The sequence below is a fragment of the Nothobranchius furzeri genome, chromosome 11 (genome assembly GCF_043380555.1).
Source record: "Nothobranchius furzeri strain GRZ-AD chromosome 11, NfurGRZ-RIMD1, whole genome shotgun sequence".
Lineage (NCBI taxonomy): Eukaryota > Metazoa > Chordata > Actinopteri > Cyprinodontiformes > Nothobranchiidae > Nothobranchius > Nothobranchius furzeri.
The window spans coordinates 69,911,863-70,052,476 of record NC_091751.1 but is presented as its reverse complement, the minus strand read 5'-3'; the positions used below and the strand labels follow the sequence as shown (position 1 = coordinate 70,052,476).

Here is a 140,614-nt window from a genome sequence, read left to right as displayed (position 1 = left end):
TATGCATGAAGAGAACATGCTAACTCCACATATGCATAAAGAGAACATGCTAACTCCATATATGCATGGAGAGAACATGCTAACTCCACATAGAAATGGAGAGAGCATGCCAACTCCACATATGCATGAAGAGAACATGCTAACTCCACATATGCATAAAGAGAACATGCTAACTCCACAAATGCATGAAGAGAACATGCTAACTCCCCACATGCATGAAGAGAACATGCTAACTCCCCACATGCATGAAGAGAACATGCTAACTCCCCACATGCATGAAGAGAACATGCTAGCTCCACATATGCATGAGGAGAATATGCTAACTCCACATATGTATGAAAAGAACATGCTAACTCCACATATGCATGAGGAGAACATGCTAACTCCACACATGCATGAAGAGAAAATAGTGGCCATCCAAGTATGTGAGCATTTAAACACTAATGATCTGTTTGAGGAATTTCAGTCTGGTTTTAGAGAGTATCACAGCACTGAAACTGCATTAGTGAGAGTTACAAATGATATTCTCATGGCCTCAGATAAGAATCTTGTGTCTGTTCTAGTCTTGTTAGATCTCAGTGCTGCCTTTGACACAGTTGATCACAATGTTCTTTTAGAAAGACTTGAACATGTTGTAGGGATCAAAGGAACAGCGCTAGGCTGGTTTAAATCCTACCTGTCTGACAGATTTCATTTTGTAAATGTACATGACAAATCGTCTCCATACTCCAGGGTTACTTGCGGAGTACCACAGGGTTCAGGGCTTGGACCAATTATTTTTACTATATATATGCTCCCAATTGGTAAAATCATTAGACAGCATGGGATAAACTTCCACTGTTATGCTGACGATACTCAGTTATTTTTATCCATTAATCCTGATGAACCTAATCGGTTGGGTAGATTACAGGCTTGTCTTGAGGACATAAAAAATTGGATGACTCTAAACTTTTTGCTTTTAAATCAAGACAAGACAGAAGTTCTCATCTTTGGACCAGAAATCCAGAAAAGGAAATTGCTTAGCCAATCACCTGACCTTAATGGCATTACATTAATCTCCGAGAACAAAGTAAGGAACCTTGGTGTTATCTTTGACCAGGACATGTCATTCAAATCCCAGGTTAAACAGGTTTGTAGGATTTTCTTTTTCCACCTTCGGAATATTGCTAAGATTAGAAGCATCCTTTCCAGGAGTGATGCTGAAAAACTAGTTCATGCATTTATTACATCAAGACTGGATTACTGTAATTCATTACTCTCAGGAAGTCCACAGAATGTAGTTAAAAGTCTTCAGCTTGTCCAAAATGCTGCAGCTAGAGTTCTGATGAGAATTAAAAAGAGAGATCATGTCTCTCCTGTCTTAGCTTCCCTACATTGGCTACCTGTTAAATTCAGAATAGATTTTAAGATCCTCCTTGTCACATATTGAGCTCTTAATCAAGCTCCATCATACATCAGTGATCTGATTGTTCCATACGTTCCTAACCGAGCACTTCGCTCTCAGACTGCAGGTTTACTGGTGGTTCCCAGAATATCTAAAATTAGGATGGGAGGCAGATCTTTTAGTTATCAGGCTCCTCTCCTGTGGAACCAGCTCCCAGCTTTAGTCCGTGAGGCAGACACTTTGTCTACTTTTAAGAGTAGGCTTAAAACATTTTTATTTGATAGGGCTTATAGTTAAAATCTGATGTTAGCCTAAATCTGGACAAGTGGGGGAGTACAGGGAGGTGGAGTGTACAGTCGGTAAAGACGGCTCTCCCTCGCCCTGCCTCCAACATGCCTCCATCTAAATAGGATAGATTATCCAGAGTTATCTCTGTAGTTATGCTGCTATAGGCTTAGACTGCTGGAGGATACACTGACCACTTTTCACACTCTACTGCTTTATTCTACAGTCTGCTCTTTAACTGTATTACTTTCTGCAATTTCAGCTGTTAACTTTATTTTCTCTCTAAGTGTTTTCTCCCCAGAAGAAGCTACAATGATGTTCTGCTGAGCTGTGGTGGCCTCATGGAGGGGGCCATCGTCTAGCACACTGCTGCTAACCACTTAAACATTCTCCCTCTCCTGATAATAACTTTTTGCTTTCCTTGACGTTGGATGCGCTACTGCTAGATTACCCGTTTAATTATAGATCCACTAGGATAAATACAATAAAGTTTATCTCTCACCAAATAGAATATTTACTAAGACATCACAACGTAACTATAGACACATTACTTTGTCGTGTGTGTGTGTGTGTGTGTGTGCTCTGTCTTCTCGATCCCCAGTGAGTCGTGGAGGATGGCTGCTTATACTGAGCCAGGATTCTCTGGAGGTTTCTTCCTGTTAAAAGGGAGTTTTCCTCTTCACTGTCGCTTTATGCTTGCTTAGTATGAGGATTGCTGTATAGTCACTGACACTAGTCAGTGACTTGATGCAATTTGCTGGGTTCCTTATACAGGACACATTATTTCTGATTGGCTTAATGAACTGACCTGAATTGGAATGTTTATTATGTGAAGTGCCTTGAGACGTCTCTTGTCGTGATTTGGCGCTTTATAAATAAAATTGAATTGAATTGAGAACATGCTAACTCCACATATGCATGGAGATTTTATTATATTATTTGGTTTGTGACCAGCTGTTGTTGGAATTATTAGTTAAAAAGTGTTTTTATACATTTAAAAGTTCTGAATCCATTTTTATGTCAATTAATGACAGAAAAAAATGCAATAATGAATCATCATTTAAAATATTTGCATTCTCACATGAATTTCTAAAGGAAGGGTTTTGGTCATTTTGAGAAACTGGTTTTCCTGATGAACCTGGAGACGACCCGTGCTCTAAATCATCAAGAGAGCAGTAACGGAGGACCTGTAACCTCGCTCCAAAGTGTCCCCCACTGATTCAAGTCAGCGGGGGCACTTGTCCTTCCCAGACTTTGTTTCCATTTGTTTTGGCAGTTCTTCGGATCCAGAGTGCAGCTCGTGTGTGATGCGCGTGAGAAGGGGGGGTGTCATCTCAGTGGTGAACTTGGCTCTGCCTACGTGTTTAAAATGCTGCATAAATACACTGCAGGCTTCACAAGCTCTGCCTCTTTACCATTTTCTGTTCAATTTCCCTGATCTCTCGTGGCGCATCGCATCGAAATGAACTTCGTGGGCATCACCGTGGCGCTGGGACTTCTGGGGGGCATCTGTGCTCAGATCAATGTGCTGCGGCCCGAGTGCGACTCCCCTGAGGTTGAGGAAGCTGCCCTGGTGGCTCAGGATTACCTCAACGCCCAGCACAATCACGGCTACAAGTATGTACTGAACAGGATAGAAGACATCAAGATCCACCCTACGGTACGTCTGCATGCATTCTAGTTGCTTAGCTACAGTCAGACATTTGCTAGACCTGAACAACAGCAGCTGCAGACTAATAGAATAATTTGTCTGTAGACATTTGCTGTAGACACAGAATAATATGCAGATTTAATAAAAAAATATATGACGGGTTGTATTATTTCACCTGCTCAGTCGGACGGAAACAGCACATTTGTCCTGGAAATTGATTTGCTGGAGACCGACTGTCACGTTCTGGACCCCACGCCTCTCGCCAACTGCACAGTCCGACCCAAACATCTCACGGTGAGACTTTTGTACACTGCTGAGCATCAGTTACAGTGGTGATCAGAGTCAGAATCACAAAACCCCTGTTTGGGCTGATTTCGTGTCCTCCCCCAGGCAGTTGAAGGGGACTGTGACGTGGTGTTGAAGAAGGTCGGCGGGATTCTGACGGTCACTGCATTCAAATGCAAAACAGAAGGTTAGATTTGCCAAACAAAACACTTCTACACTAATTAGATGCATGAATCTACATAACGTTGTGCATGCTTTCGTGTCGTTGGGCATAAACAGAGTCCAGAGAGGACTTATGTCTGGGCTGTTACTCCCTGCTTCCCCTGAATCACACCGCAGGCCTGGACTTTGTCCAGGTCTCTCTGACAAAGCTCAACAACATCACGGAGAACGTAACGTACGCCCTCGTGGAGGTTGGAAGGATGTCTGCACAGGTGGGTCTTTCACGCGTTCTGGTACATTACTGATTGTGCAACAGTTCATTCTCACGTGCAAATCCGTTCTTCCCGACATCTTTCCAGGTCGTGTCCGGTGGACACAAATACAACACAGAATTTGTTGTTGCTGAGGCGAACTGTGTTAACGACACCTGCACGGCCCTGAACGACACCACGGCTGTAAGTACAAATGTTTATGCAGTAATTAACTTTATAGACTGTAAATGCTGACAATCTGGTCGTTTACAATAGAGCTGTGGCCATTTCTCCTGTTTTTCTCTCGTAGGCGCGTGGAATCTGTACTGCTGAAGGCGTGAACGACCCTATAGTGAACTGCAAGATGTTTTCCACTCTGGTAATGACCGTTTAGCTCTTTAATATTTCTAGCATTCGAAACAATTACTGAAGCAAACCTTAATATTCACCCAGGTACCCCTTGTGGACGCAAACAGTACTGCACCTGTACGCCCGGCCTTGCCATCGCACGGTGGGGGCCTGTCCCACAAGCACGGCCACAGGCACCACAAGCTGACTGCCCTCCATAACCCCCATCTGAGCAGTTTTCTGTCAGCAGAATCTGCAGAGTCAGCTGAAGTTGTGCCCGTAGCCCCAGCTCTGAATGTCTCCAGCACACCTGCAGCTCCCACTCAGACTACTGAGGATTCCTCTTCAGCTTCAGACGCTTCAGCCAGCGCAGAGGTCCCCATCACGGTGGTGAAGAGGGACGTTCCCGTCTCGGTGGCAGCCAGTGCCCCTGCAGACAAGACACATCCGGTTGTTCCTGTCCAAGTGTGTCCAGGCAGGATCAGATTCTTCTAAATGTTCAGGTCCCAAAGACTCTTAATTACACTGGTACTAGAGTAAATGCAAGTATGTGCTGTGGTAGGTAGGAAAAAATGTTTGATGTTTTGAGTTCAAGCACCGCTTCTGAAATTAAAGATTTGTATGTAACCACTTAATAAAACCAAAGTTAAATCTTGTGTTTTACTCCAAAAACGCTATTCTTGAAATTAAGCACCCTACGATGTGTAGGTGGGTGCTCTGAACTCTCAGCCACTTCCAGGTTTATCGAGAGCACAGAGTTCAACTTGTCAGTAATGTTGACTCAACAAATGAACCCAGTGACTTTATACCCCATCAGTAAAGTCATGAGGCTTCAGTTTAAGCATGTTTTGTTGCAGTCAGACATCCAAAAGAAATGTAAAAGGACTCAATAGTCAAATCAGCAGAAAATTTTAAGGTCGATGAATTCAACCTTTGAGTCCATTTGTACAAATAGGTAAATGTTCAGAAGCTCCGGTTCAAGGAGAGGCAATGTAGTTTTAAAAGGACCCAAAAAAGTCCAACCCAGGGGCGTGTCCAGGGAGTGGCCTGGGGTGGCACATGCCACCCTTGGAATCTGAATGGCCACCCTATGTGTCACCACACTGAATTCCATTTAAATAGTATTTTCATTGTCCACAAAAGGCTTGGGGTAAAAAAAATAAAGCATAACCATTGGTGTCACCCATGCACAAAGTAGTGCCTCATCTGGGCCACCCCATTCTAAAAGATCTGGACACGCCACTGGTCCAACCGTGGTGTAGTAAGCTATCTGCAAACATCTCACTTCCCAGATTGATTTAAGTTCAGACTAACAGCTAAACGCAAACACTTAAATTTAATAAGTTAAATCCACAACACTGGCTTGTTAGATAAAGTTTTATTAAAGACAACTCTTCTTAATCTCCGTTTTCCATTTCGAGTGGCTGGCTCATTCCTGTAAAAACCAAGAGATTAGTCCAAGAATTCTTTAGAGAAAGTCATCCTTAAAACGGGAAACGTACCACTTGACGGCTGGTTCACAGCAAAACTGCCCTCTTCATCCTTCCCTGAAACACGTGCAGCAAACAACCGACTGGAGCCTGTAGGTGTCAAGGATTTCCAGATGTCCTCAAATGACTCAAGAACATCAGGCTTCAATTCTGAAGCACTGAAATATTGTTCAGGTTCAAAATACACTGGGTCGGAGTTTCCTGATGCCGAGAAAAATGATGGCAAATCTGATTCGTCAAGCCTCTTCAAGGCGTCAACATCACTTTGTGAAGGGTTAGACATCCCTTCTTCCTGGTTTATGGACCCCTTGCTTTGTTCATGTAATGAATCGGTGTTCTGCTCAGTTCTTTCTCCTTTGAAGCGTGCGCCATGAAGCAGCTGTCCAAGAGGGGATGAAGGGTCACGGAAACTTTTTGGCTTCCTCCCTGGTGGCCCATGTTGTAGCAGCACAAAACTTTTTGACACTGAATGAGGATTCAGATGTTGATGGTAAGTGGAGTTCTTGGAGGTGGTCAGAGAAGGCTGCGTGTCAGAGTTATTAGGGGCTGCAGAGTTGTTCCGATTGGACTGTGGAGCATCTTGGGGCATGTAGTGATGAGAGAAAAATTTGTCTATTGCACGTTTGAAGTTATGATGTGTTGCACTTTTAAGCTCCGAATTGTACCAAGGCTGCCTCTCAATACCAGGATTATCTCCCATGTCCGAGTGCGATTCAGGCTGGTTCGGGTAAGGCATGAAACTTTGCATGGAGTGAACATTCCCCGCCAACCGCTCATTGGTTTGCCAATTGGGAAATTGAATGTTATCAGGCTGAATTTGCTCAACTGGCCTAAAACCTGGAGGTTTAAGAGGGCCATTCAAATTGGCAAATTTGTTTTGCTCCATATTTGGCAACTGAATATCTTGTAGATGTGACCAGTAGTTATACGATGAATCAGAATCTGATGCAATACGAGGAGAAGCTCTTGCATCATCTGGAGTCTTGCTTGGACCAATTGTTGGTAGTGCAGCAGGGTTGCCATCTGGCGGTTGAAAGTATTCTTGACCTGCAGTTTGAGGGCCCCAGGGTGACATTTGTGCAGAGGTGCTGGCTCTTTGAGGGACTTGCTCAGCTTCTAGGGCCATGGTGGAGTCAGGGTGTACCATATGTGAGAATGGCAAACCCCTGTAAAATTGAGGCACAGCACCATATCCAGGAGTAATGTGAAAGTGCTGATGAACAGCTATTTGGAAACAGCAATTTGACAAGCCAGACGGGCAAAACTCAGGACAAACCCCAGGAAGACCATAAGGAATGGGATTAGAGACTATGGGTGTTTCAGCACCTGGTTTCCCAGATAGTTGACAAGGCCCATAAACTTTACCCTGAATAGTTTTAGTTGGCATGTTTGCTAGCTGGCTTTCAGTCAACGGCTGAGTGTATAAGCACATTTGTTGGTGTGCTTGGCCTGGAAGGGTGTCTGACTGTAGCAGCCGAGGAACAGCTGTTGATCCTGGAGCTGGCTTTGGCTCCAAGTACGGCTGGTTAGGGTAGAGTGGCTGATGCGTTTGACTAGGAGTGACTTTGTTCTGCTGTGGCTCAGAAGGCTTGGAAGGTTGTTCAGGCTTTTTCATGTTGTAGAACTGCTGGTATGCAGGACCCTGAGTGACTTCAGGTTGGGACGGCTGAGAGGCTGCGGGCTTTAATGCTGGATTTGGTTTGGAAAAGGATGAAAAGATCTGCTGATTCAGCTGGCTTTCAGGGGCTGGAAGCCAAGTTGGCCAGGTGACGGTAGGTTTCGGAGTTGGCTCTGGCAGGGTATAGAAGTTAAAGAATGGCTGGTATACTTGGCCTTGAGGGGTTGAAGGTTGATTATCAGCAGGTGTTGTACCTTGTTGGGAATAGAAAGGGATAAACGGCTGGTTTGCTCCTCTTAAGTACGAACCAGTTAGCGTTGGCTGTGTAGAAAATGGTTTTGAAAGTGGTTTTAGCTGGGCGTAGATGTCAGGAAAAGGCTCGTATACTTGTCCTTCAGGAGTTGCAGGTGGTGGTGGCTGAGTCACTGCAGGTTTCGGATCAGACTTTGGTTTGGTGTAGAAAGGGAAAAATAGCTGGTATTCTTTGCTTGGTCGAGTTGTAGGTTGTGGTGCTAAGGTAACCTCTGCAGGCTTCCCAGTTGGGTTTGGTTGGTTATAGAAGGGTAAAACAGGTTGGTAAACATTGTTAGAAGGGGAAGCAGGTTGTGGTGGTTGATTAGCATGAGCAGGTTTTGGATCTGGCTTTGGCTGGGTATAGAAGGGGAAGACCTGCTGGTAAAACAGAGATTGTGGCGCCATAGGTTGTGGTGGCTGAGTCAAAGCAGGCTTTTGAGTTGAGGTTGGTTGGGTGTAGATGGGGAAAACTGTCTGGTAATCCTGGCTTTGACGGGTTAAAGGCTGTGGTGGCCCAGTCACACCAGCAGGTTTGTCACCAAGAGGCAGCTGGGTATAAAATGGGAAGAATGCCTGGTATAGATGGCTCTGCGAAACTTCTGATTGTCCTGGCTGAGTCGCACTAGAGAATTGTAAGGGTTGGTTCCACTGGGTGCACATGAGGTAGAATGGTAGATATACTTGGTCTTGGAAGCTTTCAGAGTTTGATGACTGACTCACGGTAGATTTTGAGGCCGTTTGCCGGTTGCATATGAGGAAAGACTGCCGAAGGGTCTCGGGGAATAACCGCTGTGACGCAGTTTGTTCTGGGGCCGGTTTCAGCTGAATGCACCCCAAGTACAACGGTTGGTGTGCTTGTTGTTGAGAAGCACCAGTGGGTTTTGAAGCTGGCTTCTCTTGGGTGCAGATGAGATGAAATGGTAAATCTTCACCCTGAGGTTCTCCAGACACTGCAGGATCCAACTGACCATGGTCCTCAGGTAATTTTTCAAGGTACAGGGGATAAAAATAAGCTTGAGGTGGAACTTGTGGGTAATAAAATAAATTGGGAGGTTGTGGCTCTCGACTCATGGGGCCACTTGGAGGTTGTTCAGGTTTCGAAGAAAATCTGGGTGGAAGGCTAAATGGATATGAAAGCAGAGGGTCCTCATTTTTAGCTGGTGGCGACTTGGACACTGGTGACCATGTTGGAGATATTCTAGTTAAATGGGACTCATAAAAGGGAAAGTAATTGAAATTTTCACCTGTAGCTTGGGTACTAGCAGACTGTGTTGGGGTAGGGAGCGCAGGCTGCTTAGTAGGTGTGGCCTCTTGAAAGGTAAGGCGGGGGTACATTAAACTTGAGAAAAAGGTATAAGGGAACTGATCAGCTTCTTTAGGCACCCAGTTTTGTTGGCTGGAAATCCCTGAGTTTTTAGGAGAACGTGGAACTTGGAAGCCATTTTGATCAGGTGGAGAGAATAAAACGGGATTTGGCTTTTCACTTTGCAGCGTAGAATCCTTTGCCAGGCTTTCTGTGGGTTCAAGTTGAGCTGCCAACAACGATGGACATGAAATTTTTGTTTCTCCATCTGTAGCAAGTTCAAGGGTGTACAATCCATCCTGTTGGCAAAAGTAAATAGATTAGTCATTACCTTCGAAGAAAAAAAAAACTTGAGAAATGTAAAGACATACCTGTTTCCCGAGGCAGGGCTGGTAGCGTACAGAGATGACTAAACCTTCAGGATGTTCAACTAAACCAAACGAACATCTTTGTGCAGCCACCAATAGAGGTTCCCATTTTCCATTTACTGTAACCAAAGAATGTTTATTAATGAGGGTCGACCCATTACCCAACTTCATTTTTCCACTACATTAAACTACATGGCAAGCAAATTTTAACTTTACCAAAATAAGTCTTTAAAACTAGAAGCTGAAGGCAGAACCTGCTCTAGTCGATGGCTACCGCCTTTAAAAAGGTACAGAAAGAAGTTTTTCCGTCACTTAAAGTTTGATAAAAATGCCGGCTGAAAGCTCAGTTAAAGCAGAGGTGAAACGCATGGGAGAAAAAACAACTGGGGCAGAAAAATATATACATAGTTACTTCAATACTTCAAAAGTACAATTCAATTAAACTCTATAAAATGCCAAATCACAACAAGACTACTTCACAAAGTAAACATTCCCATACAGGTCAGTTCATTAAGCCAGTCAGTAAAAGGTTTACTGTATAAGGAACCCATCTGGTTGCATCGAGTCACTGACTAGTGTCAAGAGTCTTTACAGCAATCCTCATACTAAGCAAGCATGCAGCGACAGTGGAGGGGAAAACTCCCTTTTAACAGGAAGAAACCTCCAGAGAATCCTGGCTCAGTATAAGCAGCCATCCTCCACGGCTCACTGGGGATGGAGAAGACAGCACACACACCTGTGCACGCGTGTGTGCGCGCGCGCGCGAGTACACACACACACGCGCGCGCACACGCACCTGCACACACACACACACGCGCGTGCACACACACACGCACGCACGCACGCACACACACGCCTGTTGTAGGATGGGATTGTTTCCAAGACACATAGCTACTTGTTATGTTCTGTAAAGCGCTTTGGAGTCCTGACTCTGAAAGGTGCTACACAAGTGCGGGTCATTACTTTCTGTGCTGTTCTTCAGTTTCCACTGGCTACACTGTGTATTAAACAAATAAAACCATGAAACACATCTAGGATTAGGTCTGCTAAACAGTTTAGAAACCATCAATCTGACATGAACTGGAAAAGCATTTTCAGGTGTGGCAATCAGAGTTTAAGCAGCAAGTCTACAAACCACTGCACCCAGTACAATAGAAACAGGTAGAAACCTACCCTTTGCTTTAATGTCAGAAGCAGCACTGGTCCACTCCGTTTTAACTACCATGCCCTCGGTGTGGCAGGTGACCATTGGAGGATTTGGTGTCTGGTATTCAAACAAAGGACACGACATCCTCACGGGTAGGTCCCACCAGCGTAACGGAAGAACGTAGCTGTTCTCCTGCAAGCAGACCAAATGACGACATCAAAAGGAAACTATACATGTGTTGTGGTTAAAAGGTGCCATTCATGGAAACCCCACCTCAACAACCACAAAGCAGCCATCGTAAGGCGCCACCAGGACCAAATCCTTTTGAGTTGACCTGATTGTGTAACCACAGCTGGAAGGCAATTTGGCCAGAGACAGAGGAGACAGCGCACCTGAAAATGTGTGCTTTTAAACACCGTTCTGAAACTTCATCATGGATAATGCATGACAGCACCAAGATACTTGCCTCTGTCCACAAAGATGAGTGATGCAGGGGTGAAGGCCGCATCGTGAACAAGAAGCTTCATGGAGTCTTGCGTGCATTCAACCTTTGATTCCATTTCAAGGAGATGTTGCATGGCTGCTATGTCAGACTTCGGCCAGTCATTCCGTTCATTAAGTTGCTGGGTCGGCCACCAGCCTGAAGAAGTCACACAAGCCCAAATACTGCAGGTAACTCAACAGTTGCACGGTCAGATTCAAGCTTCATCCAGAAGGACAGCAGTCCGTCTACATACCCATGTCGGCTTGGTAATCCGCCTCGACGTCCATCACGTCCTCTGTGGAATTGGTGCCGTTGAGTTTAGCGGCCTGCTGGGAGTTCTGTCCAATTAGGAGTCTTCCGTAGTGCTGATGGCTTTTTTCAACTTTGCTGTGGGTACGCGCCAAGTTCTCTCTTTTCTCATCCAGTGCCTTAAGCCTCGTCATCTTTGTACAGTGGCAAAGTGAGGTGACGAACATCAGTAGACCTAAACGTAACAAAACTCCACTGCTGCTGCTTTCTTGACACGCCATTGGACAGAAGAAAGAAAAACAGCACTGTACACAGGCAAAAAGCCTCAGCAGTGTCTCAGGAAAGCCGAGCGCTGCCCCCAGCAGCTATGTTTAAGCCCCAAGGTCATGCTTCTGCTGCTAATTATGACTAATCAAACAGCTGACTGCACCAGCTGCTGACAATTGTGTTAATAACGACAACTGGTTGCTTTAAGTTGCATGAGTGGAATATCCTGACAAAAAACATTTAAATAGAGGTGAATCTCACCGTCTTATCAGATGTTTTAATGGATTTTTCTTATTTTGTGCAACAAAAACCTTTCTTCTGTTCTCTGCAACGCCAGCTGGAAGCATGAGCTGTTTGCAAGTTACACACTGGATCAGAAAGGCATAAAGCTGGTAGATGCACCAAAAAAACAAACAAACAACTATCTGAACTATTTTCTAAATCCACTTACAAACATAAAATAACAAGGGTGAATTAAGAGGGGAGCGTTCCACGTATTCACACACCGACTGTGCAGTTGTAATGCTATATGTCCAGCAGGTGTTCAGGGTGAATTAGCCCCTTTGCGTCATCACTGCGCCACCTACAGGTTGTGCAGAACAGCGCAGCCAGGTTCCTGACTGGGACCAGGAAACGGGACCACATCAGTCCGGTTCTGGCCTCCCTGCACTGGCTTCCGGTTTGCTATCGCTCACAATTCAAAATCCTCGTCTTTGTTTATCATCTCTTCCAGGGTGGTGGTCCCCCCTATCTAGCCACACTCCTGAACAGACATTCCCCATCACGCGCTCTGCGCTCCTCTGATCAAGGCCTGCTCGCTGTCCCTCGTTCTAGGTGTCGTACCCGTGGGGACCGGGCTTTCTCAGTCCTAGCACCGTTACTCTGGAACCAGTTGCCACCCTCAGTTAGGCTGTCCCCATCTCTGCCAGCCTTTAAGAGTCACCTAAAAACACACCTCCTCCGCTTGGCGTTTCCTGAACATGTTTGAATTTGGCCCTCTTTTATGTTGAATTTATCTCACAGTCTTCATTGGTTCAGTTTTCCCTTGTTTTACACATTTGTCTTCTACTAGAATGTTTCACCTTTTTTGCAATTTGTAATTTGAATTGCTTTTATTTTTGATTTATTCACTTTATTTGACTTTGTACTGTACCATGTTCAGCGCCTTGGGCTTCCTGACAGGGTTGCGGAAGGCGCTTTATAAATAAAGCTTTGATTTCATTGATTGATTTGCTTTTTTATGTCATCTGGTTTCTAGTTGAAACGGTCAGCCTAACATCAGGACCAATAAAATACATCAGTGAAAAAATACAGAAGAAACAGGATCATAAATACAAATTTATAGTTGAAATAAAAATAACTCAGAACGTGACCTTTTTAATTTCCTGCCATAAATGTTTTGCATCATTTAACATATTAAAGGTTGATACAGAACACTGGGAGCACGCTGGACTTCAGAGGTGGCCTCACAACAACAGGACTCATTTTCCTGCCGTTGGGATGTTTGTTCGGTGCCGACACGTTCCAGCTCCATGTTCTGAGACGAGGACTCATTTCTACTAATGAGTTTATTTTACAGCAGTGTTTAGCGTTTGAACATCTTCTGGGCTCAGAATCAGCTGCTTGCCTTGCTGAGCACATTAGCACATCAGTGCCCTCTAGTGGCTGGTAGATGTAGGCATGCGCCTGACAGAATTAAAGTGTGATCATTCATTTTTAATTAGCTTTTGAAGGCTGAACTGTACATCTATTCTGCACACCTCTGGAGGTGTTTATGTATAGCTTATTCAAATGTTCCATATTCTAACTGTAAGGTCAACGTGATACAGCCGACAACTTCATACTTTCCATGATGAAGGATCATTTGTTTCTGTAATTTCTTGGTCTCCAACAGCAAAAACCAAACTAGCAACTCCTCAGATCACATCTTAAGAAAAGATTCACTTTCCCCCTCAAATTCTAGGAACTCACCCGTTTGCCTGGTGACCTTCTGGAGCCTCTTGGTGCTTCCTGTTTGGAAGCCATATGCAGCGTTTTATGTATTCTTGTTTTCTTCTACGTCTCTAGACCACTGGTCCTTCAAGTCAGGTCATGATTCACAAGTGATCCCCAAACTTCTGAGCTTCCAATGCCCAGTGTTTAAAATACAATTTTGAGGTTTGCCTCGGCCTGGTGCAGAGGGACCTTTGACCCACGATTACCTTTAAAAACAGCACACGTAGCTTAAGAGATAAAAAGCCATTTATCTAATTTGTGGATCGCTTGTAGAAAAGAGCCGTTAACTTTGACCTGAATCATCCCCAAAGCTCACCTCCCTTTGTCTAAAATCTATAAAACAGACTAGATGCTGAGTTTGCTTCTGGTTGGATCAACTTTATTTGTTCCTTCTTTTAACAAAACGTCAATTCATGGCATCTGGAAACTTCAGGTAAACAAACCCAACCCCCCAAAAAAAGACAGAATATTGCAAACTTTTTCCTTTTTTTAATTTTGGACATATTTCACAAATCCTGGAGATGAGATGCCAAAAGATCCCTTACGAAAGTGCCATTCAGAGTGATTTCTTGCGGGGACAGCAGATACAAATCCAACTCCTAACAGATAGATTTATGGCACAGAAAACACGGTTATTCTCAGAAAAATTTCACAAGACAACTTACAAACGTTCTTATTCCAACCGACACCATTTTCAATGTTTAGTGAACACAGCATTGTTTTAAATATGTCGTAAGTACCATACTAAGACGACTCGTGAATACACTTCCATGACTAGAGCACAAGGCAAATTATCCCAAGGTGTTGGAGCCCAGCAGCCTCGGTTTACAGTCAAAATGCATTCATACTGTTTAAAAGGACATTTTCATTGTAACGATGAACTTGGAGTTAGCCCAAAATAACGTGATGACACATTTGTGTTGAACTCTAAGAAGCAGTTACATACTTTACAGTCATCTGGAGTTCTCAGTGGGTTACAGTCAACAGCAGATGCCAACAATTATCCATAAGAAAGCTGACGCAACTATGGTAACCCTCTTCTAATGGAAATTGGTCCAAGCGGGAGGGCAAATGTACAAGTGTGGTGATTTACAGAAAAGAACAAACGAGATGACTGGTGCACCTCGGCCGTCAGAGGGAATGTCCACCGAGACTCAAAGATGTCACCAAGCTTCAGTGATGCTATACTCAGCAGCCCAACGCACCCCATTCAAGCAGGATGTCGAAATGATGCGACGAATGGTGAAGCAGCGGCTGGCTGATGAGTACACATGAGAGGAAGTCTGTCTCTTTAATGGAGATCTGCAGATCCAGATGGTTTTGGCTACAACACTGGGCCGAGAACAGTGGGACGGGTTGGTAATGAAGATAACGCATGCATGCATGGTTTAGATGCTGCACCAAACGGTTCCCTTCCACACCAACCACCGCGCCGTGTACCCCTACACAAGCCAGCCGATCGCACAAGTCCAGATTATTAATACTTTTATTAGCATTTTCCTCCAACATCCATGGGTAGATGAACATGCCGTAACGTAGTGCCAAAACCATGAGAAGCAGGATGTTGGTGTGGAAAGGGTTATAAAAGGGGAAGGGGGGTGGGGGGGGTAGTTAATCCAGGAAAGGGAAGCAGACAGGGTAGGAAGCAACACTGTACGCCATCCAACCCTGGACGTAGTGTCAACACAACATGGTGATGGTGGGGTGGGGTGGGGGTGGGGGATGAATGGGTGGCGAGGTTGTTTAGTATCCAGACTTCCTCAGGTAGTCAGCCATTGAATGTGCTTTCTTGTTAAGAGTTCCACCATGGACCGCCTCCTTTCCCATGACTAAAACCAATGCTGGAGCACACAAGAAAAAAAAATTAAAAACTGAAGTCTCCCCCCCCACCCCATGCAGGATGGAAGGGGGGGGGGGGGACAAAGGTGACACAGTATCTTACCACTCTTCACTGCTATTAAAAGTTTCCAAGACATTTGACTGCTTGCAGGAGAAATCTTAACAGCAATTTTTTCTTCTTTTTGCCCCTCAGTTTAATCTAAGAGGTTGAAAACATTAAAACCCTGAATCCCTCAAGTATTTTGCCATCGAGTAAGCCTTCTTATTCAATCCGCCTCCATGGACCCCTTCTTTGCCCATTACAAGAACCAAAACTGGAAGAGAAACGGAAAAAGGGGACAGTTAAGAGAAGGCAAAGGAAAGACATTTCAAAGTAGGAAGAGAACAGGCGTCTTCAAGCATGAACCACATCAGAATCTATTAAACACGTCTCCAAGGGCTGGGCGATATATCGATATTCTTTAAATATCGGTATAATTTTTAAACAAGATATAAGATGACTTTATATCTTCATATCGATATAACTGGCCAAACTGCTATGCTAGCGATTAGCCGCTATGCTAGCGATATGTTGCTCCGTCTCTAAGCGGCTATTACGTGTTTTCTCACAAGTTTGCTCAGTCTGAGAGCCTCTGGGTAAATGTGCTGCTCTAAACTTTGCATTTGGCCTCCTGGTTTTTAATTATTTGGGGACGTTCAATGCCAACGGAGTTCTGTTTTCCATCCTGCTTGTGCGGAGACACGAGCCAAACCCCTCCCTCCCCTGTGCTACGGAAAGCCGGAGTGGCCAAATGACCTGAAACATATTGTAAGGGTTTGAATAGTAAACTATAGGGTTACCGTTTTATTTTGAAGGCGAACTCAACGGGTGAGAAATGTTGTTCCGGTTCCGTTTTTTTCCGCTCTGGTTTGCTATGCTAGTAAATACTCCGTTACGAGTGATTCCGATGAAAAAGTTGAGTTTGTAAGGTGTGGGTTATGGCGACAGTAGCCCGAAAATAACACTCATTAAAGAGCAACCAGAGACTCTGAGTCATTACAGTATAATCGCTGATATGAGCCAACACTGCTAACTAATAACTAACAACTAGTTAATAACTAGTTTTTCTAATAACTAATAACTCCATGGTGCATGACCCATGTGATCTTCAGTAGATGCAATTACATCATCGTACATTTAGCTTAACATGATGGATTTTTTTTCTCTGGACAAGACCTATACAATATGGGCCACCTCTAGATGTAATTTAAATAATTTTACATTAATTATAAATATATAATTAAAAAGTGCCTGTGGGACATTTGATACAAATCTGGCTCTCAACTGTGTGTGTGTGTGTGTGTGTGTGTGTGTGTGTGTGTGTGTGTGTGTGTGTGTGTGTTAGCAGACAGCTGCACCTGTGTTACTAAAGCTCAGACTGGTAGAGAATAGGCACTACGGTTAAAGTTTGACAAGAATCAATACATTTTTATGCATTTAACCTACCGATTTATGTTTATAATTTCTCAAGAGCTTGAAGTGAGTTAACTTGTCAACAGTTTACAGGAGGAAAAATATCGAGATATATCTCGTATATCGGAATTCAGCTTAAAGATATCGAGATATAAGTTTTGGTCCATATCGCCCAGCCCTAGCGTCTCCCTTCATCTGGGCCTCGGCACGGTTTAACCATGCATGGAGATCCCCTCTTGCACCGCATCACACGGCAAATATGACGCCTTAAACATGTTCGTCACAATCCAGCAGCTTTATTATAAAAATGCCTAAATATCCATTTTAAGAAGCTAACAACTAGTAAGGAAGAGGAGAGTTCAACTCGAGATGGATTCTGCAGACTGGAGAAAAGGGAAGTGAACTTTGTTTTGTAGATAAACATCCTCTTTCAGTGGCTTGATTTGCTCAGACGCCGCGGGCAAAGCAGAAGCAGTAGAAAACGGAAAAAGGTGAGATGGGGACGTCGTTTCGTGGTGCAAGGTCTCATTGAACAAGAGGCACATTTAAAGGCACCGTTCAGACCCGCTAAAGTGGCTCTGTAGAAACACTAAGGAGCATTTGTATTTTGTACTAATGGTGACAGTTCTGAGATTACACACAAATTAGGAGTCTGTTTAAGTTAAACTGAAACCAAAGTGTTGCCGTGGCTGTTCTAGCCGTCTAAACGCCAACGCTGCTGTTACGTCTACATTACAACCCTGGCAGAAAGCAACGTCAGCTCCAGTGTTGGACCTTACTGCGTGGAAATAAACTAATCAGTTCTCCCCGGGGCATTTACAGAGATTATTTTATTATGGCAGTAATCCAAGCTGAATCTGGCCCCACTGGTGGTTTCACCTGTTCAGTTTAAACTACTCGGCTCTACAGACTGGATGGTTACAGATCTACAACACGAACCATTACTGAGAACCATCAACTCCATTTTCCTAGAATTTTATGTAAACACCATATTTCTAGTAATAAACCTACACCTGCAACAAAGGTGAACTAGAAAGATGTGCATTGGGGTTTTCCACTAATAATCAGGTTCATTGTAGGTTAAACCAGTTTCACACCACACCAATCCCTCATTTACCTTTTCCAGCTCTTCCCACAGAAATATTGTATGTTGGTTCTCCTCCCTGGCTCTTTGTCCTGATGTCCATTGTCCAGTCCCCATCATAATGGAGGCTGTCTCGGAGGACAGAGCATTTCTTTGACCCCAGAGTGAGACCATTGGTGTAAAAAGTCTCCCTGTCCTTTCCCACAAGGACATCAATTTCCTGAGACTGGGAGAAAACCACATGGCTTAGTCAGTAACAAGTCTGCAACATATAGATGTGTGAAAGATATTACATGCAATTCAGTTCAAACATGCAGTTTAACATTTTATACTAGTAAAAACTTTTTACACAGGCAGATGAGGGGCTTCCCTCCTAGTTCCCATGATTTTTTTTAGAGTAATCTATTCAATGCGTTCATTAACGGAGGAGAGAATATTTATTATCTGAAATCGCTGCAGTTTTAAACCAACTGCTTTGAGTAATCTGAGTAAGTATTGGTATTGGGGTCCTAAAACCACAGCCCTGGCTCCTCGTCTACGGAGGAGCCGACGCAGGCCTCGTCAGAGGCTACAAAAGAAATACGTGTAGGAAACTTGCGACGCTACGTGAAGCTAACGAGAGCTAGTGTTAGAGTCAACCATCATTAATAAGACGGCTAAATCTTCTCTCGGCCGTAACAAGTGGGCAGGTTTACGCAGAGTGTAACAGTTGTAGACCAACTAACGTCATAACCGGCCTTTACAGGTAGCCGGTAAACTAGCAGCTTAACTTTAGCTAAGCTAAGCAGCCATGCACTAAAGCATGCGCGCTGCCCGGCCAGACACCGTCTACTTGCTGGTTTTAAACCCACCACCGCGCTGCAGCAACCGCTCCAGTCTACGCACCATGCGGGTTAGCTGGAAATCATTTAAGGCCCTCGAAAGTCTCAGCGATTGTTTTGTTGTCACGAGATTTAAATCCGCAACGGTGTCTTACAGGCGGTAGCCGACACAGGCCACCTACCGATAGGCTAGTTAGCTAACGAAGCACTATTATCTCGCAAGTCATTTAGACGCGGATGTCTGGGGCTGGAGCGGTGGTCAGCGTCCCGCACACCGGCACCGTTTAACTACAGCGGCTTGGTTTCATTCCTTACCGTGATATTGTTGAACGTACCACCGGGATGCGCTGCCCAAACATATTTGGCGTCCGTATAACCAACAATGGCGCTATCCTGACAGCTGCCATCGGCCATCAGGTTTTCCACGTAGCTTTGCCAAGACATACTCAAGAATTTGAAGCTATATTTAAAAAACACACTAACGCGCTGGAGGCGAGGTTACCAAAAAGAGACGAAGGACGGAAGAGGAACAGCCTACAAACAATTTAGAGTCTCCAATCGAGCCCACTCTTCAACGTTAGACAACGCGAAGGCTGGGGCAGCAAAAGAGCAGTGAGGCGGCGCCGCGGCTGGGTGTAGTCCGCATCAGATCACTCCGCACGCTCAGCGCCTCGCGCTTTTATAGGCGGCACGCGCCCGCCTGGCCGGAGTGCGGAAGAACGAGATCACAGCCTTGTTATGCGCCCAGGTTATGCTTCCTATAATCATAATAATTATGAAGATTAATATTATGATTTTTTAAAATTATTATTATAAAGCAAAACGTGCCAGACCAGAGTTTATTTGCATTAAACTTGTACATAAAAATGCACTTATAACAATAATAATACAGTTTTTTTTTTTACTTTTTATTTTAAGTTTGACTATTGACTTTGTACAACGTGCTTCAACAACCCTGACATTGAGCAGGACAATCACAAAAGCAAAAAGAAGCAAATAAATAAAGAAAGAAAAATAAAAATAAAAAACACAACAAAAAATTCTATAAAGAATAAAAGTACAATCATTTAATTTCATCGCAAAGATTGTTTTTTTCCTCCTTTCTTCCCCTTTCTTCCCTTTTTCTTCCCTTCTCTTTCCCTCCCCTTCCCCCATCTTTTTTCTTTTCCCTTCTCTTCCCCCTTCTTTTCCTTCCTTTCTATATTGTGCTTGCAAAAATCAAGCATATGCTGTCGAGAGCCCACCTGGAGCAGGTACTGCATGCCTTTGTTATTTCTAGGCTTGACTACTGCAACTCTCTATATGCAGGGTTGTGTCAGTCATCACTGCGTCACCTACAGGTTGTGCAGAACAGCGCAGCCAGGTTCCTGACTGGGACCAGGAAACGGGACCACATCAGTCCGGTTCTGGCCTCCCTGCACTGGCTTCCGGTTTGCTATCGCTCACAATTCAAAATCCTCGTCTTTGTTTATCATTTCTTCCAGGGTGGTGGTCCCCCCTATCTAGCCACACTCCTGAACAGACATTCCCCATCACGCGCTCTGCGCTCCTCTGAACAAGGCCTGCTCGTTGTCCCTCGTTCTAGGCGTCGTACTCGCGGGGACCGGGCTTTCTCAGTCCTAGCACCGTTACTCTGGAACCAGTTGCCACCCTCAGTTAGGCTGTCCCCATCTCTGCCAGCCTTTAAGAGTCGCCTAAAAACACACCTCCTCCGCTTGGCGTTTCCTGAACATGTTTGATTTTGGCCCTCTTTTATGTTGAATTTATTTCACAGTTTTCATTGGTTCAATTTTTCCCTTGTGTTACACATTTGTCCTGTACCAGAATGTTTCACCTATTTTGTAATTTGAATTGCTTTTATTTTTGATTTATTCAGTATAATTACTTACAACTGTACCCTGTTTTTCGCCTTGGGCTTCCTGACAGGGTTGCGGAAGGCGCTTTATAAATAAAGCTTTGATTGATTGATTGATTGTTTATTTTTCCTTTTTTCCTCCTTTTCCCCCGTCCCCTCCCTCTCTCTTCTCGTTTCTTCCCTTCGCCTTTACATCCCCCATTTTCATAATAGCAAAAATTCATATTGACATCAGAGTAACAACCTAATACATCACATTACTAAGTATTGCTTGACACACTCCCATCTATCCCGGAACAGATCCACCTTCATTTGCAGTATAGACGTAATCCGTTCCATTACATATGTTTGTTTAATTCTCTCTTTCCATTCTTTTATAGTTGGGGGTTCACCTCCTTCCATTTTACCGCTATAATTTTCTTTGCTGCCAATAATAAAATATGGGCAATGTATCGTTGGTCTAAGTTTAATATTTTGCTTGATGCAGCCCCCAACAGATAGAACAGAGGGTGTGAAGGTAACTCCTTTCCCAGAATTTTTTCCAACTCTTCCTTTATGTCTCTCCAATATTTAAGAATAACTGGACAATTCCAGAATATATGGGAGTGGTCCCCCACCTCCCCATAGTTCCTCCAGCAAAGGGGAGACAGGACATCTTTTGCAAACCCCGATACAACTAGGGGGGTAAAAAAGTACCTAGTTTTTATCTGCCAATCAATCAATCAATCAATCAATCAATCAATCAATCAATCAATCAATCAATGCTTTATTTATAAAGCGCCTTCCGCAACCCTGTCAGGAAGCCCAAGGCGCTGTATGACAATCAAATTCCTTCCACATTTGGCTGTTGATCCCCCTATGAATTTGTCTACATATATCTTCCCACTGTTCATCTTCAATTAGTATATTTAATTCTAATTCCCATTTCTCCTTTATATATTTCGTATTATGTGTAAAGCCAAGAAAGAAGCTTCTATATAGATTAGTAACGTAGCCTTTTGCTTTTTTCCCTAAGCGTGAAATCAAACATTGTTCTATTGCATTTGGCTGTTTATAAAGTCTTTCTTTCTGTCTATGATTCATGATATAATGCTTTATCTGAAAATATTTATACGTCATTCATGGGGAGGTCGAATTGTTCCCTAATCTGCGAGAATGTTTTACGGTCTGTTTCTCCAAACAACTGGTCCAGAATAATAAGACCAGGGGCAGCAGTAGCTCAGGTGGTAGAGCGGGTTGCCTCATGATCGGAGGGTCATGGGTTCGATTCCAGCTCCTGCCAGGGGTATCCTGCTGTTGTGTCCTTGGGCAAGACACTTCACCCAACTTGCCTGTGTTAGTGGTGGTCAGAGGGACCGACGGCACCAAATGGCAGCCTCACCTCTGTCAGACCTCCCCAGGGCGGCTGTGGCCACAAGAAGCTTACCATCACTAGCGGTGTGTGAATGTGAGAGTGTGTGAAAGCATCTTTGGGTGACTAGAAAAGCGCTATATAAGTTCAATGCATTATTATTCGCCCATTTTTTAAAACCCTGAGTCTAATTTGGATGGGGGGAACCCGACATTGAGCTAACCGGCTATGTGCTCCATCGCCTTGATCGGGATAAAAGCTCCGGTAAGACCAGAGGAGGAGGACTCTGCGTTTATGTGCATGAAGACTGGTGCCGAAACAGCAGAGTAATAAATACCTTTTGCTCATCTGACTTGGAGGCTCTGTCTGTCCAGTGCGGACCATTCTATCTGCCACGGGAGCTAACGCTAGTCAGTGCTACTGCTGCTTATATCCCACCTAATGCTAACATTAGCGCTGCACTCATCCAGCTTCATCACTTTGTAACCAAACAGCAGCAGGCTTAACCAGATGGAGTACACATGATAGCTGGGGACTTTAGCAAAGCATGCTTAAAGACTGTTTTCCCCAAACTCCACCAACATGTCAAGTTTGCAACCCGGGGTAAAAATACACTGGACCGTGTATATACCAACATCAAGCATGCTTATAGAGCCACACCCCTTCCCCATCTTGGACAGTCTGACCACCTCTCCATGTTTCTCATCCCAGCTTACACTCCCCTCAGGAAACAAACAAAGCCCACAACACACACCATCACCACGTTACCTGCTGAAGCCCTCCCTCAGCTGCAGGACTGCTTTGTCTGCACAGACTGGAGAGTGTTTGAACAACAGGACCTGCAGGCACACACAGAGACGGTGCTATCCTACATCAGAACCTGTGTAGAAAATGTCACAGTGACCAAACAGATTCGGATCTTCCCAAATAGGAAGCCCTGGGTGACATCAGAGGTCCAGGCTCTAATCAGAGCCCGCAATGTTGCCTTCAAGTCAGGTAACAGCAACTTGTACCGCACAGCCAGAACTAGTCTGAGGAAGGGCATTCACCAGGCAAAGAGAGTCTACAGGAGGAAAGTAGAAGACCTCTTTCACAACAACAGTCCCCAGAAGATGTGGAAGGGGATTCAGACTCTGACCAACTACAGAGGCCACACTCTGTCCAACACTGGCAGCAGCAGAACACAGGCAGAGGAGCTAAACAACTTCTTTGCTCGTTTTGAAACTACTGCCCACCCACTTTTGCAACCCCCCCCCCCCCCCCCCCACACACAACCTGAGCAACCCCACTCCTCCCTCTCTCATCCTATAGGAACATGAGGTGAGAAGAACCTTGAGAGCAGTAAACCCCAGGAAAGCTGCCGGACCAGAAGGTGAGTATTAGTCTTATTTTTTGCTTTGGACTTTTCAGCACATCCACCTTAAATAAAGGAATTGTTTTTCTTAAGACCTCTCCTGCCTTTGAGTCGTTCTGGGTACTTCTGCATCCTGGGTCCAACCTCCTCTCCTCAACGTGACAAACGATTTAATCAGATCCTTTTCTTGCCTTTTCAACATGGTTTAATGTAAAGTTTCATTCAGTACAAACTTTAGTTACACCAGTCTAACAAGACAGAGCCTGGATTTGTATTCTGAACAGTTTAAACATGTTTAAAACGGAGACATGTGCGACGCATCTAAAGTTCGCACCTGGTCAACTATTATGGAAATTAAACTAACAAGATGAATAACATGAAATTATTTTAGGCACAGACAACATCCCCCACACTTTTGAAAAGCTTGCAACACGCCTGTCCTGAAGGCCCTCAACACCGCCTTTAGGTCAGGAGATGCACACGCCTACGGTACAGCCAGGGCTAATCTAAAGAAGGGTATCAAAAAAGCCAAACTCCATTACAAAAGAAGGTAGAAGAACACTTCTCCAACTCCAACCCCAGATGCATGTGGCAAGGACTCCAGAACCATTACAGACTACAGGACCACCAAATCCCCCCTGACAGACATATTCAACCTGTCCTTGGCCCACGATGTGGTACCGGCCTGCTTCAAATCCATCTCCATCGTCTCGATACCCAAAAACTCCAACCCAACTAGCCTCAATGACTACCGCCCAGTAGCACTCACCCCCATCATCACTAAGTGCATAGAGCAGCTGGTCCTGGCACACTTCAAATCCTGTCCCCCCCCCCACCCTGGACCCCCAACAATTTGCATCCCACCAGGACAGAAAAGCACAGAGGACGTAGTCTCCATCGCACTGCACTCTGTCCTCTCACACCTGGACAACAGTAACACCTATGCCAGAATGCTGTTTATAGACTTAGGTTCAGCTTTCAATACAATCCACCGCTCACAACTTATCAGGAAATGGATAGACCTGGGCATCAGTTCCCTCATGTTCAAATGATTATTGGACTTCCTGACCAACTGCCCCCAACATGTCCGGCTGGATAACAACTACTCATCTACAATTACAATGAACTCCGGTGTACCACAAGGCTGTGTGATGAGCCCTTTCCTCTACTCCCTCTTCACCCACGACTGCAGACCTGCCGGTGGTTCTAACACCATCATTAAGTTTGCAGCTCAGTGGCCTAGTGGTAGAGTGTCCGCCCTGAGACTGTGAGATCAGGGTTCGATTCCTGGTCGGGTCATACCAAAGACTTTGAAAAAATGGGACCCAATGCCTCCCTGCTTGACACTCAGCATTAAGGGGTTGAATTGGGGGGTTAAACCAACAAATGGTTCCCGAGCGCGGCTGTGTCTGCAGCTCACCACTCCCCCAGGGGATGGGTCAAATGCGGAGAACAAATTTCGCACACACATCAGTGTGTGTGACAACTAATGGGACTTTAACTTAACTTTAACTTAGATGACACCACGGTGATTGGTCTCATCAGGGATAACAATGAGGCCGCCTACAGGGAGGAGGTGGATCGTCTGGCTGAGTGGTGCGACGCAAACAAACTGCTGCTTAACACTGAGAAGACCAAGGAGTTCATCGTGTACCACAGGAGGAATGCTGACCCACATCCACCCATCTACATTAAGGGGACAGTTGTGGAGCGTGTGAGCAGCTTCAAGTTCCTGGGAGTCCATATCTCCGAGGATCTCACCTGGACGACCAACTGCTCCAAGCTGGTCAAGAAGGCTCACCAGCGCCTCTTCCTTTTGAGGACTCTGAGGAAGAACCACCTGTCCTCAGACACCCTGGTGAACTTCTATCGCTGCACCATCGAGGGCATCCTGACCAACTGTATAACAGTCTGGTATGGGAACTGCTCTGCCTTGGACCGGAAGGCATTGCAGAGGGTTGTGAAATCTGCCCAACGCATCGCCGGAGAACCACTTCCTGCCATAAGGGTCATCTACAGGAAACAGTGTCTGAAAAGGGCTGGGAAAATCATCAAAAAATCCCCAGTCACCCATCACATAGGCTCTTCACCCTCCTGCCCTCTGGGAGGCGTTACAGGAGCCTCCGGACCAAGACCACCAGGTACCGGAACAGCTTCTTCCCCACAGCTGTCAGACTCCTGAACTCTGCCTCCTGACATGGGTCAAATGTTCCATACCTGTAGAAATCATTCACATAACTCACTGATCTTAACTGCACTACTGTATAATTCTGTGTAAATAAACATTCTGTACAATTGCCAAAGCACTTCTGGATGGATGCAAACTGCATTTCGTTTCACTATTTGCTATCTTTATTGAACCACTAGCGGCAGCAATTAGGCAAACAACAGGTATTAAATGGATAAAGTGTAAGAAAATAGAACATAAGATCAGTCTTTATGCAGATGATGTTTTACTCTTTCTCCTGAATTCTCAATCCTCTCTCTCTCATTCAATATAACTGATAAAACTCTTTTTCAAAAGTTTCAGATTACTCTATAAACTGGTTAAAATCCACAGTTCTACCAATTAATTTCTCTTTTGTCAATTTACTTAATACACAATTGGAGTCAGGGAATATCACATACCTGGGAATTAATGTCTCTCCCAAGTTAGCAGATCTAACCAAACTAAACTACATCCCACTTTTAAAGAAAGTGGAAGATCTTGCAAGATGGAAATCTTTACCGATATCACTCATGGGGAGAGTTGCTACAATTAAAATGATGGTCTTACCCAGAATAAATTACTTATTCTCGATGATCCCAAACAAACCTCCAGCTGACTGGTTTAAATCTCTGGACTCCTCAATTACCAAATTCCTTTGGCAGGATAAACCTCCACGGATTAGCTTAAAAACGCTTCAGAAGACCAAAGACAGAGGAGGACTGGATTTACCCAACTTTTATTATTATTTCTTAGCCAACAGCCTGCAATATATACCAAGATGGTTGCAAGATAACCCACTAGATGAGTCCTGGTTAGATATAGAACAGACACTTTGCAATACGATAGAGCTTTCAGACTTACCATTTATTAGCTCAACATGAAGGCTTCAAGAGTATTAGTATCAGCACCTCTCTGACAGCATGGTGGGAGTATCTTAAAATGACAGTCTTCACTAGTACCATGCAGACGCACACCTATCTGGAATAATCCTGATATTTTGCAAAACAACAAAATGATGAACCTTCCGGACTGGAAAAATAAAGGAATCCTATGCCTGGAACACATATATGAAGGACTGGACTTCATCCCATTTAATCGAATAGTCTCCCAATTTGGAATGGATAAGAATAGCTTTTTAGAATACCATCAAATTAAATCTGTAGTCAAACAAAAATTTAAGCTCATTAAAATAGAATTACAAACACCACCAAGGGTATTAGACTTCTATAATCTCAAAGCCCCCAAACTACTGTCTAAAGTATATAAGACACTGTCCAAATTAGACGATAGAATAGCAATCCCTATTGAAAAATGGGAGGTGGATCTATCAGTCAGCTTTGACCAGAACTTCTGGTCCCAAACTTGTTTAAAAACTTTTACAATGATCAGACCCTCCAATTTACAATTAATTCAGTACAAAATTCTACACAGAGTACGCTATACAGGTCATCGGATGTTCAAGATGGGGTTTGTGTCGTCCGACACCTGTACACACTGCACAAACAACATTCCTGACAATTACATTCACACACTGTGGTCCTGTCCACCTGTCCAGGAATTTGGGGGTAGAGTATGTGAGGATCTGTCAAAGTGTCATATGCCAACCGCCCCCTCCCTTTGTTTACTGGGAAACCTGGACGATGTCGTGATTGAAACATCTTTGGCTCACATGGTTCTGACTGCCATATGCATCGCTAAGAAAACTATCCTCTTGAATTGGAAAAATAGAGATACTCTGCATCAACCAGTATAGAAAACTTTTGTTAGATCATATTACACTTGATACAGCCTCTGCTTCCACTTCAGATGAATCTCTCTGGGCTCCTTTGATCGGTTCCATCACACAGCGATGACGGGGGACCATTGATATTGTCCTGCGGGATGATGTGGGTGAGGGGGTGGAGGGTCTGAGTTTGGAGTATCTGGATGTTCCTTGGAGGTGGGTTCACTGGGGGTGTCTGGGACTGGAGGGCCGTTGCCCCGCTCTGGAGGTGCTTGGGTTGCCTCGGGGGGTGGACTACTGGCGGTTATAAGTGGGGTCCCTTGGAGGTCTTGGCGGTGGCCATGGGTTACTGCCCGGCGGCTGCAATACCCCTGGGCGGGTCTGGGTGGGGGCCTGGGGGCTCGGGTGGCCGGCCCCATGGGGGGATCTGGGCGGGGCCTTGGGGGTCGGGTCCTGACATGTATGCTGCCGGGGAGAGGGCAGGAACATGCAGCAGTGCCTGACTCGGGTTCAGGGGCCTCAGGTAGACCTTGGCTCCTCTGCTGTCCCATCACAGGGGAGGGGGAAGTCCAGGAGGGGGAGGACCCAACCTTACCTGGATGTCCCATGTCTTTTATAGTCCGTAAGTTGTGCAAATGCAGGGATGGGCATATATGTTCTGCTGGAGTGGGGCTGGGTTGGTCCTCCCCATCCCCACACATTTCTCTCCTCCTGCTCCCTCACATCATCACAAAAACATGCACATAGGACCTTGGGGGGTGGACAAGTCAGGGAGTGCGGGTATGGACCCCATTTCTGCATTCCTGTGGCAACCTGCCCCCCAATTTTATCTGCACCTTAAACACTTCCACCAACGTCATTCCACGCAAACACACACAGGGCCTTGGGAGTGAGCACATCCAACGGCATTTCTCAGCCTCATCCCAAGTGCCGGTGCCCACTTCCAATTTTAAACTGCACTTAGACACTGAGGGCTATGGGTGCAAGTGGGGTGGTGTGGTGGCATCAGCTGGCATAGGCCAGACAATGCCCACACTGCCCACTCAACACAGCCATGGAATACACCTCATCAACACACACTAACACCATATTGGAGCAGGCGGAGGGAGACTAGGGGTCTTAGCACACCTCTGTTGTCTCTTGGCTTCCTGGGGTTGGAGGCTAGGAGGGAGATCCGGCCGTCTGGTTGGGGTCTGGGGTGGTGGGTTGCTTTGCTCAGCGTTGGGCGGGGGAGCCTGCTCATCAGCACCCCAGCAGAAAGGGTCGAACTCTTGGAACCAGTAATGGTTGTACCCCATGTGCAGCAGTACCAGGACCAGAGTGAATAGGGTGTGTATGGGGAGCATGAGTGGGTGTCCAGCATGCATTTTTGTAAGTCTTTGTTTGAATGTGTATGTGTGAGCATGAGGGAGGGAGTGTATGACTGTGTATGTCAGGTGGAGCCTTTGACTCCTCCCTTCTCCTGGGACTTCTTTTGATGCATACATCTTCATCTCCCCTCCCTCTGCCACACCTGGTGTGGAGTGCGGTGCCTTGGTCTGCCTGGGTCGTGGCTCCCGGGTCAGGGAGTTTAAGATTTTTGGCAACTGCCTGACCAATCCCGGTGGCTGCCAGGTGGGGTCTGGGTCCCTGGGCACTGCTGGGTCCCCAGAGGGGTGGTCGCCTCTGGGTCCTGGTTCATTGGGTCCCGGGCTCGGCTGGCTAGGGGGTGGGAGGCTGCGGGCGGGCCTGTGGGCTTGCCACCGATATCTCCCGGGACTCTGCCGGCTGCTGGTTGTGGCCCCCCGGGGCGATCCTCTGCGCCTCTCGAGGGGAGCGGGGGCTTTTCTGGTCGCAGTCTCCCTGGAGTTCCTGTGCTCTGGGGCAACTCCTGGATCTCTGGGTCTTGGAGCTCCCTCCGTCTCCTGCACATCTTTGGGGGGCAGATCTGTGGACCCTCACACTCTCTATTGGATGCTCCTATAGAGAAACCTTACATAAAAAAGCGCGTGTACACACACAGGTGCTCACATGGTGCTCTCATAAGTATGGACTTGGGCACGTTAAACACAGGTCTTAAGACTGTGGTGGGCACTTAATGCACTGTGATTTATTACCGTGTGATTGTTCAGTTAAACAATGCTGATTACATATTTCTTCATCAAGTTGACGCAGTGATAGCTTGCTCTTTTTGTATTGTTGTACCCCCCCCCCCCCTTTTTTTTTTTGGTCTCTTCCTTTCTCTTTCACCTCTGTCTCCGTGTCTGGTCGGAATTACAAAGCATTCAAAAACAACAACAATAAAGTTTTAAGTATCAGGCGTGACATTAAAAGCAGACGCTTTGATGCTCCACCTGAGAGTAAATCTGTAAGACTTGTCACCAACATTCAGACATTAGTTCTGTTTGCTTCACAGCCAGACAGGACACACACACACACACAAAAAACCTGCATTTCGTTGCCTTGTACCTGTGACATGTGCAATGACAATAAAGTTGAATTCTATTCTATTTTGAAAACTAGACGCTCCCGTCTGTCTGGCCACTTATTGTCATCAACATCACAGGGAATGTCAGCTCTATCGATGCATCGGGGAAAGCATCTTCTGGAGTGTCGAATCCACCCTCTGCAGGACTCTGCTGTGATGTCATCACAAGCTGCATCCATGGCTGCTAGCAGGGTTATTTGGGTATGTGGATGCCTGTCATATACCTTCCATCTCCAGGAAGAGAACAACTCCTCAATTGGATTTAGGAATGGAGTGTAAGGAGGAGCAAACTCCAGAAGCATCCTGTCGTGTGCTGCAAACCACTGCCTGACTGCAGCAGAGTGATGGAAGCTGGCATTATCCCAAACCACTACATACATTGTCCGATTGTCACCAGGCTCATCCCTTTCATTTTCTGGGATTAGGTCCCTATAAAGCGCTTCCAGGAAAGCCAACAGGTGTTGTGTATTGTATGGACCAATACGAGCAATATGGGTGTGGACGCCATTTTCTGAGATCGCTGCACATGTTGTAATATTTGCTCCTCGTTGGCCTAGAACAGTGGTTCCCAAACTTATTTAGCCGCGCACTCCCTTCTATGTCCCGACCATGTCGACGCACCCCCCCACCCCCACATCAGGGCATGGCTATATATATATGTTGGCAACAAATATATATATATATATATATATATATATATATATATATACAGTATATATATATATATATATACAGTATATATATATATATATATATATATATATCAGACGTCAAGCTAAACAGGTTAAAAAAATATGATCGACCTTTTTCCCCATCACTTTCATTTTTTAAATAGTAATTAATAAACATTCGATACCATTACAATTTCCTTTGATTTAATTTTAAATAAATATTTAGAGTGCCCAGGTAGAACATAAACAATGCAATTTAACGGTTTTCTTAAAGTAGGAACGTTTAACCTGTGCGGCCAGAGCGCTCTCCTTCCTTCTGCTCTGCGTAAACCTGAGCTGATCACCTACTTGTGCGTAATCAAATGTCTATAGGGGAAAAGATATAGCCATGATGTTCACTTTTACCTCAGACCGACATATCGCTGTTTTATGGTGTGGCTGAATCTGCGATCCGCTGCCACGCGGACTAACAAATGCTGCAGTAAGGAGTAGTGGGTCAGGTTCATGAGGAGTCACTGGCTGGAGCGGACTCGACTTTAATACGTCATCCCAAAATAGAAGCTAATGTCTTAATTTGACCTTGAATGAAAAATGTTATAAAACCTCTTAAAAGTTTTTATCACGGAGGAGGCAGCGCTCATTTTTGCCTTCAGTCTGACGGCGCGCCGGAGTTTGCAGCGTGCACGCTTATTGAATCTCTCTGTGTGTGTGTGTGTGTGTGTGTGTGTGTGTGTGTGTGTGTGTGTGTGTGTGTGTGTGTGTGTGTGTGTGTGTGTGTGTGTGTGTGCGCACGCGGCACAGCTCCATGAGCCGCTCCAGTCACCGCGTCTGGTTTTCGGCGCTATTTAAACCAATGTTGTAAAATGACTTCTGCCCAGCCCAGATGTGCTCACTTGTGCACCCGTGAACCGTGGTTCTGCCGGAACGCGTCTGACCTCTGACAGACGCACTCTGAACTTCAGATCTTCAGCGCGCTGTCAATAGCCTGAATGAGAATTATTTCTTGATTTATTTTGTTACATCCACAATGTTCTGTGTGTGAGGTTTACAACGTCAGAACTCCTGCATGAGACAGGTGTTAATTACAATCTGCCAGAATGACTCACCACCTTCAGATTCCTCCAACACCGTTAAAAATGATCAAATACGTAACATATCGGCGTGCGCAGGCCAGAGTGCTGAAGATCGGCGCATTGTTATTATGAAGTTATGGCACATGTGGAGGACACACGCGCGCAAAAATATACTTGTTTTCAATTACATTTATTGGGCCCACTTACTTTTTCTTTGGCCCACCCACAAGTGAGTTTCTGGCTACGCTAATGGTGACATCTGATAAGACTTCTCTGAGCTCCGTAGCCATTACACTTTTCACCTCGCGCACCCCCTAGCGGCAGCTCGCGCACCCCCTAGCGGCAGCTCGCGCACCCCCTAGCGGCAGCTCGCGCACCCCCGGGGGTGCGCGCACCACACTTTGGGAATCCCTGGCCTCGAACATCAATGATGGCTTCTTGTCCAATGTGATTTCGTCCACGCCGTCTACCTTTTGCCAGATTCAATCCCGCTTCGTCAAGATATACGAACGTGTGCAGCGGTTCCCTGGTCTTCGGTTCCAGGATACGCGATACAGAGGGTGAAAAGAAGAAGGTCTGTAATGGTGCATTTGGCACAACAGATTGTACAGTTTCAATTGTAAATAAGGTTACAGTAACATGCATGACACTGAAATGTAAGTGCAGTGCATAGCCTAAAACTTTGCAGTAAGAACTACAGTAAACAGAGGTAAGTATGTAAACATGTGTTACCTGGGCATACTGGTGACGGATTTCCTTCACTCGGTCACTGTTCCGTTCAATCGGTACAATTGCTTCATGTACATTTCATTCCGTCTGAGGACTCGGGCTGTAGTGGAAACTGATATTGGCTGAATTCTTCCAAAGATGGTGTCATTTTCTAGGACAGTTCTTTGTACACTGATAAAAGCTATTTTAGAGGGAGGCATTAATAATCTATGCAAATCATATAAAATTTACTCAAATGTTGCACTCAGCAAAGGAATTAGAAAGTAATGGGTTAATTATACCCTTTTCTTAAGAGTAACAACATTACATTAAAAAATGCATTAAAATATACCCCCCAAAACGTGAGTCTTATGTACATAATTGCGCGTGCGCCAGACCGCGCTTTTTGACTGAGGGGGACAGCAAGCAAATTCTGGGTCCTTTCTTCACCTTCCAGGTATGTCATATTGATAACAGATTACTTATTAAATCAAGGGATCCTAATGTTCTTCTCTCCTGTCCTCTCCTATCCCCTGTTCTCCCCTTCTCCATCTTCTGTCAGCTCCCCTTTTTAGATAAACTGAAATATATTGAAAAAGCATCTTAAATAAAATAAAACATGTGTATGCTTTTTATTTATTTCTTTTTAACACGTAGGAATGTGAGGATTACACAGACAATATGATGAAAGTGATCGTGATCCACAACATCATGGCTGAGGAGGATCCATCAGATGTGTTCATTGTGACCGAAGGAAACCAAGTGATGGAGGGATGTGGAAGCCGAACAAAGGCATGTGTACTGCTAATGGGACTGATATATGCCTTCAACCTCGAATATTCGAAGGAGCTGAAGAACACATTTGACACTTTTCAAAAACTGTTTTTGAAACTCGACGGGGCAAAACTACTGAACAAGGTCCACAGCCTCAAAAATAAGCTTATGCAATGCACACACATTTCCCCTCTTGTTCCCAGAGGATCTTTTGTCCAGACATAGCTTGATGAAGCTGTAATTTTTCTTCTGACAGCACAGAAACTATTGAATGTTGGCGTTAGTGTTCTGTTCTATCTATACATATGTTTGATAACGTACAAGCACAGAAACAACCTTGCAGAGTTTCTGTGCTTTTGGCTTTTAAAATGGACTAAGTCGTCTTGGAAAGTGTTGTCTGCAATATCTGTTGTGTTGCACTTTATTCCGTGTTTTTATGGAATAAAAACATTGAGATGATGAACCATTTGAATATCTTTTTTTGGGGGGGTACATTTTACCTTATATGAATAGGTAATGTTTATCAACTGATAATAATTACATTTTATAAGTAATTATCAGGTATTACCAACTAGCAAACAAGAGATAATTTTACCCAATTTCAATGAGTAAGTAGCTGTTGAATGTACACATAAATATTGGGTAAATTTTACCCAATTTAATTAAATATTTCATAGCTTTTTATTGAAGCTATTTTAAACACAATATATTGAAATAAATCTACCACAAAAAAGGCTATGCAAATTGTTACCTCAGATTTATTGGGTAAATTCTATAGATGAGTTTTAACAGTGTATTTCTCGCAGTCTCAAAGCATTGTTTGCAGCCACCATTGCACAAATTCCTTCCTCTTGCTGCGGAGTCAAAATGGGACCTCTTCCACCTCTTCTAGGTTGTCTGGCAACCCTTTAAGGTGCAGATAAAAAAAAACCACAAAAACAAATAAGTGCAAAAATGCTTACAGTAATTATTACAGCACTGTCATTCAATTCTCCTTTTCTTTACAGTATTACTGTATTGTACCACAGCACACTCTGCCACACCAAGTCTGAGCTACAGTTACAGTGACAGCTACTGTTGTAGAGTTAGCATACGTATGTATTTTGGGTGCTTTTTTAACTCAGTATACTAAACTACATTTGACCAATGTGATGTGAATTTCTATATAAATATGGAAATCCAGTCTGATTGGTCTTTGAATGTTTAACCAGAAGGTTTAGAATTATTTGTTTATTCGGCGATTGTCAGACTCTGTATTAATTCAAGAAGAGAGTCAAGTTTATAAAAAGTAAGCAATTTATTTTCTAAACTATTAAAACACGACAACTAGGAAACACTTTATGTGATGAACGAATCTAAGTGGGTGGAATGTGAGGGGTGATGATGTGTGAATGTGATGTTATGAGAGTTCTGAGTGGGAGTGAATTTGGTCTACTATAAACTATAAGTGATGGTTTATAAAACCACATCAGACGCAATCTGTCGAGTCTACGTACCCTCTCAAAGACGCTTGTGGTAGATCCGGAATGTCAGGAAGTCCGTGGACCCCAAAGGTACCGAAGTCCGTAGAAGAAACTGCAGTGCCACTAGATCGGTCACAGAGTTGTCTCCAGGTCACAACAGGTAGTTATTTGCATCTATGGATGGACTCTTAAGAAGTCGGAGCTGTGTCAGCCTTATTCTGAAGGAACCGTTTGCGGTATCAGCTGTAGCGTGCAACAGGTTTTGACAGCTTGTCAAAAGATGCGATGGGAGAAGAGTTTCCCTCTGATGGCCAGTCCAGAGTTAGGCTCACTAACTCTATTTTTCCACTCACTCTCAGGAAGTGAGTTCTGTTTTAATGATGGCCATATTTTGATTACATGGCCAATCAGAATTTGACATGCAAACGAGTTTTACCAACAAACCTCAGAAACCACACCTTACATCAGATACAGGAGTTCTGATTTGTGGACCAGAAAGCAATATTAGCTTAACCTTGTCATGCGTTTGAGTGTGTGAGCTGTCAGTCGATAGTGATCCACTTGTTAAATCAAACTTTACTGATCACAACATAATAATATTCATTTCAACTTCAGTAATTAGCACAGATTAATCAAAAACATCCTCATTATTCTTCAGCCATTATTATTCATTCAACCATATGATTATTTACATATTCCATTACATCATTCAGTATTCGCCATTATAATGGTTCATTCTTATAAAAGTTCATTCTTCTTGTTCCGTGAAGCAAAGCAGATAAAGATAGGAGGAAACTTGAGAGGGACCTTGGTCAAGCAACAGGATCTTTCTTGCAGATCAAAGGTTCCAGTTAGGACATGTCTCCACATGACTCGATATTGGAGAGGTCAAACTGTAGGTGAAAAACTGACCATTTCTGGATGCTACGCTGTACATCTATATGTAAAGTCTATAAGGTCATGTCCTGTAAGTCTCCTGTATGACTATGATAGTGCAGAGAAAGTTTGTGTCATGAGCCGGGGTGAGTACTCTGCCCATCATTTACCATCTTTGAGTTTTTGCCTGCAGGAGAGGGAGCGCAGCTGATTCTCACCAGCCTGATCAGCGGGGCGGCTTTAAAAGGAGGACGGTTATCCTGACTCGACGCCGGATGATTAACTACTGACTGGTAGTCTCTAGCACTTCGTAACTTTGAGCCTCGTCTTTGACTTTGTAAGATTTTTTGAACTCGTTTTAACTTGAACTCGTTTCTTGGATACTTACCCTCAGGCTTGCTTCACCTCTGGATCCTCTCCCGTCTTGGAGAGAAAGGATTATTCACCGGTTCGCCGCCTGGACTCCTACTCCTCTCTGCCGTCCCGCTCTCCACCGTGATCACGCTCTCTCTCCGTTTCCTCCTAATCATCATCCTCTTCCATTCCACTCACCCACTTGGATTACTACAATTCTCCTCTGGATATCACCCCGGCTCATCTCCCCTCCACATTCATCCTGAACTTCCGCATCGTAAGTTCTGCCTACAAACATTCACTCTGGACTACAAATCCCAGTACTCACCTCTGGTTTTCCTCTAGTTGCCGCTTCCTGTTTTCACCTTCCGCTGGATCGCCAGTGCGCCCTCAGTTCTCCTCATCATTTAATAAAATGATTGTTTTACCTTTTACCTCGCCTCCGAGTCTGATTCTGTATGTCTTGGGTTAGACACTTACCCCAAAACATGACAGTTTGTGCTGAATAACAACACAACAGTATGCTCACCTGTTCTCCCGACGATATGTCTGAATAATTGAACTTGCAGTAGTTATCCCAACATTTGGCTCCACCTTCGACCAGCCTCGGCCATTGTGAGGCCATGGTTCATCACATGATCCACAAGTGCTGCCCCAATATCGTCAGGAATTTCTCCATGTGGTTGGGCTCTTCTTCCTCTTCTTCCCCAGTTTTGTCCCCTTCCTCCACGCATCCTCACTCCTCTTCCACAAGGCTGACCTTCCATGTTCTGCAGTTTTGTAGATACAGCATGCACCTCATGCCAATCCTGTGTACTGGTGTACAGTATTTATATGTACTTGTAAAATACGGGTTAACGCGATTCACCTGTGAGTGACTGTGCAGAAGAGGCCTTTCTTTGGTTGCAAGTAATAGTTCACACACCACTTTTCATTAGTGTGAGATAAGGTTCACCTGAGAAGTCATTTATGGAGATTTTCATGGAAACTCGTTTAAATAGGGTTATCAAAATGGGTGTATCAAATGTTTGACAAGATGTTCAACAAGTCTGAGTGCAATGACACAAGCAAACTTTCTGGAACTGCGCTGCTCTGGGTGGCTGCATGTTGGAGTTAGCCTAGTGAACTAGACCAAATTCTTGCTTTGCAAAGTTTGGTCTAGGCATGCTCCACTGGAACCTCCGCAGCTCCACCAGGACTCTGGCTAGCCAATCACAACTCTCTAGAGGGGTTTCAAACACATAAAGAGCTGTGATTGGTCCAGAATGGTGGGCCAATCATAGTGCTCTATCTGCTTAGTGAACAAATCACAGAGCTTTATCCACTTTGTGGGCCAATCAGGGCACTCTATATGCCTGGTGGGTGGGATGATGCAGACTAAATAATACATTTATTTAGTCTGGCTTGCCAGGCTATGTTGGAGTAGCTCTCTTGACTATATGTAAGTTTTGCCTTTTCTTGGACGTTTTTTCTTCTAGTTTCTCAAGAAAAACTGTATTTTTTTGGACATTTTACGTTTCTGTTTCTGGTGCTGTGATTTTTACTGCTATTTTTTTTTTTAGCTTTTTTTCACTTTTGGAGCATTTGTTATGATGAGTAACAATGACAACAAGCTGGTTTACAATCGGGAGCAGCTGATTAACATTGGAAAGGCTGAAATAATACCTCAACTGAAGCCACAAATCCCAAATGAGCTAAAACACAAGAAGCGTGGGTGCAGAGCGGGAGCAAAACGGAGACAGAGAACGAGGAAATTCAAACCATCTCTTCCATCGATCATAATGGGCAATGTGAGATCACTGGCCAACAAGATGGAGGAACTCCAAGCCCTTTCAAGGACTCAGCCAGAGTTTCGGCAGTTTCAGAACCGCTGGAGGAGATAATGCAAAGAATCAAGAAAATGATGGACAACCCTGAGCATTCTCTTCACAAGACTGTCCGACAACGGAAGAGTGTCTTCAGTCAGAGGCTTCTTCAGTTTGGCTGCAACACTGACCGCTACTGGAGATCCTTCCTGCCAACAGCCATTGTAATATACAACAACTCTTTGATGACTTGATTATTATTATTATTCTGAGCTACTACAGCAATCAGTTTCCCTCTGGGATTAATAAAGTATTTTTGAATTGAATTGAATTGAATGAAATGAAAATTATCAGTTGTGAGAACAATGACTATTCAGCCTGCACAAGTATAGTCAATTATGACATACATGATGAAAGCAAGGTAATAGTGATGAATACCAAGTCAAAAGTGACCATTCTGAAGATATTTGGACTGCTTCATGTCCAAAGGCATGAAATGAACATGAAACCACCACTAGGTTGTGCCAAATCGACTACATGTTGTGGAGATTGAACTAACTGTTGTGCAAAGTTTAATTCTGTTGTGAAAAATGTGCCAAAGCAACTGAGAAAAACTGTAATGATAATAATAATAATAATAATAATAATAATAATAATAATAATAATAATAATAAAAACAACAATAGTAATAATAAAAGTTAGTTTTGCTGACTGTTACGTCTGATGGCTGCAGGGAGAAATGACCTCTGATGTTAGTTGTGGCATGCAGCATTCTGCTGCTGAAGAACCTTCTCAGCACATTTCAGGTCTAATGCATGGTGGTGGAAGTGTTTTGAAACATGGACGTTAATTTGATAAGAATCCTCTTGTATCCCACCTGTAGAAGATTGAGGGAACATCCTGATCATATTTGGCCTTGGTGATCAGCTCATCCAGGGGTTTTCCTCCTTGCAGCTGAAATCAGCAACTCCTGCTTGTTATTGCAAAGAACATGGCTGATGCCAGCTCTCCTGTATTTCACTGTCCAAAGGACTTCTATGAAATTAAATAGCAACGTTTGAATAAGTCAAATAGCAATTCCCATTAAAACCTTTGGTTTTTCACACTAAATATATTAACTCAACACAGACACACCCCATCAGGAGGCAATCATGTTTTTCTGCAAGTGGCACCAGGAGAACTAAACACCAGAGGTGTGACCAAGTCACTGCTTTGCAGGTCACAAGTAAGTCACAAGTCTTTCTAGTCAAGTCCAAGGAAAAAAAGAAAGTCCAAGTTGAGTCCAAAGTCAGTGATGTGGAAGTCCAAGTCAAGTCCAAGTCTTTAACTTTGAATTTTCAAGTCATATCCAAGTCATCTGTCCAACTTCAATTAAATGACAAAGATAATAAAGAAATCCCAGAAATAAAGCTTCTTAAAGCTTCGTTTATTTGCTCACACAGCAGAAACTGATTATAAACAAAGTGCTGCTGCATTCAGCAGTAAATAAAACCCAGAACAAAGAATGATTCATGATTTTTGTCCATGTCGTGCCACTTTTGTTTTTACAATACGATTATATTTTATTACTTATATCTGACTAGCTTTATTGTGTACAATTTATGAAATGAAAAGAAATAATGAGAATGATTATGTATCACTTTTTTCAAGCATCCGTCAGAGATGGAGTAGGTACATGCAAGCCTTGTCAAAATCAAACGACGGTTTTAATTACCTATTAACCATCATAGATGTATTTTCAAAGAAAGCCTATGTTCAAGTCCTGAAAAACAAATCTGGGAAAGATGTTGCAGAAGCTTTTGATTCAGTTTTGAAAGACAGCGTTATCCCTAAAAAACTGCAGACGGATGCTGGTAAAGTATTTTATAATAAGAAATTTGATGCCCTCATGAAGAAACACGGCATTGTGCACTTTGCCACAGCTAGCAGCGTAAAGGCCAGCGTTGTGGAGAGATTTAACACGACTCTAAAAGGTAGAATGTGGAGATATTTCACAGCCAAAAACACCCATTGCTACATAGATGTGATTCGAGATTTAATACGAGCTTATAACCATAGCTACCACTCTTCTATCAAAATGGCCCCCTCTGAAGTAAACATGGAAAATCAATGGCAGGTGTTTCATAACCTTTACGGGACCACCACACTGAAACCTGCAAAGAAAATGAAGTTTAACAGGGGTGACGTTGTGAGAATTTCCTAACTCAGAGGTGTTTTTGATAAAAAAATATGAGCAGAGTTTTACGCACGAGCTGTTCACAGTGGATGAATGTCTTTATCGCTCGCCACCAGTTTATAAACACAATGATTTTGATGGGGAAAATATTGAAGGGTCATTTTATGAAGCCGAGTTGCAGAAAGTAAACCTATCGACCGAGAGATCCTTCCACGCTGAAAAAGTTTTAAAACGCTGAACATTCAGAGGGCAGAGGCAAGTTTTTGTTAAGTGGGTCAGTTGGCCCCAGATATTTTCCAGTTGGATTAAAGCCTCAGACCTACATGACTTTTAAAAACAGAGACAATAAAAAATATATATATATATATATATATATATATATGGATCTGAGACAGGAGGAGGGTTTTTATATCACATTGCCCTGTAACGCCAGTGCTGATGTGTTTAAAAATAATACAATTTCCAGTTACAGAACCGATCTCGCGCGTCACATCAATCTGAATGGCACGTGGCTAGTAGGGCCAACGGAAATTACCTACACCCACTCATGGTTTAATTTACCGAACAATCGTGCTTTTATCGAATGGCGAAGAATGAGCGAACCTGAGAAAATCGACAGAGCTCGGATTAGTGCTGGCTATTATAAAACTGTACAACAACTTAGGAACGAGTGCGAGACTGCTATGAGAAAGATTAACCCTGATTTCTATCTCATTTACAGAATCCCCGATCCCATTCTCAAATATCAGATTGGTGGTGAAATAGAATTTAGATTTGTAGCGCCTCTGGCCTATCTGTTAGGTTTTAACGTGGGTGAGTGGTTGACACCTGAAGGGTCTGGCTTTGATAAACCAATCAAATCAACGCCTCATCCCCCCGATTTCACTGGCGGTCTATATCAATTTTATTGTTATTGTCATGTTCCTGAGCCGAGGTGAGTGCTCTTTCCACGCTAACCATCTCTGAGGCAATTTTCCACAGGTGAGGAGCGGAGGGAGCTGCAGGTGCGACGAATCTCCAATCTGGAGGACGGGTATAAAGGGAGGAGGGAGACACCACACTACGCCTGATGATTGCACCTGTTAGGAAACTCCACTCTACACACAACTCTCGCCGCTCGAATCCCGGATTTCCAGAACCACGTCCCATCCTCCTCTACAACGCCTGCCCGTTTGATCTCAGCTGCCTCACCCGCCTCAGCCCGCTGAGCCTCCACCTACACTCACCTTGGCTACCCAACTTTCCCGCACATCTTGGACTATTATATGGACTAAAGCCGAACGGCACACCCTCACTGGATTTACCAGTGCGTTTTTGTTCCTGTTTGAAAATAAAAGAACTTTTCTTTCGCTCACCCAGTGAAGTTGTGTTGATTCTGCATGTCTTGGGTTAAACTTCTCCCTCGAGTCATGACAGAATCATCCGGCCATAACATTAACCCAGCTGAATCAGCACTCGCCGATCTGGCTAACAGGATGTCCCAGCAGGAGCAGACTCTTCCGGTGCTCATGGAGCAACTGACTATCGCAAACCAGCATTACCATCATTTGGAGGCAATGGTCCAACAGCTTCGCAAGCGATTTCCAGCTCCAGCACTGGCCCCAGCTTCAGCTCCAGTCTTTACTTTCGCTTCAAGCCCGGAACCAACGCTACGAACCATGAGTCCACCCGGACCGGAAACGATCGGTCCTACGGAAGTCACCCACTTCCGTCCTGCTCCACCTCTGTCATGTCTTACGTTCTCGGGTGACTTCAAGGATTGTTATGGGTTTTTACTTCAGTGCCGCCTGGCGTTCGAGCGCTCCCCAAATGCTTTTATGACGGACTCTTCAAAGATCTCCTTTATTGTTGGACTTTTGAGGGGAAAGGCTCTTAGGTGGGCAGAGGCAAAGAGCCGAAATGCAGAATTTTTGTCTGGTCCTTATACTGACTTTCTGGAGGATTTTAAACAGACTTTCTGCAGTTCCGAGACCACAACTGACATTAGGAAGAAGCTCTTGCATCTATCTCAGGGGAGGAGAACGGTGGCAGAGTTATCTTTGGAGTTCAGGACTTTGGCGGTCATGACGTCGTGGAATGACGACGCCTTACAGGCAGCTTTTATTGAGGCCCTAAGTGACAGAGTTAAAAATCAGCTGGCTCTGTGTCCCGAGCCACCCACTCTGGAAGGATTAATCTCACTATCCATCTCCATCGATAAGAGATATCGTGAGCTCCAGAGGACATCAGCAGTAGAGTTTCCGCCGTCTCCTACACATCGCATCCTACCTCTAGACCTCCTCCCATGGAGTCATCGGAGGAGCCTATGCAGTTGGGAAGAGCCCATCTAACCCCGGAGGAACGATGACAGCACATCAGCAAAGGCCTCTGTCTGTACTGTGGATTTTCAGGACATTTCGTTCAGACATGCCCGGCATTGCTAAAAGGTCAAGCCCACCAGTAGGACCGGGAGTCCTGGTGGGTAGTAACACTGGAAATAAAACCTCCCGGTTTCTCATCAAGTGTGCTGTAACTTGAAATAATCAACGCCACCTGACTACTGCTCTAGTAGACTCGGGGTGCGAGCAGTCTCTAGTGGATCCCCAACTGGTCTGTGAATGGGGTATTTCTACTGAACATCTTCCCAAACCAGTGTCAGTTACCTCACTGGACGGCAGAGTACTGTCCACCATCACCCACAGGACCGTGCCACTCCAGCTCCAGGTTTCAGGTAACCACACAGAGACACTCTCACTATCTGTTTTCCCATCCCCACAGAATCCAGTGGTGCTTGGACATTCTTGGCTTAATACACACAAACCGCTTCTGGACTGGCGAGCCAGCAGAGTCGAAACCTGGAGTATGGAGTGTCATCTCACATGCCTCAACTCAGCACCTACAGTGTCTACTCTGGCTTGGCGCCAACTGAGCCTCCCGATCTCTCCCAGGTACCCCCGGTTTATCACAACCTTCAACAGGTGTTCAGCAGGGACCGAGCTGCCACGCTTCCTCCTCATCGCCCTTTTGATTGTGGCATTGACCTGTTACCGGGTGCTCCATTGCCATCCAGCCATCTTTACAGCCTCTCAAAACCTGAATGTGACAGCATGCAGGCCTACATAACTGAGGCTTTGGCAAACAGGACCATCAGACCATCTACTTCACCCCTGGGGGCGGGATTCTTCTTCGTCGCCAAGAAAGATGGATCTCTCCGCCCTTGCATTGACTATCGGGGTCTTAATCAGATAACTGTCAAGGACAAATACCCCCTACCCCTATTGTCGTCCACTTTCGAGCCCGTCCAAGAGGCTACCATCTTCACCCGGTTGGATCTCTGTAACGCCTATCACTTGGTTAGGATCAGCCAAGGGGATGAGTGGAAGACAGCTTTCAAAACACCTCTGGGGCACTTTGAATACCTTGTGATGGCTTTTGGTCTCACCAATGCTCCAGCGGTGTTCCAGAGACTGGTGAACTCTGTACTGGGTGACTATTTGTATGACTTTGTGACTGTCTATTTGGATGACATTTTAATTTTTTCCAGGTCCATCACCCAGTACCAGAGACATGTTCGAGCCGTTTTACAACAGCTTTTGTAGAACAGACTGTTTGTTAAAGCAGAAAAATGTGAATTTCATGCATCTGTTTTGAAATTTCTAGGTTTTGTGTTGGAAAGCGGGCGACTGAAGGCAGAGCCTGACAAGGTGCAAGCTGTGACAGAGTGTCCCACTCCTACTACCAGAAAACAGCTGCAGCGATTTCTGGGCTTTGCCAACTTTTATAGACGGTTCATCCAAAACTATAGCCAAACCGCAGCTCCACTAACGTCTCTCACCTCCACTTCTAAACCCTTCTTTTGGTCTCCAGAGGCTGAGGCAGCCTTCCAGGCACTCAAGAAAAGGTTCTCTGAGGCCCCAGTACTCTGCAGGCCTGACCCCATGCAGCAGTTCACCTTGGAGGTGGATGCCTCGGACATTGGGGTGGGAGCGGTCCTCTCACAGGTATCCCCTTCAGATCACAAGCTCCATCCCTGTGCCTTTTTCTCTCTGCGCTTAACACCTACCAAGAGCAGGTATGATGTGGGAGACCGGGAGTTACTGGCCATTAAACTGGCTCTTGAGGAGTGGAGGCACTGGTTGGAGGAGGCTGAACATCCGTTTGTGATTTGGACAGATCACAAGAATCTGACTTACCTCAAGGAAGCTAAGAGACTTAACCCTCGGCAATACCGTTGGTCTTTGTTCTTCTCACATTTTAACTTTGTATTGTCTTATTGCCCAGGATCAAAAAACACTAAGCCTGACGCTCTCTCCCGCCAGTATGCCTCAGAGGATGAATCCACGCCTGGTACCATTCTGCCTCCTTCCTGCATTGTGCCAGGAGTCACCTGGGCAATCAGGGACCAGGTTCTGGAGGCTCTCAAGGTCAACCCCGGCCCAGGTAATGGTCCACCCAATAAAATGTTTGTTCCTCAGAGTCTGCGAGGAAAGGTCATCCACTGGGCTCACTCTGGGAAATTCTCCATACACCCTGGGGTGGGACGAACCTTAACCCTAATCAAGCGCTCTTTCTGGTGGCCCTCCATCTACAAGGACGTCAAGGAGTACGTGTCGGCATGCCATGTGTGTGCCCAGCAGAAAGGTACCAACTGACCACCAGCTGGATTACTGTGTTCCCTGCCTGTTCCGTCTCGCCCTTGGTCACACATTACTATAGACTTTGTTTGTGGACTACCTTCCTCCCATGGTTTTACTACTGTACTGACTGTTGTAGACAGGTTCTCCAAGGCCTGTCATCTGGTTCCTTTAAAGACCCTTCCTTCCTCCATCGTGACCGCCCAGCTCCTGGTCAAGCATGTGTTTCGGCTCCATGGTATACCAACTGAGATCCTCTCGGATTGTGGCCCCCAGTTCGTGTCCAAGGTTTGGAAGGAGTTCGCCACCGTCCTGGGGGCCCTGGTCGCCTTAACCTCGGGATTCCACCCCCAAACAAATGGCCAGTGGTGGAGTACACCCACAATAGCCACGTCTCCTCTGCCACAGGCCAGTTTCCGTTTGAAGCTTCTATTGGATATCAGCCCTCCTTTTTCCCGCTCCAAACAGGTCCCACACCTACCACACCTCAGTTTCTTTGCCGAGCCAGCCGTATGTGGGCGGCCACGAAGTCCGCTCTCCTACGTACCGCTGAGTAGAACCAGCAGCTGGCGGATTGGCATCGTCGCCCAGCACCGATCTGTCTGGTTGTCATCAAAGGACATACCCCTCAAGGCGACGTCTAAGAAGTTCACCCCTAGGTACCTTGGTCCGTTCAAGGTGGCTGCTGTTCCAATCCCAGTGACCGTGCGCCTGGACCTCCCACAATCGCTGAGGGTCCACCCCGTGTTACATGTGTCCCTGGTCAAGCCCGTGGTTTCCAGCCCCCCTGTGTCCGGCCCCTGCTCCGCCGCCTCCTGCCCAGCTCTACAAGGGGGGTGCTGGTCTATAAGGTTCGGCGGATCCTCGACTAGCGCCCCCGGAGACGGGATGTGCAGTACCTGGTGGACTGGGAGGGGTATGGGCCGGAGGAGCGGTCTTAGATACCTCGGTCCTTCATTGAAGACCCCACCCTCATCACTGACTTTGAGGCTTCCAGATCCATTGCAGGGACGCTGGGGGCGTCCGTTGAGGGGGGGTGGGGGGTCATGTTCTTGAGCCGAGGTGAGTGCTCCTTCTACGCTAACCATCTCTGAGGCAATTTTCCACAGGTGAGGAGCGGAGGGAGCTGCAGGTGCGACGAATCTCCAATCTGGAGGACGGGTATAAAGGGAGGATAGAGGCACCACACTATGCCAGATGATTGCACCTGTTAGGAAACTCCACTCTACACACAACTCTCGCCGCTCGAACCCCGGATTTCCAGAACCACGTCCCATCCTCCTACAATGCCTGCCCGTTTTATCTCCACTGCCTCACCCGCCTCACCCGCCTCAGCCCGCTGAGCCTCCACTTACACTCACCTTGGCTACCCAACTTTCCCGCACATCTTGGACTATTATATGGACCAAAGCCGAACGGCACACCCTCACTGGATATACCAGTGTGTTTTTTGTTCCTGTTTAAAAATAAAATAACTTTTCTTTTACTCACCCAGTGAAGTCGTGTTGATTCTGCATGTCTTGGGTTAAACATCTCCCTCGAGTCATGACAGTTACTCAGATATAGTGCCCGAGCAGTTGGTGGGTGACGTCCACGCCCCGTTATTACGTACGGTGAAAGTTGAAGGTACCTTTGGGAACACAATCACTCATGTGTTTAACCCTGTGGGTTACATCCCTGTGTCTACGAATCACATAGAAAACATCCATATCGAAATAAAATCTGATCAGAATGAGCCTGTTCACTTCTTATACTGAAAAACCACTGTGAGGTTGCATTTCAAGCCCGCTAATCAAAGAAATGCGGCAATATAACGTGCGTGAAACAGTGTGAGAGAGTCAGTTAAGCTCTTTTACTCAGTGCAGCATACATCTTGCAAACAGAAAAAATGATTTATCACCTGCAGAGAAACGACCCCAACCGTTTTATTAATTATTACATCACTCAGGCCGGACACGGTCTTCTGGGGTTTAGTGGGACTCCTTATTTATATGGGCACAGCTTTGGCTTGTTATTTTCAAGACTCTTCAGATTTATATCACCTTTTGTTAAAAAAGGATTTGCTTTGGCTAAACCGCATCTCAAAAAGGATGCGAATGGGATAGTGTCAGATGTGTTGACGCGTGCCGTCAGTAAAATCACTGAGCCTAACCCCCAGGAAGGGTCAGGGCTCATGGTTCTGTCAAGGTGAGTCCAGAAAAGACCCCACGGCAGGCGTGAGAAGGGGTCTACTTCACGAAATGACCGGCGCTTAAAAGCTCCAGTTACAAAACGCAAGCAAAAGAGGAAGACGTATCGACAGCAGGGCTCCGATATTTTCTAATCATGTCACTGCTTCACAGTGTAAAACTGGCTGGCTGGTCATATTGTGAAGAAAAATTGGTTGGTTTAACCATATTGTAAGGAGAAACTGTCTTTACTCAGTTATTTTGTCAAGAAGACTCAAAGGTTGTTTTCATCGATAAACTGACGATAATATCTGAGTGTCTGTGTTTCAGTTCAATGAGGAAACCAGTTTGACAATCAAAAGTTTTAATTCTTCAAATTAAACTAATGATTTTGAAATTGACAAACAGGAAATAACAATCAACATTGGCAACTTTGTGGGACAATCTTTAACAGTTGATATGCTGTTCTTGCTCAAATAGACCTTCTGTCGGTGAATGAAGATTGAGAGTGATATGATGTGATTATGGATGCGTGTGTGTGCAAAGTGTTGTGAGAATTGAACATGAGGTGAGATGGATGCGTGTGTGAGTCTGAATTTGCTTCAGGAAGAAACAGGTGTCTGAGTGAAAAGTGATGGTTTGAATAAACTTAGGTTTAGTTGGAAAAGATGCATCAAACGCTATCTGTCGTGTTTTGCCTCACCGAAAATCGGACCCTCTGTTGGACCCGGGACGTCACCTTAGGATGATGTTTCATCCAGGGCACCTTGGCTGGCAAAGAAGACAAAGATGCGCCGCGAACCGGTCCAGAGTTGCCCTCGGTACACGTTGATGGTAAAGCGTTTTGTCGACGCGCTTTCTTAAGTTAATTCACTCAGAAATCAAAGACTCTGTATTGAGTCTGCGTTAGAAGTTGCGATTCAGCTATTCTGCCTGGCTTGGCAGGAACGGCGTGAGAAAAGGGGGGTAAGAAACGAGCCAACCGGCTCTGTCCCCCCCTTCAGGTCCTCTCTGTTTCGTAGTCAAACACGAGCTGAAATCCTAAGACTGAAACTTACCAAAAACCTTTCTCTTCTCAAAGCAAACGTGTGCGTCAGCAAATGTGTTTGGACCTTACTGTGAGAAGAGGTGTGTGGGTGTGTGTGAATGTTTGTGTGCTTGAGTGTGTGAAGGTCAGCAACAAACATCCTCAACACTATCGAATTATGGATTCATTAAGCCATTATAATTACCCCAAAGCATAAGAACCATTCATTTGATTAAACACATTTATAATGAGCAAAATGATAATGGTTACTTTAACATTAAAATCAAGAAACAACGTTTTAAGACTTGTTATGTTATGACTACTTTTATGGGAACAACATCTTCTGTGGGAACAACATCTTCTGGCACGAAGCTGCAGGTGGCAGATGTTATGGTTTCCTCCCAGACTCGCTGGCGTTCAGGTCTTAATCTGTGGGTGAAAGTTCTCAACGACCCAGCTTTGACCCAGCTGAGTCCAACACCACCTTTGTGACAGAAAACCCATATTTCCTCACGTTACAGACCCCCCTTTTGTGACGACATGGTGGTCAATCAGAGGCCACCTGACGTCACAACCTCAATAACATGATGTACTCGTGAAGGTAGACATCCCAGATGAAGGCAGGAACGATGAAGCGTCTCCACAGGTCTCGTGTAGAAGGGAGTCTATCCTGATCAGATGATTAAGGCCAAAACTGTTGCAATCATTGTAAAGTAATCCACTTAGGAAATCTCGAAAGCAGAGCTATTTCAATAGCAGTTAATTTCATCAGCAATAATGCAAAGGTATTCAAAGGATAAGCAGCTCGTGTGTCACACGGAGCTGGGCAGGTGATGTATTCCTCAGGCGTAGTCCAAGTGAAGTCCAGCGCAGACCTCGACCCATCTCGAACCACGACCGAAGCCCCATGCGACAGGAAACCAGCTGAAGGATGGTGAAGACGACCCCTCTGATGGGATGTAGTCCATACGAGCTCGGAGAAGGAGACAAAGTGAGACAGCCCACACGACAGATAGCATTTGATGCAAATCAAAGAAATCAATCAAAACCTATCTATGGGTGCCTCTGGGAAAATATGGATGCCTTTTGTGAATTATCTAAAGAAGAAATGTTCTGCACCCTGCTCTACATGTCATGTAAAAACGTGATGCAGTGAAAACACAAATAAAAGAAAGTAAATCCTAACTGATATGTGAAACTCAGCAGGCTGCACTAATTAAAGGCATATATATAAAAGAAATAATCATGAAAATGAAGGGCAAATTGGCTTGTGGCCCTTTAAGGGAAATAGTAACAAAATAAAATTAAGTTTGTAATCAAACATAATCATGCTACACAAAGCACTAATAAAAAGATAGAGATGTAAATAAGTTCTAAAAATGTAAATCAGCAGGTTAGTAATCCCTAAAAATATGAGTTAGTAACAGGACCCTGGCTGGAGGCAGGTAACCTGAAAAAAAAACTCAAAGGATATCACATTTGTTAAAAATTCATCCCACAAACGAGAGAATTTGTAACGGTCCACCAGTTAGTGGAAAAGAATCCGGTCAGAATAGAGTCGGTCAGAATAGAGTTGTTCAGTAAGCGTTTTGAATCTGGTATTGCGGACCCACAGAGACACGAGTTTGGACGTTCAGGTCTTAATCTGTGGGTGATAGTTCTCAGCGACCCAGCTTTGACCCAGCTGAGTCCAACACCACCTTTGTGACAGAAAACCCATATTTCCTCACGTTACAACAGTAAATCCTCAGAATGCACACTGGGTGAATTGGACCTCTTCAACGTGCCCAGCAGCTGAACCCGATAACACCACCAGCAACAGAAGCTGGTAGGGATCCGGACTTTTTAAAAATCAGCTTTGGTGAAGAAGAAGAATATCATTTCTATAGCGCCTCTCAAGATAAAAATCACGAGGCGCTTCACAAAAACAAAAAATATAAAAATATCAAAAAGAATTTAGAAAATGGTTAAAAATATATTTAAAATGAGCAAAAATAGGCAATTGTGATTAAAAAAATGTTAAGAAAGAGAGAGAGTGAACAGGAAAGAGGGAAATCAGTGGATCCTGAGGAAGGTGGAATAGGTGGGGAGAGCAGACTAAAGAGAGAGAGGTGAAGAAGGTCATACAAAAGCCAGCTTGAACAAGTGAGTCTTCTGCTGCTTTTTAAAGGAGACCACTGAGTCCACTGATCTCAGGCTCAGGGGGAGAGAGGTCCAGAGTCTGGGGGCCACAGCAGCAAATGATCTGTCACCTTTGACCTTTAGCCTGGTGCTGCACAACCAGTAGGCTTTGATCACTGGACCTCAGGGACCTGCTGGGGGTGTAGGGACTAAGAAGATCACCAATGTACGATGGTGCTTGTCCATGTAAGGCCCTATAGACCAGAACCAGGATCTTGAAATGAACCCTGAAGTTGACTGGCAGCCAGTGAAGCTGGAGGAGAAGCGGGGTGATGTGGGTGTGTTTGGAGGACTTGGTCAGAAGCCGAGCACAGGCGTTCTGAACCACCTGTAGACGGTTCAGGGAGGTTCTGCTCAGACACGTGAAAAGAGAGTTACAGTAGTCTAAGCGTGAGGAGATGAAGGTGTGGAGAACTGTCTCAAGTTCAGAGCGGGACAGAATTGGACTCAGCTTAGCAACGTTCCTGAGATGGAAGAAGGAAGAGCCAACAAGAGAACTGACATGAGAATCCAGGGTGAGAGCTGGGTCAAAGGTCACACCAAGATTCCTGACAGAAGGTTTGGTGTGGGAAGCAAGCTGACCAAGAGAGTCTCTGGCTTTGGGAACCAGCTTGTCTGGGGCACAGATGAGGATCTCAGTCTTATCTTCATTCAGCTGAAGAAAGCTCCCACCATCCAGGTTTTGATAGAGTCTAAGCAGGTGTGTAACAGCTGCAGCTTAGACATCTCATGGGGCTTAAAGGAGATGTACAGTTGGATGTCATCTGCATAAAGATGGTAGGAGATTCCTTTGAAGGAGCTCAGGGTGTGCTGAAGAGGAAGCAGATAGAGGAGGAAGAGTAGAGGCCCCAGCACAGAACCTTGTGGGACACCATGGTGCGAAGTGAAACACTGTTTATAACATGAAGTTATAAATCCAGAGGGGTGAATTTAGGCAAAGTCAGCAACATGTTTACATCGGTGAACAGCTGCAGAGAGAACGTAAGCTAACTTTGGTAAGCTAGTTAACATAACACTCTCTATGAGCTCCGCTAGATGCGCTACTTCTTCTGATAACTGAACTGGGCATGAACTAGTTGAAGGAATGCTGGTGGAGTTTAGTTTTTGTTTTGATCGCAAAAACAATTTCAGGCTCTACTTCCCCCTTTGTTTAGTAATTGAGTTGCTCACTGTTTACATGTCATCCACCATGGTGGACCCACGTGATTAGGTGACGTTGGTGCAAAGAATCAATAACAATGTGATGTTTTTTTGTCTTCTTTTTACCTCCGTATTTTATTTTTCTTCTCATTAATTGTTTCAATTTTGTTGTTTCATTATCCGATTTGATTAATGTTTTTGGTCTGACATTAATCCTCTACGAGATTTTGTATTTCGTTCAAACTGTTAATAAAGTTAAATGAAACAACTCGCTAGCCCAAACACACATGTTGCTCAGATTTAGAAGCGATTAAGTGAAAGCAAAACTAAAAACAAAACATAAAAATATTCTGTAGATTATTAGGTATGCCCTGGAAAGACTCGTTGTACTTACGATAAAATTTTTGTTCGTCCTTGGCTAATTTTAACTTCACATTAAAAACAGATAAAAGAGTTAAATCGCCAAATCCTCAACGAGTGTCGTATTTCCATTTGTCCCGGCAGTTCCTGAAGGCAGCATGAAGAGTGATTCACAAACGGCTTCTACGTAAACACGTTACGCTCTCTTCTTACCCACGATGCAGCGCGCGGCCACATACAACATAGCCATCTTGTCAGGACTGACGGGGGAGCGGAGCTGTACGCGCTGTTGGATTATTATTTGTTTAAAGCGTTACATTTGAGGAAAACCCGCCCGTCTCGACCGCAGACAGCGGCAAAGTGCTTGTCACCAACGAATGGCTGGAAACCGGTGAAGTGAGCGGATAGGCGGGCAACGCTTTACTGAAGATGTCACACATACTTGTACCGACGTAGGGGGGAGTGTGCGGCTGCCACTGGGCTCGAATTGTTAGCTAGCTCGGTGAGTGAAGGGGCCTCAGCCTCAAGTAGCTCCTCCAGCCGGGCAGCACACTCAGCGGCAGCGGCCAGTCAACAAGTGGATCACCGAGGTAGCAGCGGGTCTGGCCGGACCAGCCGAGAACTTCGTCCCGGTGGTTTATATCGGTGTCAAGCCCCTCGCTGATCAGGGCACGACGAAGTGTGGCGGTGCTCCGTGCGAGCTCATGAAACGCAACAGGAGACCGAGAGAGGAAGAGGATGGCGCAGATTTATCTCGACTACAGCTAAGTTGAAAGAGCAAAGTAATCTGTTCTAAGCTTATAGAAAGATTCGACCGGAAGCTCGTCTCTTGTTGACGGAGGACAGACAGCCGTACGGGACCGGAGTCGCGCTGTCCAATATGTCGAAGATGCCGGCCAAGAAAAAGAGCTGCTTCCAGATTACAAGCGTGACTCAGGCCCAGGTGGCGGCTATAGGGGCCACGGACGACACGGAGAGCCTGGACGACCCAGACGAGTCACGGACTGAGGACGCTTCGTCGGAGACGTACGACGTGTCCCGGGCGGAGTACGAGCCGGCCTGTGACAGGAGCTCTTCCGAAGAGGCTCTAAATAATGTGGGAGAGGCGGAGGTGGGTGGCGGTGTGGTGCCAGCACCCCACACCAGTCCGTCCGGTCTGGTCGGTAACGCAGAGTTAAGAAAAGTTGGAATATCCGGCTCCAGTCAAAGTGGTCAGCACCCAACCAGTCCCCCCGCCATCACCCAGCACCAACCCCCTCCCCCAGCAACCAGTGCCGGGGTGTCCATGAACACATCCCAGCTAGCTGCAATGACCTCCGCGCCCCCTGCTGCCACCTCCACTGCGAGTTGCTCCTCACGCTTTAGGGTCATTAAACTGGATCATGGTACTGGAGAGCCTTTTCGAAGAGGCAGGTGGACGTGTACAGAGTTTTATGAGAAAGACTCCGAGGCCCCCCATGGTGGCAGGACTGTAGATGGCATAAGACACGCCAGTGTCACGTTGGACCCTGCAGCAGACCGAGACAGTGGACTCGGACCTTTAGGGGGTTCTGTCGTTTCCCCAGCAGCACACTCGGGTCCGGGCCTAGGCTCCATGGTGGAGGCTGCCTCTTTGTCTCGTATTCATCCAGCTGAGGTTCTGCCCCAGCAGCACCAGAGCTACAGCGTCCAGCAACACGGGAGCAGTGGCATGGCCACTCACACTTCCTTCTCCAGTATCAAACCTGCAGCGGTGCCAGCTCAGTCAACAGTGGGGGGTGTCCAGAATGTACTTTCTGTTGGACAAAATGGCCTGTCTCATTCTGATGTCCTCTTACAGAAGTCCCCCGTCATGCCTCCATCATACCCACCTCAGTCGCAGGTTCCTGTGGGACTCCACATGACCAGCCAGTCATTGGGACTGATGCCACACCAGCTGGAGTACTACCAGCAGCAGCAACCTACGTCTGTGCCACCCGGGCTCTCCAGTGGCCAGTCCCTCCCAGTGTCTAGCCTTTCTGCAGGGATTGTTGGACAACCTCCTGCTCCAGTTTTGTCCCCAGCTTCTGGAGCAGTTCCTGTTACAGGTCAGGTTGGAGACGTCACTGGGGCTGCAGGGGGCTCCATCTCTGCAGGGCAGCCAGCTCTTGGTGTCTTACAACAGCAGACTTTAGGGTTTGGAGCTACTGGAGGCTCCATACTGGTTGCTGGATTAACTCTGCCCCAGCAGACCGCTGGTCAGTACGCCGCCACAGGACAACCTCAGCCCCTTGGCCACCCCATGTCTTCTGGTGTGCAGAATGTGCCTGCCATTGCAGTGGGATCTAGCACACCCTCAAGCGTACCCACTGCTGTGCTCAGTGCCTCCAGTGCAGCCATGCCAAATATAACACCTTCCAGTTTGCCTGCTGGTCAGATAACTCCCAACAAGACTCCAGTGGTGTTGGGGGCGCAGAGCCTCCCGGTGGCAGGATTTGGACAGGTGGAAGGTGCTGCTGTTGGAAGGAAGTCTGAGGGAATGCTCGGTGCTCAGTCCCCGGTGGTGTCTGGGAGGGAAACGGTGAAACCCCTCATGCCTGAGACCCTGCACCTCGCCACCCCCACAGTCAACAGCCTTTTTGGAATCCACATACCTGTAGATGGGGAGGATGACAGGTAACCTACATCTGTACCTTTTAGGGAATGTCTTCTGATATTCAATCTCTGCTTTGAAAGGTTTCACACAATTAATTAGAATTCAGTAATTAAATGGAAAATCTTAAATGATAGAAAAGGCTTGTAATTAATAACAGAAAAAGGCCCAGACTGCAGCATGGACGTGTATTATTGACTTAACTTGTTTCATAAGGATTGAGGGAGGAAGTGTGTGACAGAGTAGAAGAAGAGCGTAGTGAAGCACAGGAAGTAAATGGGGGGTTTCCCCTAAATAAAGCACCGTCAGGTCTTTTTAAACGTGTTTCAGAGTGTTGGCATCACTCTGTGGCTTCTTAAGCTCAAGCAGCAACTTGTTTAACACACACACACACACACACACACACACACACACACACACACACACACACACACACACACACACACACACACACACGTCTGTCTTTCTATCATAGTGAGGACCCTCCATTGACTTCCATTCATTTTTGTGATTTCACCATGCCTTAATAGGGATGGGTACCTTTGACATTTGAATCGATTCGGTACTAATTCCCGGTACCTAGGAATCGATACCGGTACTTAACGGTACCAATTTTCGATACTTTTGAGTGTTTATTATTTTAATTCTCTTTCATAATTAAATATATATTTTTCTCAATTTATAACCATATTTGATAAATATCACGATAACTAACATTCAACTGTTTGTATTTTAACATCGTCCTTGTAGTTTTATAAGCTGATAATTAAACTGAAGCAAACATCTTTACTGTGAACTAAATTTACTGTGTATCTTCATTCCTTTTGCCGTCTTTGTTCATTTGATTTTTCCTACTGGGAAGTTAGAATTTCCCAGGAGAAAGCGAACGCACCATTAGCTGATAACAACGGTGGCAATGGAAGCTAACATATCAAGCTAACGTTATCTTAAACAGTTTATTTAGCTGCTGGAGCAGATTAAAACGATGATGCCTCACACTTAGATCGTTGTCGCTGGTTTCATCTTCACCCAATCACCCGTCGCATTTAGTAAAGTGAAGCCAAACTTTAGAGCGCGTTCATGTTCTTCTAGTCGGAGATTCGGAGTTCCGAGGAGAATGCGAACGCACCATTAGCGGAACGGAAGCTAGCATATCAAGCTAACGTTATCTTAAACATTTTATTTACCTACCGGAGCAGATTAAGATGAGGATGTCTCACTTAGATCGTTGTCGCTGGTTTCATCATCACCCAGTTACCCATCACATGTAGTGAAGTGGACCCAAGCTTTAGCGTGTTCTTTCTACCATGCTGCTCTGTTTACAACTGGCTCGCAGCGACCGATGACATAACGCTCTTGCGCATGCGCAGCTGTCTAGTTCTCGTTATGAAGGACGGGTACCGAAACGAGGCACCGTTTGAAACGTGAATCGGTGCTCAGTCGTTACCTTAAAAAGTACCGAATTCGGTGCCCATTCCTACTAACCCATACCCTAACCATAACCAACGCTGATCTATTCCTAACCTTAACTAAAACTTAATTCACACCACACCTCTAACTGGTATAGTAAGCTTCTGGTATGCTTCTAAAAAAGGTGAGGACCAAAAAAATGTCCTCACTTTGTAGTGAAAATGGTCAAAATGGTCCTCAGTATGTAGTATGTACAAGAACACACACGCACGCACGCACGCACGCACGCACGCACGCACGCACACACACACACACACACACACACACACACTTTGATGTGCAGGTGCTTGTTCAGACCTCTCCGGTAGCTGTCACCCATCAGAAGCTCCTCTGTGAAACCCACTCAGACCTTTTCTAAACACAATCAGGAAGCAGACACGTTTACCTTTCATATGGGGGTGTTGACGTGACCATATCATTGTCTCATTGTCAATAAAACAGAATTAGGTCAGACCCTTTCCAGCTGATGCTGTGTGTTTAGGTCCTACAGTAGTATTCCCACACTGGCCATTTTCAGTGTTGTTATGCTGAAAAACGATTAAACCCTTATGTAATTCGCTCTGGAACAGTGGCATTATGTGTCAGGGCTGCAGACTATTGTGGCGTGTTGTAAAGAAGATTATGTTACTGGTGGTAGAGCCACATTTCCTCACTTCTCTCACGATGATTACAACACACTTGATGGGCTCCTGGAGCAGAGACGCACTGATTCAGGCGCCGAGGGCCGATGCCCATTTCTGATTAAGCAATGCAGATTCTGACCAATTCAAATAGATCTTGAAGCACTTTAATTTACCTGTTATTTATTCATGGATTTTTAACAAGAACCTTGTGTAAAATATGTTACTAGACAAACTGTAAAAAAAAAAATAAAAATAAGTTGCATGGCTGTAGTAGGTCTACACTCAAGAGGGAAGAATCAGAGCTTTGACTTTTAGATTAATCAAAAATTGCTCTGATGTACCTTAGGACAGGTGATTTAGAGGCAGGCACATCCCTGGGCAGCCCGATGCTGCTGCAGGAACTAATTTAAAGGTGTGGAACACTTGAGCCGGCGACCCTTTACTGGGTTAATGAAAAGTCACCCAGCCCCCTCTGGCCAGAATACCTCATTTGCAACTTCAGAGTATCCAGACGGCTCTCTAAAGTCCCATATGCGTGAAGCGGCAATCCATGTTTACACCTCAGAACAGACTAGCTATACCTGGCTAGCATTTATTCTAACACATTTACATTGGTGGACCCTCAGAAGAGACCAAACAGTTCTAGGTACAGTGGGTTGTTCTAGTAATCAGAAGGTTGCAGGTTCAATCCTGACTCACACCAGAAAATGCTGCAGTTGTGTCCTTAGGCAAGACACTATTAACCTGCCTTTCCTGCTAGTGGCGGTCAGAAGGACCGGTGGACCCGTGTTCGGCAGTCTCGCTACCGTCGGTGCGCCCCAGGGCAGCTGTGGCTACATTGTAGCTCATCTTTAGGGATGTCACGGTAACCGGCGTAGTGGTGAACCCTGGTAAAAATGTTGTCAATAATAATAACCGTTTTGTTTTTTAAAAGATATAATATCCCGGTGGGTTACCGTAGGAGCGGTGACCCTTAAGCCTGGTTCATGCTTCTCCGTCAGCTCCGCGAGGGACAGACACGCACGGATTGACGGAGACGTTTTTCTCTCATACTTCTCCGTCTCCTGGAGAGTGTTGCAAAACAATTGCCCGGCAGGACAACAGAGGGCGTAGCGCTGTTCTGTGGTATCCTGTCATGTATCGGTCCAAGATAGTGTGTTTATATTGTGTTTTTTGTGTATATAAGAGACTTTTTAACGCGGACATATTTGTCTCTCATCCTCCCACCTCTTCATGCGCTCGCCACCTCTAAACCCACGTTTCCTGTCATTTCCATCCACAAATAAAACGCTTGCTGCGCATCTTTTCACTCATTTAGTCACGGGAGAATTAAACGTTCATATATTTAGTTTTTTCGCGAGGTATTCTTCAAGCTTCTCCGTGTCTGCCGCCAGTTATCCTCGGCTTTCTTTGCAATGGCGGCGCTAGGGCTGGGCGATATGGACCAAAACTTATATCTCGATATCTTTAAGCTGAATTCCGATATACGAGATATATCTCGATATTTTTCCTCCTGTAAACTGTTGACAAGTTAACTCACTTCAAGCTCTTGAGAAATTATAAACATAAATCGGTAGGTTAAATGCATAAAAATGTATTGATTCTTGTCAAACTTTAACCGTAGTGCCTATTCTCTACCAGTCTGAGCTTTAGTAACACAGGTACAGCTGTCTGCTAACACACACACACACACACACACACACACACACACACACACACACACACACACACACACACACACACACACACACACACACACACACACACACACACACACACACACACACAGTTGAGAGCCAGAGGTGTATCAAATGTCCCACAGGCACTTTTTAATTATATATTTATAATTAATGTAAAATTATTTAAATTACATCTAGAGGTGGCCCATATTGTATAGGTCTTGTCCAGAGAAAAAACATCCATCATGTTAAGCTAAATGTACGATGATGTAATTGCATCTACTGAAGATCACATGGGTCATGCACCATGGAGTTATTAATTAGAAAAACTAGTTATTAACTAGTTGTTAGTTATTAGTTAGCAGTGTTGGCTCATATCAGCGATTATACTGTAATGACTCAGAGTCTCTGGTTGCTCTTTAATGAGTGTTATTTTCGGGCTACTGTCGCCATAACCCACACCTTACAAACTCAACTTTTTCATCGGAATCACTCGTAACGGAGTATTTACTAGCATAGCAAACCAGAGCGGAAAAAACGGAACCGGAACAACATTTCTCACCCGTTGAGTTCGCCTTCAAAATAAAACGGTAACCCTATAGTTTACTATTCAAGCCCTTACAATATATTTCAGGTCATTTGGCCACTCCGGCTTTCCGTAGCCGTTTCCTCATTACACAGGGGAGGGGGGGTTTGGCTCGTCTCTCCGCACAAGCAGGATGGAAAACAGAACTCCGTTGGCATTGAACGTCCCCAAATAATTAAAAACCAGGAGGCCAAATGCAAAGTTTAGAGCAGCACATTTACCCAGAGGCTCTCAGACTGAGCAAACGTGAGAATACACGTAATAGCCGCTTAGAGATGGAGCAACATGTCGCTAGCATAGCGGCTAATCGCTAGCATAGCAGTTTGGCCAGTTATATTGATATAAAGATATAAAGTCATCTTATATCTTGTTTAGAAATTATACCGATATTTAAAGAATATCGATATATCGCCCAGCCCTAGGCGGCGCTGTAAACAACAGCGGCGTCCTGACCAATCACAAGCTTGCGTAATCCGTCTCGTTCGACGGACGTTTAAAAAAGTGGGCTCGACTCCGTACGTACTTGCGTGCCTGCCGGAGCCCTACGCGAGGACGGATAATGGCGTTGCGCGTCTCTGCACTGACGCAGACGGAGAAGCATAAATCAGGCTTTAGGCCTGATTTATGCTTCTCCGTGAGCTCCACAACGGAGAGGCACACACGGCGTGTTGGAAAGGTTTTCACATTCGAACTTCTGTTCAGGCAGCGGAGTGCTGCAAAGCAATTCCCCGCCAAGACAACAGAGGGCGTAGCGCTTTTCTTAGATATCCTGCCACCATAACACTCGTGTATCCGGTCCACGATAGTGTATTTACTAATGTGTTATGTATTTCAGAGACTTAATAACACCGACAAATTTGTCCTTTGTTCTCCTCCACCTCTCCATGCGGTCGCCATCTCTAAAGCCACATTTTCCGTCGTTTCCGTCCACGTTTGCGCTGTATTTTGTACTCCTTCAGTCACGGGTGGATAAATGTTCATATTGTTGGACTTTTTCGTGATGCGTTCTTCCATCTGTTTTGGGTCTGCCGCAAAATATCTGTTCAATTTTTAACGGCGCCACAGCAATGCGTCCAGGAAGCGGCGTCCTGACCAATCACAAGCTTTCGTCACTTTCGACGGATGTTTAAAGTTTTCAGCATGTCTCCGTCACCTTCCTCATCCTCTGGATGGATCTGGGAAATGGAGCCGGGGCAGAGAAGGACAGCTGCTCTCGTAGACCTTGTGGTGATCTGGAGCATTCCACTCTCAGGGACTCCATGAGTGCTGAAGCATGTGCCGGATGAAGGAAGCTGCACCCGAAGCTTTCCCAACGCCCGTTTCAGAACACAAACACAAAATGTAAAACAACAAATGAGATTCTGGGAAACCCAAAACAAAAGAATCGTCGGGAAACATACGTTTGCCAAAAATTCACGTGTTCCGGTTCTACCCGTTTTCTGGTTCAGAACCTCACTGAAGACCCTCCAGCTCACACCAGCTGCTGTTTGGATCCTCTGAATTCTGAGGAAAACATTTAGTGATGTCTTCACTTGTGTTACACAAGATGTTTGAGTCTGATGAAGGTACCTAACCTGGACATGTTGATCCCGTCAACAAAGCTGTTAAATCTGATGATGCTGAGTCATCGCTGTGGCAGGACCGGGCAGTGGGCTGCACCTGGACGGCTAGGATCAAGAGTCTACCGTAACACATAAATAACAGAGTCATAGCTTACAGCTCCGACATCTCCAGCTTCACTAGCAGCATGGCCTTTCAGTTAGAAACAAAACACATTAAAGTGCACTTTTGATGTTTAATTTTTTCACTAAAAGGTTGCTGAGGCAAACTAGCATTAGTGAAATTTAGCTAATGTTTCATTGTTAGCTCTGTTTTGCAAGCTAGCTTTATTGTTCTTTAATAGCCCACATTTCACGTTGCCTTTAATCTCCAATATATCATTTGAATAAAGTTGGTAAATAGCAGATGACTTCATTACAAAAACATTCCTAAGTCAAGCTAACATTTGCTAACTTTAGCTAGCTTTGCATGTTAGAAATATTTTTGGAAACACGACAAACGTGAGAAACCACGTTGATCGTTCTCACCCGGAGGAGGAGGAAAAGACGCCGGTAGCTGTGGCTGCCGCCACCAACCAGAAGACTATGGAGCAGGCATTGTTAAAATTTCCATCAAACTCGGAAAAGACGAACAGAATTCCAAAGCCCATAGCAAGTTACACCGCAAAAGATCTGCGTCTGTACGCTATTCTTTTCCTGTTTTATGCATTTATTTATACATTTAAATGAAGTTCTTTCGAGGGTTTTTAAACTAAAATGTTGTTTAATCATATCTACTTTTTGAAAAAGAACAGTTATTCATGTCTAAATTAATTGGCCGTCCAGCGTTATTTTTGTCGGAAGCTGTTAATGACCGTACTTTTCTTTAAAACATTGCACTGATACTTATGTTAATAAGATATTGGAAGTAAATCAATGTTTCGTCATTACAAGTGTGTTTCTTAAGTACCACGTAATAACTTGGCAGCCAGGTGAGGGAGGAGAAAGATGCATCAATAATCGGCGGGGCGGGCGGTCCCTAATGGGATGGTCACAGAGCCTTTGTGCTTAGGGCACTCGTATGGCTAGCACCGGCCCTGGGTCGACTCAAAGGCAGTGAGATCATCCGATTAACCAAAGAACTACGGGGATGCTGAGTTTTAATGTTTCAAACTTGAAATTAGAGGTCCTTTAACAATGTTCTGTTAATCAGAACTGACCAGTATTCAGCCTGGTCTGCGTGACTGGTGAGGATGTGGAACATTTTTATTACCAGTTCACAAATTCAATTCAAGTTTATTTATAAAGCGCCAAATCACGACAAGAATCGTCTCAAGGCACTTCACATAATAAACATTCCAGTTCAGGTCAGGTCATTAAGCCAATCAGAAATAATGTTTCCTTATAAGGAACCCAGCAAATTGCATCAAGTCAGTGACTAGTGTCAGTGACTATACAGCTATCCTCATACTAAGCAAGCATAAAGCTTAAATGCTAATTCACACTAGCAATAACACATCTTCAACGAGGATGTGTTGACTTTCAGAATTATAGTTGTAGCTTGATGATCGACTACATATTTATTAAAATGATCAATAAGATGTGATGATTCCATATAAATATGAAATATCCTCCTGACTGATCTTTGAATAATTTATTTAGCCAGCTGAAGCAGATTGAATTCATTTATGTTTTAGTTTGATTATTTTTTGTCTCTAAAAATCTTTGAATTTGGTCATTTCCAAGCAGCGTTTTAGTTGATTTACTCAGCTCACCTCGACTCATATTTTAATCAGTTTACCAGTAAAGCTTTGAAAACCCAATTCTGAAAAGTGTAGCTAAAAAAGAAAAACCTACTGATTCAACCAGGAGAACAGACGCAAGAGAACATGCCAGTCAGCTCCTCTAACCACTCGACTACCAGTCTGTTACAAATCAGTGGTAGCCAAACACGCACGTCCTGTGCTGGCCATTACGTGCATCTTTGTTGACTGGACTCTTGGTTTTTACTGCGGTGTTTTGTCCCCAAAGCAGAAGTAATGTGTCTGAATTTCCACTCCGGTACCGGTGGAGGTTTAAAGCAGTCATATGTGCCATGGAGGTCACATTCTCAACTGCAACCCACTGCTCTATGCACGCAACTAGGAGGAAGTGGACATTAGTGATCAACTTCCAGGGGAGGCGGGTTTCAGAGCCGACACTCGCTTCCAGTGGAGGAGCAGGGCCTGATGACACACTTATGGCTAAGCTAACTGTGTGTCTGTTGCTGCTGCCTCTCGGCTAGATCGTCGTCGAAAATGGGAATGAGTTCTCAATCAACCCATCTGGTTAAATAAAGGTTGAATAAAAAATAAATTTAAAATTTTGTGTTCCTGTAAGCTTTAAAATTGGGGAGTGCATGATGAGAAGCGCTTTTCCCATTTACCAGTGAGGGAGAACGGTTGTCAGGGTTGTCTAGGTTATTTATCCAGGAGAAACCAAGTAGTTAGTTGTTAGGGGCGGCTGTAGCTCAGGAGGTAGAGCGGGTTGCCTCAGCAGAAAAACCTGCCGATACGTTTTAAAATATCTACATAAACCTGCTAATTTTCCAGCAGTAGGTGTTTTTAATCAGAGCCTTTGAGTGTTCGCCATTGCAGTGTCCTCCAGGGTGATGTGCGTTTTTGCTGACGTCAGTAAAAGCACCCAACATATAACCTTTATCAGCTTTAAAACACTTTTGTTTTGAAAAATAAACTTTTATTTCCTCACTAACCGTATTGTTCCACGCAAATAGTTTAATATTGGACTGAAGCTTGTAAAAGTTACCAGGAACCAGCAGTAATCGGTCTGTTTTAGGCTACTTCCTCCTGATCATAAAGAAGCGTCTGAGTGTAAGTCTGAGAGGTTTCATTCTGACAAATGGAAGAGACTCGCTGCCCTTTTGTGCAGCGTCTTTGTTGCCCTGCTTTTAAAACTAAAACCCTGGAGTTTTCCTGCAGACGCTACCGTGCTGATGCTTGCCTGTGAGAAGTCGACCAGCTTTTTGACACCAGAAACCCAGAGTTGAACTTGTGTTCCTTCACTAAGCCGTTACTTGTGTTTATGACCTCAGGATAGTGAGGCGAAGCCTTTTAAAGAAAAGTTTCTGTGACTTTGCTGAACGTTCTGGTTGCTTCAAGCTAGTCATGGCGTCTGTAAACGAGCTGCGGGCTTGGCCTGCCTTTAGTTGGTTCCTGCTCAGGAAGGTACTTTAAAAACAAACGCCATTTGAATTTGTGTTTCCACACTTGTGAAAACCTGCGTCATGTTTAAATAGACCTTTAGTGCATTTAAACCAACCAATAGTGCAGATTTGCTCTGAGACTTTGCTGTTTAATCTTCTGTGTGACCTAACAACCCAACATGCTGCAAACAGCACAGCTGAAGTCATCTTCCTCTCAGCTGTAGTGGGTGGCGCTCCTAAGCGGACATGACGAAGAGCCGTGAGTCTCCCGGTGGTTTCCATATAAAGTCTTCTGCCAGAGTCTAAAGCAGGCAGGGAGGGAGGACAGGCACTCGTCACATCTTCACTCACCATTTTTGTAGTATTTCAATCGAGGGTTCGACATTTCTGAACACACATCATCTCTGGTGTGGTGTGTTATCTTGAGTGTGTGACCACTTAGAACTGCAGTTCCCATCATGCTTTGGTTTGCTTCCTCAGATTCTGATTTGTTTATATTGAAATGTAGTGGAACTAGTTATGGACGGTTCCAGTTTTTGTACAGTCATCTCTGGAAAAGCATCTTCTGGGGGTTTATGATGGCTTGTTTGTCGCTGGGATCTGGAGACGATTGTATCACAAGTATCTTCAACAGTGTTTTCCACTTAACCCTGAGTGTGTTACGTCAGATAAGACTTTGATGTGACTCGAGAGAGGAAGCACCATTTTACCACATTGTGGCCCCCAGGGTTTTGCAGCAGTGTCCTCTGGAGCTGCCTGTTGACCCGATTTCATTTACTAACATGACACTCGGCCCGTTGCATCACATCCTCATGGCTCCCCTCGTCCCTCAGGAGTCAGACTGCTGTAGATGACGGTTCCAGTCAGCACGGACCACTTGTCGTGAATCCTAACATCAGTTTATTATTATTACGGGTAGAGTTGGCCTGGCTTTGTGACCGACCCACTCGTGGAGGACGTGTCGTGCTGCGAGAGGACTTGTCTCTGTGTTGATAAGAGGAAGGGGCTCTTATGACAGAACGTCCCTATCACACTCGGAGCAGTAGTGGGTCCACTCTGCCCCTGTTCTCCTGATAAGAGACCTGACAGTGGGGTGTGTCACTCAGCTTTACTTGTTGTCACATTTTGACACTTTTCCAAAGCAAGCTGTGCAACAATCATGCTACGTTTAGCTGCCACAAAGTCCCCCTTCGGCCTTTAAAGGGCTGGGTCACAGAGAAACTGCGTATTACGTGTTCTTTCGGTCACGCTGAGCTTCGCACGCGCGCTGAAAGCAAAAATGTCCGAGCCCATCGTCTGCGTTAGCCGCAGAAAGGAAACAGATGGGAAAACTGTCGGGTCAGGAAAAGCTAGTCTCGTTTACCTCACAGGGAACATTAATATTTTTGGTCACGCCCAGCCGGACTTGAGACCGCCCACAGGAAGGAGAGTGTGCATCTTGGCTAGTAAAAGCTAACCATTAGCATTAGCAACTCCTGGTTTCCGGTTAACCGGCTGTTAACCCATTTACCGCTACACCGGTTACCGTGACAACCCTACACACGACGCTCACCTCCGCTGACTCAGTGACGTAGGAGACAGATTTAATGCGACATGACCGTTCATACTGCAGTCGCATTCAAAAACATCAGATATGTGTCGGAATTAGTACTACATATCCAAGTGACACGAATCGCATTTAAAAAAATCGGATCTGTGCGTTCAGACGGTCATAAAAAAATCTGCGTGTGTGAACGGGTTTATGAACGACACTCTACCACAGTGTGAGAGCTCCAGATCTCCACTGAGCTAAAGCCTTAGCTAAAACATCCTGTTAACCATACAGTTCATAAAAAGTAGACCACAAAAATGCAACTATCATACACAGTAGAATAGGGCTGCACGATATTAGGAAAATGAAAAATCACTTTGATGTGTGGGGGAACTTTTCCAGGCCTTCTTTAGCAGGGTGGGACTGGTAGGAGAGTGCATTTGACTTTTAGCTGGAAGCTAACCGGAGCCTGGGGCTAACACTAGCGACATGGAGGTAGGTAGGTTGGTTCACCGGCACGTGTCGGAGTCAGCCCGGTTATTATCAGCTGCTTAACGACACTGAGCGGACTTACGTTCACGTTTGAAAGCAGCGCTGATTCCAGAAACCTCAGCACAAAGTGCGTTCGTTAACCTGAGCCAGCATGACGAATAGGGCTGGGCGATATGACGATTTTAGACCGTTTTACGATCTACACATCTGACGGTCTGTCATTTTTGAGAGACCGTTTTATCACGATTCACAGCTCTGCTGTTGAATTTCTGCCTCTGAATGAAAATGGAACTTACCTCAGGCGAATGACACGCCTTTGTCTGACCCTTAACCAATCAGAGTGAGTCATAGTAATATATCAGTGCCCCGCTTGTTTTCACCTGCGTGTGAACAAACATGGCTTCGCCGCGGCTGAGCGACAACGAGGTTTTCGTTCCGAAGAGGAACGCAGGGTTTCCTTAGCGCGCGGCGCTAACAACTTAGTGACGTGACATGTCTCGGAGGAAGCGTAAAAACACGTTGGACGCTTCTTCTGAAGCAGGAAAATAACACCGCTTCTTAAGCAGAGCACGATGTCGCCTCGGCTCGTTCACCCTCTGCCGAGCCGGTGTCGGTACCGGACTGAGCTCGGTCGCTGGAGCTGCCCCGTGACTGCCTGATGGAAAACCAGCGGGTTTCATCAGACTTGTAAACTTCTTGTTTTTGCTGGGGACCCCCTGTATTTTACCGCTCCCTCCTGCAGTCTTCCCCTATTAACATTTAAAATGATTCTGTAAACTCCGTGTATCAATAGAAACAATCTCTGCCTCTGCCAGCTGCAGCAAATGTAGTTTCCAAATAATAAGAGGTGCATTCATCTGTGGATCTCCTTTGATCCGCATTAGTGATATTCTCAGCACCAGAACAGTGAAGCAAAGAAAGAATCCTGAGTTTGTTAGTAATTTTATTTATTAGGTGCATCTAACCTGTTCTATTTTTCTCTGAAATGAGATCAAATCAGTGCTTCTATGGGTTGTCTCCAATCTGCATTGGAAAATTTTACTTTATCTAGAGACTTGTTGCAGAAAATATTCAGAATGTGCAGTTTTTTGCTACCACAAGCGATCTCTGGTCCAGCCGCACATCAGAGCCGTATTTGAGCTTAACTATCCACTACATGAGCAACTGGGAGCTACATAGTATTTTGAATAAGTTAATGTTTGCACAATACGTTTGCAATTGACATGTTTGCACTTTAAATATGTTTACCATTTTAATTTACGTTAAGTTACTAGAAAAACGAGAAAAACTGATTTTTGTAATAGTTTCTCTCAGGGCTTTTATCATCTCTGGTGTGAGTTTAAAATATAAGTGTGTTAGCACTGTGCTGATTATCCCTAATATGAATAAATGTTTATTTATTCAATGCTTCTCTTCTTTAATACGCAATTGAAGTTATGCTATTCATGGATAAAAAAATCGTGATCGTAAAATCGAAATCGTGATAAAATATTGGAAAAATCGTGATATTCTATTTTTGCCATATCGCCCAGCCCTAATGACGAACAAGGGAAGCGAGCGGCAGCGGAAAGCGGGGGCGTTGCGAAGCGGAGATAGTGGAGTTTTGGGAGTAAGGTCTAGCTGCAGACGAAGCCCCGACAAACCACGCCCCCGACCAAACACGCCCCCATGTGCCTGTTGAGCTCCCCCGAACTCCCCTGGTGGTCAGAAAAAGGAAATATCTCAATAACGGCAGCCCTCCCAGTCTGCAGCTAGGTATTATTGACAAAAGATGTTCGAAGACAAGAGAACCCGCACGCGTGTTGCAACACCAGATGGAAATGACGGTTCAGGTAAAGACAGATTTATATTTTTACAACTTGTGAAGATTTTTTACCTTAAATTTGAACGTTTAAGACATAGTTTGATAGATAGCGCATTAGTGATTTTTTCCTGAAACACTTTTATATAAAATTAAGCATTATTGGCAGTGGGGGAAGACGTCATTGACGCAAAATATGTTTTATATAATTTTTAATGGGCTACATGCAAGCCTTTTGGCCAAAATAAACGTAACTATAGGCTATTTGTTTGACCATTTATGACTCCTCATCTAATAAGCAGCAAACTCACGACGGCAATGTGGTAGGCCAAAAATTGTCGCGCTCAAAAGTGTGTATGCAAGAAAAAAAATCCATTAGAGGTGTGAATCTTCACTTGTCTTTCGATTCGATTACGATTATTGGGTCAACGATTCAATTCGATTGGATATCCCGATGCATCACGATTATTTCATATTGATTTGTTTTCATCGATAAATAGAAGATGTCAGATAATTGCTTTTTATTTTTTTTTTTATCAAAAACGTAATTGATACAACCTGCCCTCCCTCAAAAGATCTCCATCCGCAACAGGTAAGGACAAAACATTTTAAACATTTAAGATTTAACAAAGTAAAACATCTGTTTCCTCGTTCAACACCACGCCTCAGGCTGAGAAAAACACGCTTTACAAAAACTCACAAAATCTAAAAAAGTACTGAAAACATACAGGACACATAATGTAATAATAAAATACATAATGGGTTCATATATGAGTGTTTAATGTCTCTGAGCAGCTCTAGAGTCAGATATTTATGCTGCAGTTCAAGGGTGTCAGAAATGACACCAAATGAAATGTTTGACTTAGTTTGTTATTTTATTTGAACCCAGTGGTTCATTTCTGAAATGTTGGAGAATGAATCAAGTTCTGTTTGATGCAGAAAATAATAAAACATAAAACAAATTCTACACTTCCAATAATATTTAAGATGTGTGTTTTATTCTTCCTGATGATAACACCATCAGAAGGCTGTGGGCTGGATTAGGATTAAATTACCCAGCTGATGGATCTCCTTCACTAACCAGCTAACTACAAACCTTTCCTGTGTGACCCTCACCATGTAACCCTCATGTCCATGCTGTCTCTGGAGGAGCAGATAGGAGACAGACCTCCTGTAACTTAAAATGAACCAAAGCTTCCTCCCAGTTTCTCTTTAAGCTGAATTTAAAATCAGTTTATCTTCATGACACAAAATAATAAAGTGGAACAAGAAATTCTATCTTCTATTTCTCTCTCATTTTAACTTCTCCGTGTCCCTAAATAAAAGAGACAGACGATCACGCTGCAGCCGCCTCTCTCTCTCTCTCTCTCTCTCTCTCTCTCTCTCTCTCTCTCTCTCTCTCTCTCTCTCTCTCTCTCTCTCTCTCTCTCTCTCTCTCTCTCTCTCTCTCTCTCTCTCTCTCTCTCTCTCTCTCTCTCTCTCTCTCTCTCTCTCTCTCTCTCTCTCTCTCTCTCTCTCTCTCTCTCTCTCTCTCTCTCTCTCTCTCTCTCTCTCTCTCTCTCTCTCTCTCTCTCTCTCTCTCTCTCTCTCTCTCTCTCTCTCTCTCTCTCTCTCTCTCTCTCTCTCTCTCTCTCTCTCTCTCTCTCTCTCTCTCTCTCTCTCTCTCTCTCTCTCTCTCTCTCTCTCTCTCTCTCTCTCTCTCTCTCTCTCTCTCTCTCTCTCTCTCTCTCTCTCTCTCTCTCTCTCTCTCTCTCTCTCTCTCTCTCTCTCTCTCTCTCGCGCGCTGATTGAGCGAGCGGAGCGCGCCGCGTGACAACCCGCTCAATTAACATAATTCACGGCCCAAATCCAACAGAACCGGTCGGGCTGATTCGGTTCCGGTTTGGTCTCAGGTGACAACTCCAGCGCTAAGCCCTGCAGTACCACATTAAGGCGGAGGTAAATGTGGAGGACGCTCACTCTGACAGATTTGGATGCGGCGCTGGTGCCGCCGTTAAAAAAACAAAACTACATTCCACCATAATCGATTATGGCGTACTCTTCTACGATGCAGAATCGTTTAGGTCCGCATCCCGATGCATCGATTATTTGATTATTTTCCTCAGCTCTAATATCCATGCATTCATATTTAAATCTGGAGTCCTGTCTGTTTAACTACATTGTTACTATTTCTGTATAAACGTATTCTTTCAATCGTATTATTCGCATTGAAAGGCGTTTGATATGAATCAAATCCCAGTCTCCTCTGCTGGAGCCGACAGCGGGATGCTGCGCCCTGGATCCGACCCAGGTTTAAGCTCTCCCCGCCCGCTGGGAGGGCTGCCGTTATTGAGATATTTCCCTCGGGGGAGCTCAACAGGCACATGGGGGCGTGGTTTGTCGGGGCTGCGTCTGCAGCTAGGTATTATTGAATTTTGGGCTAAGGGTCTATGTAGGGGGCGGGCGTATTACGTGAACGGACCCATCTGATTGGTTGCATATCAGAAGGGCTACATTTGATTGGTCAAATAATACTTCCGCGTAAAAAACAGAGCTGGTTTATAAAAAGTTGATGTATGACACGGATGGAAATGTTGAACCAAACATTTATCACCGTTTTTGACGTGCTTTGCGATGGGCCTATCGCACGTCCTGTTATCCCGATGACGATATTTTTTCGATATATTGTGCAGCCCTACAGTAGAACTACTTTTGGTTTTTAGAGATTGTAACAATTTTTTTGTTCTGTGCTACAAAACTTACGACCTTCGTTGCACCAATGCTATAAGCTAAAAATGTTAACGTACAGTCCTGTCAGATTTCAAATGATAAAATCTGTATTTTTGTTCATTTTTTGTTGAACGTATTGAGGACTGCAAGGTGGAGCAGAGGGAAGCACTGGTGTCTCCCAGCAAGAAGCTCAGAAAGCTGTTTAGGTGTTCTTCTAATCATCAGTGAGTCATCTGGCTTCTATTGGGACCAGCAGTTGATTCTGTGGTTGTCAAAGAGCGGGGGTAAAAAATGTGTCATACCCAGATGTGTGACATCAACCCCAAAAATGTGCCAGAAGGTTTTTTTGGTGTGTTGCCAGGTCATACGTTTGCTTTCAGGCAGTTTGTTTCAAATTCTTAGCACGTGTGATCATAATTTCTTCTGGGTTAGCCTCATTTTCTTTAAACAGCAGATAGACTCTTGGCGTTTTGTGTTTAGCGGGTTTCTTCTTCTGCTGTTTTCTGAACTTTAGGCTTATGCAGGAGCCTCCATTTTCTGTTAACAAAAGGCAGCTTTCAATAAATTCATACTGACTTGTTGCACCCTTGACTTACAAAGAGGATCATTGAGTGTCAAGCGTCTGCTGCTTGAAAACTGGGAATGATGACTCGGGTTCTGGCCGCAGTCACCAGGACTACTCGGAGTCATCTGATTTTGTTGTTCTGAGCCGATGGACTCACAGAGCTCTCTTAAGTTCCAGCTGACGAAAAAGAAAACAGGTTTTCTCTGGATGTACACGTGTGTGTGTGTGTGTGTGTGTGTGTGTGTGTGTGAGAGAGAGAGAGAGAGATGGGGGGGGGGGGTAGATTTTCTCTGATGCCCACAGATTGATGCTCAGCAGAGCCATCGGAGTGTTTTCACATGAGGTAATGTGACGAAGGCAGTTCGTGCCAGAGATTTCTAGGAAAAGCATTTTGGCTGCTAACACACACACACACGTAAATCAATGTGTGTGTGTGTACGTGCACATCAACAGGGAAAGAGGGGGGTTTCCGTTCCCGCCCCCACATACATTGGTTGGTGTGGAACATGATGTCCTCGTAGCAACTGCAGAAACCTCACTTACACACCCCGTTGGAACTGTATTGGTACAAACCTGGAAAGTAGTTAGTTACTCAAAAAAGTTCTCTCTTATATACTAAAATATGAACTTCTCCTGTGTCAAATAAATTGTTTAGACCAGATTTGTAATCAGAAAGATTTCACCTGCAACTTTGTCCACAGTGAAGCCGTCAGAGTAGCGTTCATAAAAATGGTTTGAATGATGAAACACTTCTAAATGTTTGCTCTTTTTTATACAAGTGGTGAGGAGCGTTGGCTTGTAAAGTGGACAGATGGAGGAGACCTGTAAAGCTGATGTAGTTGTCCCCACCTTTAACATCCATCCCTGAGTTCGGATCAGGTCTTGCTCCTCCACTCCTCTGCTTTACATTCCTGAATCCTGCTTAATGCTGCAGTGAAGCCTGACATTCATTCTTAGAGGAATACAGAACGCCTTGGTTTATTGTTCACATCTTAAAAATAACCCGTCCATTAAGTTGCATGAAGGACCATAATATCACAAGAACCATAGTATCACAAGATCTCTTCTGGTAAGTGGTTGCCATGTTTCAAATGAACATCAGCAATGATCAAATATCAAGCATCTGTAAAATTATAACCGTTATCTCTGTACATGGACGTAGTTTTGATTTAAGGAGTGGGGGGGGGGGACACAAGACAGCGTTGTGAAGCAGCAGATACTAAAATCGCTAAGTTCTAAAAACTCGATCAATTTACATATTCATAAAACCTAAATACGCATTCATGTCATACCAAGCGGCATGAAGGGTGGAGGGTGTCTTTACTGTATGTTCTACTGGGAAGCAGGCTTCAACACAAACGGTTGTTTTCCGCTTGGTCCTAGTGCTCAACCAGTGTCTGTTTAATACAGCGAATTATTGTTTTTGGACGGTAAAACGTGCAGGGGTCAGAACTTGACTAACTACATTAGGGCTGCACAATGTATCGAAAAAATATCGTCATCGGGATAACAGGACGTGCGATAGGCCCATCGCAAAGCACGTCAAAAACGGCGATAAATGTTTGGTTCAACATTTCCATCCGTGTCATACATCAACTTTTTGTAAACCAGCTCTGTTTTTTACACGGAAGTATTATTTGACCAATCAAATGTAGCCCTTCTGATATGCGGCCAATCAGATGGGTCCGTTCACGTTATACGCCCGCCCCCTACGTAGACCCTTAGGATGGAAAGCAACACCAGAACATTAGCGGCGCTGTTCCCTTGTTCGTCATGCTGGCTCAGAGCAACGAACGCACTTTGTGCTGAGGTTTCTGGAATCAGCGCTGCTTTCAAACGCGAACGTGAGTCCGCTTGGTGTCGTTAAGCAGCTGATAATAACCGGGCTGACTCCGAAAGGTGCCGGTGAACCAACCCACCTCCATGTCGCTAGTGTTAGCCCCAGGCTCCGGTTAGCTTCCAGCTAAAAGGCTACAGCACTCTCCTCCCAGTCCCACCCTGCTAAAGAGGGCCTGGAAAAGTTCCCCCACACATCAAAGTGATTTTTCATTTATGAGCTTTTATAACCTTGTTAATCAGGATAGTTGATTTGCTGCTGCACATAAACTGTCAGTCAGAAGCTCTGCTAGCCGGTTATCTTAGAGGGGCTAGTTCAGTTTGTTAGCTTGTTATCAGAATCATAGTTGCAGTTTCATCATCTGAGCTGCTTTTTAAGATCTAGGTAAGCTTGTTCAATTTGGGGTTAAAAACAATCGTTTTCACATATTTTCCATGTAGTTTTTTGCCAGTTCCTCTTCTGAAAGGTAGACAATTGTTTTTCTCTTTCCCTCAGAAAATCAGTAGCTAATACAGTAGCAGGTGCAGCTGCTAATACAGTAGCAGGTGCAGCTGCTAATGCAGTAGCAGGTGCAGCTGCTAATACAGTAGCAGGTGCAGCTGCTAATACAGTAGCAGGTCCAGCTGCTAATACAGTAGCGGGTGCGGCTGCTAATACAGTAGCGGGTGCGGCTGCTAATACAGTAGCGGGTGCGGCCGCTAATACAGTAGCGGGTGCGGCCGCTAATACAGTAGCGGGTGCGGCCGCTAATACAGTAGCGGGTGCGGCCGCTAATACAGTAGCGGGTGCGGCCGCTAATACAGTAGCGGGTGCGGCCGCTAATACAGTAGCGGGTGCGGCCGCTAATACAGTAGCGGGTGCGGCCGCTAATACAGTAGCGGGTGCGGCCGCTAATACAGTAGCGGGTGCGGCCGCTAATACAGTAGCGGGTGCGGCCGCTAATACAGTAGCGGGTGCGGCCGCTAATACAGTAGCGGGTGCGGCCGCTAATACAGTAGCGGGTGCAGCCGCTAATACAGTAGCGGGTGCTGCTAATACAGTAGCGGGTGCAGCCGCTAATACAGTAGCGGGTGCGGCCGCTAATACAGTAGCGGGTGCGGCCGCTAATACAGTAGCGGGTGCGGCCGCTAATACAGTAGCGGGTGCGGCCGCTAATACAGTAGCGGGTGCGGCCGCTAATACAGTAGCGGGTGCAGCTGCTAATACAGTAGCGGGTGCAGCTGCTAATACAGTAGCGGGTGTAGCTGCTAATACAGTAGCGGGTGTAGCCGCTAATACAGTAGCGGGTGCGGCCGCTAATACAGTAGCGGGTGCGGCCGCTAATACAGTAGCGGGTGCAGCCGCTAATACAGTAGCGGGTGTAGCTGCTAATACAGTAGCGGGTGCAGCTGCATAATTTTGCAATAAAAATGTTATGTTGTAATGGAATTCATGCATTAGTTTTTGTTTGCTTTGAACCCAGAGCAGACGTCACACGCCAGACGACATCAACACTGCATACTTTAGTATTTGTTCATTTATCGTGAGTAATATTGATATCGCAATATTAAGCACTGTTATTGAATATCGCAGGTTTTCCTAATATCGTGCAGCCCTAAATTACATCCTTGTCTAGGTAGTAAACACTCACTTAAATAGAAACTTTACTTCCTGCTTAAAGAGATTCCCCTGGAGCTTAAAGTAGCTGTCTCATTTTTCAAACTGTTTTCACTGTTTCAACTCTTCACTGTCTGTCTCTTCTCTTTTCCTCGGATGTGGTTTCCACAGGAACCCCTCCATGGCTTTCTACCAGGCCTTCCAGTCTGGAAGCAGATTAAGAGACCCAAAGGTCCCCAGTGATAGGTACGGTACTCTGCTGGATTGGACTGGGCAGGCCTGCGAGAGTGTAACGGTGTGTGTGCGGTGTTCAGTGGCAGTGAGCTTTGCTTGCTACACATGCATGTATTGAGTTTGGACACAAGTGCAGAATGGACTTGATGGATCAGTGTCTCTCTAAACTCCACCCAGTCCTTTTCTACAGTTAATTATTGTTCCATAAGGATCCTTTGTGTTTGCAGTCTAGGCCTTACGTGGCTACGTTTGTTCATTCTGTACCAATTTGTCTCATTCTCCTCCACCTCTTAATGCGCTCACCACCAATTTCACTCTGGGATTAATAAAGTATTTTTGAATTGAATTGAATTAATCAGATACTTTTTTACCCTTACTTGAGTAATAAACCCTATATCAGGAAAATATTGTCCTCGGTTTGTGTCCTTCCAGTGAGCTTTGCAGATGTGGGAAAATGTCATCAGGCAGTAATCATTGTTAAATTCATAATTATTCTCGGAGAGAGACCAACTCTTATCTGCCCCTGGGAGCCCCGTAATGCATAGCGTCATTTCAACATGGCGGTGTCCGTGACACGGTTTATATGCAGGTAGCGGCGCTGCGGCTGCTTCATATAGCGACTCGTTGCATTCTCCCTCAACCCAAATCCTCGGATCACGCATTTTAGCTAAAATGCTAACGTTAGCTTGCCTTGCGTTGACTGTAGAGTTGTGGGTGATGGTCACGCAGATGTGTCATGAGATTTGAAGCGTTGCTGCCTTTCACAGACACTTTTTCTGCACGTGCTGTAAACAGGATAGCCGTCTTCTATCAGCTGTCCCTCGGCATTCTTCAAATATCCAAAATATGCCCATACTTCCGACTTTGTCTTCTTTGAGGGATAATAAATGTCCTGAGCGCTGCCGTCTCCTCCTTTGGCCATTATTTCAGCTTTAGCTTCAAGAAAGTTTTGGTTGTAAACAACAAAGTGCGCATGTGCCGCTGGCAACTTCAGCAGATGATACGGTGGCTGGTAAGGGTCACCGCGCCTACACCGCAGCCACGGTAATCCACCAAGATAATATAGTTTTTAAAAAACAAGACGGTTATTATTATTGTCAACTTTTTTTTTTACCGGGGTTTACCGTTTCATCGGTTACCGTGACAACCCTACCTGATCGGTCTGCTTTGATCTATTTTGAAAACTCCGATCAAAACCGATAGGGGCGCTATCGGCCGATTGGGATCAAATGCCGATCAATTGGTGCATCCCTACCTTTTTCCGGGCTTTTTCAAGAACTTTTTGAGTACCTGATCAGGGGTAGGTACTCAAAATGGCTCGATGGAGTAGCTGAGCTATACCTTCGTTTAACTAATTGTGATTGGTTGTAACTCAATAGGAAACTGCATCAGCAGACGTAGTTGAAAACAACCTGCATCAGTAAAATTGTTGCTGGTGAAGCAGACTGGAAGCAAAAGAAAATAAGCACCATTTTAAATTAAACACCCGATACCGGATAACGGGGGAAACTTTCTCCACAACGACCTAACGGGGCTTTGTTGTACCACAGAATGCTGCACGAAAAAAACTGCACTTTTTCTGGTCATTGAACGCCGTATCACACAGCAGCTCTCGCCTTTGATAAAATAAAACATTTAATGTTATTAATGTTACTGAGGAAGCTTATTGGCGCTGATCAGTGACATGAATCACTGCCAAAGCAGTTGCGATATGCTGACGTCTGCAAAGTCCTAAAGGGGATGAATTGGATTGGATCTCCGTCAAGAACAGACTACAGAGGAACAATATCAGAGATGTCTGGTCAGGGATGAAGAAGATCACAGGCTTCAAGCAGAGGAAGGATTGCACAGATGGCAGCCTGGACACAGCCAATGAAGTGAACAAGTTCTTCAATAGGTTCAGTTCAGGAACAAACCCAGCATCCTCCTCGCCTGTCCCCAGCCCGTCCTCCTCTGATCCAACATTTTCCTGTCACATGCCAGCTCTTTTGTCCTCTAACGCAGTCATGGACTCTTCTGGTTCTATAAATCTGTCTTCAACCAAGTCAGGAGATGCTGCTGCCCCAGTTACCTCCCCCTCCCACCTATATGTCTCTAGAAGTCAGGTGAAGAGGCAGCTGGAGAGACTGAACAGGAACAAGGCGGCAGGTCCAGATGGTGTCAGCCCCAGAGTACTGAAGGCCTGTGCAGAGCAGCTCTGTGGGATTCTGCAGCACCTCTTCAACCTCAGCCTGGACCAGGAGAAGGATCCAGTCCTGTGGAAGACATCCTGCCTTGTTCCAGTTCCAAAGAAAACTCGCCCATCAGTCAATGACGACTACAGACCGGTTGCCCTGACATCCCACATCATGAAGGTCCTGGAGAGACTCCTGTTGGTCCACCTGAATAAGCAAACTAGAACATATCAGGACCCGCTGCAGTTTGCTTATCGCCATGGAGTTGGAGTTGAAGATGCCATCATCCAGCTGCTTCAACCAACCCACTGTCATCTGGACAAAGCAGGCAGCACTGTCAGGGTCATGTTCTTTGAGGTCTCCAGTGCATTTAACACAATCCAGCCTGATGTACTTTGCCAGAAACTCCAGAAGACACAGGTGGGGGCCTCAACTATCGCCTGGATTAAAGACTACCTGACAAACAGACCACAGTTTGTGAGGCTGAAGAACTGCACATCAAACCAGGCGATCAGTAACATCGGAGCACCACAGGGGACTGTACTCTCACCATTCCTTTTCACCCTGTACACCTCAGCCTTCCAGTACAAATCAGAGACCTGTCATCTACAGAAATACTCAGATGACTCTGCAGTTGTCGGGTGTATCAGAGATGGACAGGAAGCTGAGTACAGAGAGCTGGTGGAGCACTTTGTGGTATGGTGTGGAAACAATCATCTGACCTTGAACGTGAACAAAACAAAGGAGATGATTTTAGACTTCAGAAGAAACAGGGTGGAGTCAAACACTGTTTCCATCATGGGAGAAGAAGTGGAGGTGGTTGAGGAATACAAATACCTTGGAGTTCACCTGGACAACAGACTGGACCGGAGAAAGAACAGCAAAGCCGTTTACAAGAAGGGACACAGCAGACTGCACTTCTTGAGGACGCTTAGGTCCTTCAGTGTCTGTAGCAAGATGCTGCAGATCTTCTACAAGTCTGTTGTTGAGAGTGTAATCTCTTCAGCCATCGTCTGTTGGGGTAGCAGCATCAGAAGCAGGGACCTGAAAAGGCTCAACAGCCTAATAACAAAGGCTGGTTCTGTTCTGGGGACGACTGTGGAACCGCTGGAGGAGATAATGCAAAGAAGGATTCTCCAGAGAATGAAGAACATGATGGACAACCCTGAGCGTTCTCTCCACAAGACTGTCCGACAACGGAAGAGTGTCTTCAGTCAGAGGCTTCTTCAGTTTGGCTGCAACACTGACCGCTACTGGAGATCCTTCCTGCCAACAGCCATTGTAATATACAACACCTCTTTGATGACTTGATTATTATTATTATTCTGAGCTACTACAGCAATCAGTTTCCCTCTGGGATTAATAAAGTATTTTTGAATTGAATTGAAATGACTATCACATGGTAAAAAGCCCAAAAAAGTTGATTTATTTTCATGATATGGAATTGTAAATATTACAAATATATTTAAATGTAGCCTTGTTGCTCATAATTCTTAAAATTTACTTCCTCAATAAGCGGCTGTGTTGGGCGATGTGTCTTGTTTTCATAATGAGAAAAAGGGGCATAAACAAAATTATTTAGTCTTCGTCATTGTTGACGAAAAAACGCTCTGCTACAGGCTTTGGTTTTTGGTTGGACGTGCCCAGAAAATCTCACCAGGGAGGCATCCAGGGGGCATCCTGACCAGATGACCGAGCCACCTCAACTAGCTCCTCTCGATTTGGAGGAGCAGCGGGTCTCAGTGTTTCCCCTAGAAATATTTCCGCTGTCAGCTGGGGGCGCAGCACCACGCCTGAGCCTAAGGGAAAACACTGGGTCTACCCTTCACCCCTCCCAGATGACCGAGCTTCTCACCCTATCTCTAAGGGAGAGCCCAGCCACCCTGCAGAGAAAACTCAAGAGGAGGCTAAGTGTGATCCCTCTAGTTGGAGCACACCCTGCGGTTCCCCTTTTTAAATAGGGGGCCCACCTCCTGAATTCCTAAGGAAAGGTGATGTCGAATCTTCTCAACAAATGCACAACCTGCCAGAGTGGACGTGTTTAGGCCATGGAACTAGGGATGGGTACCGAATTCGGTACTTTTTAAGGTACCGACCGAATTCCACAGTACCGACCGAGCACCGATTCACGTCATTTCAAACGGTGCCTCGTTTCAGTACCGGTCCTTCATAACGAGAACTTGCCTAGACAGCTGCGCATGCGCAAGAGCGTTATGTCGTCGGTCACTGCGAGCGAGTTGTAAACAGAGCAGCATGGCAGAAAGAACGCACGCTAAAGCTCGGGTCCACTTCACTAAATGTGATGGGTAACTGGGTGATGATGAAACCAACGACAACGATCTAAGTGAGACATCCTCATCTTAATCTGCTCCGGTAGGTAAATAAAATGTTTAAGATAACGTTAGCTTGATATGTTAGCTTCCGTTTCGCTAATGGTGCGTTTGCTTTCTCCTCGGAACTCCGAATTTCCGACTAGAAGAACATGAACACGCTCTAAAGTTTGGCTTCACTTTACTAAATGTGACGGGTGATTGGGTGAAGATGAAATCAGCGACAACGATCAAAGTGTGAGGCATCATCGTTTTAATCTGCTCCAGCAGCTAAATAAACTGTTTAAGATAACGTTAGCTTGATATGCTAGCTTCCATTGCCACCGTTGTTATCAGCTAATGGTGCGTTCGCTTTCTCCTGGGAAATTCTAACTTCCCTGTAGGAAAAATCAAATGAAAAAGGACGGCAAAAGGAATGAAGATACACAGTAAATTTAGTTCACAGTAAAGATGTTTGCTTCAGTTTAATTATCAGCTTATAAAACTACAAGGACGATGTTAAAATACAAACAGTTGTATGTTATTTATTGTGAAATTTATCAAATATGGTTATATATTAAGAAAATATATATTTAATTATAAAAGAGAATTAAAATAATAAACACTCAAAAGTATCGAAAATTGGTACCGTTAAGTACCGGTATCAATTCCTAGGTACCGGGAATTAGTACCGGATCGATTCAAATGTCAAAGGTACCCATCCCTACATGGAACATTAACATCCGTTAGACAAGAGGTAGGACGTTATAGAATAAATGATGGGCCGTGGTGTTCACCTCTTTAGTCACAAGGGCAGTTCATATTGTGTTAGATGAGTCCTTCTCCACTTTGAGTTTGATAAATGCTCTCAGAAGATTCCTGGCCATAAGAGGTCCAGTTAAGCTCTTTCAGATTGTGGGACGAACTTTGTTGGAGCTTGCAAAGAGCTTCAGATAACATCAGAGGATCCAGAGAGGAAGCGCTGTTCTCGGCACAACAGGTCTGCTGAACAGAAAGCGTGCTGCAGATGCACGTAGTTGGGACACATTGTTACTTCTAGCTTTTGTAAGACAGGCAGAAATGAGTATTTAGAGAATAATTTTCGTCCAGTCTTGCCTCGTCAAAGAAAACTCCTGCACGTCTTGTCATGTTTTAGCTCATCGGTCAACATTTTTACTGGGGTTTACCGCTACACCGGTTACCGTAATATCCCTACTACCAACAACAATGGAAAAAGTAGCGAAGTTGCACGATGGTACCCTTGGTTAGCGCTGCTTGCCTTGCATCAAGAAGGTTGCTAGTTCGAAAATCATTTGGGACATTCTAGGTGGAGTTTGCTTGGTCTCCTCGTGCATATGTGAGTTTTTCTTCAGTTTTTGTCCCACAGACCAAAAACGTGTGCTAAGTTAATAGGGAGTTTAAGTCTCATCCCTTTCCGGAAGGCTCATGGGTCGCCGGAAGAGCAAAATAGTTGATGCAAGCTAATAAGGCTAATAAAAAAAACTATTTTCTAATCCGCTTAGCCTTTCTCCCCGGATTGCACATATGTTGTACTTCAATTTAAATCGAAATTTAAGTGTGTTTCACGTACTTTGAGATTTAGCAGCTTGTAAAATGTGTAATAAACATCAGACATCAGCATGTCGCATGTATGACATCACCACAGAATCTCCACTTCCCTAGCGTAGCTGCTACTTACCAAATGACCAGATTTATGGTGGTTCTTTCCTCTTGAGAGAAAGATTTGAAGTTTGCAGAACTTTTCCCTCTGTTCTTCTCCATGTCTGGTTCGATGATGTGACTTTTGTGATGCACATTTGTAGTCCTGGACATAATTTCACACAAAAACTAAAATATTTTTTTACCCCGTTCAAAATTAAACGCATTCTTGGCATCAAAATGCATCTTTAAAATTCATGGACATGTATGAAATCCATAGCACATAATAAGTGAAATCAGAAAACAGCGTTTTTAGCCCTGTTGGCTTTCATTCTTTTTTTCTTTGTTCTTGCGGACCCATGGGATGGAAGTAGATGGGTGTGACTTAAGCTTAATTTATACTTCTGTGTCGTGGGTTTCGAGGTGGCGAGCACATGAAGATGTGGAGGAGGATGAGGGACAAATTTGTCCGTGTTAAAAAGTCTCTATTTAAATATTAAAAACACAACATAAACAGTAGTAAATGCACTAAACTTGGACCAGATTCATGACAGGATACCACAGAACAGCGCTACGCCCTCTGTTGTCCTGGCGGGGAATTGCTTTGCAACGCTCCCCAGAAGATGGAGAAGTCCGAGCATGGCGTCTGTCTGTGCGTGTCTCTCCCTCGTGGAGCTGCCGGAGAAGTATAAATCAGGCTTTAGGTTTCCTTTTGGCCTCTTTAAATTGGCCTAGGTGTTGGAGAGTTTGTTTGTTTGTGTATGTGTGTGTGTGTGCACATGCGCACATGTGTTTGTGTGTGTGTATCGTTGTCTTTGCGGATCCTGTAGTGACCTGTTCATATGCCTCATTAAATGATTGCTAATATATCAACTTTGTCACCAACCTGTCTGGATTTGTTTGTTGCTTTGGGAAAATCTCTGACGGATAACTTTCCATTTCCAGGGTGTGTTCTCGTTCACACTTAAAGGTGTGGAACACGGAAAAACATTTTTATTTATTGTTTCTGATTATAAGAAGTTTTTAATGCAGGCTGAACATGAAATCAGTGTGTGTGGCACGCCATTATGACACACACTGCAAATTAATAGAATAATGTAGTTCAGAGTCTCCAAAAGCAACACAGCTCATGCCCGCCTTTGTTTATCTTATAATGGAGGACACCGCAGAGTTTCCCGCGCGTACTAAACGCCGCCCACAGGCGCAGGGATTTCTACATTCCTGAGAAGTCCCTCGGATTTATGTGTGAACACTACACCGCCCGTTGGAAACCGATCTCACGCCATCCAGCCCCACCACATCTGACGCTAATGCCGACGCTAATGTGTGAGTAACAGCGATGTTGCGGAGCAACCACAGTGTCGGCGGTATAGTTGTGTTGCTGTTAGACAATCGGAGGTGAGATGTATGAGGAAATAAGACTCCAAATCCTGTTGTGTCTCCTCTGATGTGGCATTCCGCTAGTTCCAGAAGCTGAGCTCACCCCCCACCCCCCCACCCCCCCACCCCCCGAGTGCGATGGGCAAGGCATTCATTCCTACTGGAGAGAACTCATCTTTTGAAACTAAAGTCAGCCTGCTGATGAAGGTCTGACTAGCTTCAGCTCTTCTCACACTTGTCTAATCAGTCAATTGGAAAGAACATAAAGCAGACAAGCTGGTTCCCAAAGTCAGAGACTCTCTTGGTCAGCTTGCTTCCCACACCAAACCTTCTGTCTGGAATCTTGGCGTGACCTTTGACCCAGCTCTCACCCTGGATTCTCATGTCAGTTCTCTTGTTTGCTCTTCCTTCTTCCATCTCAGGAACGTTGCTAAGCTGAGTCCCATTCTGTCCCGCTCTGAACTTGAGACAGTTCTCCACTTCATCTCCTCACGCTTAGACTACTGTAACTCTCTTTTCACGTGTCTGAGCAGAACCTCCCTGAACCGTCTACAGGTGGTTCAGAACGCCTGTGCTCGGCTTCTGACCAAGTCCTCCAAACACACCCACATCACCCCGCTTCTCCTCCAGCTTCACTGGCTGCCAGTCAACTTCAGGGTTCATTTCAAGATCCTGGTTCTGGTCTATAGGGCCTTACATGGACAAGCACCATCTTACATTGGTGATCTTCTTAGTCCCTACACCCCCAGCAGGTCCCTGAGGTCCAGTGATCAAAGCCTACTGGTTGTGCAGCACCAGGCTAAAGGTCAAAGGTGACAGATCATTTGCTGCTGTGGCCCCCAGACTCTGGACCTCTCTCCCCCTGAGCCTGAGATCAGTGGACTCAGTGGTCTCCTTTAAAAAGCAGCTGAAGACTCACTTGTTCAAGCTGGTTTTGTATGACCTTCTTCACCTCTCTCTCTTTATTCTGCTCTCCCCACCTATTCCACCTTCCTCAGGATCCACTGGTTTCCCTCTTTCCTGTTCACTCTCTCTCTTTCTTTACATTTTTTTAATCACAATTGTCTATTTTTGCTCATTTTAAATATATTTTTAAACATTTTCTAAATGCTTTTTTATATTTTTACATTTTTTACTTTTTTTGTTTTTGTGAAGTGCCTCGTGATTTTTATCGCTTCCTGTTTGCACATTTTGATTATTAACAAAATTTACCTTTCTGCTTAAAAGAACAACAGTGATGCACATTTTCCAGGAACTGGAAGTGAGCCACATCACAGCTGAGCTTCAGATGGCAGGATTTGCCCTGGATTGGATAATAGCAACGCGACTCTCCCACTGACTTTTAACGGAAAGAGATTTGCCATGTGGTGTGGTTGCTAATGCTAATGGTTAGCTTCTATTAGACGAAATCTCACCTGCTATTTCCTGGATGCTAACACAACAGCAGTCTTCACCTTCCTGAGTCAAGTTGGGTGAGTCCATGAACTTTAAGTGACAGTGTGACGTAGATCTGTCAGGCTTTTCTAATCCAAGCATTTCACCATCGATTTTCTTTCAGAGGCTAATGCAGGAGATAGGCGTAGGAGACTTTTTCATGTTGAGCCTGCATGAAAAACTTAGTGACCGATTATAATCAGAAATCAGATTTTACAATGTTTTTTCCTTGAATCACACCTTTAACTGATAGATGGAATGTGAATAGTGAAAGAGTGTCTCCAAAGGGGCTGAATGAAACTGAAAAAGGTGTACATTTGTCCGTGACAGGAAATGAAACTGCTTTTAGGGGAATGTACAGCCGACACAGTCAGTAACCACTGAAGAACTGTATCAACACAAAAGTAAACGGTCGGCGTTCTGCTTTAACTGCTGAGGTTCTAACACTGACAGTTTTTAAGTGGGTGGTTGGAGTCCACTCTGTAGAAGGTGGCACACAACAGTCCAGCTTCATTTGTTTGGAGGGACAGTGTTGTGGAAACACATTACAGCCAGTTGTTCTCTTGCCTCCACACAGAAGCAGCAGTGAACAATTACTTGCTTGGTAAATAGTTAGTGTTGGCTCTTGGTGGTTTTTACCCATAATCCAACAGCTGTCATCAGATTTGCTTAGGTCTCTTTAATAGGAAACCAGAAGAGGTTGTGAAACTGAAATGCTGAAACCTTAATAGATGACTGCAATCTGAACTGTTCTACCAGTTAAGGCACTGACCAACCTTTTACAGTTCTGGTACGATACAGATATCTAAAGTTTAGGCCCACAAAGACCAGAAAAATGGCAGTTAATTTTCTAACAATAGCTACATTTTCCCTGTCTGATTCAAATCTTGATCGGAAATCCCAAATTCAATTAAATTCAAAAATACTTTATTAATCCCAGAGGGAAACTGACTGCTGTAGTAGCTCAGAATAATAATAATAATAATCAAGTCATCAAAGAGTTGTTGTATATTACAATGGCTGTTGGCAGGAAGGATCTCCAGTAGCGGTCAGTGTTGCAGCCAAATTGAAGAAGCCTCTGACTGAAGACACTCTTCCGTTGTCGGACAGTCTTGAGAAGAGAATGCTCAGGGTTGTCCATCATTTTCTTGATTCTCTGGAGAATCCTTCTTTGCGTTATCTCCTCCAGCGGTTCCGAAACTCTGGCTGAGTCCTTGAAAGGGCTTGGAGTTCCTCCATCTTGTTGGCCGGTGATCTCACATCGCCCGTTATGATCGATGGAGGAGATGGTTTGAATTTCCTCTTTTTCTGTCTCCGTTTGCTCCCGCTCTGCACCCACGCTTCTTGCGTTTTAGCTCATTTGGGATTTGTGGCTTCAGCTGAGGTATTATTTCAGCCTTTCCAATGTTAATCAGCTGCTCCCGATTGTAAACAGATTGTTTCCATGGTTACGCATCATAACAAATGCTCAAAATGTGAAAAAAGCTAAAAAAAATAGCTGTAAAATCCTCCAAGCTTCACATCACCAGAAACAGAAAAGTAAAATGCCCCAAAAAAAAAATACAGTTTTTCTTGAGAAACTAGAAGAAAAAATGTCTGAGAAAAGGCAAAACTTACATGTAGTCACCAGAGCTACTCCAACATGCAGCCACCCAGAGCAGCGCAGTTCCAGAGGAAAATAAAAAAAACTGAATTAACAGCATATTAGTATGTTACCTGGCATTTACTCTATGTAAAATTCTGAGCTCTCTTTGTAATGAAAACAATGACCTAGTAATTTTTTAATATGTATTTTCTCATACCTCTACACAATAGGTCAAATATGGGACTATAAACAAATAATATATGTAATGTTGGTCCTGTACTTATTGTTTCCTTTCAGTCAAGTAGCTGCCTAGCCAGTCATGGGCTTTCTATAGTACCAGATGCTAGTCTTAAATCAATAATCAATGATTCCTTCTACTGCTGCAGTAATTTCTTAGTTAACTTTCTTGTATTGTTTTAACTAGTTTTCCCCGCGCCTTAACTATTCCTCTGCTTGTTGCTGCTTCGGTCAGCCGTCCGACGGTTGGATAAAAGCTGCTGCTTCACATTAACACCTCAGATCAGGGTAGGAGCATTCCTTGAGTGTTTGATGCCTGCCTGCTCGTAAATTTGGCACTTCCTCTTTACATTCGGGCTGACGTTCTTCTATCAACAGAAGCTTCTAGCAGAGGTTGTCTTCTGAGATGCACGGATGAGTTGATGTCCTTTGTCATCTCATCTCGGGTGTCTTTGGACCTGTCTGGCATCGCCGTCAGACAGATGCACTCGTCTTGCTGTGAGAGAAGCAGGCAGCGGACAGCGTTGTTGTTACTGAAGGAAACCTGCTGCTCTTAAGTATGCCAGCAGTTCTGCCAGAGACCAGGAACGACAACTGGTGCGACGAGCTGCCTGCTGCTCAGCTCGTCCCTGCTCCGTGAGAGGCTTCTCTCCGGTCTCTGTTGGACTTTTATTGGCATTCCTGTTTTACAGGGAACACGTACTCCGGATTTGTAAATGTCAGCCTTGTTGATGTCAGAGATGAAGTTTACACAAGCGTCTGTTGCGTAATCAGCGACGGAGTAAGCTGAAGCCCATTCTGTGCTTGAGGCTCGCGGTCGCATCATGAAGCTGGAACAACACAAGAGGAAGCTCTTCTGTTCGTTTTGCTTTACGTTTGCCGTTCAGACCGGTTTAACCCAGAACTTAAGGCGTCTCGGTGTGTGTCAGGAGCAAAGGAAAGCTCTCAGGCATTGCTCAGTCATGTTGTGGTTTCCAGAGTCCCGCTCCTCCTCTCCACCTGTGCCCGTTGTTCCTGGAATTCCAACCTTGAGTACCAGATGGTGTCCTAATATGGTCATGACTTGATTTTCTGCTTTCTTCACTGTAACTATTGCATTCACAGCTGAAGTCATGAGGCCAGGCCGGAACAATTAGACCCTCTAATCTTGGCTCCATTCACTGAAAATCCTCGACTCCAGGAACGGTTGTTGTGTTTTCCGGTCTCCATAGTAACAGCTCCATCCCTGGCCCATCACATGGCCCACTGACAGTACACACGAGTGTTTTGAGTCGTCCACCGCCTTCGGTCCCTGATGTGATTACTGGAGTGCTGCTCCACCTCTAACTCTGGCTGCAGGACGACGTTCCTGAAGAAGGTCTGGATGTTTACGGTACTCTGGATGAGCAGAAACGGCATGAAGCTACTTTCATTCTGATGCCATAAAAACTAAATGAGACTCCTAGTTGAGAGCTTGGTGGAGTATTGATCCGTAGCAGGTCGGGTCATTTTCAGATGGATCTAGAAAGAAAACATCTTTGTTTTTAATCGAACATAAAAAGCTTTTGGTAGAAGTTATTTGTGGAAATGTGAACAGAAGCCTGCCCTACATTTCTGAGAATCCAATTGCTTAAGGTCACCCGTGTGTTGTGCCTCCAGAGCAGACATGAGGTGTCCTCCACTAAAACCCAGATACCACCAGGAGGCGTTCATGGATTCATAATGGGGGGGGGGGGGGGGGGGGGGGTTCTGTTCTTGTTTGGGGAACTTTAAAGGTGCAATATGAAAGAATGATACACTGTGGTCAGATTTGGGTACTGCAGTCCCTCTCACCACAGTTCTGAGTGTCATGGCTGTTGCCAGGTACAGATCAGCACTGCAAGACTCTACAGGGAGTGCAGAATTATTAGGCAAATGAGTATTTTGTCCACATCATCCTCGCCATGCATGTTGTCTTACTCCAAGCTGTGTAGGCTCTAGTGTTGTCAAAAAATCGATACCTAGATATAAATCGATACTGAAAGTGGTATCTAAATGAGATATTCCATCCCTGTGGTATTGATATTATGGACTATTATACACAGCCTTCTTCAAGTACACCGACACGCACGACAGCCAGATGCCGTAAAGCAGCCTCCGCCTCCCAGACAAACAGAAGAAGAAGACGCCGCATGGCTACATTGCAATTTCCCACGCGAGTTGTCTCCGATCCAAGTTTTGTCTGCCAAATAAATAAACAAAAACATAAATAGCAAATTTGGGAGGCGCTTCACAGCCCAACTTAATTAGCATACCAAGTCCGACACGTAGTTGTAAATTCACGCTTATGTGCTTAAAGGAAACTCCCGTTTATTGCAACCCGGACTTAATTTCTAGCATGCAGTACGTTTGTTTACTCACGCTGACAACTTTGGTGCTACTTGGATTCCCCGGCTATTTAGATCCATCGGCGAATCACCGTCAGCGTATATCCATATAACGGGTTCGGACGGGCACCCATGGTGCAGCCTCGAAATAAGACATTATCTGCACCAAAACATCTTCATGTCGAAAGGTTTTGTTAGGAATCATTAACGTGATTCCCCTGTTTGTTTGGAGCGGGTCTGGTCTGGGATTCCTAGGCGTAAACAGACTAGCCGCGGCTAATCTAACCGGCGCTTTTAATGACGTCACTGCCGTGCGCCAGTCTGTTTTTATTAAGATTACCGGTAGATGTACCTTTGTCCTACTGTGGAGAAATTCGTTTTCTCCCTTTATTGACCAACAGAGTTGTTCAAAAGTACAGAACAAAACATATGGCGTTACATCTTATGACAAAAATGCACCTTAAACAGAGTTTAAGCAGCAAAACATCACTCTGCAAATAGTGTATATATAGTGAGACAATTCATGATTTAAAGTGTTAACTTTCACCAGTTTTTGTATGCACGTTTTAAAAAATGCTGATACTTGAAAGGTTTAAGCACTTTATACACTTAATTCTTAACATTTAATTTTTGCAATATAAATTGAGGAATGTTATTTTTGAATAAACTTGTTCAATAAACTGGTGTTTTTAAATAGTGTCGAATCGAGTTTGAAATTTTAGTATCGTGACAACCCTAGTAGGCTCGAAAGCCTACTACCTATTAAGCATATTAGGTGATGTGCATCTCTGTAATGAGAAGGGGTGTGGTCTAATGACATCAACACCCTATATCAGGTGTGCATAATTATTAGGCAACTTCCTTTCCTTTGGCAAAATGGGTCAAAAGAAGGACTTGACAGGCTCAGAAAGGTCAAAAACAGTGAGATATCTTGCAGAGGGATGCAGCAGTCTTAAAACTGCAAAGCTTCTGAAGCGTGATCATCGAACAATCAAGCGTTTCATTCAAAATAGTCAACAGGGTCGCAAGAAGCGTGTGGACAAACCAAGGCGCAAAATAACTGCCCATCAACTGAGAAAAGTCAAGCGTGCAGCTGCCAAGATGCCACCTGCCACCAGTTTGGCCGTATTTCAGAGCTGCAACATGACTGGAGTGCCCAAAAGCACAAGGTGTGCAATACTCAGAGACATGGCCAAGGTAAGAAAGGCTGAAAGACGACCACCACTGAACAAGACACACAAGCTGAAACGTCAAGACTGGGCCAAGAAATATCTCCAGACTGATTTTTCTAAGGTTTTATGGACTGATGACATGAGAGTGAGTCTTGATGGGCCAGATGGATGGGCCCGTGGCTGGACTGGTAAAGGGCAGAGAGCTCCAGTCCCACTCAGACGCCAGCAAGGTGGAGGTGGAGTACTGGTTTGGGCTGGTATCATCAAAGATGAGCTTGTGGGGCCTTTTCGGGTTGAGGATGGAGTCAAGCTCAACTCCCAGTCCTACTGCCAGTTTCTGGAAGACACCTTCTTCAAGCAGTGGTACAGGAAGAAGTCTGCATCCTTCAAGAAAAACATGATGTTCATGCAGGACAACGCTCCATCACACGCGTCCAAGTACTCCACAGCGTGGCTGGCAAGAAAGGGTATAAAAGAAGAGAAACTAATGACATGGCCTCCTTGTTCACCTGATCTGAACCCCATTGAGAACCTGTGGTCCATCATCACATGTGAGATTTACAAGGAGGGAAAACGGTACACCTCTCTGAACCGTGTCTGGGAGGCTGTGGTTGCTGCTGCACGCAATGTTGATGGTGAACAGATCAAAACACTGACAGAGTCCATGGATGGCAGGCTTTTGAGTGTCCTTGCAAGGAAAGGTGGCTATATTGGTCGCTGATTTTTTTTTGAATGTCAGAAATGTAGATTTGGGAATGTGGAGATGTTATACTGGTTTCACTGGTAAAAATAAATAATTGAAATGGGTATATATATGTTTTTTTGTTAAGTTGCCTAATAATTATGCACAGTAATAGTTACCTGCACACACAGACATCCCCCTAAAATAGCTAAAACTACAAACTACTTCCAAAAACATTCAGCTTTGATATTAATGAGTTGTTTGGGTTCATTGAGAACATGGTTGTTGTTCAATAATAAAATTATTACTCAAAAATACAACTTGCCTAATAACTGCACTCCCTGTAGATGACAAGTGAAGGCGCGTCATCCAAGGTGATTGCTGTGAGGGATGTGGCGTCATGGCCGCTAGGGTGACGCTGCAGCATGTTGCTGGCCTATTTGATGGATCAGAGGGGAGTGTGGGCAGGGACCGGGTATGAGGACCATTCCTCTCTGTGCATCCCACTGAAACAGCTGAGCTCTCTCGTCCTGTGCTGGTGGCGTTGATCTCACTGGTGCTAATGGTGCATTTCCACGGCTCCATTGTTGTTGTGGGGAGGGTGGAGAGTAGAACAGCTCGTTGGTGTTTGTGGGTTAAGGGTTGGACCTAAGCAGGGTGAGACCTGAGTGTCTCTGGTATTAGACGCTCTGTGGCCCTCTAGTGGAGAAGGACTTGAACTGCATGATGTTGTGTTGACCCGGCCTTTAAACGTGCCTTGCCTCAGGTTTACACTGACCGCCGGTTGTCCACGTAGCAACCATAACGAACCCTGAACTAACCCGTTTCTCTCTCTGTCTCTGTAGTGCCTCTGGAACCAACATCGTTGCCATCGATAACAAAATCGAACAGGCGATGGTGAGTAATCCGTGAGGTTGGGGTTAGCTAAGCACCTGGTTACGTTTCTAATGTTAAACATTTCCACCTCCTCAGATGTTCCTGCTTTTGCTTTGTTGTCTCGTGTAAAAGTTTTAGATCAGACAAAACGAAATGTTTTCCTTCACCGTTAAGAGCCAGATCTGTCCCTTGTCCCTGTGCACTGACACCTGTCCCGTGTTCTTCAGGACCTGGTGAAAAGCCATCTGATGTACGCGGTGAGGGAGGAGGTGGAGGTCTTAAAGGAGCAGATCAAGGAGCTGTTTGAGAGGAACTCTGTGCTGGAGAGGGAGAACGCTGTGCTGAAGTCTCTGGCTAACAGCGAGCAGCTGTCCCAGCTGTCCACCCAGCCCACCACTGCAGCCGCGCCCTCCGCAGCTACCCCCCCGCAGCAAGGACTCAGCCACCCTCAGCTTCAGCAGCAACCCCCCAAACCCCAGCCGCTCCAGACTGAGCTTGACACCGGCCAACAACCCGACGTCTCTTCGGCTTAAACGCTTCTGCTGTGGGACGAACCGCCTGGCTGTCCACCTTCTGATTCGTGTTTGTGAAATAAACGTCGTCCTTAGCCACCAGCTTGACCACAGGTGTGTGTGTACTGTGGGCCTTTCCTGTGTTAATGCAATCACCAGGAAGTGAGTAGTGTGTGTGTGTGTGTGGGGGGGGGGGGGGGGGGGGCTCTGAACGAATCGTGTTTGTTCTTGTCCTGGTTTGACCTCGAGGAGATGGCACGACCAGAACAGAGCCGAACCAAACCTCACAGTCTGACCTGCTGACGTCGGGGCGGGGCGGGGGGGGGGATGATCCTTTAGCCGACAGAGGGAGAGGTGGGGGTCTTGGCGGGTTAGGGTTCCGACGCTCCACAAGGCTGACGCGACCTTTAAACCAGCTCTCATCAGTCTGAGTCTTTTATTTATTTCTGGGCCGCCTGGTGTTCCCTTCTCCTGGTTTTACAGTGTTTTAACAGATGGGCCACACTTCCCAGGAGTCGCTGTGTGGAACACGTGAAATCCTGACAAATGTCTAACACTAACGCTGATATTCCGCTGCGGTTGCCAATCCCCGACTCGAGCCTGATCCGGTCTAAATGTCTGTAGAGGTAAAGTATTAGGAGCTGTGATGGGCGACGGCACCTGTTCGTGTCAGCCAGCAAAGGGGCGAGATCAGGTAGTATTACCATAACACCCCCGCCCATTTGAATTTTATTTCTCCATTGGTTTTTCCTTGGGGGGGGGGGGGGGGGTAAATGGTGGAAGGTGAAGCTGTGAAATCTAACATGACTTCAAACGTACGTCAACCAAAGATGCAAAGCTGTGTGAGTCGGTTTATTTTGAGATGCACACGTGTATTTTGTTGTTACTTCCTCCTCCATGAGATACTTTGCTGTTCGGCATGTTCTGCATGATCTGTAATCTTCAAACCACTTTCTTACCTCATTTTTATTCAGCACTCTTCTCGTTAGACAGTCTGTGAACAGTGTACAGTGGGCTGGGGTGGGGTGGGCGGTGTTGAGATAAACCTGGTGTTACCCACGCTAGTCGCAGAAAGTGAAGTGAGCCATGTTTGTTCATTAAATGGTGTTTGAATTTCATATGCCAATAGTTTTGTTACTTTGCAAATTTTAATGTATTTAAATAAAAGCAATATTCAGATTCAGACATGTGGCAGTGGTGTGTGTGTGCGCGTGTGTGTGCATGCATGGGTGCCTGTGTGTGTGTGTGTCTGTGTTTATGCATGCGTGCATGGGTGTGTGTGTATGTATGGGTGCCTGTGTGTGTGTGTGTGTGTGTGTGTGTCTGTATGCGTGCGTGCATGCATGGGTGCCTGTGTTTGCGTGCGTGTGCATGCATGGGTGTGTGTGTTTATGCATGGGTGCCTGTGTGTGTGCGTGTCTGTGTTTACGGGTGTGTGCATGCATGGGTGTATGTGTGCATGCATGGGTCTGTGTGTGTGTTTATGCATGGGTGCCTGTGTGTGTGCGTGTCTGTGTTTACGGGTGTGTGCATGCATGGGTGCCTGTGTGTGTCTGTGTTTATGCATGTGTGTGTGCATGCATGGGTGCCTGTGTTTATGCATGGGTGCCTGTCTGTGTTTATGCATGTGTGTGTGCATGCATGGGTGCCTGTGTTTATGCATGGGTGCCTGTCTGTGTTTATGCGTGTGTGCATGCATGGGTGCCTGTGTGTGTGTCTGTGTTTATGCATGTGTGTGTGTGTGTGTGCATGCATGGGTGCCTGTGTGTGCGTGTCTGTTTATGTGTGCGCATGCATGGGTGCCTGTGTGTGTGCGTGCCTGTGTTTATGCATGGGTGCCTGTCTGTGTTTATGCGTGTGTGCATGCATGGGTGCCTGTGTGTGTGTCTGTGTTTATGCATGTGTGTGTGCATGCATGGGTGCCTGTGTGTGTGCGTGCCTGTGTTTATGCATGGGTGCCTGTCTGTGTTTATGCGTGTGTGCATGCATGGGTGCCTGTGTGTGTGTCTGTGTTTATGCATGCGTGTGTGTGTGCATGCATGGGTGCCTGTGTGTGCGTGTCTGTTTATGTGTGCGCATGCATGGGTGCCTGTGTGTGTCTGTGTTTATGCATGCGTGTTTGTGCATGCATGGGTGCCTGTGTGTGTCTGTGTTTTTGCGTGTGTGCATGCATGGGTGTTTGTGTGCATGCATGGGTGCCTGTGTGTGTCTGTGTTTATGCATGTGTGTGTGCATGCATGTATGTGTGCATGCATGGGTGCCTGTGTGTGCGTGTCTGTGTTTATGCATGCGTGCCTATGCGTGTGTGCATGCATGGGTGCCTGTGTGCGTGTCTGTGTTTATGCATGCATGTGCGCATGCATGGGTGCCTGTGTGTGCGTGTCTGTTTATGTGTGCGTGCGCACGCATGGGTGCCTGTGTGTGTGTATGTGTGCATGCTGTGTGTGTCTGTGTTTATGCATGCGTGCGTGCATGCATGGGTGCCTGTGTGTGTATGTGTGTATGCATGTGTGTCTGTGTTTATGCGTGCATGTGTGCATGCATGCGTGTGTGTGTATGTGTGCATGCATGGGTGCCTGTGTGTGTGTATGTGTGCATGCTGTGTGTGTCTGTGTTTATGCATGCGTGCGTGCATGCATGGGTGCCTGTGTGTGTATGTGTGTATGCATGTGTGTCTGTGTTTATGCGTGCATGCATGCACACATACGCACACATGGGTGTGCGTATGTGTGCATGCATGCGTGTGTGTGTATGTGTGCATGCATGGGTGCCTGTGTGTGTGTGTTTATGCGTGCGTGCGTGTGTGTGTGCGCTCTACAAGATCAAATGTAGCTGTTGCTGCTCATGGAGCCTGTAGGGCTCTGAATCCAGACCGGGGTGTGAAGCTGCAGCTACAAACACGTGAGATTCCTCCCATAGACGCAACATGGTTACAAAGTTAGAGAAACTCATTTATTTGAAGAAATTACAAAACGAGTCATCTGAAAAATGCGCTGCACACACACACACACACGTGCTATTGTAGCAAACACAGTCGTCTGGAAGGAAAGTGTTCACGGTTTTAACAGTTTCAAGTCCCAAACTTAAAACACGAGATCCCAGTACTGGATATCCACGACACGACAGTCTGAACACAACAAACGGTAGGACTCGTCTGGTGAGACGGCGGCGCTGGGTGGCTCCGCCCCACCCGCTAGCCCACGGTAACAAATCTGCTGCCTTTGCCGCTCTGCGCCGCCGCAGTGCGCTGACCTTTCAGGATCCGGAAACGCTCGTTCAGGGTCATGGACGTTTGCTGAGGAGGGAAGTCAGAGGCCACATGTTAACCGTGCAGATCCACCACCAGCAGCAGCAGCTGGAAGGTGCCGCTCTCACCGGTTTGCCGACACTGTTGATGTCAAACTGAAGAGGAACTCCTTTTGGGATCTTCTTCTCCACCGTTTCCTCTTTCACAGGAGCTGGGTTGACGGGTGGGGGGTACAGAGTCCACGCAGTGGGAGGCCTGTAAACACGATCCACACACAAGCTGAAACCCACCCTACCCACCAGAACCTTCTACGTGCTGCGTGTGCTGGACCGGGCCGACGCTCACTCCGGCTGAGTCCTGGCTGACGGGTTGTCGATAGAAACGGTCAGGATTCCATCGCTGGTTGTTGAAGTCCGCCACCTGGTGGACAAACAGACACACTTAGACCTTCCTGATGGAGGCAGGTATGAGGTCACCTGAAACGGAAGCCCTGCTGTGCTCACTGTCTCGCTTGTGTCGGGGGGGCGTGGGGGTTTGGCCTCCGGACCTGAGCTTGAACCTGAGGAGGAGAGTGACGCGTGTCAGCTGATGGATGGAGGATGCAACAGCTGAGCTGGCAGCAAGTACCTTGAGGCCTCTGTTAAACAGAAACATGGCCTGGCGGGCCTCCCTCTGCGTCTGCTGGACAGGGGGCGGCGGCCTGAGAAAGCAGAAATCCAAACCAGCCCTGTTGTAGAATAAAATAAAGCCGATCGGACGTCACAAAGTAAACTAGTGGGACTCGCTCACCGTCCGCGCAGCTGGAAGGGTCTCCTGGTGGATGTGGAGTTCTGGCCTCTGAGTGGATCGGGCTGCCGGTACAGCCGTCTCTGAGCCTCCGAGCGCCTCGGTCTCAGCTTCTGTAACAACAGATCTTCGTCATTAGGTCGAGTCATCACATGATAAAAAGCGTGGCTGGATTCTGACAGCACAGAAGATGTCTGATGATCGGAGGCGAGGCAGATCCGGGCCTCCTCCCTCAGAAGATGCTCTCGTTAGAGGTCAGACCCAACTCGAGCAGCTGAATGGACATCCCTGAGGGTGGGACGCTCCACCTCTCGGAGGGAGTTCCTTTCCGCTGCTTCCAGTGAATTTCCAGGACTTGAACGAGGTCAGAGTGCAGACCGACTGGAGAAACAACATCTTGGTTCTCTAGATCAGCTTCCTCATAGCTGAAGTATGATTAGTTCACTTGTCGATTCCTACCCGAGGTTCCAGGATGAAATCAAGGTTCTTGTCCCAGCGAACTGATTCCCACATTACCGACGTGGACTTGGGCTGGAGGGTGGATCGGCTACAAGGTGAGAGACAACAACCTAGCAGGTTAGATGGTGATGAAGGGACAACGGTCAGACAGCCGTTACCTGGCTGCCTGCTGATCTGTTCAGGGTCCCGGTCCGCTTCAGCAGGGCAGCTGGCCTCCTGGCCGCCAGCCCCGTGATTAACCCTTGACCCCGCCATCGCCCCGGCAGGGAAGCAACCCCTCTGCTTCTGAACTTAGGGGCTCCTCCTCCTCCTGGTGAGAGGATGTTTGTGACGTCACACGAATGCTGCGTAGGCCGGAGTCTACCTGTCACGGCGGGACTCACCTGCTCTTCCTTGGCCCTTTTTCTTGAACGGTCGGCGGTTCGTGTTGGCTTGTCTCCTTTTGAACTGTCTCTCTTTTTTGTTCAAGCGGATGATGTCATCTGTCAAAGTTAGCACAGCAGCAGCGGGTCAGTCCGCCTGCTACAACAGCGCAGCTAACGGCGCGAGACCCGCCATTAAACACAAACCCTTACCCAGCGACATGTCCACTTTATCGGGAGGCGCTGCCATGGTCGTCCGGCCTTCTGGGAAACCACCTTGGTTTATGAGCAGGTGTAACTAAGAAGTCGGCTAACGCTACAACAGCTGAAACGCCTCCGGAGCTGCTGCTTCTTCCCTTGGACGGGAGACAAACAACGCATGCAGCGTTAGCGCCCCCTGCTGGCCTGGAGGGTGGATCACAACCCATCCTCTCCTGCGGTACTGATCACAATCAGAAAAAGGTTTATTGCCATTGTCAGTGAACAAGCAGTTCACAAACTAGGAACTTGTTTCGGTACTAATGTGCTACATATAACATGAATAATAAATTTCAGAAATAGAATAAAGTAGAATAAAATATAATAAAACTAGCATAAAACTTTCAACTATAAAAAAAGGCAGGTAATGGTAATAATGGTAACATGGCCGGTAACGTGACGTTATGTCGAGTACAGAAGACCAGCATGGTTGTGTGTTTATAAGCTGTTCACAAGTCTAACGGCAGATGGAAAGAAGCTGTTCTTATGGCGGGAGGTTCTGGTCCGGATGGACCGTAACCTCCTGCCTGAGGGGAGCGGCTCGAAAAGTCTGTGACCCGGGTGAGAAGGGTCAGCTGCTATCCGACCTGCACGCCCCCGAGTTCTGGAGACGTACAGGTCCTGGAGAGATGGAAGGCTGCAGCCAATCACCTTCTCAGCGGAGCGCACAATGCGCTGCAGTCTATGTTTGTCCCTCACTGTGGCTCCAGCGTACCACACAGCGATGGAGGAGGTGAGGATGGACTCAATGATGGCCGTGTAAAACTGCACCATCATCTGGGCCGGCAGCTTGGCCTTTTTCAACTGCCGCAGAAGTACATCCTCTGCTGGGCCTTTTTGATCAGGGAGCTGATGGATGGCTCCCACCTAAGGTCATGTGTGATGGTGGTTCCGAGGAAGCGGAAGGAGTCCACAGTGGTGACGGGGGTGTCCGTCAGGACGAGTGGGAGAGATGGGGCTGTGACTTTCCTGAAGTCCACAATCGTCTCCACTGTCTTCTGAGCATTGAGCTCCAGGTTGTTGCTGCTGCACCAGCACACCAGCCGATCCACCTCCCTCCTGTAGGCAGACTCGTCACCGTCAGAGATGAGCCCGATGAGGGTGGTGTCGTCCGCAAACTTGATCAGTTTAACGGAGTCATGGCTCGAGCTGCAGCAGTTTGTGTACAGGGAGAAGAGCAGAGGAGAAAGTACACAGCCCTGTGGAGATCCTGTGCTAATTGTCTGAATGGTGGAAACATTCTTCCCCAGCCGCACGCACTGCCTTCGGTCCGTCAGGAAGTCAGTGATCCACCTGCAGGTGGAGTTGGGTACGTTGAGCATGGAGAGCTTGTCCTGGAGCAGAGCAGGGAGGATGGTGTTGAACGCAGAGCTGAAGTCCACAAACAGGATCCTAGCGTAGGTGCCCGGGGAGTCCAGGTGCTGCAGGATGAAGTGGAGGGCCAGGTTGATGGCGTCGTCTACAGACCTATTGGCTCTGTATGCGAACTGCAGAGGGTCCAGGAGGGGGGAGAAGAAGGACTTGAGATGATGAGATGAGATGGAAGACCAAAGACCCGCACGTGAAAAAAATGAAAGCCAGAGGATCCCAAAGCGCTTCACACTACAATTCATCCATTAACACACGGCTGGGGATGAGCTACAAAGTAGCCACATGTAGCTGGTAGTGGTCTGTCAGTGTACCCCATGGACGTAATTTTCACTTTAGAAGTGCAGGGGACACGGAGGGGTGTGTGTGTGTGTGTGTGTGTGGGGGGGGGGGTTATCTTTACAGTATGTTCGAATGGGAAACAGGCTTCAACACAAACGGTTGTTTTCCGCTTGGTCCTAGAGCTGTTTTTGGATGGTGAAAAGTGCCGGGGTCATAACTTGACTTTGGAAAAAGTGGGGGACCCCCCCCCCCCATTGCCAGATTTACTCTCCATTGTGTCAGGAGGAAGGTCTCTATCCAGTCCTTTGTGTCCTGTCTTTGCCCATCAGCAAGTATGCGTGAAAGCAATTAACAAAAAGTGATTTGTATATATATATAAATTGCTTCTTGTTAATTGCTTTCACGCATACTTGCTGATGGGCAAATATCGTCTACTTGGCGGCATAACAGAAAACGCCTTAAAAACATTGACATTAATGTAGATTTTGTATTAAAACGTGAACTGAAATAAGTCTTAACTCTAAACACCTAACTCATCACTGGTAACTGGCGCCCTCTGGTGGCGATTAGGTAGTTTTACACAAGATCAACATCCAGTAGGATTATTTTCTTAATGTTTATGTTAAAAATCTCTAAGTAAACAAGTCCTAACTCGGATCTAAACAACTAACCAAACTGAAGCAATAACAACTGTTTCTACATGAAAGAACTACAGATTCCGTTCCTCACTGCGCATGCTCATTACAGATTTGCAGAAAAGGATTGTGGGAAATGTAGGTTAAAAACAATGTTACAAAACCTAAACACCAAAGTTCTCAAGTAACAAGTCCTGCGGTTATGTGTGCCTCCCTTCTGAATGCATTTAAAACTGCAGCTGAACCGGAAGCGTTTAGCTTGTTTCCGAACCAGGTACGCAGTGTAAACCATCATATATATGCGTGTCGACGGTGTAAACGCGGGTTTAGCGCGGGTCGGTGACGTTTGATTCATCGTTGCGGGTTCTGCTCGTGTTTCGTTTCCCTGTAGCTTCCTGTTTACCTTCCTCGCCGCTCGCAGCTCCTTTGAGGCCACCATGTCAGACAGAAAACGCAGGGCAGCGTCGTCCTCCAGCGGGAAGCGGCCGAAGCTGCCCTCCGCCCCGGACCGAGAGGAGGGGAAGGAGCCGGCGGGCTGGCTGCTGAGGGCCGTCCAGCAGCAGAGGGAGGACGCCAAGGACCAGAGCTTCAACCGCAAAAGGCTGCGTTTCATTTCTGAAACCGAGAAGGTCACGCAGGGCTCTGAGGGCATACTTTACTGGATGTTAAGAGACCAGAGGGTGCAGGGTAAGATGCACCACAGCATCCTTTACGTCTAATATACAGGTCCTTCTCCAAAAATGAGCATATGGTGATAAAGTTCATTATTATCTGTAATGTACTGATAAACATTAGACTTTCATATATATTAGATTCATTACACACATCTGAAGTAGTTCAAGCCTTTTATTGTTTCTAACATTTATGATTGTGGCGTACAGCTCATGAAAACCCAAAATCCCTATCTCAAATAATTAGCATATTTCATCCGACCAATAAAATAAAAGTGTTTTTAATACAAAAACAGTCAACCTTCAAATAATTATGTTCAGTTATGCACTCAGTACTTGGTCGGGAATCCTTCTGCAGAAATGACTGCTTCAATGTGGCGTGGCATGGAGGCAACCAGCCTGTGGCACTGCTGAGGTGTTCTGGAGGGCCAGGATGCTTCGATAGCGGCCTTAAGCTCATCCAGAGTGTTGGGTCTTGCGTCTCTCAACGTTCTCTTCACAATATCCCACAGGTTCTCTACGGGGTTCAGGTCAGGAGAGTTGGCAGGCCAGTTGAGCACAGTAATACCATGGTCAGAAAACCATTTACCAGTGGTGTTGGCACTGTGAGCAGGTGCCAGGTCGTGCTGAAAAATGAAATCTTCATCTCCATAAAGCTTTTCAGCAGATGGAAGCATGAAGTGCTCCAAAATCTCCTGATAGCTAGCTGCATTGACCCTGCCCTTGATAAAACACAGTGGACCAACACCAGCAGCTGACACGGCACCCAGACCATCACTGACTGTGGGTACTTGACACTGGACTTCAGGCATGTTGGCATGTCCCTCTGCCCAGTCTTCCTCCAGACTCTGGCACCTTGATTTCTGAATGACGTGCAAAATTTGCTTTCCTCCGAAAAATGTACTTTGGACCACTGAGCAACAGCCCAGTGCTGCTTCTCTGTAGCCCAGGTCAGGCGCTTCTGCCGCTGTTTCTGGTTCAAAAGTGGCTTGACCTGGGGAATGCGGCACCTGTAGCCCATTTCCTGCACACGCCTGTACACGCTGGCTCTGGATGTTTCTACTCCAGACTCAGTCCACTGCTTCCGCAGGTCCCCCAAGGTCTGGAATCGGTCCTTCTCCACAATCTTCCTCAGGGTCCGGTCACCTCTTCTCGATGTGCAGCGTCTTCTGCCACACTTTTTCCTTCCCACAGACTTCCCACTGAGGTGCCTTGATACAGCACTCTGGGAACAGCCTATTCATTCAGAAATGTCTTTCTGTGTCTTAGCCTCTTTCTTGAGGGTGTCAATGATGGCCTTCTGGACAGCAGTCAGGTTGGCAGTCTAACCCATGATTGCGGTTTTGAGTAATGAACCAGGCTGGGAGTTTTTAAAAGCCTCGTGAATCCTTTGCAGGTGTTTAGAGTTAATTAGTTGATTCAGATGATTAGGTTAATAGCTCGTTTAGAGAACCTTTTCATGATATGCTAATTTTTTGAGATAGGAATTTTGTAGTGATGGGAATTCCGGTTATTTTTAGAGAGCCGGTTCTTTTGGCGCAGCTCACCAAAAAGAGCCGGCTCTTTCGGCTCCCAAGTGGCTCCTCAGATTTTCTGTTGCGTAGAGTACATTTATAACCAAAATAATGCTAAACTATATGTAAAATGATTTACTAATATAAAAAATGCAATATATCAAATATTTATCATTTCTATGGATTTAATAACTGAACAATTTAAGAAATCTCCACTTTCCGACTGCTGGCGTTCATTTTCTCACCGTCTTCGTCGCACTCTCCTCTCTCTCGCTCGCCTTTTCCCTCCTCCTCGTTCCCTCTCGTCTCGCTCTGCTGTGTGTCTGAGTCTGATCCTCCCTCTTCCCCGCCCCTACTGCTCTGTGTGTGGACAGTCTGGACACGCAGTTACACATGTTGACCAATCGCCTGTAGCTTTCACCAAAGCAAGAGGGGAGGGGAGGGGACGGCTCCCAATGACGAGCCGGCTCTCGTCGTTCACTTCAAAGAGCCGGCTCTTAGAGCCGGTTCGTTCACGACCGACACATCACTACAATTTTGTGTTTTCATGAGCTGTACGCCAAAATCATCAATATTAGAAACAATAAAAGGATTGAACTACTTCAGTTGTGTGTAATGAATCTAATATATATGAAAGTCTAATGTTTATCAGTACATTACAGAAAATAATGAACTTTATCACAATATGCTAATTTTTGAGAAGGACCTGTATGTAGTCATCGCTGTCCATGTTGTCTGCAGATAACTGGGCTCTGATCCATGCCCAGCAGCTGGCTGCGCAGGAGAACCTCCCTCTTCATGTCTGCTTCTGCCTGGTGGTCCCAAAGTCCCCGCTGTCCACTCTGAGACATTACAGCTTCCTGCTCAAGGGTCTAGAGGAAGTTGCAAAGGTATTTAAATTTAAAATGCCCTGTAAGCTGCTCTCATTTCACTTCATTTAGCTAAAAAAGCCTTCATCTGTTTATATTTTGCTTTGATGACCACCAAGAGGATTTTCCTTGCGTGAATGTCTTTTGGGCGCGAACAGGAGGGGTCAACGTTGGTGAGCTCATAACCATTAGGAAGAAGTTATCACACAGACACTAGGTATTTCCTTCATTTTTCAGCTTCATGTCAAATTTAGGATTTAGTTTTAAAACTCGCTGTTCTGGATTTTGTCTCTCCTGGTTTCACCTGAACAGGTGGACCGGTTTTCATTGATCTTTTTCAGTTAATGACTTCATGTTCAGGCTGGAGAGCATGGCGTGTCACACAAGCTACAGAATACATCATCACATGGCGGACCTGGTTCCTGCATTCAGAACAAGATCACAAATATGAAATTGCGCCGCTAAAGATGGGATCAGGTTCTATATTTGCCACCCCGCTTTTGGGACTCGCCAATTTCTGCAGTTAACAAAGGGCTAGGCAGGAAATCCCATTCGGTTTCAGTGTAAAACCTCTGGCAATTTTCAAAATGAGAGATTATTGCAGCAATGCCATTTTAGATTTATGTAGATTGTGTCAATACGTGTGACCTAACGGCTTACTTACTCCCAGTATCGTCCCAGAAGTGCAGCGGTGTGTTTTTCATGGCTCTAATGCTGTCAGTGGAGAGGAACAACATAGTTTATGACATCAGTGATATCAAACGGGATCTCCATTTTGGTCGAATGACGGATGACAAACGGACCTTTGAAGTCTCGAGTGATTTTGTGATCTTGTGATGTTGTTTCTGTGTACATTCGCGGGCCGTTTCGCTGCCGTGAGGGGGGGTTAACCTCAGCTCTACCAAGCACCCCGGCTAAAGAAACCAACACGCTGCCTAAACTTGCTCTGATTGGTTCATCGGTGTGTCTGTCCTGCCGAGAGAAGCAGACTAGCTAATAGCGTGACTCGGCTGAGAAAAAAACGTGGTCCCGTGGGCGCGTCCAGAAAAAATGGCACAGGGGATACGATCTCTCCGCTTTAATAGATCGTCATCACTTTATAATCCTTAACGATCTCATATCGATAGGTCGCACGGCCCTAATTTACCCTGAAGCTCCGGCAATAGAAACACACCTGTGGTCTCTCCTCTGGACATAAACCATCTCAGTCGGGCCTCTCTGACTTCATTTCCCTAACATCTAACATGAGCTGTCCCTCTGATGGACTCATCCCTGATCCACTTCATCCTCATGGCAGCAAACGAGAACCTAGCTCTTGAGCTCAGCAGCCTCCGGCTCTGGCTCCCGTCTTCTCGTCATGGACACCGTCTCAAAACCAGACAACATGGCTGCTCCCACTGCTGTCTTCTACATCTTCCCTTTCATTCCTGCAGAAGCCCTTTTATCACACTTCACACCGGACACTTTTCTCCACCCATCCCATCCTGCTTCCCACGCTTCACCTCAGTTCCACCCTCGCGGCAGCTTTGGACCGCAGACCCTACGTTCTTCACGTCCTCTAGTGTTTTTATTTCTACTCCCTGAACATCACCATTCCACTTGTGTCCCTCTCATTTACACACACGTCTTCTGCCTGGCTGTGACTAAATCTTCATTCGTCTCCCAACGGTCCAAATGTCCACCTCTCTAGCTTCTCCTCTACCTGCATCCTGCCTTCACTGTGGATCGCTGTGTCATCTGCAAACATCGTGTTCCGCGGAGAGTCCGGTTTAACGTCATCCGTCGGTCTGTTCGTCACCAAAGTAAACAAGAAGGTGCTTTGAGCCGGTCCTTGATGCAGTCCCACCTGCACTGTGAACTTCTCTGCCACTCCTGCAGCACACCTCAACGCTGTCTCTTGAACGTGACGAGGAAGTGGTCCGTTCGTGTTCTCTCACGTCTCCACGTGAGAGACTTCTTTCAAGCTCCCATAAGGATGCTAGCAAGAGTTCTCCCAAGAGAGCTGACCGGTGTTTAATCAGATGAACCTGTCTCGTGCGAAGCCACAGCCTGGGGAGCACGTTTATCCATCACCAGAAGACAAACTTAAAGGTTCCTGTCTCCATCCAACAGGAATGCAAACAGCTGAACATCCAGTTCCACCTGCTGCATGGCGCAGCAGGAGACCTGCTGCCGGCCTTCGTGTCTGATCGGGATTTTGGAGCAGTGGTGACGGACTTCTCCCCCCTCAGGGAACATCTGCAGTTGCTGAAAGACGTTCAGAAGAAACTTAAAAAAGACGTCCCCCTCATGCAGGTGTGGAGCTCCTTATTGGTGATGTCACTCCTACACCTTCGGTCACAGGCTGATGGCGTGAAATCGGGTTTTTTGTTTCTCTGGGTTTGAGGCATCCTTTGGATCTCGTTTCCCACACAGGTTGATGCTCATAACGTTGTTCCCTGCTGGGAAGCATCACCAAAACTGGAATATGCTGCCAGGACCATCAGAGGAAAGATTACCAGTAGGCTTCCAGAGTTCCTGACCGATTTTCCTGCTGTGGAGAAGCACCCTCACACCGCTGTGAGGACCGCCAAGGTACGTCCCGGGGAGGGAGAAGATGATTTGTGGTAGTTGAGGTTGTTCTAATGAAGCTGACGCTGTCCACCCCTCAGCCCGTAGACTGGGACGAAGCCCTGGCCTCTCTGGATGTGGACAGGAGCGTGGAGGAGCCACAGTGGGCCAAACCGGGCACAGCCGCAGGAATGGCCATGCTGGAGTCCTTCATCGATGTTCGCCTTAAACTGTTCAACACCCACCGTAACGACCCAAACGCCGCTGCCCTCAGCCAGCTGTCCCCGTGGATCCGCTTCGGTTTGTCTGACCGCTGTAACCATGTCTGCGCAGCTTCTGGGAAGCTTCATTTTCATCCTCCATCACTTGATCCTTGATCTCCGTTCTTCCCACAACCCCCCCCCCCCCCCCCCCCCCCCCCGTGTGTTTTTGTCTGAGCAGGCCACCTCTCCGCTCAGCGTGTGGCGCTGCAGGTCCGGCGCTGTGGGAAGAACGCCACTGAGTCTGTAGCCTCCTTCATTGAGGAACTTGTGGTGCGCAGGGAGCTGACGGACAACTTCTGCTTCTACAACGAGAACTACGACAGCGTGAAGGGTCAGTGGGAACGTCCTTGAACGCTATCTGATGTCTCACAGCTCTTCTCAGTTTGTTGAAACCATCTACATAAAAAATACTGAAGTTGTATTTTTGGATCCTCTAGTGTTGTTACATGTGTGTGCTTCTCAGGCGCTTACGAGTGGGCTCAGAAAACGTTGAACGACCATGCCAAAGACAAGAGGGAGTATCTGTACACACGGGAGCAGCTGGAGCAGGCCCAGACCCACGACAAGCTGTGGAACGCTGCTCAGGTATAACGCTCCGCTCTGTTTTCAGTTCTTCGATCCTCCAAACAATGAGCACCAGTGTCGTGTTAGCCCTCCCACTGTCTTCACGGGTGACCCCACGAGGAAAGTTGACCATTGAGCAGGATTGATGGTTTATCCCTTGAGGTCCACGTGGCAGGGGTGAGGTGGTGCTCACTCCTCACCCCTGCCACATGGACCCAAGGGATAAACCATCAATCCTGCTCAATGGTCAACTTCCCTCGTGGGGTCACCCCCATTAGGACCATGGGAGGGTTAATCCAGGTAACCACACTACTTTGTCAACAGTAAATTTAGCCAAAGTGGATAAAAACACGTAATTATTGTGGTAAAAGACTCACAGCTTGACGTTTTGAACTCCTATAGTTTCCGATCCACCATAAAGCCTGGACAGCTCTGAGTTTTTGGCCATCCTAGAGCACGTTCTTGTCTTTCAGCATTGTTGTTTTGGTTAGCTGTCGGCTTTTGTGCCACTTCCACATCTGACCCAGTCCGGTCTGGGCTGGGTGGCATCGGTCCAGGTTCTGCACCGGTAGGTTTTGTTCACACACACTTCTCATGAACATGGAAATCTCCGAGCTAATGGGCGGGGCAAAAGACGCACGGAGAAGTTTGAATTTAACAAAGGCGGCCATGAGCAGTGTTGCTTTTGGGGACTCTGACTCTGATATTGCATCCAGATGGGTACCTTTGACATTTGAATCGATTCGGTACTAATTCCCGGTACCTAGGAATCGATACCGGTACTTAATGGTACCAATTTTAGATACTTTTGGGTGTTTAATATTTTAATTCTCTTTAATAATTAAATATATATTTTTCTCAATATATAACCATATTTGATAAATATCACGATAAATAACATACAATTGTTTGTATTTTAACATGGTCCTTGTAGTTTTATAAGCTGATAATTAAACTGAAGCAAACATCTTTACTGTGAACTAAATTTACTGTGTATCTTCATTCCTTTTGCCGTCCTTTTTCATTTGATTTTTCCTACTGGGAAGTTAGAATTTCCGAGGAGAAAGCGAACGCACCATTAGCTGACAACAACAGTGGCAATGGAAGCTAACATATCAAGCTAACGTTATCTTAAACAGTTTATTTAGCTGCTGGAGCAGATTAAAACGATGATGCCTCACACTTAGATCGTTGTCGCTGGTTTCATCTTCACCCAATCACCCGTCGCATTTAGTAAAGTGAAGCCAAACTTTAGAGCGCGTTCATGTTCTTCTAGTCGGAAATTCAGAGTTCCGAGGAGAAAGCGAACGCACCATTAGCGGAATGGAAGCTAACATATCAAGCTAACGTTATCTTAAACATTTTATTTACCTACCGGAGCAGATTAAGATGAGGATGTCTCACTTAGATCGTTGTTGCTGGTTTCATCATCACCCAGTTACCCATCACATTTAGTGAAGTGGACCCAAGCGTTAGCGTGCGTTCTTTCTACCATGCTGCTCTGTTTACAACTGGCTCGCAGCGACCGACGACATAACGCTCTTGCGCATGCACAGCTGTCTAGGCAACTTCTCGTTATGAAGGACGGGTACCGAAACGAGGCACCGTTTCAAATGACGTGAATCGGTGCTCAGTCGGTACTATGGAATTCGGTCGGTACCTTAAAAAGTACCAAATTCGGTACCCATCGCTAATCCAGACTGCTGTCTGTCCTCCTGCAGGGCAGCTCAAGCCTCGGTAGCACCGTCTCTCTCTCTCTCCCTGTGTGTGTGCTCCTCACAGCATGTCTCAGTGAGAGAGAGACGGCTTCAGTCGGAGGAGATGTTTACTCCTCAGTATCCAGAATGATAATGAATCACGCATGGGGGAAGCCCTCGCTGGCTGAATGTACCTGCCAGTCGGAGGCTCCCGCTAGTGGTAGGTGTGAATTTGAGCTGGCCAATCAGTCGGTAGTGGGTGTGTTGGGTCAGTTCAGCCCAAAGCAGACTGCCTTGATTATAGGGCTGCAAAAAGACCTTTTGAGCACAGAAAAGAAAGCCTACCCAGATATGAACACTGTATACCGTACCTGGGCGGAGTGGAGTGGCCCTGATGTGAAAGCAGCTTTTGGTGAGATATGCTTTTCGGGGGGGTGCACTCATGGCATCAGTATACCCCGCTAGAGCTATATGTCACACAGCTTGGTTCACTGAGATCTTGGATCAAACAGTGTGCTACCTTTCTGAAGTTCTCACGGTGTGACATGAGCAGTCCGGTGCAACAGCCCAAAAACACACGGTGTGGTTTTACTTTAGATCCACCTGAGTACCCGTCCGAGCACTCGCGATAGGATTACCATCCAGACTGGATCTAACCGTGCTTACTGACCTAAATGTAACATTTAGGTCAGTAAGCACGGTTAGATCCAGTCTGGATCTAACCGTGCTTACTGACCTAAATGTAACATTTAAATTGCTCAGTTGCTTATGTAAAACACGTTAGATTCAAATCAAAACATTCAAGATGAAGAAAACTAAAAAGGCTCTAATCCCCCTTCCTCCTCTCCACTCTTCCATCAGTACCAAATGGTGCGAGATGGGAAGATGCATGGCTTCATGAGGATGTACTGGGCCAAGAAGATTCTGGAGTGGACCAGTTCCCCAGAGGAGGCGCTGTCCATCGCCCTGTACCTGAACGACCGCTATGAGCTGGACGGACAAGACCCCAACGGCTTCGTTGGTGAGGACACCGGCCTTCACCTAAACACAGGTGTGCCTGGCTGAGAGGGCACTTACCTTTGGGTTGTGTGTGTATGTTTGTTGTGTAGGCTGTATGTGGTCCATCTGTGGGATCCATGACCAGGGCTGGTCAGAGAGACCCGTCTTTGGGAAAATCCGCTACATGAACTACAAAGGCTGCCTTCGGAAGTTTGATGTTGCCCAGTTTGAGAGAAAGTTCTGCCCCAAGAAGCCCTGAAGCATGGGAAGACCTCAATGCCTGAAGACCTCATGGAACCTCCTACTGTGTTTCTGATGGGATGGTTTTGTTACTCGTGAGTTTGCTGGTAAACCTACACTCGTTAACAGGTTTGTGTTCTTTGATATGAATTTAATCTTGTGAGAAAAACTTTCCCACTTTGTTTTGATGCGGCCTTTTACGTCCGTCATTATTTTGCTACATCTTTATATTTGGGGAATAAATTCATCTTTAATTGAATAAATAATGTACGAGTCTGGCCTTTTTATTGTCACAGACCGACAGACCTCCCTCCCTCCGAAGGAAGAAAGAGCCCCAAAGCCTGAGTCATGCTTCTGCGTCTGCGTCAGTGCGGAGACACGTGACGCCATTATCCGTCCTTGCGGGCCTGCTGGAGAGCTCCGCAAGGACGGACGGAGTCGAGCTCTCTTTACTAAACGTCCGTTGAAACTGAGAATGCAAGCTTGTGATTGGTCAGGACGCCGCTGTCGTCTACACCGCCGCCGTTGCGCCCTCAAAAACATAAAGAGAGCCGAGGATAACTAGCGGCAGACACGGAGCAGCTTGAAGAATACCTCGCGAAAAAACTCTAAAATATGAATGTTTAATTCCCCCGTGACTGGAGGAGTGAAAAGATGCACCGCAAGCGTTTTATTTGTGGACGGAAATTACAGGAAACGTGGGTTTAGAGGTGGCGAGCGCATGAAGAGGTGGAGGAGGATGAGAGACAAATATGTCCGTGTTAAAAAGTCTCATATACAAAAACAATAAAAACACACGATCTTGGACCGATACGTGACAGGATACCACAGAACAGCGCTACGCCCTCTGCTGTCCTGGCGGGGAATTGCTTTGCAACACTCCAGGAGACAAGTATGAGGGCAAAATGTCTCCGTCTGTGCGTGTGTGTCCCTTTTGGAGCTGACCGAAGCATGACTCAGGCTTCAGTATTTTTTTTAATATATTTTCTGATGTTTTAAACCCACAAGAACCCCCATACCAAGTTTATTTAAACACGGCATGAGAGCCGACCAAAGTGCTGAACAAAAACAAAAATAAAAACTAAATCCATTAAAATCGAGTAATTCAAATCATAAAGAAAAGGAGAAAGAATAAGTTGGACTGAATAAAAAGCCAAAGAATAAAAGTGAGTTTTTAAACGAGACTAAAGAGAGGAAAACAGTCTGATCAGGAGGGACACGTGGTTCCAGAGCTTCGGTGCACAAACTGTAAAGGCGCGCTCCCCGCGGGACTTACAGCGGGAGCTAGGGACATGGAGGAGGTGCTGGTCGGCTGATCGGAGGGATCTCGTAGGAACATAAGGGTGAATGAGCTCAGACAAGTAGCCAGGTGCAAAGTTATTGAGGGATTTAAACACAAAAACCAGGATCTTTAACTCTATCCGGAGATGGATGGGGAGCCAGTGGAGATTTGCTAAAACCGGTGCCTGGTGCCAAGGCCGGATTAACCATATGGGCAACTGGGCAATTGCCCAGGGGCCCACAAACTCTTAAAAGGCCCAGAGCAGCAAGGGCACAAGCAAAATACTGTATCTGTAATCTCCCGCTTTATATTAAACTGGGGTGACTGTACGTCCTGTTTTCCCCGGACATTTCCGCTTTTCACTCTCTGCCCGGGCGTCCAGGGGGTTCTTGTATTGATGAAAATGTCCGGTTTTTCATCCAGGAGCAGGGATCGAATTATGGGGGAGCTGGATATCCTACACATCCAGGGGAGCCGGAAAAAAGTTTCTACCTATATTACTTCATTTATGGACTCTTGAGCAGAGAGCGGCACAGCGCTGATCGTTGGTGCGCAGCGCTCCAGGCTGCTGCGTCCAGCGCACGGTCCATTCTCAAAGTGGCGCAACCAAAAAACTATAATTAGCACACGATCGTTCACGTCCGCACATGTTCTCTACTTTCTGTCTTATCTGTGCCTGAAGCGCTCTGCTACTGCGGAGCTCATCACCTGTGCTGCGGTGATGTCACCTCACTGACGCAGCATCGAAACACGCTCTCCGCTACGGTCAGGAGATCCCTTTGATCTGCTCAGAAGTAACTGATGAGGTGAAAAAGTAAGAATCCAGGCAGCAGTTTTTCTGGAGAGTTTAGAGGAGATGCAGGAAGATGAGAGACAGACAGGACAGGAAAATAGTTCAATAAAAACAAGAAAACAAAACAAAGTGTTGAAAAGTAAAATGTAGGTAGATTTATCTCCACTACACGTTTTTACCTGTATAAAACTATAAGTTACACACATGTAATATTTATACATCTGATACAATTCAAATCACCTTCATCACTCAGTCACACACCCAGGGCCGTTTCAAGACATTCTGGCAAGTTTCCATGGAGTGTGTGACAACTTATTTTTTCATTGATCCTATCGTCTAATCTCACAGCTGAAACAAGCATCCTTAATAATCTGTGCACAGGAAGCTTACCGATGCTGAAGTAAAACAAAAGGTATAATAATTTATTATTAATAAAACCTTGTTGCAGCACTAAAGCAGAAAAATGAGATTTTGCAATAAATATGCTAAATATTTACATATGAATTGTTTTTGAGCCCTTTTATTGGCAGAATCTGATATTAATTTAGTTCTTACAAAAAAATGGGTCCCAACATGGTTTGTGTGGCGTTGCCATAGTGTGACGTCATAGGCACAGATCCCCTGTCCTCTTGTTTGGAAATGGAAATATGATCACCCTGTATTAAACAAACTGTCCACCCGGGCTTTTGCACTGCACAGAGACGCTTCGCTGCCTACGACTTTGAACGTCAGTTGAGAGTCAGCCTCATGCAATGAAGAGAGGGCCTCAAGTTAAGACCCTCTCCTCATTGGTCAGTCCACACGAGGTGGGTCAAAGGTTACTCTGAGCGGGTTACGTGATGTCAGCCATTCAAGTATTGAGTATATTTACTGCATATTACAGTAAAATATTCTGTATGTGACCATATTATGGTGATCCTTGGGTTGTGATGATGGGGCCCTTTAATATTGTTGCCCAGGGTACAACAAAGTGTTAATCTGGCCCTGCCTGGTGCCAGTCAAGAATCGAGCTGCTAAGTTCTGCACTAGCTGAAGGTGAGCGAGAGTGGAGGAGGAGATGCCATATAGTACTGAATTGGAGTAGTCGAGACGGGAGGTAATGAAGGCATGGACAGCTGAATGGAGATGACGCCTTTTTAAAATGGGCTTAACTTTAGAGAGATGCCTCGGGTGGTAAAAACAGGGCTTAACTACCTGGTTGACATGAATGTCCATTTTTAGTTTAGCATCCATCATAACCCCTAAGTTTGTGACACGGGTTTTCAACCCACTTGTGATAAAAGGAAGGGTCATTTGGGGGCTTTGAGAAGTCTTAGGCCTGAAAATGAAAGCCTCTGTCTTGGCGTCATTCAGCAAAAGAAAGTTTTCTGACAGCCAGCTCCACATCATTAAAGCATTCAACAAGGGGCTGTAAGGAGTCATTAGGCTTCACAGAGGCATATAATTGGCAATCGTCTGCATATAAATGGTAATCAATGTGGTGTTTTTTAAAAATGTCACCCAGGGTCAAAATATATAAATTAAATAAAAGGGGTCCAAGAATAGATCCCTGAGGTACACCACAGGTCAAAGCTGCAGAGGGGGAGGCAGCACTACCCATCATAACATTAAAGCTGCGGTCACAGAAGTAGGACCTACACCAATCTAAGGCAGTCCCCTGGATGCTGACCAGCCGAGTCAGCAGAATAACTGATCAACCGTGTCGAAAGCAGCAGAAAGATCCAACAAAACCAGCAATACATTAGAACCAGAGTCAAGGGTTAATAAAATGTCATTAAAAACACGAAGATGAGCTGACTCAGTGCTATGGAGGGACCGGAACCCCTCCTCATAACGTCGGACCATTAGCATGAACTCACATCCGCTCTGTTTATTTTTACCTCCATGTAGTAAAATCATTTTCCTCTACAAAGCCAGGTACAGATTTATGCTTTCACTGAACACAAATATAATGAAACAAAGTCCCAAACATAATCCCCACAGGTCATTATAGTTCATTATGATTACCCAAAGCATAATAATCATTCAATTGATTAAACACATTTATAATGAGCAAAATGATAATAATGATTATTCAACATTTAATATAAAGAAAAGGAAGTTTAAGACTTTGTTTTGTTATGACTAGATTTCATGAGAACTCCTTCGGCTGGAAGCTGCAGGTGTTCAGATGTTGTGGTTTCTGTTGAATCTTGCAGACTTCATGTCGGCAAAGGTCCTAATCTGTGGGTGAAAGTTCTGAGCGACCCAGCTCTTGACCCAGCCGGGCAAATGAAACCTTTGGCACAGAAAACCCGTATTTCCTCACGTTACACCATCTAACACAGAACTGATCCAGAGTAAAGGGTAACTGCCATCACATGTTTTCGATGCATGACCAAAGCTTTCTTGCTGAGAGTGGGTGTGTTCTGAGGGTTTTGTAAAACTAACCTCCACCAGCTTTCACGTCAGTTCTTGAACCAACACCATCCTGAGGAGACGGGACGGCCGCCCTGATCCTCTGCCAAGCTGTTCTGTCACGCCGATAAGAATAAACGTAAACTGTAACCAGCTGACGAAAAACTCCTTCCAGAGTTATCGATTTCTGAGTTAAGATGCAAAAACTCCTTCAGAGTTATAGACTTTGAGACACAAATAGTTTCATCAGTCTTGTGACCCACGGAGACAACCCAGGACTGATTTGGTCGCATCGAGGTCCTTCTACCATCCTCGTGCCCGGAGGAAATCATCTCCACCTGACATCTCGGATCCAAAAGGTGGTCTCCGGAAACTGGGTGAGGTGGACACTTTCGACAGATGACGTTTGATGCTTTTCTCTGAGTAAACAACTCAGTTAGCTGCAAAACATCATTTCCAGCCCAGAACGCGTTCCTCTCTCTGAAAGAAACCTTCTGAGAAATCCATTCACGCATCCAAACTCGTATTTCCATTTAGCTTTGCCTTTTAAAACAAGTTTAATATCAAAGCTGTTAAAAATTGTCATCCATGAATTGTCATAAATAATCGTCGTTCAAATCGTAAAGTTTAAAAGTTGTTAGTAATAAAATTCTTCATTTTTAAACTTGCCTCATTCTTTGAAATGAAACACAGAAAGGTATACTTATTTCTGGTTATTGAAAAGCAAAGATTCCCAACTTCTGATTCAAAAATAAACGTTTGCTATTAAATTTAATTACTTTAAATTAAACATTAATCTTAGAATTAAAAATAGACCAAACAGGTTGGGGTATGAACTTAAATCGATGATATAAGCTTCATAGATTATTCTGCTTGGTCATTCTCAGAATCTACAACTGAATAGCTACAGTGGTGATTCTAGTATGTAGACAACCCTACATAATTGGTGAGCCCTTTTCCAGATATTTGTACATTATTAAACACTATTTGTTCAGTCTGAGACATTTTATTTTAGATTTTTAGACATATAGACTAAAACCTGATGTTCTGGTGAGAAAATGGTACAATCTCGTGCTGCACCACTTGAGGGCAGCGTCTCCATTCAAAACGAGGAGGCGCTGACTCATCTCGTCATCTAAGTCTGACGTCATACCATTTTGAACCCATCAAAAGCAACGGGGGTTTCATAAGGAAGAACGGATTTTTTTTCCAGCTGTCAATCTAAGTAAATATATGTTTATATATGCTTCTTAGTGATTCGTGACACTGTGTGATAAACTTGTGTAACTGAGGTTGAGACCTCCACGGGAGTTCGCTCCCAGACTGCCGATTCATCTGGTAGCGCCGTGAGTTGCTTAAAATAGCTCAGCTTAAATAAGCTTCTAACATGGAATAGCTTGAACATCTTAGGTGTGTTCCTGCTGTGTATTAGTTCTAACTCCGTGCTGTCGTTCTTTTTTTTAAAACACAGAAACTGCGACAAAACAGGCAACGAAACCGTTTCTGTGTTTTAAAAAAAGAACGACAGCATGGGACGGAATAGCTTGGACGATACGTATTGTCCACGCCAAATTAGGTCGAATAATAACAATGGACGCTCACGAATGCCCGATTATCTGCGTCTGCCAATTCTACGGCAGAATTGGTTATCTTTCCTGTACAGCTGACAGGTCCGCTAGCTTAGCACTTGGGGGGGGGGGCGCCCTCCGGAACTGATTCCATGCGCATTAACTGTCAGTGTTTTCTCTGATTCTTCAGTCCTCTTTGTCTTCTAAGACTATGCTCCCGGTCTCGATAAGGCCTATGAGCTTGACACATCCCACCTACATCTGTGAGAGAATGACCATGCCCTTACTCATAGGTATGGACCTTTTGCAGTGCTTGGACGCTTTTATCGACTACGAGGCCAGAGGACTGTTCGCATGTGTTAGAAAGCCTAAACCGTTCGTTCCACCGACTTTTTCTGACTCACACTGCCTAGTGGTAAGTGCTCGTGAAAGTGGGGGAACCGCATGCTCACTGCCGTGCTCAAAGCCACCAGAGACTCCCTCTGGTGTTCTGTCTCAGATTGAACAGGTCGTGGACCAAGCAGATGCTCTTACCAACGATGTCGAGCGAGACAAACGATGACAACTTTTGTTGAAATACAAAGATTTTCTTTCACTTGACTCCTTTGACTGTGGTCTAACCACTATCCATGAAGTCAGGATTCCTACACTGCCACACACTGCGCCGACTTTTGTGCGTCAATACAAGATTCCCCTGGCGTCCCACGGACCAGTCCAGGAAATCATTGAAAGCCTCTGGCCTAAAGGGATCATCTGACCCTGCAACAGCACCTACTCGGCTCCATTGTGGCCATTAAAGAAGCCTAAGGGTAAGTGGCGACTAACCATTGACTACAGGCAACTCAACAAACAGGTTCCCTTGTCTAGGTGGCCGATGGCACACCTGGAACAAGAACTTCCAAAAGTGAAAGATGCTGAATACTTTTCCACACTTGACATTGCGTCTGGATTTTGGACAATTCCTGTTCATAAATGGGACCAAGACAAACTAGCCTTCTCCTTTGCTAACCGCCAGTACACCTTCACTCGGTGTCCTTTTGGTTATTCCAACTCGCCAGCTGAGTTCAACATCTGCTTGGACAAAGCCTGCCCTGATGCTTGAGAGTGAGGTACCCTCATCTATGTCGACGACATTCTTGTTCGTAAGCGTACCTTGGATGACCACCTGTCCGAACTGGACCATGTCATGGGCCACCTCGCAGCTGCAGGTGCAAAGATTTCTCTCGCCAAAGGTCAGTGGTGCAGGTCACAGGTTCAGTTCGTTGGCCTCCTTGTGGGACCACAGTTGAGTGCAGCCTCAACTTGGCAGGATTCAAGGTGTGGCCACCATCACACCTCCTACGAACGTCTCCAAACTTCAGAGCTTCTTAGGGGTCTGCAACTACTCGTGCCAGTTTGTGGAACATTACGCTGAGATAGCGAGACCTCTGACTAATCTACTGAAGAAGGATGTGCCTTTTGAGTGGACTGAGCAGCAGCAACAGGCCATGGAGGACCTGAAGGCGGCATTATGCTCAGCTCCGTGCTTGGCGCTCCCGGATTGCGACAAAGAGTTCCACCTTGAGGTCGGTTTCTCAGCTCATTGTTTGAGTGCTGGCCTCTACCAAGTATATGACTGCGACAGGCGTGTGGTAGCCTATGCTAGTAAGCTCTTGTCCGGTCCTGAGTTGAAGTACTCTGGCTGTGAAAAGGCTTTGTTTTCCACCATGTAGGCGGTGAAACGCTTTTCTAGCTACATTGGTGGACAGAAAATCATCATTGAGACTCAGCACCAGCCAGTGACCTTCCTTAACAGTCAGCGCATCAGAGATGGTGTGGTGACCAATGCACGAATCGTGTCATGGCTGCTGGCTCTTCAAAGCTTCGACATCGAAGTACGCTACACCCAGAACCGACGTAGCCCTCTTGGCATGGCTTGGAGATGAACATGCTGTGGGTTCCTGAAGTCAGGTAATCAGGTAGTTAACAGTAGATGGGTTTAGTCCACATATTACTGTTATCCAATTTTTTTATTTTATTTTATTATTATCTTCACTAATCATAATTCCTTATGGGTACATTCACAGTTAGGGATTACTAAATTCACTGATTTACATTTTTAGTGTTGACACTTACATTTCTATCTTTTTATAGTACTTTTGCTAGGGTGATTAAGTTTGAGAACTTTATGATTAACTTAGTTAATTTCTCTTAAAGGGCTACAACAAATTTTGCCCTTCATCCTTATAAAGAGTATATTTAGTGCAGTGATTCACTGATACCAGATAGAGTTTGATTAATTTTATGCTTTCAGCACCACCTTTTGCAGTACATGTAGTGGTAGAGTATCCATTTCTTCACTTAAAGGTTAATTCACGTAATTCCTACACATAGAACAGAGGTACTCACAGTGTTAGGTTTCTTTTTGTTTGTTGATTTGCATGAGGTGCCATTATGTTGTGTCTACATTGAGGTGCCCTCTGCTGTGCTTTCTCTCCTCTTCTGAGTTTCGCTGATGATCCTCGCTTCCCTGGGGGTGGACCCGTTACTCGCCGTCGGATTCCGCTCCTTCTGATGGGTGTTCTGGCTCGTAGGACCTGGACGACCGTTTGTTCCGGCATGGCTGCTGGGATACTTCGCTCGCTGGGACCTGCCCTGCCTGCTGCTCTTTCCCGCACTGAATCACGATAAGTGCAATTACAAAGATCAATATACTGTTGGAGTGATTTTAAAATTTTTGTTTTTTAATCTTTTATTTCATTCAAAATGTATAAAATAAACACAAACAAATACAACATACATTAACATATTGAGGAAAAAAACATTTGAATGAAAAGGAGCAGCTAGAAATACATATCTTTTAATTAAGATTTAGCATTATTTATTTGAACAAACTGTTTTCTACTGCATAAATAACTTTTAACCCATTATTCCCTACCCGTTGATACGTTAAAGCTTTGCTCCTGCACCAAATTATTACCCGTGGAGATATAAAGTTGCTGCTGCTTAAATGATTGCTTCCATGGGAATATCTGATAATCTACTGATTTGTGTGCTTCCAAAGGGATTATACGAGACTGTGAAACCATAGACTGTTCTTCGGCGTGGGGTTCGTACCTCACCACTGCGGGCCTCTTCCTGTTGGATTGCGCCCTGCTCTGTTGTCGGGGTCCTTCATAACTCTGGTTTGTTCAATGACCAGGTGGTCTCTGGACGGACCACCGTGCCCTTGAAAAGGGGGGTATGTAACGTGATGAAGGAGCCATTTCTATCCTCTAACAACTGTTCCCTTTTGACACAGTGCCAGAGTGTATGAAACAGCCTCAAGGTCATGCATTCGCTTCTAAACTGTTTACATTCCAGCAATGAAGACAGAAGAACGAAGAATGAACTCTTTTCTTTTAATTAATCAAATAACTCTAATTTAATAAAGCTAATCCATCAAATAATAAGATGTGACCGACCTGTGAAATTAAAATACTAATTACTTTAATGCTGAGAACCTTTTTAGATAGTTTCTGATTTATGAAGCGGAGATTGCGTGCAGCTGTGCATACTCCATGTTTGATAGATCACAAGTCTACTTGGCGTAAGTACATTTGTTTTGCTGAGCTTAAGAACGGTTTTAGGAAGGCTTCTACTAGGGATGAGCCGGATACTCGTTTCAGACGAGTATCCGGTACGGATAAAGCATTTTTGACGAGTACGAGCATGAAATGGGTAAACCTCGTAAATATATGCAATCGTGCTGAAGGAAAATCCTCATTGGGTAACTGACTGTCTTCACGCTCTGTGATTGGCCAGTCACATAGAGCGCCCGCCCCTCCCTACACACAAAACTCTCTAGCCGGCCGGGAGCGCAGTCCGTCCAGCTCATCCACGCACACACACAGACAGTAACGGATCTCGCTGTGATTGCTTCACTGTTGCTCACGTTTCTTCAGTTTTCTCTAGGTTTTCTTCATCTCGCCTCTTTTTCGGTTGAATATTTAAAGTTACCTTTTTCGTAACTTACCTGGTGCATTTGACAAGACAGAGCTGTCGTGCTGCATCAGTCACTCACTACCTCCGCTCCGGTCGGGTTTTTTATTTTTTTTAACTCCTTCTCTCTCCCTCTCACCCTCTCTATCTCTCTCAGACACACACACACCTTAATCAACATTGTTTTGTTTAACTTAGTGTGTGGCAAAATGCCAAGAACGTTAAGAAAAAAATCAGTTTAATCAAATTAAAATAAAAAAATATACATTAAGTTGTGTCTGGTTCTAGCATTTCATATTTCCTAGTTCCTACTGCATGAGTTCAGATGTATTAATCCATGCACTTAAATATTAATGTTCTGATTTTATTGAAACACTTTTTCTGAAATAGTTTCTTTACTATTGTGATCAAAAATATTTAATCTCAATTCTGAGGCTGCTCTGTAAATAGTTTTCAAATAAACAATACACATATCAACTTCTGATCAATCCATATCAATTTCAGACTTAAAATAATATATTGATGTAAACCACACCCACTTCCTGTTAAACCACGCCCACTTCCGGGTTATGTCACGCCCATTCCAAGCACAGATACAGATAATTTAGTTGGTTGAACAGATACAGATAGTGGTGTACTCGCTCATCCCTAGCTTCTACGCAATGTTTGATAAATGAGACCCCTGGTCATTAAGACAATCAGTAAGTTTCCTATAAGGAACCCAGCAAATAGCATCGAGTCACTGACTAGTGTTAGTGACTTAACAGCAATCGTCATACTAAACAAGCATGCAGCGACAATGAAAGTACATTTTATTTATATATCACTTATCACAGACATAGAATCACAAAGTGCTTCACATAGATCAAAACAAAATAAAACATAATGATTTCAAAGCAGAAATAGGTTATCATTGGAAAAAATTAATTCATAAAATTATAAAATTTCATAAAACAAATATAAGATGGTTACAAGTTTGAGTTAAAAATAAGAAAACAAAAGATTTATGTGAAAGCAGCTTTAAATAAACGGGTCTGCAGCTGTTTTTTTAAGTGTCCAGACCGTCAACGCTATAGATAAAGGAAGATAATTCCAAAGTCAGGGTGCAACAGAGGCAAAACAGCAGAGGGTGCACCCCGACTCTTATATCTGGTCTTTGGAACTTCTAGAAGGTTCTGGTGTGTGGACCTGAGGGCTCGGGTTGGAGCATAAGGCTTTAACAGTTCAGTAACATAGGGAGGAGCTTGATCATGTAGAGCATTTAAAGTTATAGTCAGGATTCTAAAATGAACTCTAAAGTTAACGGGAAACCAGTGCAGAGACATCAGAATAGGAGTGATGTGAGCTCTTCTGTTTGCTCCAGTTAGGAGAAGAGTGTGTTACAGTAATCTAGTCGGGAGGAGATAAAGGCATGGAGAACCATTTCAAGTTCATGTTTTGACACCAACCTTCGCAGTTTGGAGATGTTTCTTAAGTGATAAAAACAAATTTGGACCAACGTTTTTGAGTGGCCTTCAAGAGACGTTGATTGGTCAAAAATTATACCACCTTCTGCTTCCGGGTCAGTGCCTGTGCTTGGATTAGCCGCGGTCACCGGCCACTTTTTCAAATCTTTCTCTACTAACCTCCTTCTTTCCGCCTTGCTTCTGCTCGCGATCCCCTTCGGTAGCGTCCTGGTTACTATCTCCTATAATTGTCAGGATCTTTTGTCCTTCTGTTTGTCCATGATTGCCCAAGATGCACTGAGGATTTACCTCTCTGTAGGGTTTCTCTATAGGAGCGTTCAATAGAGTGTGAGGGGCCACAGATCTGCCCCCCAAAGATGTGTAGGAGATGGAAGAAGCTCCAAGTCCCAAAGATCCAGGAGCTGTCCCAGAGCGCAGGGACCCCAGGGAGACTGTAACCAGAAAAGCCCCAGCCCCCTTTCAAGAGGCGCAGAGGATTGTCCCGGGGAGCCACAACCAGCAGCCGGCAGAGCCCCGGGAGATATCAGCGGCAAGCCCACAGGCCCGCCCACAGCCTCCCACCCCCAAGCTGGCCGAGCCCGGGACCCAGCGACCCGGGACCCAGGGGCGACCACCCTCTTTGGTCATGTGAACTTCAATAGGAAATTCATTTATGGCATTATTCTCATGGTTTGGAAACCTTGAGTGTAAAATAATAAAACTATTTAATTAGAGTTTGAAAAGCTTCCTAAACACACGCAGACTGGAATTAAATCTAAAGAAAAAACAACATAAAGCGTCTACTGGGCAGCCATAATCCCAACAAAATCACAGTCCTAAAGCTCTGTGGGGAGGATGAAAGCCCTCGCTTCCTTTGGTGGGTGTTGATGACACTGGTGGTGTGTCCTGAGTCCTCAGCATGAGTTTGGATTAAAACAAGAATACCCCCCCCCCCCCCCCCCCCATTTCTTTTATTTCTTTTGTTAATTTATTTGTTGCCTTTTCCCATCCAACTTCCTTTCTGCTCAGAAAGCCTTAATCCCACCTGTAGCTGTTGGGCACTTCCTCATTCAGCGAGCTGCCCTGAGTCATCAAAAAAGATGATGATGGTCCAAAAGCCCTTCTCTGTGGCCCTTTACAATCAACACATGGGTGGGGTTGATCTTGTTGACCAATGTCTGGCAATGTACCCCCACAGACATCGAAACAAGAGATGGTACATCCGGGTGTTTTTTCATTTTTTTGGATGTGACCGTTGTAAACGCCTGGCGTCTCTACCAAATGTCTGGTTTGGAAGAGACGAGACTCCTCCCCTTCAAAGCATCTGTGGCTCGTGCACTGATAAATAGCGGCACCCTCCAGCAATGCAAAAGAGAAAGACCCAGTGGGACCCCACAACCCGTGACACGGAGAGCAGTCACCAAAGTAGCACGTGAGGTCAGGTTCGCCACAGGATATCACGGGCCAACTGACCGAGGTGAAAAATGCAAACAGATGCCATGATGCTGCGTGCACACAGAAGACCAAATACATCTGCATGCAATGCTCCGTGCCATTGTGCCCTGGATGCTTTGCAAACTTTCACACAGCCTAGGTGTGATGAACATATTCGTGTTCGGACACACAGAGACTAAGTTGTCAGTTTGTCTCTCTTCTAACATACTGATGTAAGGAGTTGGTAATACTGTCCTGCATCGTTAGAGTTGTGCGGACTCTAAAAGGTTTCTCCTGTTGGAGATACTAGTTTGGTATATTCAGATGTAGGATTCACAGCTATGACTGTTCATTTGTTTTGTTATTTACGCCTAAACATTGGGGCTGAATAGAGATGAATGCTTTTCAAAGCATACAAGCAAACAGGTGTTTGTATATTTACAATAGAACACAAGGTACTTCATTTTTACAGTAAGTACAGTTTTTCATGTTGAGTGCTCAGGCGCATGTAGTCCACTGGATTGGACATGTCGATAACTTCATTTAAAAAAACATATTTTTGGAAAAAAACTGTTGAACCTTTTTTTTTCATGTCCTGAGAAGAATAAAAGCACTTCAGGAAAAAATCTTGTCCAAGGCTTTCATAATTCTTGCATCAGAGGGTTAAGCTCACAGGTGCCTGCCAGCCCTTGGAGTGGCATGTGATGTGGCGGAACATTTCTCTGAACCTGGTGGACATGAAGTTGTAGAGGACTGGGTTGACAGCAGAACTCAGGTAGAAGAAGACCCCAGAGATGATGTGGACATTCTCAAAGAGTTTCAGGTGCTGCACGGAGGACATGTCCATGTAGCTCCACATTAGACGGTCCACATGAAAGAGAGCCCAGCAGATGCCAAAGACTACAACCAGCACACCTGCAGCACACGAGACAAACATCATTCATTATATTTAACCCTCTGGAGGCAGGCGTTGCAGATTTGCAACGTTAAAACCTACCTGGTTAAGCCTGATTCATGCTTCTCCATCTGCGTCAGTGCGGAGACACGCAACGTCCTTGCGGGACTGCTGGAGAGCTCTGCAAGGACGAATGGAGTCGAGCTCTCTTTTCTAAATACCCGTCAGCCGAGACGGACAACGCACGCTTGTGATTGGTCAGGACGCCGCTGTTGTCTACACCGCCGCCGTTACGCCCTCAAAAACATAAAGAGAGTTCAGGATAACCAGCGTCATACACGGAGCAGCTTGAAGAATACCTCGCAAAAAAAACTCTAAAAACATGAACGTTTAATTCCCCGTGACTGGAGGAGTGAAAAGATGCGCAGCAAGCGTTTTATTTGTGGACAGAAATGACAGGAAATGTGGGTTTAGAGGTGGGGAGCGCATGAAGAGGTGGAGGACAATGAGAGAGACAAATATGTCCGTCTTAAAAAGTCTCTTATACAAAAAAACATAATATAAACACACTATCTTGGACTGAAACATGACAGGATACCACAGAACAGCGCTACCCTCTGTGGTCCTGGCGGGGAATTGCTTTGCAACGCTCTCCAGGAGACGGAGAAGTATGAGAGCAAAACGCTTCCGTCAATCCGTGCGTGTCTGTCCCTCGCGGAGCTGACGGAGAAGCATAAACCAGGCTTTACTCCACGTTCGTATTTCATGAGTATTGTTTTAACTCAGAAGTACCCCTGAAGGACTTAGTTGTTTGTCCTTTTATCAAAACTTATTTTGAGCCTGAGAGAGTTAAAGAGTAAATTGCAGTTTTTTTTTTCTAATTCATATTAAATGTTGTCCCAAAATACTATTTGAAAAGCTTATTGTGAATATTTAGTTTTAACTTTCATAACAGCAGAGTTTTCTAGTAAAAAGATTTCTGGACCTCAGAGCATCATCGGAACTGACCACCAGAAGAGACACGTGGCTCAACGGGCCAGTGGAGCTGGTTTCTGGGTCGGAACAAGATCAGAACCGGTGCCTGGACCTCCAGGAGAGGATCCTGCGCAGCTTTAAAAAATACCAGCTGGACTGGCTCGCTGGTTTCTGGGTCAGATCCAGCTCACAGAAGCCCGCATGAGCTCCAGAACCGGATGACAGGCGTCTCCCTCCCTCTCTCTAACCGCTAAACAACGTTAGGTGAGCGGATATTAACGAGTATGAGACAGCTGACAGACGCTCATTAGTAATATTATTATATTAACTGACCGATACTATTTTAACTGTCTGGTACGTGATAGTAATCTGTACAATATTGTGATGTTAGCAACCCGTTAACGCACCTGCAGCTCCTTCGCTACTTCTCCACAATCTCTCGGCTATGGCCGATGGCTTCTCCCTCTGGTTTGTCTCTGCTCTCTGGGGCGAGCAGCAAACTCATAACTTTATGGTTTTGGTCCATCAGAAGTAGAATTATAAACATTTAACGTTTCCTCTGTGTCAGAGCCGCATTAGAGTCCAAATCAGTCATGGTGAAAAGGCTTGCTGAAACATAAATGTGCCCCAGAAATTAGAATCTCTGGATTAAGCTAACAGGACTCCCTCGTCACTTGGTTTGGAAAAATAAATAAATAAATGATAGCAAAAATCACTCTAAAAGCCTAAATAATTTATGTATGTGTTTAAAATATTTTTAAACGAGTTTCTATTATGTTTCTCTAAACATTGGTTCATGGGAGTCTCTAACTTGCAATTTGCTCTTTAAACTAATCAGTCATGGAGGTCTGGGAGAGATCCTCAGAGGTTCCTCCTACTTCCGCTGATATTCCCCAGCTTCTTTTAGGTGATCCCAAAATATTCCCAGACCAGAGAGGATTTATAATCTCTCCAGTGTGTTGTAGGTTTGATACGGGTCAAAGAAAACCTACAGTGGGAGAACACTAGGGAGCATCTTAATCTGATGCCTGTTTGTGACATCACAAACAGGGACTTTTTGAAAAGGCTCATTTTAGGGACAGACTTCCTGAAATAATGACAGAAAATTGATGGATGCTTTTTTTTAATCTTTGGAATGTTTATAGAGACAGTGGAGACCCACATGGATGCATCAAGTCAGGTTTGCATTCACACCGACTAGTATGTCTTGAATATTTAGTTTTCCGTTTCTTAGCTAATTTGGGAGGTAGAGTTTTTGTAATCGGACTCACAAAGCATTTTGGTGACCTGCAGGTTGCGTTTGCTTAGCCTCTGCTTGTGGGACTTGGAGAGACTGTCCGTCCCGAAGCTGGGATTAGCACCCACCACAGTTATTATCTTCTCCCTGTGCAGCCGCAAGCCAATCAGCAAGTAGAGGATGCTGATGATGAACATGGGGAGCACAAAGAAGACCAGCGTGGAAATCAGGATGATCAGTTTGTACATCCAGGTAGGCTTGACCACGTCTGAGGAGGTTAGAGACGGATCTAAGTCACATTCACGCAGGATGAAGACCTTAACTATTAGCTCTAAAGAATCCTTTTGTTTATAGGTTTTAGAAGAAAAACAGTCATAAAACATTAATACTTTACTACATTTGGCATCAAATGTTTGAACATAAATGATTAAAACCAAACATAGATAAAGAAAAGTAAAACCTAAAATGATACGTACGACAGATAGCTGAACGAGGAAACTCGCGTCCAAACCTTGGAGGCAACACAGCAATCCCATGCAGGCTGGTGTTGGGGACAGCACACAGCATCGACAGCCCCCATAGCATGAAGATCACCCTCTTAACATGAGCACGTGTGTCCAGGTGTTTGACCTTGAGAGGGTGCACCACCGCTACGTAGCGCTCCACGCTAAGCGCCGTGACGTTGAGGATGGAGGCGAAGCAGACAGTCTCAAACAGAAAGATTTTAAAGTAGCAGCCTCCTTCTCCAAGCAGGAAGGGGTAGTTCTGCTGCATCTCGTAGAGCTCTAACGGCATGCCCAGCAGCAGCACCAGCAGGTCGGACGCGGCTAAGCTGAGCAGGTAGTAGTTGGTGGGTGTCTGCATCACCCGGTAGTGCAAAATGACCACACAGGTCAGAAAATTTCCCAGGACACCCACCATGAAGATGACAAGATAGGTGATGCACACAGGGAGGAACACGGGGGACTTTGCAGGACCAAGGTGCATGGCAAGATACTCCTCTTCACTCATGCATAGTTGCTTTTCATCGTCTTTGGTAGCGTTGACTAAAAGCCAGGAGATGTTCATTCCACACATCACAGCAGCGTCGGGGCAGCCGCTGTCACTGAAGACTGTGGCGGAGGCTGAGAAAAGGGCAGCGAGGGAGCAGTTTTCCTCCAACATCCTGGGAAGTGAGACGTTTCCCCGCTGTTTCAACTACAGGATGAAAAGAGAAGCTGTGGTCAGATTAACAGAATAAAGCGACTGTAACACTCCTTCCACTGCGTACTTTCTTGCATAAAAAGCGCAGAAGCTGGGGCCATTCCAGAAGCTTCATTATGCAGTCTGACATCTCTGTGAATGATTTGGATGACTGACACCTCTTTGGATCGTTAGAGCCAATAGAATGAAGATTTACTCACCAAAATGAGATTGACAGTAACGTCAACCAATGAGACTCATCAACACATGAAAATGCACCACCAAAGAAGAAGGCCAGACATGGGGGATTATTTTCCATCTAAACTGTTTTCAGTGGAACACAAGAGGTAGGGCTAACAGTAAATGCAGAGCTGTACAGTGTGACATACATGTCACACGTGCAATGAAAAAACTCTGTGCGATAAACTAGTTTTACACATAGCACTGGTGCGACATCTTTTCAAGTTACATTTTCACTTTATTGAACAAATGTAAGTTACTTGTTACTGTGTAAGGAAGATGCGTTTTACTGGGAGACACAATGGGAAAGACAGTCTGAAGTTTGGGCTCTAAAGTGTAGCTACGAGCAGATTAGCTAAGGCTAGCGGGTAGCAGGCTCACGATCAGGCGGGATCAGAAAAATCACGATGTTTGTGAAACTAAGGACATCTAAACTCTACAAGCAGAAGAAAAGTCTCCATCATTCTGTTGTAAAAGAAGTTAAGTTAAGGACCCGAGAGACATGAGATTCCATAGTAAATATGAAATCAATCTTACGGACCGTTGGGTTGTTTTAAACAGAAGATTGGAACTTTTTATTGCAGGGATTATGTAACACTTGTATTAAGTCAGAGACAAGAGAAGAGACAGTCACCTTTAAAACGTTTAAGATGATTTATTTCTAAACAATTTAAACAATTTTAAACAAGACTATCTCTAATTCTAAGTGATGAATGGATCTGGTGTAATGAGACGTGAGATGAATGGTGTGTTTGTGAGTGATGATGTCATCAGAACTCTCGTATCCGGAGAAGCATGTCTGAATGATGTTGTGATGTTTTGCTTCTAATTACGGTCAGAGTTTGATCGGAGTTTCTTAAACACGAGACGCCATATTTGTCACTTCCACACATACCCTTGAAATGAGACCTCCATACAGATCCAGAAGGCCAGGTCCTCGGACCCCCCTTTCGGTACAGGAGCCGATGAAACAGCGTCAGCAGCACGACAGACTAGTCTTTGGATTGTCTCCCGGTAAAAAGCGACAGGTGGTTGACAGCGTCAGATGGACCCCTCTTGGGTCAGTGAGTCCAGCTTTTATTCTGAAAGGAACCGTTGCTTGGTTGGTAAAATGCAACAGATTTTATCCAGCTTGATGGTTCTTTGCTTAAAAAGGAAGTCCGGATGGCTGGTCCGATACTTCGCTTAGCGTGCGGTGAATTCCAGTGAGAACTGTTGAGAACTGGACTAAGATGGCGTAGGAACTGGTTTTATTAATCTGGATGTTTTGAATTCTGGTCGAATCAAAGTTGTCAGATTTATAAACACCACAGAGACTCTGCCACGCTTCAGAAAGGAAGGTTCTGATTGGATCAGTAACAGAAATGTGTCATGTGTTTACATTACGTGTAGTCAGCGTGTCTAGTGCACTAGATTAAAGTCATAAAGTCATTTACTTATTAAAGCATACTAATCATAACATTGTCATTTCACAGATCGGTCAACATTATATTTTGACTGACACTTTGTTTGATTAGCTTTATTAAAAATAGAGTTCTTTGATTTATTAAAAGGAAAGAGTCCTTTATCTTCATTCTTCTCTTGCTGGAAAGAAAACAGTTTTAGAAGCAAATGCATGACCTTGGGTCTGTCTCTTGCAGCTTAGTACTGTGTCAGAGGCATCTGTGGAGAGAAGGCAAATAACCTTCGGTGGAATAGCTCCTCCATCACGTTACATACCCCCCTTTTCAATGTCAGGTGGTCCGTCCAGAGACCACCTGACATTGAACAAACCAGAGTCTTGAAGGACTCAGACGACAGAGCAGGGTGCAATTCCCCAGGAAGAGGCCAAAAGTGGTGAGGTACGAACCCCACTTTGAAGAACAGTCTCGCATACTCCTCGGGAAGCACACAAGTCAGCAGATTATCAAGATATCTCCAAGGAAGTAATAATTTGAAGCAGGAGCAAAACTTTATATATCCACGGGTCGGGAATACTCCCCAAAATAGTATTTTGATCTTTGTAATAGCACTTATCGTGATCCAGCACAAGAAAGAGCAGCAGGTAAGTCAGGTCCCAGCGAGCGAAGTATCCCAGCAGTCATGCCGGAACAAACAGACATCTAGGTCCTATGAGCCGGAACACCAATCAGGATGAGTAGAATCCGATGACGAGTCATAGGTCCACCCCAGTGGCGGCTGGCCAGTAGAGGGCGATAGGGCGCCGCCCTCCCAGTTTCCCCTGTGTTTTTAATTTTTATTTAAAAAAATAAATAAATAAAATTAACAATAATCACATATTCTAAGTTAATTGTGTGTTTTGTAACTAAAATAAATCATATATGTATATATATCTATATTGGTCTCTGCCGGTCTCTGCCGATCTCTGCCGGTCTCTGCCAAGCGGTGGAGGCTGTGTGCTGTTTTTCAATCGCCCAAACAAGACGGGACCAGCTGTCCAATTGCTGACAAGAAAATCAAAGGGTAGGAATGGGAATGTATCCAATCATCGTCGACGTTGTTTCGGAACGTTTCAGAAGCATGATGGGCGATAGAGCTACCGCCAAGGCTTTCGTTGATGTTCGGTAGAACTCGGAGAGTCTCGACTCCAGCACGTTTTGACGGTCGTGACGCAGACGTAGACATGGACGCCAGTGCGCCTACAACATGGATACCGATCTCAGCAGCCACTGAATTCAGTTCGGTCTCTTCTCCAGTATCCGTTCGAGAGGAGAACTATGGTGGAAAAACTTAATGTCAAAGAGCTTGGACCAGATCAGCCCGACGTAAAGATAAGCCAGCAGGAGGAGGAGAGAGGTAAACTGTACACACGACGCTTCTCCCAAAATTGGTACACCACGAAGCAGTGGCTAGCTGGATGCAATCACGCAAATGCGTTATTTTGCTTTCTGTGTTTGTTATTCAAAACGACTGGGATCCACAGAAGGTGGATGTGGAACTTGTGTCTCATTGGGGACTCCATTCATTCTCTGACTGAGGAATGCAGCGCATCAGTGCAGCAGCCAACAAAGAAACGGAGGACGTTTGGACAGGGAGAACAGCAGCTGGGTGCAGAGGTAAGCTGTACATTACATTTCTGTAAACAAGACAATCAGAATCAGAAATCCTTGGTTGTCCCACAAACCGGGACATGTGTTTAATAACATGTACATTGTTTAATGTGCAATAACTGTAAAAACTAATTTCAACACACATACCTATTATACATATTTAATCATGTAAATGTGTATTTCAAGTAAATTTGTACATACATCAATCTGATTCCATTTTACTTGTTACACTTCTGCTGCAGCAAACAAATTTCCCAGCTTGGGAAGTGGGAAATGTGACATTTTTAAGAGGATACTGATGACATTATTTCCTATGAAAGTGTTTCCACTTTCCATAAGTCCTAACAGTGTAAATGTCTGGCATTTTGTCTAAGTAGTGTTTACTACCATTACTGTAACAGTGACCTGCTCATAATTTTTCGTGTTCACTACAAATGTTTTTGTTACTTGCCTCTTGCATTGCCTATTTACCATTTATGGTCATGTTATTTTATGTGCAATTTAATGCAGTATTTTTCAACCTTGGTCCGCAAGGCAGCGTGCCAATAGTCAGACACACCTGGATTAATCAGTTTGTCCAATGATGTAAGACAGGAAATAAAAGAGCTGTGCTTAATTCAGGAAATAGTGAAGTTGTGCACAAAGCTCAGAAAGCACAAGTTTGTTTAAAAATAAAATAGCACAGCCCCACCAAAAATATTTTTCACCAGCCGCCACTGGTCCACCCCCAGGAAGCGAGGATCATCGACGAAACTCAGGAGAGGAGAGAGAGCACAACACAGGGCACTTCAATGTAGACACAACAAAATGGCGTCTAATGCAAATTAACAAACAAAAAGAAACCTAGCACTGTGAGTACCTGCATGTACTATGTGTAGGAATTATGTGAGTGAGCATTAAGCGAAGAAATGGATGCAATACACTACGTGTAATGGAAAAAGTGTTGCGAAAGAATAAAATTAATAAAACCCTATACTAGTCATGGTCTGTGTCTCCTTGTGTTCCTCATGTGTCCCCTGGTCTTCAGCCCTCCAGATATTCCCTCCCAGGTCCTGTGTTCCTTCAGTCTCCCCCAGACACCCCTCTGCAGTTTTTTATAGGTTCAGCTTCTCATTTTATTAGTCTCTTTAGTATGTTTTTTCCACAGCTTGCTGTAGTTTCCCTTCCCCTTAGAATATTAGTTTATTTTGCTGCTCATCTTGTCTTTGTTTTTTTTTTTTACTCTTTACTCTTAGGTCATGTTAGTTTCCTCCCTGATTAGTTCATTGCTTTCACCTGGTTCTCTCTCCACACACCTGCAGCCCATCTGCCTCCCATCATGCCCCAGTGTATATAAGCCCTGTCTTGTCTCAGTGTCTTGTCGGTCCATTGCTGTTCCAATCCAGTCCAGTTTTATTTATAAAGCACTTTAAAAGACCCAGCACAGGAACAAAGTGCTGTACAGAAAATACATTAAAACAATTGAATAACAGAAAACAGTAAAGATAAATAAAACACATGATACATAAAATTAAAATAGCCCCATAAAATAAAAAATAAAAACTTGATAAAACTTGATAAAACCGCATTGAATCACCTAAAACAGCTAAAATAAAATAAAAAATAGAAACCAACATCTCACAAGGTATCAAAAGCCAGGGTAAAGAGGTGGGTTTTCAGGAGTGCCTTAAAAACAGATAAGGAACTGGCCTGTCTTATCTCTAAAGGAAGTTCGTTCCACAGTTTTGGAGCTGCTACAGCAAAAGCGCGATCTCCTCTAAGTTTACGCTCAGTCCTGGGTACAATCAGGAGCAGCTGATCAGCAGACCTGAGAGAGCGGGAGGGAGTGTAAGGCTGTATCAGGTCAGAGAGATAAGAGGGGGCGAGGCCATGAAGACCTTTAAAAGCAAATAAAAGAATTTTAAAATGAATCCTAAGGGGTGTCTGCTGTCCTTTTGATTCAAATGTTTTAAAATGCAAATTAAAGTTGAAACTGTTTTTGAACCATCTTAAATACAGGGTTGTCTGTTCTCTTTTTAGAAAGAAAACACTCTAGATTTTCTAAATCTTGTTTAGAAGACCTAGTTTACGCTTCTTACCAGCTGGCAGCGGTAACGCACCAAGTCAATGTTTACCAAGAAGAAGAAGCACACAGCCAAGAAGTAGCATGCTAACCTGATGCTAACTAGTATTCGTGATGTAAACATTATGAGAAATACGTGCAAAAAGAAGAATTTACCAAGGTATCAAGCTGCAGGGCAGGATTTGGAAGAAGACTTGTGGACTAAGTACTTTATTGGAGAACATTAAGTGGACGTTAGGATTGTTTTGACATGGTGACTCTGTGGTGCGCAGGCGCAGCTAAGAACGGTGAGTTGCAAGTATTTTTCTAAGAGGTTCAGTAAAATTGGTTACTTTGTCTTAAGTTTTGATTGCATCCTTAACTGGCATACATAATCGGAATAAACAATGAAGAATCTTAGCTTTTCAGTTAGTTATGTAGAACAAGTTGGTGACACAAAACGGCGGATTTGACTCGGAAGTATACGTATGTAACGTCCACCGGACACATTATAAACATGCAAAGGGGTTGATAAAAATACGTTTTACTGGGCCCCCCCAGAAAAACCCACTGCCCCTCCAGGTGAAGTCCTCCAGCGCCACCTCTGGACTGTTCCACATTCATGTGGCGAAAATTAAACGGAGAAAGGTCTGTTCTGCCCGTATAGGCCTCATGATCCACTAACCCCAGTACTACATATTTAGGTACAGCTCCAAGACAGAGGTTCTCCAGAGATTGCATATCCTTGAAATTTGTGGGATTGAGTAAGTTTTGACGGTAACGCGTGATTGGGGATACAAGGCGTTTCCTTTCAGTAAAGCAGATTCGTGACCCAAACATACGGCGGGTGAAACATGAACTTTTTTCACATAAAGCGAAGCACCCAGCAGTTTCAGCTTGCAGATGGAGTCACGCGCCCCCATCAGGCAGAAGGCATCGCTGGCTCTTGTCAGCTTAATTCTGAGATCAACCGAGTTTAAAAGAAGTCTTTCACAGAAAAATATATCAGAATGCAGGGGCCCTATCAGGTCCACCTCTCTGGAGATTTCTGTAAAAATCGTTCGTGGATTAAGACCTGAATCTGGCCCTTTATTTACAACGATGGAATCATGCGCGCCTGCCGAGTCTTTGAAAAATAAGCCGGCGCTGAATAGAGATTTCAAACTTGCTTCAGAAAAGTTCAGCAGAGTTTCAATAATTGCACGGTAGGGATGCGTGGCACTGGATTGAGAAATCAGGCGGTTGCCGAGGATCACATCGCATTGTGAGAAAATTGTGTTTATAGGATGATTAATCAGAGCAGTGGCAGCTTCGTCAACCAGCGGAGTTCCATCATCATTGGTGATTTTTACACGTAAAAACAGCAGCGTGTCGTTTAAATCTAAATATTTTTCACCATCCCCTGGAACAAAAATTCTACAGGTCCGTTATCCGTCAGCGCTGCCAAGGGTAAATTTTCGCTGTAGATCTTATCTTCGATAGACAGTTGGGTCATGGGCACGGTGAAAAGGTCCAATTCACTCAGTGTGCATTCTGATGATTTTCTGTGAAGCAGTGACACGATTAGAAAATATCGGAGCTTCGCTGATGATACTTCTTCCTCTTTTGCTTGCGTTTTGTAACTGGAGCTTTTAAGCACCGGCTGTTTCGTGAAGTAGACCCCTTCTCACGCCTGCCTGGGGGTCTTTTCCGGACTCGCCTTGACAGAACCATGAGCCCTGACCCCTCCTGCTCGTTAGGCTCAGTGATTTTACTGATGGCTCACGTCAACACATCTGACACGATCCCAGTCGCAGCTTTTTGAGATGCAGCTTCGCCAAAGCAAATCCTTTTTTAACAAAAGGTGATATAAATCTGAAGAGTCTTGAAAATATCGAGCCAAAGCCGCGCCCATATAAATAATGAACGCCACTAAAACCCGGTAGACCATGACCGGCTTGAGTTGCGTAATAATTAATAAATCGGTTGGGGTAATTTCTCTGCAGGTGATAAATCATTTTTCGTTTGCGAGATGTTGAAGACTCTTTTCTTTTCTTTTATCAGATAAAAGAACTCTATTTTCAGTAAAGCTAATCAAAACAGCCGTTAGTCAATAATACAATGTGACCGATCTGTGAAATCATAATATTATGATTAATATGTTTTAATAAGTAAATGACTTATTTTAGTCACTAGACACGCTGATACACTAAGGTAAATAATCACGACACATTGCTGTGCTGATCCAATCAGAATCTTCCCCGTCTGAAGCGTGGCAGAGTCTCTGTGGTGTTTGTTAAATCTGTCAGCTTTGATTCGTCCAGAATCAAAAACATCCAGATTAATAAAACAGTTCCAACGCCATCTTAAGTTCAGTATTCATCAGTATTCAACAGTATTCAAGATCCCTTGGAGTTCCCCACATGTTAAGTGAAGTATGGACAGGCCATCTGTACTTCTCTTTTCAAGCTAAGAACTATCAAGCTGGGAAACATCTGTCGTTGTTACCAACCAACAGCGGTTCCTTCAGAATAAAAGCTGAACTCGCTGACCCAAGGAGGGTCCCCTGTTTGACGCTGTGAAACACCTGTCGCTTTTTACCTGGAGACAATCCAAGGACTAGTCTATCGTGCTGTGACGCTGTACCATCGGCTCCAGTACCGGAAGGAAGGTCCGAGGACCTGGGCATTCTGGATCCATCGTGGAGGTCTCACTGAAGGGTATGTGGATGCGACAAAACTGGCGTCTCATGTGTTTATGAACACGGTTCAAACTTGATCAGGTAGGAGCAAAACATCATCTCCCACTCAGACTCGTTTCTCCGGATGCGGAGGTTCTGAACTTGACATCGTTCACACACACACACCATTCACCTCACACTTCATTCCAACAGAGCATTCATCATTAGAGAGTTACCGTAAATCCTCTGATATTGACCTGTATTCAGTTAATGGCCGGGTATCATATTTTGGCCGGTGTCGGAGTCGGTGCAGGTGAATAATGGCCGGTATTTTATTGTGGCTGGGTGGAATGTGGTAACAAGCAAGTACCACGGGGGGGGGTGTCATCCGTCTCACTTTTGATTTGCCAGTGACAGACTGCGATTTGGCAGGTGCGGAGACGAAGAGGCGGCAAAAATTTGATATCAAGTTCAAAGAGAACGTGCTGATTATGCTGCAGAACACTGGTGAGCAATAGGGGTTGTATGAAGTAGTCGACTTCACTATAGTGACTTTTTATGTCTGTCATCGACTAGTCGCTGTCACGTGATAATGACCGGCAAGATGCAGCCCTCGGAAAAGACAGCAGCCTGCTGTCAGCAGGTGACAAGCTCCTGCGCGTCGCGAGGCAACGTGCTGTGCCAGAGCGTCGGTACCGACACCCGCCGTAAAACGGACATTTAACCAAATTGTGACATTTACCCTCTTGCAATTTAACCTTCCCCTCACCCCCATCCTAACCTTAACCAGCTTGCACATGCAAAGCTCTGATCGTTGACACGCTCCAGACATCTGCGTCCTGAGCACGGCCACAGTAACATTATCAAATCAGGTGTCGCCACCTCAAAAAATAATTTAACACGCGATCGTTCATGTCGGCTCATTTCCTTTTATGTTTTCTGTCTTTTATTCTTTTATTTGTGCCTGATGCGTTTCGCTGCTGTGGATCGGGGCGCATCACCTGTTTTGTCCTCGGTGACGCACCTAACTGATGCGGCCGGCGAGCACTACACTGTTTTTGCGGTCGGTAGATCTTTTAGAGCTGCAGTTCAAAGGTAACTCATAAGGTGAATATATATGAACCCAGGTAGCAGTTTCTCTTTAGGATTGAGAGGAGATGCAGGAAGATAATAAACAGACAGGACAGAAAAATAGTCAAATAAAAACAAGTTAGTTTTTGTACCTGCTGGTTGCAACAAACAGACACTATTGAAGGTAATCAGAAGTGAGGAACAGAAGATGAAATAATTATTTTAATGTTTAGAGCAGCAGGAACTCCGAGAGGCTGCAGGCGCATCAGTGAGTTTGTAGCCGCTGCGCAGGGGGAGGGGGGAGAGGGCTGAAGCAGGGGGAGGTGGGAGAGGGCTGAAGCAGGGGGAGGGGGGAGCGGGCTGAAGCAGAAACTACCGTTGTTAAAAGAAATGTGTTTAACTTTGAAAATGTGGGCGCAATTTTAATTGTCAAACTCCAGCGAACCATTAGTTAATTTTGCTCAAATAGAAATAGAGGCCTGCCTCTAATTCTGGTCCTCCTTCCAATAAAGGCCTGGAGCTTGAGTCAAATACAGGCCCGGGCCTGTATTAGAGGATTTACGGTAGTCTTGTTCAATTGTTTAAAATGATTTAGTAAATAAATTTCTCTTGTCTCTCAGTTGATGCAAAGTGTTTATTTAATTTCCCTGTAATAAAAATATCCAATCTTCTGATTTAAATAACCCAGTGTCCTTTAGATGGGGTTCATACTAGATATGAATCTTTAATGTCTTATGGTCATTAATTAAACGTAATTCTAATATATTACAAGATCAACAATACACATCTTGACAAAAGGGGTCTCACATATGAAAGGGTGGGGCTGTGGGAACTGTGAGGCTAACACAAAACAGTTATCAAGCGTAACTAAAGTGGTGCAGATCATCAATATACATCTTGACAAAAGGGGACTACAAACAATAACTTCATGCGTCATTACACAACAGTCATCAATTAATTTCTTGACATATAGGGTCATTAAAGATCATATCACAAAAGGTCATGAAACAATACACCTGTCAAGTATGACGTAAGGTGGTTTGGGGGAAAGGGTTTAAAGGTCAGTGAACAACACACCTGTCAAGTTTGATTTATGGTGGGTTGGGGGAAAGGCCATAAAGGTCATAAAACAATAGACCTGTCAAAAAGCTTGACGAAAGGTGGTTCTTTATACCCTCTGGTGCATTAGCACAAACAACAGTCAGGACCCAGTTCTCAACCCGAAGGCGCAAGGAAGCTACCGTTTCGTCAAACGGAGAAAACCCCAACATACAGGCAGAGAGGTTTGGGGCTAACAGAAAGCTCACCCCAGCCCTCCGCCTCTCACCCTGAGCAACTCCAGCATAAAAGAGTCCAGCACCTCTCAAGGACTTGGGTTCCACAGCCAATGCTATGTGTCGAGGTGAGCCCGACTATATCTTAGCCATCACCGCTCAACCTCTTCCACAAACTCCAGCTCCTTCCCCGTCAGAAAGCTGTTGCAACGCTGTCTGGTCTTAATACAGCCCAGACTCTAGAGGACTGGGGTTGTGTCTGATCAACACGCAGGAGTCAGAAAGAATCATCTGAATAAGGAAACAGCAAAGCCTTACCTCCAGTCTGGAGCAGATCCTATCTCTGGGTGAGGTCTTAACACCCACAACTCCTGGTGGACACTTTCCTGGACGGCTTGGGTGTCTCCGTGTGTCACAGCTGCCTCCACTTCCCGTATCTGATGACCGATGTTCAGCCCACCTATCTCTCTCTCTCTCTCTCTCTCTCTCTCTCTCCCTCTCAACAAAGCATCTACTTCACCTCCTCTGAAATCATCCCCCCTCACCAATGCAGCCTCTCTTCTCTCTCCTCATGACCATCCCTCTCCCCAACCCATCCTTGACTTCCACTCGAGTACTTTTCCCAACCGACGATCACGTCTTCTGCTGTGGTGGAAACCAGGGCTGAGAAAGCTCCCACCCGGATGTGTTTACAGTAGACGTTATTATTTGTATGCACCCTCAGACACTCAGGCTGTGTGTTTCTGGGCCAAAGCAATCTGTCTGGACCCATTTCCTGTCATTTCATGTCAAACACAGAACAATCAAACATCTGTCTTCATCTAAAGAGGCTCTGAAGATGAGCAGCAGCTGACTGTGTGGATGTCTAGTTGGCACCTCTTCTAAAGTTTTTTACATATTTACAATCAGCAGAAAAGAATCCTGGATCACTCTCTTTAGCCTCAGTCGGATGTTGATGAGTTTGTTTGTTTAAAATCTCTCAGCGTTGGAGCCAGATCCCTCGCTGACATCCCACAGGGATGATTCTAGATGAGTAGACATCATTCATTTTCCATTTTAACATTTTCTTAAATATTTAGTTTTGTGTAAAATTAACAAACATTACCACGCGTAGAAAACAGAAACATTAAACTTTGTGTTGATGGAAAAATAATTGATTCCTCTCTTAGGAGTTATGTTAGCCCACACGGGCTGTCATAAGAAGGACTTTTAAAATCAATTATATGAACATTTCAATGATGATCTAAAAAAACCCAACTTTTTATTAATCATGACTGAATCTCAGTTATGACTTCGTACATTTTAATTATGACGTTTATTTCACTTCTCCTTGAACCGTCACCATATCGTGGTGGAGTTTGAGTGCCCTAATGATTCTAGGAGCTATGTTGTCTGGGGTCTCCCATGACTGGTCTTAGGTGAAGGGTGAGACAAAGAATGGTTCACAGGATCTTTCATGGAAGTAAATTCAAAGAGTCGGAGTACCCGGCCCGGAGGGGCAGCAGTAGCTCAACAGGTTGAGCGGGTTGTCCAGTAATCGGAAGGTTGCGGGTTCGATCCCGGCTCCGGACAGAGAATTCTGCTGTTGTGTCCTTGGGCAAGACACTTAACCCACCTTGCCTGCTGATGGTGGTTGGAGGGACCGGTGGCGCCTGTCCTCGTTAGCCTCGCCTCTGTCAGCATGCCCATGTAGCTGTGGCTACATCGTAGCTCATCCCCATCAGTGTATGAATGTGTGTGTGAATGGATGAATGATACACTGTAGTGTAAAGCGCTTTGGAGTCCTTACTCTGAGAGGCGCTATACAAGTGCAGGTCATTTATCATTATCATTTACCGGCATCCCACCCTGGAGCCAGGCCTGGGGTTGGGGCCCGTGAGTGAGCGCCTGGTGGCCGGGCTTTCACCCATGGGGCCCGGCTGGGCCCAGCCCGAACCGGATACATGGGCTCATCCAACTGTGGACCTACCATCCGCAGGAGGAACATGAAGGGTCCGGTGCAGTGTGGATCGGGTGGCAGACCGAGGCGGTAGCCTTGGCGGTCTGGTTCCCGGACAAGGAAACCGGTTTTGGGGACATGGAACGTCACCTCGCTGGTGGGGAAGGAGCAGGAGCTAGTGGCAGAGGTTGAGCGGTACCGGCTAGATATAGTCGGACTCACCTCGACACATAGCATTGGCTCTGGAACCCAAGTGCTTGAGAGGGGTTGGACACTCTCCTTTGCTGGAGTTGCTCCGGGTGAGAGGCGGAGGGCTGGGGTTGGCTTTTTGTTAGCCCCAAGACTCTCTGCCTGTGTGTTGGGGTTTACCCAGGGGGACGAGAGGGTAGCTTCCCTGCGCCTTCGGGTCGGGGAACGGGTCCTGACTGTTGTTTGTGCTTATGGGCCAAATATCAGTTCAGAGTACCCTCCCTGTCTCGAGTTCCTCGGACGAGTGCTAGATAGTGCTCCATCAGGGCACATCAGGAGGGGTTTCAGCCCCAGCTCTTTCTGGGGTGGTCCCAAGATGGTAATTTTTTTTACCAACACTAACCCGCTACGCGCAACACTATTCAAAACAATAAACAGGACATTTCCCAAAGGAGATACACCTCTTAAGCCTGACCAGGGAAAAAAAACCCATCACACCAGTTCACACCCAACAAAAATCTAAAAGCCATGTTTTCTTATGAGTCAGAGACTCCTCAGGACAAACAGTCAGCAACAATGTTGTCAGTCCCTTTCTTGTGGCGTATGTCTAGTTCGTACTCTTGGAAGGCCTACCTCATTAACCGCTGGTTCCTGTTGAATATACGAGATAGAAACACAAATGGGTTATGATCTGTTTACAAAATCAGTGGATCTCTCATCAAACCAACATACACCTCGAAATGCTGCAGCGAGAGCAGAAAAGCCAAAGTCTCCTTTTCAATAGTTGAATAATTCAACTGGCAGCTAGTGAACTTTTTCAAAAATTAGGTGATGGGGCGGTCAACTCCAGAGGCGTCTTCTTGAAGCAGAACTGCACCAACTCCTACGTCGCTTGCATCTGTCTCCAGTTTGAAGGGCCTTGACAAACTTGGAGCTTTCAACACCGGGGCACTACACAGCAACATCTTGCAGGCTTCAAAGGCAGTTTGAGCGGCATCACACCATGTGAATGGGACCTTCGGGCTTAACAAGGTGGTTAGTGGGCAAGCAACATAGGCAACGTTTTTACAAAAACATCTGTAATATCCTGTCATTCCCAGGAATCTTCTTAAATCCCTACGCGTCTTTGGGCAGGGAAAAACAGATATAGCCTGTACCTTATCCTGTAACATGCGAACACATCCATGCCCAACCTCTTTTTCCAAATATGTGACTGTAGCCTTCACGAATTCGCTCTTGGCCAGGTTGATGGTTAACTGAGCATCTGAGAGTCACTGGAAAAGATAACGTAAGGTGGTAATATGGTCAGGCCAGGTAGAAGTATGGATCACAATATCATCAAGATAGGTGCTGCAGTGTGGCAACGACCCACTCACAGTATTCATCAATCTCTGGAATGTGGCTGGGGCGTTTCTCATCCCGAAGGGCATGACAGTGTATTGGAGGAATGTATCAGGCGTAACAAAGGCAGATATTTCCAACGCAGATGGCGTCAGTGGCACTTGCCAATATCCTTTCAATAAATCAATCTTCTTTATAAAAGAAGCATCTCCTATACTGTCTACACAATCATCAACTCGCGGCAAGGGGTACGAATCCGGTACTGTAATGGCGTTCACCTTTCTGTAATCCGTTATAAACCGAGAAGTGCTGTCTGGCTTCTTTTCCACAATACAGGGAGAGCTCCACGGGCTCCGGCTGGGAACAGCTAACCCATGTTCCACTAAATCGTCCGTTTCTTGCTTTATCAGAGCACCTTTGATAGCATTTGCTCAGTAAGGGTGCTGCCTAATGGGCATTATTTTCTGTAAATCAACCTCATGGCTATTAAATCAGTACGAGAAGGAACATCAGAAAACAGATTTGGATAGTGTCCAATCAGGTCCATAAGTTCTTTCTGCATTTCGTCCTCTAAATGAGAGAGAGTGCTAGGTAGTTGTTCCAACGCTTGGGAATTTTGCAACCGGGGACTGACACCGTCAGTCAGTTTGAGGGGAACGTCTCCCTCGGTGGGGGGTGTGAAGCGTGCAGCTGCGCACATGGCTCTAAATCTTTGCCGATAAGCTTCGGGAACCAGCTCATACGCGTTCAGCACAGCAGACTTAACACAATCGTAGTCTAAACTGTACGAAACAGAAAGTGACAACATTACTTCACATGCTTTACCTGTGAGTTTACATTGCAGGATCAGCGACCACACATCACGAGGCCTGTCGAGGGCTGCAGCAAGACACTCAAAAAATGTTGAGATGGGAAAGCTAGTAAAAAGATAACACTAGCCTTTTAATGAAGCAACAGGTGTTTTCACTTGAAAAGGAGGCAGTTATGTTTTTAAGCAGTAACGACAACGAAATCCACCTTTTCCCTAACATTCAATTTCCTGTTTTGGTTTAAGTTTTTACTATCTATATGATAATTTACTGATTATTTTGTTTAGTATGTTAAATATTATCACATCCACACGTAAAATTAAAATTAAATTGTAAAAAAAAAAAATCTAATATTTACTTGGGGGTGCTATGGGGGTGCAATGACAAATCCAGGGGTAGCTATAGCGCCCCCCTAGTGCCCCCCTGGTGCCGCCACTTCGGTGGGACAGCAATTGCTGGCCGGCTGATGGTTTTGTGTGTAGAGAAGGGTGGGCGCTCTGTGTGACTGGTCAATCAAAGAACGTGAAGACAGCCAGTTACCCAATGAGGATTTTGCTTCAGCAGGAATACGGATATTCACAGGTTTTACTCATTTTATGCTCATACACGTCAAAAATGCTTTATCCGTACCGGATACTCATCTGAAAAGAGTGTCCGGCTCATCCCTAATCATGACAACACCAAAGACTTTAAAAGTAGGACCCAATGGCTCCCGGCATGACACTCAGCTTTAAGGCGTTGGATTGGGGGGTTAAACCACCAAATACTTCCTGAGCATAGTCTACAGCTGTAGCTAAGGGCTCCCCATGGGATGGGCCAAACACGAAGATGAATTTCACCAGGGTGTGATGACCATCGACATATAAATATTGGACAATGGGTTTCCATAGACTCCAATAACACGTTTTTGAGGAGAAATGGGAGATGGCCACCACCGCCAATTTGACCGTGTCACAGGTTCCGTCAAGCCCAGACAATTCCACAAAAGGGAAGGGAGTTGGAGCTGAGGGTGGGGCTGTAAGGCTGGGATCAACTGACGACACCCGGTGGAACTAGCTACAAGCTAACCTGAAGCTAACCCAAAGCTAACGTGGAGGTGGGAGCTAAGCTAACAGAGGTAGCAACCTAGCTACAACCGGAGTTAACTGTGCACAACACCAGAGCTTCTGAGTCAGAGATGCGCCGGGCTGACTGCTGGGTAAAACCGGGTGGAAAACATCGGTCTCCCGAGAGCTCCACAAGCCGATAGTGGGAACCCAGCTCCACCAACATGTTATATTTCAACCCATTTTATAAAGTGCAGCATTATGTTAAATGCACTGGGTTTTACCCTATTACATTTAAATTTCATGGTTAAACAGTACATGTTAAAATCTAAGCTCAGCTCGGCAGTGACCTAAAATACATAAATATAATTTTACTTACCGAAAAAAATGAAGTGGAGACTCCTTGGACGCTCTATTAGTGCAATTAATGCCACAGCAAGTCATTTTGTCCAACAATTGCACAAAAAATATCCAAACAAGAATACACACACACACAGAGACTCAAAATCCCGGAGCAGTTTCCAGGCCAGACCGAGGCTCTACTGAGGCCTTTCCACGGAGCTAGCTCTGTGGTCACGTGGGTCTGATGCTCATTAATTATACAGAATTTTAGGCTTTTAATACACTTAAACAGATGAGTGAGAAAAAAATTCACCCCCTCTCAGAGTTGTCATGAGTGTAAACTAGATCATTTAAACAAAAGGCTTGGTGATGACTAATGGAACTTGACTGTAGAGGGCGCTGTCTCTAAATCAGATACATTTCCGTAGAGCCGTACTTGGGTTTTCAGTTCAAAGGTCATTTATGTGTAGTATTTTTATGTGCACTCAGGTTTTGCATGTTTTATTTAGAGCAAACTGTCTATAAGAGGTTGAAGTTGAAGTTATTTCAACAGATGACAATCGTGAGTGTGTTGGCAGTGTTTGTGTGATGACAACAAGCAAGTTTGGTAAAGCTGTGAACTTTTTTGTAAAAGTTGTGAAAATTTGAAATGCATGTAGGAGGTGCTGTGGGGGGATTAGACCGGGTTGCAAAGATTTCTTTCAGAGGCTGGACTA

The 140,614-nt window shown here is 45.2% G+C and overlaps 7 protein-coding genes across 10 annotated transcripts; 3 read left to right on the top strand and 4 right to left on the bottom strand.

Annotated features, from left to right (window-relative positions):
- The first annotated feature begins 3,043 nt into the window (after positions 1 to 3,043).
- On the top strand, positions 3,044 to 5,022 carry ahsg2 (alpha-2-HS-glycoprotein 2). The gene is made up of 7 exons (XM_015976634.3): positions 3,044 to 3,329; positions 3,504 to 3,614; positions 3,711 to 3,792; positions 3,885 to 4,039; positions 4,127 to 4,222; positions 4,329 to 4,397; positions 4,472 to 5,022. The coding sequence occupies exons 1-7, from the start codon at positions 3,132 to 3,134 to the stop codon at positions 4,859 to 4,861; spliced, it is 1,101 nt and encodes a 366-aa protein (XP_015832120.1). The 5' UTR covers positions 3,044 to 3,131; the 3' UTR covers positions 4,862 to 5,022.
- A 707-nt stretch (positions 5,023 to 5,729) lies between these two features.
- LOC107396790 (uncharacterized) lies at positions 5,730 to 11,711 on the bottom strand. The gene is made up of 7 exons (XM_054738693.2): positions 11,324 to 11,711; positions 11,053 to 11,226; positions 10,860 to 10,978; positions 10,613 to 10,778; positions 9,443 to 9,558; positions 5,869 to 9,370; positions 5,730 to 5,801 (listed from the first exon to the last, which is right to left on the bottom strand). The coding sequence occupies exons 1-7, from the start codon at positions 11,598 to 11,600 to the stop codon at positions 5,764 to 5,766; spliced, it is 4,392 nt and encodes a 1,463-aa protein (XP_054594668.1). The 5' UTR covers positions 11,601 to 11,711; the 3' UTR covers positions 5,730 to 5,763.
- A 2,227-nt stretch (positions 11,712 to 13,938) lies between these two features.
- Positions 13,939 to 19,458, bottom strand: LOC107396785 (profilin-2). Of its 2 annotated transcripts, none has more exons than XM_054738682.2 (3): positions 19,094 to 19,458; positions 17,991 to 18,183; positions 13,939 to 15,734 (listed from the first exon to the last, which is right to left on the bottom strand). In XM_054738682.2, exons 1-3 carry the CDS (start codon positions 19,220 to 19,222, stop codon positions 15,637 to 15,639), a joined length of 420 nt encoding a protein of 139 aa, XP_054594657.1. In that variant the 5' UTR covers positions 19,223 to 19,458; the 3' UTR covers positions 13,939 to 15,636. The 2 variants fall into 2 exon arrangements, with proteins under 2 accessions (XP_054594657.1, XP_015832113.1); XM_015976627.3 differs by having other exon boundaries at positions 13,939 to 15,422.
- A 32,319-nt stretch (positions 19,459 to 51,777) lies between these two features.
- On the top strand, positions 51,778 to 90,067 carry LOC107395073 (TSC22 domain family protein 2). 2 transcript variants are annotated; one of them, XM_054734927.2, is made up of 4 exons: positions 51,778 to 53,760; positions 73,538 to 73,612; positions 89,423 to 89,474; positions 89,681 to 90,067. In XM_054734927.2, the coding sequence occupies exons 1-4, from the start codon at positions 52,007 to 52,009 to the stop codon at positions 89,984 to 89,986; spliced, it is 2,187 nt and encodes a 728-aa protein (XP_054590902.1). In that variant the 5' UTR covers positions 51,778 to 52,006; the 3' UTR covers positions 89,987 to 90,067. The 2 variants fall into 2 exon arrangements, with proteins under 2 accessions (XP_054590902.1, XP_015829839.1); XM_015974353.3 differs by lacking the exon at positions 73,538 to 73,612.
- A 2,828-nt stretch (positions 90,068 to 92,895) lies between these two features.
- Positions 92,896 to 95,201, bottom strand: LOC107395072 (UAP56-interacting factor). 2 transcript variants are annotated; one of them, XM_070541800.1, is made up of 9 exons: positions 95,033 to 95,201; positions 94,841 to 94,939; positions 94,616 to 94,767; positions 94,002 to 94,111; positions 93,840 to 93,939; positions 93,716 to 93,771; positions 93,558 to 93,632; positions 93,341 to 93,467; positions 92,896 to 93,260 (listed from the first exon to the last, which is right to left on the bottom strand). In XM_070541800.1, exons 1-9 carry the CDS (start codon positions 95,067 to 95,069, stop codon positions 93,159 to 93,161), a joined length of 858 nt encoding a protein of 285 aa, XP_070397901.1. In that variant the 5' UTR covers positions 95,070 to 95,201; the 3' UTR covers positions 92,896 to 93,158. The 2 variants fall into 2 exon arrangements, with proteins under 2 accessions (XP_070397901.1, XP_015829837.1); XM_015974351.3 differs by having other exon boundaries at positions 93,840 to 93,912.
- A 2,191-nt stretch (positions 95,202 to 97,392) lies between these two features.
- Positions 97,393 to 106,995, top strand: cpdp (CPD photolyase). Its single transcript, XM_054734928.2, has 10 exons — positions 97,393 to 97,636; positions 97,754 to 98,049; positions 100,289 to 100,437; positions 102,529 to 102,711; positions 102,832 to 102,990; positions 103,068 to 103,266; positions 103,408 to 103,560; positions 103,693 to 103,814; positions 106,352 to 106,511; positions 106,600 to 106,995. The coding sequence occupies exons 1-10, from the start codon at positions 97,584 to 97,586 to the stop codon at positions 106,746 to 106,748; spliced, it is 1,623 nt and encodes a 540-aa protein (XP_054590903.1). The 5' UTR covers positions 97,393 to 97,583; the 3' UTR covers positions 106,749 to 106,995.
- Positions 106,996 to 119,676: 12,681 nt separating this feature from the next.
- LOC107395070 (neuromedin-U receptor 1-like) lies at positions 119,677 to 124,075 on the bottom strand. Its single transcript, XM_015974347.3, has 3 exons — positions 123,192 to 124,075; positions 122,750 to 122,983; positions 119,677 to 120,523 (listed from the first exon to the last, which is right to left on the bottom strand). Exons 1-3 carry the CDS (start codon positions 123,877 to 123,879, stop codon positions 120,264 to 120,266), a joined length of 1,182 nt encoding a protein of 393 aa, XP_015829833.1. The 5' UTR covers positions 123,880 to 124,075; the 3' UTR covers positions 119,677 to 120,263.
- Positions 124,076 to 140,614: the final 16,539 nt, after the last annotated feature.

Coding starts and splice junctions, on each gene's coding strand:
- ahsg2 (XM_015976634.3), top strand. CDS start 3,132: ATGAACTTCGTGGGCATCACCGTGGCGCTGGGACTTCTGGGGGGCATC. Junction 4,040..4,126: donor TTGGAAGGATGTCTGCACAG/GTGGGTCTTTCA, acceptor ACATCTTTCCAG/GTCGTGTCCGGTGGACACAA. Junction 4,223..4,328: donor CCCTGAACGACACCACGGCT/GTAAGTACAAAT, acceptor TTTCTCTCGTAG/GCGCGTGGAATCTGTACTGC.
- LOC107396790 (XM_054738693.2), bottom strand. CDS start 11,600: ATGGCGTGTCAAGAAAGCAGCAGCAGTGGAGTTTTGTTACGTTTAGGT. Junction 10,979..11,052: donor ACTCATCTTTGTGGACAGAG/GCAAGTATCTTG, acceptor ACACATTTTCAG/GTGCGCTGTCTCCTCTGTCT. Junction 9,371..9,442: donor AGCCCTGCCTCGGGAAACAG/GTATGTCTTTAC, acceptor TTTTGCCAACAG/GATGGATTGTACACCCTTGA.
- LOC107396785 (XM_054738682.2), bottom strand. CDS start 19,222: ATGTCTTGGCAAAGCTACGTGGAAAACCTGATGGCCGATGGCAGCTGT. Junction 18,184..19,093: donor GTACGTTCAACAATATCACG/GTAAGGAATGAA, acceptor GTTTTCTCCCAG/TCTCAGGAAATTGATGTCCT. Junction 15,735..17,990: donor TGTGGGAAGAGCTGGAAAAG/GTAAATGAGGGA, acceptor TTTCTCTTCCAG/TTTTGGTTCTTGTAATGGGC.
- LOC107395073 (XM_054734927.2), top strand. CDS start 52,007: ATGTCGAAGATGCCGGCCAAGAAAAAGAGCTGCTTCCAGATTACAAGC. Junction 53,761..73,537: donor GTAGATGGGGAGGATGACAG/GTAACCTACATC, acceptor TGGTTTCCACAG/GAACCCCTCCATGGCTTTCT. Junction 73,613..89,422: donor CCAAAGGTCCCCAGTGATAG/GTACGGTACTCT, acceptor CTGTCTCTGTAG/TGCCTCTGGAACCAACATCG.
- LOC107395072 (XM_070541800.1), bottom strand. CDS start 95,069: ATGGCAGCGCCTCCCGATAAAGTGGACATGTCGCTGG. Junction 93,940..94,001: donor CCCTTCCAGCTGCGCGGACG/GTGAGCGAGTCC, acceptor ATTCTACAACAG/GGCTGGTTTGGATTTCTGCT. Junction 93,772..93,839: donor TGTTTAACAGAGGCCTCAAG/GTACTTGCTGCC, acceptor TCTCCTCCTCAG/GTTCAAGCTCAGGTCCGGAG.
- cpdp (XM_054734928.2), top strand. CDS start 97,584: ATGCATTTAAAACTGCAGCTGAACCGGAAGCGTTTAGCTTGTTTCCGA. Junction 98,050..100,288: donor AAGAGACCAGAGGGTGCAGG/GTAAGATGCACC, acceptor TGTTGTCTGCAG/ATAACTGGGCTCTGATCCAT. Junction 103,561..103,692: donor GAACTACGACAGCGTGAAGG/GTCAGTGGGAAC, acceptor TGTGCTTCTCAG/GCGCTTACGAGTGGGCTCAG.
- LOC107395070 (XM_015974347.3), bottom strand. CDS start 123,879: ATGTTGGAGGAAAACTGCTCCCTCGCTGCCCTTTTCTCAGCCTCCGCC. Junction 122,984..123,191: donor TCCTCGTTCAGCTATCTGTC/GTACGTATCATT, acceptor TAACCTCCTCAG/ACGTGGTCAAGCCTACCTGG. Junction 120,524..122,749: donor GCAGGTCACCAAAATGCTTT/GTGAGTCCGATT, acceptor CGTGTGCTGCAG/GTGTGCTGGTTGTAGTCTTT.